The sequence below is a fragment of the Lathyrus oleraceus genome, chromosome 7 (genome assembly GCF_024323335.1).
Source record: "Lathyrus oleraceus cultivar Zhongwan6 chromosome 7, CAAS_Psat_ZW6_1.0, whole genome shotgun sequence".
Classification (NCBI taxonomy): Eukaryota; Viridiplantae; Streptophyta; class Magnoliopsida; order Fabales; family Fabaceae; genus Lathyrus; species Lathyrus oleraceus.
In genome coordinates, this window is record NC_066585.1 from 537,999,673 (window position 1) to 538,143,851 (window position 144,179).

The 144,179-nt window shown below is 30.2% G+C and overlaps 9 protein-coding genes, 4 non-coding genes and 1 pseudogene across 13 annotated transcripts; 7 read left to right on the forward strand and 7 right to left on the reverse strand.

The window, feature by feature from the left end:
- Window positions 1-58,145: 58,145 nt before the first annotated feature.
- Window positions 58,146-59,088, reverse strand: LOC127107779 (NAD(P)H-quinone oxidoreductase subunit 1, chloroplastic-like; annotated as a pseudogene).
- A 10-nt stretch (window positions 59,089-59,098) lies between these two features.
- Window positions 59,099-60,688, forward strand: LOC127107776 (30S ribosomal protein S2, chloroplastic). The gene has a single exon (XM_051045095.1). The coding sequence runs from the start codon at window positions 59,883-59,885 to the stop codon at window positions 60,591-60,593; it is 711 nt and encodes a 236-aa protein (XP_050901052.1). The 5' UTR covers window positions 59,099-59,882; the 3' UTR covers window positions 60,594-60,688.
- Window positions 60,689-60,802: 114 nt separating this feature from the next.
- On the forward strand, window positions 60,803-61,543 carry LOC127104854 (ATP synthase subunit a, chloroplastic-like). Its single transcript, XM_051042000.1, has one exon. The coding sequence runs from the start codon at window positions 60,803-60,805 to the stop codon at window positions 61,541-61,543; it is 741 nt and encodes a 246-aa protein (XP_050897957.1).
- On the forward strand, window positions 61,543-66,949 carry LOC127107780 (ATP synthase subunit alpha, chloroplastic). Its single transcript, XM_051045096.1, has 2 exons — window positions 61,543-63,047; window positions 63,736-66,949. The coding sequence occupies exon 2, from the start codon at window positions 64,252-64,254 to the stop codon at window positions 65,755-65,757; it is 1,506 nt and encodes a 501-aa protein (XP_050901053.1). The 5' UTR covers window positions 61,543-63,047; window positions 63,736-64,251; the 3' UTR covers window positions 65,758-66,949.
- LOC127104855 (ATP synthase subunit b, chloroplastic-like) lies at window positions 62,247-64,145 on the forward strand. Its single transcript, XM_051042001.1, has 2 exons — window positions 62,247-62,450; window positions 63,765-64,145. Exons 1-2 carry the CDS (start codon window positions 62,247-62,249, stop codon window positions 64,143-64,145), a joined length of 585 nt encoding a protein of 194 aa, XP_050897958.1.
- Window positions 65,940-66,011, reverse strand: TRNAR-UCU (transfer RNA arginine (anticodon UCU)). Its single transcript has one exon. It is a non-coding gene; the product is annotated as a tRNA-Arg (tRNA).
- Window positions 66,950-68,241: 1,292 nt separating the features above from the next.
- On the reverse strand, window positions 68,242-69,411 carry LOC127107781 (NAD(P)H-quinone oxidoreductase subunit I, chloroplastic-like). The gene is made up of 2 exons (XM_051045097.1): window positions 68,903-69,411; window positions 68,242-68,811 (listed from the first exon to the last, which is right to left on the reverse strand). Exons 1-2 carry the CDS (start codon window positions 69,308-69,310, stop codon window positions 68,266-68,268), a joined length of 954 nt encoding a protein of 317 aa, XP_050901054.1. The 5' UTR covers window positions 69,311-69,411; the 3' UTR covers window positions 68,242-68,265.
- A 1,111-nt stretch (window positions 69,412-70,522) lies between these two features.
- On the reverse strand, window positions 70,523-74,561 carry LOC127107783 (protein TIC 214). Its single transcript, XM_051045100.1, has 2 exons — window positions 72,442-74,561; window positions 70,523-72,352 (listed from the first exon to the last, which is right to left on the reverse strand). The coding sequence occupies exons 1-2, from the start codon at window positions 74,549-74,551 to the stop codon at window positions 70,569-70,571; spliced, it is 3,894 nt and encodes a 1,297-aa protein (XP_050901057.1). The 5' UTR covers window positions 74,552-74,561; the 3' UTR covers window positions 70,523-70,568.
- LOC127104856 (protein TIC 214) lies at window positions 74,557-75,501 on the reverse strand (the record flags this gene model as incomplete). Its single annotated transcript, XM_051042002.1, has 1 exon — window positions 74,557-75,501. A coding segment is annotated over exon 1 (945 nt), but the record flags the coding sequence as incomplete, so codon positions are not given.
- Window positions 75,502-75,618: 117 nt separating this feature from the next.
- On the reverse strand, window positions 75,619-78,774 carry LOC127104857 (photosystem I P700 chlorophyll a apoprotein A1-like). Its single transcript, XM_051042003.1, has one exon. It carries the CDS (start codon window positions 76,981-76,983, stop codon window positions 75,619-75,621), a length of 1,365 nt encoding a protein of 454 aa, XP_050897960.1. The 5' UTR covers window positions 76,984-78,774.
- Window positions 78,775-79,400: 626 nt separating this feature from the next.
- Window positions 79,401-84,373, forward strand: LOC127107782 (photosystem II CP43 reaction center protein-like). Its single transcript, XM_051045099.1, is given in 2 exon segments — window positions 79,401-81,993; window positions 81,995-84,373. Coding segments are annotated over 2 exon segments (2,430 nt in total). The 5' UTR covers window positions 79,401-80,940; the 3' UTR covers window positions 83,372-84,373.
- On the forward strand, window positions 79,497-79,568 carry TRNAT-GGU (transfer RNA threonine (anticodon GGU)). Its single transcript has one exon. It is a non-coding gene; the product is annotated as a tRNA-Thr (tRNA).
- A 526-nt stretch (window positions 84,374-84,899) lies between the features above and the next one.
- TRNAN-GUU (transfer RNA asparagine (anticodon GUU)) lies at window positions 84,900-84,971 on the forward strand. The gene has a single exon. It is a non-coding gene; the product is annotated as a tRNA-Asn (tRNA).
- Window positions 84,972-85,259: 288 nt separating this feature from the next.
- TRNAR-ACG (transfer RNA arginine (anticodon ACG)) lies at window positions 85,260-85,338 on the reverse strand. The gene has a single exon. It is a non-coding gene; the product is annotated as a tRNA-Arg (tRNA).
- Between the last annotated feature and the right edge of the window lie 58,841 nt (window positions 85,339-144,179).

Here is a 144,179-nt window from a genome sequence, read left to right on the forward strand (position 1 = left end):
TGATCTACGGTTTGTTACTATTTCCTAATATTGAAGGTTTTGTGGATTCATATGCTATACGCATCTTCCTAAGTGGTAATCCTGTTCCAACTTTGCTCGGAGACACCTATCATTCCATCCATTACCGTACTTTGAAAGGAGGAGGAACCATAGTCTGTTGTATACCGTTACTCTACAAATGGTTTGTCTCTCATCTTCCTAAGTCAGCTACTTTTTGGGATCGCAAGTCAGGACTTCAGTGGTCACAGAGGATTATGTCTCTTACCCAGTCAGATATTGCATGGTATAGTAGAGTTTTAGACGATGTGAAGATCATTGATAGTTGCGGGGAGTTCCCCAATGTGCCCCTCATGGGCACAAAGGGAATCATTTCTTATAATCCAGTACTTGCTAGGAGACAACTCGGTTACCCTATGAAGGACAAGCCTCCTAACATTCTTTTAGAAGGTATTTTCTTGAGGGATAACGAGGAGGACCCTACCATGAAATAGAGAGTAGTAAGAGCTTGGCATCGTGTTTGTTGCAAAGGGAGACTTGAATTGGGTAAGAAAGATTGTACCTCCTATGAGCCGTACCTCCAGTGGATCAGAGCCAGAGCTATACAGTTGAAAATGCCATACCCATATCATGATCCTATCAAACCCGCTCCGTTGAAGACCCCCTACCTTCCGCTAGATGACAAAGAAGAACTCCAAGCCACCTTGGAGAGGGTCAAGAAAGAGAGAGACGCTTGGAAGGATAAGGCCCAGGTGCTCGAAATGGAAAATGAAGAACTTCAGAGACAGTTAAAGGAGCAGAGTGGAGAAGATCGTGCAGGTAAACGTCCAAGGGTGCAAGAGGATTTATTTTCCTCAGGCACAACAGATTACTCCCAGATTCCACAGTCCTCAGGTGCATGGAAAGGTCTTGTAGACAGTTTGGTGAAGGAGAAAGCTTTTATGCAGAAGGCCTATGAAGAAAGAATTGAGAGACTTGAAGGACAACTCCTACTTGTTTATGCTCGTCCTGATGACACATGTCCTTAAATGGTTTTCTTGGTTGTATTTTGGGTTGATAACTTTGTATATTTTGATAAAAATGCTTAAAATGAAATTTTTTGATTTGTTATCAAAAATGTTTGCAATTCTATCTTTTCCTTCACTTAGAGTTCCTTGGAAAATCATTCATTTTGCATATCCATGCATCACGTGCATACAGGTTGTCTGTCTTGGTCCAGTCTTCTAACAGTTGCTTCCCGCCAGCAGATCCATTTCAAGCTGACGCATAATTACAACACAAGAGCCAACTACAAAAAAAGGCCCCAGATTTGTGACACCAGGAGTAGTTATGAAGAACTGGACCGCAGTTGACATCCCACATTGTGTCCACATATCAAAGTAATTAAGCTTTTCAGTTTTCAAAAATCTTCCGCTTTAGCCCAAAGCGCGAAGCATTAATTTTGTAAAATGGGCACTTTTGTCAAAAACGTACTATCCATGAAAAAGATCTTTTGTGTTCCTATACACTTGTGTCCTTTTATCTTTTCAGCTTTTTCGGAAAATGGTAACACAAAAAACCTTAAAAAGAACACATTTTTGCATATCATGGTCAGTCCTCTAAAAACAATTGTTTGTACAGGTTACTTAAACCCGTTGAACACAATGACATCATGCCCTCTCCCAACTTTGAACATTCTGTATTCGAAGCTGAAGAGGAAGAGTGGGATGAGATTCTAGAAGAGGTCGCCCGCCAGCTTGAAAATGAAGAAGACACTATTCAGCCATACAAGGAGCCTTTGGAAACAGTCAACTTGGGTTCGGAAGAAAATGTGAAAGAAGTCAAAATTGGAGCATTGTTATCCCCACAGGTCAAGGAGCAATTGATCAGCCTGTTGAAAGAGTATGTAGATGTGTTTGCTTGGTCTTATCAAGATATGCCTGGTCTCGACACTGACATCGTAGAGCACAAGCTACCTTTGAAGCCAGAATATCCACCGGTCAAACAGAAATTAAGAAGAACACATCCAGATATGGCCATCAAAATTAAAGAAGAAGTTCTGAAGCAAATAGATGCTGGTTTTCTTGCCACTTCAGTGTATCCAGAGTGGATAGCAAATATTGTGCCAGTTCCTAAGAAGGACGGGAAGGTACGAATGTGTGTCGACTATCGTGACTTAAATAGAGCAAGCCCAAAGGATGATTTCCCCCTGCCTCACATTGACATGTTGGTAGACAATACAGCAAAGTTTGACATATTCCCCTTCATGGACGGATTCTCCGGGTATAACCAGATCAAAATGGCTCCCGAAGACATGGAAAAAACTACATTCATAACACCATGGGGAACATTCTGTTATCAAGTGATGCCGTTTGGGTTAAAGAACGCAGGTGCTACTTACCAGCGAGCCATGACAACGCTCTTTCACGACATGATGCACAAAGAGATTGAGGTTTATGTGGATGACATGATCGCGAAGTCTCGTTCAGAAGAAGGTTACTTAGTAGATCTATTGAAGCTGTTTCAACGATTGAGGAAGTTCCGTCTTCGCCTCAATCCGAACAAATGCACATTTGGCGTCAGGTCAGGTAAACTCTTGGGCTTCATTGTCAGCCAAAAAGGCATTGAAGTTGATCCAGATAAAGTAAAAGCTATCCAAGAGATGCCCGCACCAAAAACCGAAAGGCAAGTGAGAGGTTTTCTAGGACGATTGAATTACATATCCCGGTTTATTTCTCACATGACTGCCACTTGTGAACCTATCTTCAAATTGCTGAGAAAGAGTCAGAATTATGTTTGGACAGAGGATTGTCAGAAAGCATTTGACAGTATCAAAGAGTACCTCATGGAGCCTCCTATCTTGTTACCACCTGTTGCTGGAAGACCGTTGGTTATGTATTTGACCGTGCTTGAGAATTCTATGGGTTGTATTCTGGGTCAACAAGACGAAACTGGAAAGAAAGAGCATGCCATTTACTACTTAAGCAAGAAATTTACTGACTGTGAATCACGATACTCCTTACTCGAGAAGACATGTTGTGCATTGGCTTGGGCTGCTAAGAGATTGAGGCAGTATATGTTAAGTCACACCACTTGGTTGATATCCAAAATGGATCCAATCAAGTACATTTTTGAGAAGCCTGCACTCACTGGTAAGATTGCCAGATGGCAGATGCTGTTATCAGAATACGACATTGAGTATCATACCCAGAAAGCTATCAAGAGCAGTGTGTTGGCTGAGTACCTTGCTCACCAACCCGTTGAAGATCACGATAATAATGAGGATGAGTTTCCTGATGAAGATGTCATGTTCCTAAAATCCAGAGATTGTAAAGAGCCACTTCCTGAAGAAGGACCTGAACCAGATTCTCAATGGGGTTTAGTATTTGATGGAGCTTCCGACGTTTATGGACATGGAGTAGGTGCAATCATTATCACTCCAGAAGGTTCTCATATTCCTTTCACGGCAAGAATTTGCTTTGAATGTACAAACAACATTGCTGAATATGAAGCCTGTATCATGGGTCTTGAAGAAGCCATTGACCTCCGCATCAAAAATCTTACTGTTTATGGTGACTCAGCGTTAGTTATCAATCAGATCAAAGGAGAATGGGAAACACGCCACCTGGCTTGATCCCATACAAAGACTATGCAAGAAGATTGTTGACTTTCTTCACCAAGGTTGAATTGCATCACATTCCTCGGGATGAGAATCATATGGCGGATGCTCTAGCTACATTGTCTTCAATGTATCAAGTGGGTTTTCCAAATGAAGTACCCAGAATTATGATCAAGCGACTTAATAGACCAGCACATGTGTTTACAGCTGAGGCCAGTTTTGATGATAAACCATGGTACCACGATATCAAGCATTTCCTTCAGACTCAGGAGTATCCTCTTGGAGCAATAGAAAAAAGATAAAAAGACTTTGAGAAGATTGTCAGGCAGTTTCTTCCTTAATCAGAATGTGCTCTATAAGAGGAATTATGACATGGTCTTACTCAGATGTGTTGACAAAAAGGAAGCAGAAATGTTGATGAAAGAAGTTCACGAAGGGTCCTTTGGTACTCATGCAAACGACCACTCTATATCAAGAAAGATGTTGAGAGCTGGTTACTACTGGTTGACCATGGAATCAGATTGCTGCAAATTTGTAAAGAAGTGTCACAAATGTCAGATCTACGCTGATAAGGTTCATGTACCACCAACCTTTTTGAATGTGATTTCTGCTCCTTGGCCATTCTCAATGTGGGGCATTGACATGATCGGCATGATTGAACCCAAAGCTTCCAACGGACACCGTTTCATTCTCGTGGCAATTGATTACTTCACCAAATGGGTGGAAGCAGCTTTGTATGCAAAGGTGACAAAGCAAGTGGTGGTCAGATTCATCAAAAATAATCTCATTTGCCGATATGGCATTCCAAACAAGATCATCACTGACAATGGCTCCAATCTGAACAACAAAATGATGGATGAATTATGTGAAAGTTTCAGGATCGAGCATCACAACTCTTCTCCTTACCATCCCAAGATGAATGGGGCAGTTGAAGCTGCAAATAAGAATATCAAGAAGATCATTCAAAAGATGGTTGTTACCTACAAAGATTGGCATGAAATGCTGCCTTTTGCACTACACGGATATAGAACATCAGTCCGTACTTCAACTGGGGCAACCCCATTTTCACTTGTATACGGTATGGAAGTTGTGTTACCGATAGAGGTTGAAATTCCATCAATGAGGATACTAATGGAAACTCAGTTGTCAGAGGATGAATGGTGTCAAAGCAGATACGACCAGTTGAATTTGATTGAAGAAAAAAGAATGACTGCCTTGTGCCATGGACAGTTATATCAAAAGAGAATGAAGCAGGCATTTGATAGGAAGGCTAAGCCGAGAGAATTCAAAGAGGGTGACCTTGTGCTCAAGAAGATGATACTATTTCACAATGATTCCAGGGGCAAGTGGACTCCTAACTATGAAGGACCCTATGTTGTCAAGAAAGCCTTCTCAGGCGGTGCTTTAATTCTTACAAACATGGATGGTGAAGAGCTTCCACGTCCCGTGAATACAGATGCAGTCAAGAAATACTTCGCCTAAAAAATGAAAAGAACAGCTCGCTAAGTTGAAAACCCGAAAGGGCGGCTTAGGCAAAAATGAGCGTCTCGGTGGACTGAAAACCTGAAAGGGCGGTCCAAGCAAAAATTAGAGACATAAAAAAAAAAAAAACAAAGAGAATATTATCCCGGTAGATTGAAAACCCGAAAGGGCAATCTAGGCAAAAGTTAGGGATTTCAGGCAAGTAACTGCATAACAGAGATAAGATCATTGAAGTATCAGAATATTTTCAACAGTTCTCCAACTTTCTCAAGGCTGCAATACAGGTCAAAAGTGGAAGAGAGAATGATGTCATTGTAGTTCAACGTACCCTTTTTCCACGAAATTACCATTTTTCAATTTATAAAGATCTATGGAATCACGCTGTTGGCTGATTACCATCCTATCAAATCAATTTGAGCCTTTCTATATTTCTCGGCACTCTTAATTTTCATTTCAATTTACGAAAGTTCTTTTACTTTGACAGATATGTTTTGAAACAAAAGTTTTGAATTAAAAACAGTTTTTGAAAAATATAAAGATTATTTATTTTGATTTGTGGACATCAATAAAAGGATTGAGACATGTGGTCCCAGTAATTCTGAAATCATGTGATTCCAACTAGACATGTTCATATTACTATCCTTATATGTATATGATGAAAAAAATCTCCACAGGTGTCTTGGCAGTAATATTTCTCCAGCAGAGGTTGTGATTCTGGATGTCCCCAGCTATGCTTCCTAGTTTTCCTCAAGAGATCATGCAAGAAATATTTCAAGAAGTTTATTCCCTTCACTTGGGGCATGAAGACTCCCCAGTTAATTGATCATGAAGACTCCCCAGTTAATTGATCATGAAGACTCCCCGGTTAATTGATCATGAAGACTTTGATCCAGGTTTTAAGTTACAGATTTGGCCTATGGGATCACTATAGGTATTTCCCCAGTAATTTATTAAGGCGGGATCAGTAATGTCTCCAACAGAGGATGAGAAGGAAGATTTGATTTCCCTGAGCAGGAGTAATACAGAGGTCTCCATCCCTCAGCGAGTGAAGAAAGTTGATATCCAGAAACTACAGGGAATCTCCTGTTGTTCTCTGTCCATTCAATAGAAGGATATGTCTCCTCCTCAGTAATGTTTTGTAGTAAAAGAAGAGTGTGTTATGCATTTTAAGCAAATTCAAGAATTGCAGGATTTCTCCTGAATTCTCATTTATATTCAAAGGTCAGACATCACTGTTCCCCGGCAGAGTCTCCTAGAGGAAAGATCTCGTAACCAGATATCAGACACCATAATCCCCTGCAGAGTCTTCATATACTGAAAGTCTCCATGATAATTAAAGCAAAAAAAAATCAAGGATAGATTTCCCCTATATTCTTATTCCCTGGAAAGATACCACCTATCCCCAGCGGACTTTATCCCCAGCGGAGTCTTCCAGAAGAATAATCCCTTCTGCATTATCAGCAAATTCAAGAATTGCAGGACTTCTCTTACAATATCATCTTATTTCCAGAGGATAACACCTTGTATCCCCAGCGGAGTCCTCAGAAAGGTCCAATCCTCATATACGTCACAAATTCCAGAACCACAGGAAATCTCCTGCATTTTTGAAGTAGAAGGCATCTCCATTCTTCTACGGAATCCTCAGCAGAGACAGACTTTTAAAGAAACCTGGATATGGTGCTCTTATACCAATTCCCCAGCAAGCCTTTGTACTACTCCCTAGCGAGTCTCAGTGCAAATCTCCAGCAAGTCCTTATGCAGCTGTTAACATTTTTAGTTATTCCTAGTTTTGTCTGTCCATCATGCATTCATTACTAAACATTCATGCATATCTATGACATATCATGCTTGCATTCATATGCACCTTGTTTCCTTGTTTATATTGTGGGTTGAGTCAATCTCTCCATATAGAGTATCCTCATAAGCAGCAAAATACCTTTTATTGGTCATGTTCCCCACAGAGATCTATGCCTCGTGGAAGATGGTTGTTTCAGTTGTAAATCCTGATGAGTTCATTCCTCTTCAGTTGAAGTCTTGTTTGACCGTTTCATTCTAGTTCTATCCTAGTTTGAACCTCGTGTCTCCAGATAAAGCTCAGAAATTGCCAGTAAAAGAAGGCAACAATATAGTCTTTGTGACTCTCATTCAGTAAAACAGACATGACAGATATTGTGTCCAAGTCCTTTATACCTTCATCTTTGAGTTGGTACCCGTTACAAACTTGAGTTACCTACATCCATGAGTGGTAACCTTTGTTATCCCTCGGATAAATTAATTACTATCTCCATCTATGAGTTGATAACATCCTCACAGAAAGTTCCATGGTTCTACCTGCAACTTTGAGCTGGTAGCGTGCTTTCGTCTTTGAGTTTAGCACATATTCCTTTTGATTCCACCTTCGTCTTTGAGTTGGTGAAGTACCTGCAACTTTGAGCTGGTAATATGCATTCATCTTTGAGTTCGCACATTTTCCTGTGATTCCATCTTCGTCTTTGAGTTGATGGAGTACCTTCATCTATGAGTAGGGTATGTTTGATCCTTGTTGAACTGATAGTGTGCTTTCATCTTTGAGTCTGCACAGATAACTTCTGATTCCATCTTCGTCTTTGAGTTGATGGAGTACCTTCATCTATGAGTTAGGTACATTTTGTCCTTCCACCGTCATCTTTGAGTCGGTAATGATAAACATCTCCAGGAGAATATGTTCTAAATTCTTTTAAACACCTTTGTCAATGAATCGGTGGTTGCCTTCAACTTTGAGTCGGCATTTCTCTGTCTACCTCATCAATGAGTTGGTAGTGTGCATTCAACTGTAAGTGTGCACAATGATCCTTAGATCTGATTCTTCATCTACACCATCATCAATGAGTTGGAATTTGATTTCCCTAGCAGTGTTATTATCAATCTTTTGAAGCTTGCCTTCAACTTTGAGTTGGCATGTCCTGTTTACCTCATCAATGAGTGGGTAGTGAGCTGTCAACCATGAGTTAACGCAGTTCGATTCTTATTATGCCCTTGTTATACCTTCATCCTTGAGTTGGTATTCATCTTTTCTGTTATCTCCATCTTTGAGTTGGTAATGTACTGTCACATCAGTACTCTTGTTATATTGATCTTTTCCCACTTTCATCTATGAGATAGTGATGTATCGTCAACATTGAGTCGATATCTCTTTTCCTCCTATTTTCCATCTATGAATAGGTAGTGAATCTTCCCCAGCTGAGTATTCTCAGTGTTTACCTACATGCATTGAGTCGGTGTATGTCCTTCCCTAGTAGAGTTTGCACTCCCGTGTCTCTGTGTCTGTCTGTCTTTTGCATCATGCATACATGCATTTGCGGTCAAATTTTGTGGCGTTTGTCATATTTAATTACCTTACGCCATTCGATAGCCTCCGGCTATCTGGCCTAAGTTAATTAAATAGGGGCATCTGTCGCACCCCAAAATTTGACTTTGGCTTTGTTGACCACATCTTGATTAATCTCGTTGTCTGGTATTCATCTCAATTTCTTAAACTTCGCGTGACAACTGGTTTGATTAGGTTTTGTGTGTTTTCGTTGCTTACCGTGTTGTATTTCGTTGTTTTAGCAAAACCTGGCCGATATCGTTGCCTCGTATTTATCTCGCTTATCTCTGTTGTGCGTGGCATCGCTTCGATTAGGTTTTGTGCGTTTTTATCTATTTAATTGTTTGTTTGTCGGTATTTTGACTGTATTTCGAATATATTAGAGTTTTCGTATTGTCCGATTATTTGTGATTGTGTTTGTCAGCATTTTCGTGATGTCGTGTTGATTTTATTATTGCCTAGGGTTGTTTATTTAATTACGTGTTGTGCCGTGTGATTTAATCGAGTCTGTTTGAGTCGTGTTGTTGATTTTACTGGTTTACCGGTTTACTGGTTTATTGGTTTTATCAATTTGTTTGTTTTGCTGTGCAAATTGTCATCGTTTTTATCGCGTTCGTGTCGCTCGATTTTATCGTATTTTAATCGTGTGCCGTTTAATATTATTTGTGCTTAATATTAATTGTGTTTAGTTGTTAATTAGTTTATTTAATTAGGATTAATATTATATTAGTTTATTATTATTATTATATAATATATAAATTATATTATTAATTTATGTTAGATATTTTTTAGGTTTCTTATTGTTTAAGTAATCTAAATATATATTATTAATTTATGTTAGATATTTTTTAGGTTTCTTATTGTTTAAGTAATCTAAATATATATTATTAATTTATGTTAGATATTTTTTAGGTTTCTTATTGTTTAAGTAATCTAAATATATATATATATAGATGTGGTTAGAAAGAAAAAAAAGAAAAGGGGGGATCAGTAAGGAAAAAACGTGTGGTGAGAGAAACAGAGAATTGAAAAGAAATATTTTTCCAAAAGCATTACCGCATTTCACTTGTTCTTCATTTTCGGTAACCCAAAATCGTCCCGATTATTCACCGAAACACAAAACCGATTTCATATCTTTGAAGTTCGTTGAGTCCAGGTCACAAATATCCAAGGTTCATTTCATTCCGGCGTCGTTTCACCGATCAAAAGCGACGTTGAAGTCAGGTACTCACGAAGGCAGCCAGCACTGCGTCGGTGACAGTTTCCAGCTTTCGGTCGATCATTTGGACGATCAGAAGTTCATCCTCTTCACACAAGTAAATGTTTATATTGTTTTTTATATTTGTTTATGTTGTTACTAACCGTTTCGTTTCAGTTTCAGCTCGATTAACTCCACTAACTATTCGTAATACTAACTATTCATAGCTAACTGTGTTGTAATAATTTACTTTCTCGCATTTTTTATTTTTTGTATTGTGTGTTTAATCGTATTGTTCACGTTTTATGTTAAAAAATCGAAAAATCCAAAAAGAGAAACCCGATGCGATTCCAACGGTCGCCGTTTAAGAAACCCTTTTCACACACTCACAAGCTTACTCTTGGGCTTCCTTATAATGAGCCCATTTATTTATTGTTTCAGGGTTTAGGCTCATTCAAATCTTTTGCCAGCTTTGGCTTTTCAGTTTAAAAACATTTTCAAAAGGACGTGTCAGTCTCGAAGCCTCCCGCCTAGGTCGAGCAAGAGATGGCAAGACACGCCAATCTAAAATCAACAAAACAGACTTTCCCCTTTTCTTTAGGGAGAACTACGTGGATTCTGATTTCTCCATTGCGCCTTGGAGATACGTAGGCATGAAGTCTACGACTTTATCGAGTCCAAAAACAGTAAAATCAAGTTCTTTTCTCATCTCCCCAATCAAACGATCAAAGCGAAAAAAGCAAAGCATTCACATAAACATAAGCAAAAAGGTTCCTGTGGAGTACCACAGATGTAGAGGGTGCTAATACCTTCCCTTTGCATAACCAACCCCCGAACCCGTAACTCTAAAGGGATTTATCGTTATTTTTCCCTTCCTCTTTTTTGGATAAAATAAAAGACGGTGGCGACTCTTGCATTTAAAATATTTTTCAAACGGGTTAAGTTCAATCAATACTTAATCTCGTGAAAAATCCCGCCGCGACACTAAGTAACAAAGTTGAAGGACAATAAATTAATGATTCATATTATATATAAACGGTTAATAAGTGAAATTACGTAATAAAGCTCAATTGTAATTGTATTTGTCATATTCACACTGTATTATGGTATATTATATGTAAACAAAATTAATATTTTCTTCTCCATCACCAAATTTTAGGTTTCTTCATCACTAAGCAATAAAGTGTAAAAAATATAAATGAATGATTCATATTATATATAAATGGGTAACAACTTAAATTACATAATCAAGATCAATATTATTTGTATTCGGCATATTTACATTGTATTACGGTATAAAATATGTAAATAAATTCAGTAATTTTCTTCTCCATCACCAAATTTTAGGTTTCTTCATCCCTAAGTAGCAAAGTTAAAGTACTAAAAATTAATGATTCATATTTTATATAAATGGTTAATAAGTGAAATTACATAATAAAACTCAATTTTATTTGTATTCGTCATATTCACATTGTATTATGGTATATTATATGAAAAAAAAATTAATATTTTTCTTCTCGATCCCCATATTTTAGGTTTCTTCATCACTAAGCAACAAAATGAAAAAACTATAAATGAATGATTCAAATTATATATTAATGGGTAACAAGTGAAATTACATCATCAAGATCAATGTTATTTGTATTCGGCATATTCACATTGTATTATGGTTTATTATATCTAAATAAAATCGATAATTTTCTTCTCCATCACCAAATTTTAGGTTTCTTCATCACTAAGCAATAAAGTGAAAAAAATATAAATGAATGATTCATATTATATATAAATGGGTAACAACTTAAATTACATAATCAAGATCAATATTATTTGTATTCGGCATATTTACATTGTATTACGGTATAAAATATGTAAATAAATTCAATAATTTTCTTCTCCATCACCAAATTTTAGGTTTCTTCATCCCTAAGTAGCAAAGTTAAAGTACTAAAAATTAATGATTCATATTTTATATAAATGGTTAATAAGTGAAATTACATAATAAAACTCAATTTTATTTGTATTCGTCATATTCACATTGTATTATGGTATATTATATGTAAATAAAATTAATATTTTCTTCTCCATCACCAAATTTTAGGTTTCTTCATCACTAAGCAACAAAGTGAAAAAAATATAAATGAATGGGTAACAAGTGAAATTACATCATCAAGATCAATATTATTTGTATTCGGCATATTCACATTGTATTATGGTTTATTATATCTAAATAAAATCGATAATTTTCTTCTCCATCACCAAATTTTAAGTTTCTTCATCACCAAGTAACAAAATTAAAGGACTATAAAGTAATGATTCATATTATATATAAATGGTTAATAAGTGAAATTAAGTAATAAAGCTCAATATTATTTGTATTCATCATATTCAAATTGTATTATGGTATATTATATGTAAAAAAAAATTAATATTTTTTTTCTCAATCACCAAATTTTAGGTTTCTTCATCACTAAGCAACAAAGTGAAAAAAAAATATAAATGAATGATTCATATTATATATAAATGGGTAACAACTTAAATTACATAATCAAGATCAATATGATTTGTATTCAGCATATTCACATTGTATTATGGTATAAAATATGTAAATAAATTCAATAATTTTCTGCCTTATCACCACATTTTAGGTTTCTTCATCCCTAAGTAACAAAGTTAAAGTACTATAAATGAATGATTCATATTATATATAATTAGGTAACAAGTGAATTTACATAGTCAAGATCAACATTATTCGTATTCGGCAATTTCACATTGTATTATGGTATATTATATGTAAATAAATTCAATAATTTTCTTCTCCATCACCAAATTTAAGGTTTCTTCATCACTAAGTAACAAAGTTGAAGGATTATAAATTAATGATTCATATTATATATAAACCGTTAATAAGTGAAATTACGTAACAAAGCTCAATTGTAATTGTATTTGTCATATTCACACTGTATTATGGTATATTATATGTAAACAAAATTAATATTTTTTTCTCCATCACCAAATTTTAGGTTTCTTCATCACTAAGCAATAAAGTGAAAAAAATATAAATGAATGATTCATATTATATATAAATGGGTAACAACTTAAATTACATAATCAAGATCAATATTATTTGTATTCGGCATATTTACATTGTATTACGGTATAAAATATGTAAATAAATTCAATAATTTTCTTCTCCATCACCAAATTTTAGGTTTCTTCATCCCTAAGTAGCAAAGTTCAAGTACTAAAAATTAATGATTCATATTTTATATAAATGGTTAATAAGTGAAATTACATAATAAAACTCAATTTTATTTGTATTCGTCATATTCACATTGTATTATGGTATATTATATGTAAAAAAAATTAATATTTTTCTTCTAGATCCCCATATTTTAGGTTTCTTCATCACTAAGCAACAAAATGAAAAAACTATAAATGAATGATTCAAATTATATATTAATGGGTAACAAGTGAAATTACATCATCAAGATCAATATTATTTGTATTCGGCATATTCACATTGTATTATGGTTTATTATATCTAAATAAAATCGAGAATTTTCTTCTCCATCACCAAATTTTAGGTTTCTTCATCACCAAGTAACAAAATTAAAGGACTATAAAGTAATGATTCATATTATATATAAATGGTTAATAAGTGAAATTAAGTAATAAAGCTCAATATTATTTGTATTCATCATATTCACATTGTATTATGGTATATTATATGTAAAAAAAAATAATATTTTTTTTCTCCATCACCAAATTTTAGGTTTCTTTATCACTAAGCAACAAAGTGAAAAAAAATATAAATGAATGATTCATATTATATATAAATGGGGAACAACTTAAATTACATAATCAAGATCAATATGATTTGTATTCGACATATTCACATTGTATTATGGTATAAACTATGTAAATAAATTCAATAATTTTCTGCTTCATCACCAAATTTTAGGTTTCTTCATCCCTAAGTAACAAAGTTAAAGTACTATAAATTAATGATTCATATTATATATAAATGATTAATAAGTGAAATTATATAATAAAACTCAATTTTATTTGTATTCGTCATATTCTTCATATTTTATATGATTTTTTTTTCTTCTCGATCACCAAATTTTAGGTTTCTTCATCACTAAGCAACAAATTGAAAAAACTATAAATGAATGATTCATATTATATATAAATAAGTAACAAGTGAAATTACTTAATCAAGATCAATATTATTTGTATTTGGCATATTCACATTGTATCATGGTAGATTCTATGTAAATAAATTCAATAATTTTCTTCTCCATCACCAAATTTTGCGTTTCTTCATCACTAATTAACAAAGTTAAAGGACTATAAATTAATGATTCTTGTTATATATAAATGGTTAACAACTGAAATTACATAATAAAGCTCTATATTATTTGTATTCGATATATTCACCCTATATTATGGTATATTATATGTAAAAAAGATTTTAATATTTTTTTCTCCATCACCAAATTTTAGGTTTCTTCATCACTAAGCAACATAGTTAAAAAAAATATAAATGAATGATTCATATTATATATAATTAGGTAACAAGTGAATTTACATAGTCAAGATCAACATTATTCGTATTCGGCAATTTCACATTGTATTATGGTATATTATATGTAAATAAATTCAATAATTTTCTTCTCCATCACCAAATTTAAGGTTTCTTCATCACTAAGTAACAAAGTTGAAGGACTATAAATTAATGATTCATATTATATATAAACGGTTAATAAGTGAAATTACGTAATAAAGCTCAATTGTAATTGTATTTGTCATTTTCACACTGTATTATGGTATATTATATGTAAACAAAATTAATATTTTCTTCTCCATCACCAAATTTTAGGTTTCTTCATCACTAAGCAATAAAGTGAAAAAAATATAAATGAATGATTCATACTATATATAAATGGGTAACAACTTAAATTACATTATTAAGATCAATATTATTTGTATTCGGCATATTTACATTGTATTACGGTATAAAATATGTAAATAAATTCAATAATTTTCTTCTCCATCACCAAATTTTAGGTTTCTTCATCCCTAAGTAGCAAAGTTAAAGTACTAAAAATTAATGATTCATATTTTATATAAATGGTTAATAAGTGAAATTACATAATAAAACTCAATTTTATTTGTATTCGTCATATTCACATTGTATTATGGAATATTATATGAAAAAAAAATTAATATTTTTCTTCTCGATCCTCATATTTTAGGTTTCTTCATCACTAAGCAACAAAATGAAAAAACTATAAATGAATGATTCAAATTATATATTAATGAGTAACAAGTGAAATTACATCATCAAGATCAATATTATTTGTATTCGGCATATTGACATTGTATTATGGTTTATTATATCTAAATAAAATCGAGAATTTTCTTCTCCATCACCAAATTTTAGGTTTCTTCATCACCATGTAACAAAATTAAAGGACTATAAATTAATGATTCATATTATATATAAATGGTTAATAAGTGAAGTTAAGTAATAAAGCTCAATATTATTTGTATTCATCATATTCACATTGTATTATGGTATATTATATGTAAAAAAAAATATTATTTTTTTTCTCCATCACCAAATTTTAGGTTTCTTCATCACTAAGCAACAAAGTGAAAAAAAAATATAAATGAATGATTCATATTATATATAAATGGGGAACAACTTAAATTACATAATCAAGATCAATATGATTTGTATTCGGCATATTCACATTGTATTATGGTATAAAATATGTAAATAAATTCAATAATTTTCTGCTTCATCACCAAATTTTAGGTTTCTTCATCCCTAAGTAACAAAGTTAAAGTACTATAAATTAATGATTCATATTATATATAAATGATTAATAAGTGAAATTACATAATAAAACTCAATTTTATTTGTATTCGTCATATTCGTCATATTTTATATGATTTTTTTTTTCTTCTCGATCACCAAATTTTAGGTTTCTTCATCACTAAGCAACAAATTGAAAAAACTACAAATGAATGATTCATATTATATATAAATGGGTAACAAGTGAAATTACTTAATCAAGATCAATATTATTTGTATTTGGCATATTCACATTGTATTATGGTAGATTATATGTAAATAAATTCAATAATTTTCTTCTCCATCACCAAATTTTGCGTTTCTTCATCACTAATTAACAAAGTTAAAGGACTATAAATTAATGATTCCTATTATATATAAATGGTTAACAACTGAAACTACATAATAAAGCTCTATATTATTTATATTCGATATATTCACATTATATTATGGTATATTATATATAAAAAAGATTTTAATATTTTTTTCTCCATCACCAAATTTTAGGTTTCTTCATCACTAAGCAACAAAGTTAAAAAAACTATAAATGAATGATTCATATTATATATAATTAGGTAACAAGTGAATTTACATAGTCAAGATCAACATTATTCGTATTCGGAAATTTCACATTGTATTATGGTATATTATATGTAAATAAATTCAATAATTTTCTTCTCCATCACCAAATTTAAGGTTTCTTCATCACTATGTAACAAAGTTGAAGGACTATAAATTAATGATTCATATTATATATAAACGGTTAATAAGTGAAATTACGTAATAAAGCTCAATTGTAATTGTATTTGTCATATTCACACTGTATTATGGTATATTATATGTAAACAAAATTAATATTTTCTTCTCCATCACAAAATTTTAGGTTTCTTCATCACTAAGCAATAAAGTGAAAAATATATAAATGAATGATTCATATTATATATAAATGGGTAACAACTTAAATTACATAATCAAGATCAATATTATTTGTATTCGACATATTTACATTTTATTACGGTATAAAATATGTAAATAAATTCAATAATTTTCTTCTCCATCACGAAATTTTAGGTTTCTTCATCCCTAAGTAGCAAAGTTAAAGTACTAAAAATTAATGATTCATATTTTATATAAATGGTTAATAAGTGAAATTACATAATAAAACTCAATTTTATTTGTATTCGTCATATTCACATTGTATTATGGTATATTATATGTAAAAAAAATTAATATTTTTCTTCTAGATCCCCATATTTTAGGTTTCTTCATCACTAAGCAACAAAATGAAAAAACTATAAATGAATGATTCAAATTATATATTATTGGTTACAAGTTAAATTACATCATCAAGATCAATATTATTTGTATTCGTCATATTCACATTGTATTATGGTATATTATATGTAAATAAAATCGATAATTTTCTTCTCCATCACCAAATTTTAGGTTTCTTCATCACTAAGCAACAAAGTGAAAAAAAATATAAATGAATGGGTAACAAGTGAAATTACATCATCAAGATCAATATTATTTGTATTCGGCATATTCACATTGTATTATGGTTTATTATATCTAAATAAAATCGATAATTTTCTTCTCCATCACCAAATTTTAAGTTTCTTCATCACCAAGTAACAAAATTAAAGGACTATAAAGTAATGATTCATATTATATATAAATGGTTAATAAGTGAAATTAAGTAATAAAGCTCAATATTATTTGTATTCATCATATTCAAATTGTATTATGGTATATTATATGTAAAAAAAAATTAATATTTTTTTTCTCAATCACCAAATTTTAGGTTTCTTCATCACTAAGCAACAAAGTGAAAAAAAAATATAAATGAATGATTCATATTATATATAAATGGGGAACAACTTAAATTACATAATCAAGATCAATATGATTTGTATTCAGCATATTCACATTGTATTATGGTATAAAATATGTAAATAAATTCAATAATTTTCTGCCTTATCACCACATTTTAGGTTTCTTCATCCCTAAGTAACAAAGTTAAAGTACTATAAATGAATGATTCATATTATATATAATTAGGTAACAAGTGAATTTACATAGTCAAGATCAACATTATTCGTATTCGGCAATTTCACATTGTATTATGGTATATTATATGTAAATAAATTCAATAATTTTCTTCTCCATCACCAAATTTAAGGTTTCTTCATCACTAAGTAACAAAGTTGAAGGATTATAAATTAATGATTCATATTATATATAAACCGTTAATAAGTGAAATTACGTAACAAAGCTCAATTGTAATTGTATTTGTCATATTCACACTGTATTATGGTATATTATATGTAAACAAAATTAATATTTTTTTCTCCATCACCAAATTTTAGGTTTCTTCATCACTAAGCAATAAAGTGAAAAAAATATAAATGAATGATTCATATTATATATAAATGGGTAACAACTTAAATTACATAATCAAGATCAATATTATTTGTATTCGGCATATTTACATTGTATTACGGTATAAAATATGTAAATAAATTCAATAATTTTCTTCTCCATCACCAAATTTTAGGTTTCTTCATCCCTAAGTAGCAAAGTTCAAGTACTAAAAATTAATGATTCATATTTTATATAAATGGTTAATAAGTGAAATTACATAATAAAACTCAATTTTATTTGTATTCGTCATATTCACATTGTATTATGGTATATTATATGTAAAAAAAATTAATATTTTTCTTCTAGATCCCCATATTTTAGGTTTCTTCATCACTAAGCAACAAAATGAAAAAACTATAAATGAATGATTCAAATTATATATTAATGGGTAACAAGTGAAATTACATCATCAAGATCAATATTATTTGTATTCGGCATATTCACATTGTATTATGGTTTATTATATCTAAATAAAATCGATAATTTTCTTCTCCATCACCAAATTTTAGGTTTCTTCATCACCAAGTAACAAAATTAAAGGACTATAAAGTAATGATTCATATTATATATAAATGGTTAATAAGTGAAATTAAGTAATAAAGCTCAATATTATTTGTATTCATCATATTCACATTGTATTATGGTATATTATATGTAAAAAAAAATAATATTTTTTTTCTCCATCACCAAATTTTAGGTTTCTTTATCACTAAGCAACAAAGTGAAAAAAAATATAAATGAATGATTCATATTATATATAAATGGGGAACAACTTAAATTACATAATCAAGATCAATATGATTTGTATTCGACATATTCACATTGTATTATGGTATAAACTATGTAAATAAATTCAATAATTTTCTGCTTCATCACCAAATTTTAGGTTTCTTCATCCCTAAGTAACAAAGTTAAAGTACTATAAATTAATGATTCATATTATATATAAATGATTAATAAGTGAAATTACATAATAAAACTCAATTTTATTTGTATTCGTCATATTCTTCATATTTTATATGATTTTTTTTTCTTCTCGATCACCAAATTTTAGGTTTCTTCATCACTAAGCAACAAATTGAAAAAACTATAAATGAATGATTCATATTATATATAAATGGGTAACAAGTGAAATTACTTAATCAAGATCAATATTATTTGTATTTGGCATATTCACATTGTATTATGGTAGATTATATGTAAATAAATTCAATAATTTTCTTCTCCATCACCAAATTTTGCGTTTCTTCATCACTAATTAACAAAGTTAAAGGACTATAAATTAATGATTCCTATTATATATAAATGGTTAACAACTGAAATTACATAATAAAGCTCTATATTATTTATATTCGATATATTCACATTATATTATGGTATATTATATGTAAAAAAGATTTTAATATTTTTTTTCTCCATCACCAAATTTTAGGTTTCTTCATCACTAAGCAACAAAGTTAAAAAAACTATAAATGAATGATTCATATTATATATAATTAGGTAACAAGTGAATTTACATAGTCAAGATCAACATTATTCGTATTCGGAAATTTCACATTGTATTATGGTATATTATATGTAAATAAATTCAATAATTTTCTTCTCCATCACCAAATTTAAGGTTTCTTCATCACTATGTAACAAAGTTGAAGGACTATAAATTAATGATTCATATTATATATAAACGGTTAATAAGTGAAATTACGTAATAAAGCTCAATTGTAATTGTATTTGTCATATTCACACTGTATTATGGTATATTATATGTAAACAAAATTAATATTTTCTTCTCCATCACAAATTTTAGGTTTCTTCATCACTAAGCAATAAAGTGAAAAATATATAAATGAATGATTCATATTATATATAAATGGGTAACAACTTAAATTACATAATCAAGATCAATATTATTTGTATTCGGCATATTTACATTGTATTACGGTATAAAATATGTAAATAAATTCAATAATTTTCTTCTCCATCACCAAATTTTAGGTTTCTTCATCCCTAAGTAGCAAAGTTAAAGTACTAAAAATTAATGATTCATATTTTATATAAATGGTTAATAAGTGAAATTACATAATAAAACTCAATTTTATTTGTATTCGTCATATTCACATTGTATTATGGAATATTATATGAAAAAAAAATTAATATTTTTCTTCTCGATCCTCATATTTTAGGTTTCTTCATCACTAAGCAACAAAATGAAAAAACTATAAATGAATGATTCAAATTATATATTAATGAGTAACAAGTGAAATTACATCATCAAGATCAATATTATTTGTATTCGGCATATTCACATTGTATTATGGTTTATTATATCTAAATAAAATCGATAATTTTCTTCTCCATCACCAAATTTTAGGTTTCTTCATCACCAAGTAACAAAATTAAAGGACTATAAAGTAATGATTCATATTATATATAAATGGTTAATAAGTGAAGTTAAGTAATAAAGCTCAATATTATTTGTATTCATCATATTCACATTGTATTATGGTATATTATATGTAAAAAAAAATATTTTTTTTTTCTCCATCACCAAATTTTAGGTTTCTTCATCACTAAGCAACAAAGTGAAAAAAAAATATAAATGAATGATTCATATTATATATAAATGGGGAACAACTTAAATTACATAATCAAGATCAATATGATTTGTATTCGGCATATTCACATTGTATTATGGTATAAAATATGTAAATAAATTCAATAATTTTCTGCTTCATCACCAAATTTTAGGTTTCTTCATCCCTAAGTAACAAAGTTAAAGTACTATAAATTAATGATTCATATTATATATAAATGATTAATAAGTGAAATTACATAATAAAACTCAATTTTATTTGTATTCGTCATATTCGTCATATTTTATATGATTTTTTTTTTCTTCTCGATCACCAAATTTTAGGTTTCTTCATCACTAAGCAACAAATTGAAAAAACTATAAATGAATGATTCATATTATATATAAATGGGTAACAAGTGAAATTACTTAATCAAGATCAATATTATTTGTATTTGGCATATTCACATTGTATTATGGTAGATTATATGTAAATAAATTCAATAATTTTCTTCTCCATCACCAAATTTTGCGTTTCTTCATCACTAATTAACAAAGTTAAAGGACTATAAATTAATGATTCTATTATATATAAATGGTTAACAACTGAAACTACATAATAAAGCTCTATATTATTTGTATTCGATATATTCACATTATATTATGGTATATTATATATAAAAAAGATTTTAATATTTTTTTCTCCATCACCAAATTTTAGGTTTCTTCATCACTAAGCAACAAAGTTAAAAAAACTATAAATGAATGATTCATATTATATATAATTAGGTAACAAGTGAATTTACATAGTCAAGATCAACATTATTCGTATTCGGAAATTTCACATTGTATTATGGTATATTATATGTAAATAAATTCAATAATTTTCTTCTCCATCACCAAATTTAAGGTTTCTTCATCACTAAGTAACAAAGTTGAAGGACTATAAATTAATGATTCATATTATATATAAACGGTTAATAAGTGAAATTACGTAATAAAGCTCAATTGTAATTGTATTTGTCATATTCACACTGTATTATGGTATATTATATGTAAACAAAATTAATATTTTCTTCTCCATCACAAAATTTTAGGTTTCTTCATCACTAAGCAATAAAGTGAAAAATATATAAATGAATGATTCATATTATATATAAATGGGTAACAACTTAAATTACATAATCAAGATCAATATTATTTGTATTCGGCATATTTACATTGTATTACGGTATAAAATATGTAAATAAATTCAATAATTTTCTTCTCCATCACCAAATTTTAGGTTTCTTCATCCCTAAGTAGCAAAGTTAAAGTACTAAAAATTAATGATTCATATTTTATATAAATGGTTAATAAGTGAAATTACATAATAAAACTCAATTTATTTGTATTCGTCATATTCACATTGTATTATGGTATATTATATGTAAAAAAAATTAATATTTTTCTTCTCGATCCCCATATTTTAGGTTTCTTCATCACTAAGCAACAAAATGAAAAAACTATAAATGAATGATTCAAATTATATATTATTGGTTACAAGTGAAATTACATAATCAACATCCATATTATTTGTATTCGGCATATTCACATTGTATTATGGTTTATTATATCTAAATAAAATCGATAATTTTCTTCTCCATCACCAAATTTTAGGTTTCTTCATCACCAAGTAACAAAATTAAAGGACTATAAAGTAATGACTCATATTATATATAAATGGTTAATAAGTGAAATTAAGTAATAAAGCTCAATATTATTTGTATTCATCATATTCACATTGTATTATGGTATATTATATGTAAAAAAAAATAATATTTTTTTTCTCCATCACCAAATTTTAGGTTTCTTCATCACTAAGCAACAAAGTGAAAAAAAATATAAATGAATGATTCATATTATATATAAATGGGGAACAACTTAAATACATAATCAAGATCAATATGATTTGTATTCGGCATATTCACATTGTATTATGGTATAAAATATGTAAATAAATTCAATAATTTTCTGCTTCATCACCAAATTTTAGGTTTCTTCATCCCTAAGTAACAAAGTTAAAGTACTATAAATTAATGATTCATATTATATATAAATGATTAATAAGTGAAATTACATAATAAAACTCAATTTTATTTGTATTCGTCATATTCGTCATATTTTATATGATTTTTTTTTCTTCTCGATCACCAAATTTTAGGTTTCTTCATCACTAAGCAACAAATTGAAAAAACTATAAATGAATGATTCATATTATATATAAATGGGTAACAAGTGAAATTACTTAATCAAGATCAATATTATTTGTATTTGGCATATTCACATTGTATTATGGTAGATTATATGTAAATAAATTCAATAATTTTCTTCTCCATCACCAAATTTTGCGTTTCTTCATCACTAATTAACAAAGTTAAAGGACTATAAATTAATGATTCTTATTATATATAAATGGTTAACAACTGAAATTACATAATAAAGCTCTATATTATTTGTATTCGATATATTCACATTATATTATGGTATATTATATGTAAAAAAGATTTTAATATTTTTTTCTCCATCACCAAATTTTAGGTTTCTTCATCACTAAGCAACAAAGTTAAAAAAACTATAAATGAATGATTCATATTATATATAATTAGGTAACAAGTGAATTTACATAGTCAAGATCAACATTATTCGTATTCGGCAATTTCACATTGTATTATGGTATATTATATGTAAACTAAATTCAATAATTTTCTTCTCCATCACCAAATTTAAGGTTTCTTCATCACTAAGTAACAAAGTTGAAGGACTATAAATTAATGATTCATATTATATATAAACGGTTAATAAGTGAAATTACGTAATAAAGCTCAATTGTAATTGTATTTGTCATATTCACACTGTATTATGGTATATTATATGTAAACAAAATTAATATTTTCTTCTCCATCACCAAATTTTAGGTTTCTTCATCACTAAGCAATAAAGTGAAAAAAATATAAATGAATGATTCATATTATATATAAATGGGTAACAACTTAAATTACATAATCAAGATCAATATTATTTGTATTCGGCATATTTACATTGTATTACGGTATAAAATATGTAAATAAATTCAATAATTTTCTTCTCCATCACCAAATTTTAGGTTTCTTCATCCCTAAGTAGCAAAGTTAAAGTACTAAAAATTAATGATTCATATTTTATATAAATGGTTAATAAGTGAAATTACATAATAAAACTCAATTTTATTTGTATTCGTCATATTCACATTGTATTATGGAATATTATATGAAAAAAAAATTAATATTTTTCTTCTCGATCCTCATATTTTAGGTTTCTTCATCACTAAGCAACAAAATGAAAAAACTATAAATGAATGATTCAAATTATATATTAATGGGTAACAAGTGAAATTACATCATCAAGATCAATATTATTTGTATTCGGCATATTCACATTGTATTATGGTTTATTATATCTAAATAAAATCGATAATTTTCTTCTCCATCACCAAATTTTAGGTTTCTTCATCACCAAGTAACAAAATTAAAGGACTATAAAGTAATGATTCATATTATATATAAATGGTTAATAAGTGAAATTAAGTAATAAAGCTCAATATTATTTGTATTCATCATATTCACATTGTATTATGGTATATTATATGTAAAAAAGAATAATATTTTTTTGCTCCATCACCAAATTTTAGGTTTCTTCATCACTAAGCAACAAAGTGAAAAAAAAATATAAATGAATGATTCATATTATATATAAATGGGGAACAACTTAAATTACATAATCAAGATCAATATGATTTGTATTCGCCATATTCACATTGTATTATGGTATAAAATATGTAAATAAATTCAATAATTTTCTGCTTCATCACCAAATTTTAGGTTTCTTCATCCCTAAGTAACAAAGTTAAAGTACTATAAATTAATGATTCATATTATATATAAATGATTAATAAGTGAAATTACATAATAAAACTCAATTTTATTTGTATTCGTCATATTCGTCATATTTTATATGATTTTTTTTCTTCTCGATCACCAAATTTTAGGTTTCTTCATCACTAAGCAACAAATTGAAAAAACTATAAATGAATGATTCATATTATATATAAATGGGTAACAAGTGAAATTACTTAATCAAGATCAATATTATTTGTATTTGGCATATTCATATTGTATTATGGTAGATTATATAAAAATAAATTCAATAATTTTCTTCTCCATCACCAGATTTTGCGTTTCTTCATCACTAATTAACAAAGTTAAAGGACTATAAATTAATGATTCTTATTATATATAAATGGTTAACAACTGAAATTACATAATAAAGCTCTATATTATTTATATTCGATATATTCACATTATATTATGGTATATTATATGTAAAAAAGATTTTAATATTTTTTTTCTCCATCACCAAATTTTAGGTTTCTTCATCACTAAGCAACAAAGTTAAAAAAACTATAAATGAATGATTCATATTATATATAATTAGGTAACAAGTGAATTTACATAGTCAAGATCAACATTATTCGTATTCGGAAATTTCACATTGTATTATGGTATATTATATGTAAATAAATTCAATAATTTTCTTCTCCATCACCAAATTTAAGGTTTCTTCATCACTAAGTAACAAAGTTGAAGGACTATAAATTAATGATTCATATTATATATAAACGGTTAATAAGTGAAATTACGTAATAAAGCTCAATTGTAATTGTATTTGTCATATTCACACTGTATTATGGTATATTATATGTAAACAAAATTAATATTTTCTTCTCCATCACAAAATTTTAGGTTTCTTCATCACTAAGCAATAAAGTGAAAAATATATAAATGAATGATTCATATTATATATAAATGGGTAACAACTTAAATTACATAATCAAGATCAATATTATTTGTATTCGGCATATTTACATTGTATTACGGTATAAAATATGTAAATAAATTCAATAATTTTCTTCTCCATCACCAAATTTTAGGTTTCTTCATCCCTAAGTAGCAAAGTTAAAGTACTAAAAATTAATGATTCATATTTTATATAAATGGTTAATAAGTGAAATTACATAATAAAACTCAATTTTATTTGTATTCGTCATATTCACATTGTATTATGGTATATTATATGTAAAAAAATTAATATTTTTCTTCTCGATCCCCATATTTTAGGTTTCTTCATCACTAAGCAACAAAATGAAAAAACTATAAATGAATGATTCAAATTATATATAATGGGTAACAAGTGAAATTACATCATCAAGATCAATATTATTTGTATTCGGCATATTCACATTGTATTATGGTTTATTATATCTAAATAAAATCGATAATTTTCTTCTCCATCACCAAATTTTAGGTTTCTTCATCACCAAGTAACAAAATTAAAGGACTATAAAGTAATGATTCATATTATATATAAATGGTTAATAAGTGAAATTAAGTAATAAAGCTCAATATTATTTGTATTCATCATATTCACATTGTATTATGGTATATTATATGTAAAAAAAAAATATTTTTTTTCTCCATCACCAAATTTTAGGTTTCTTCATCACTAAGCAACAAAGTGAAAAAAAAATATAAATGAATGATTCATATTATATATAAATGGGGAACAACTTAAATTACATAATCAAGATCAATATGATTTGTATTCGGCATATTCACATTGTATTATGGTATAAAATATGTAAATAAATTCAATAATTTTCTGCTTCATCACCAAATTTTAGGTTTCTTCATCCCTAAGTAACAAAGTTAAAGTACTATAAATTAATGATTCATATTATATATAAATGATTAATAAGTGAAATTACATAATAAAACTCAATTTTATTTGTATTCGTCATATTTTATATGATTTTTTTTTTCTTCTCGATCACCAAATTTTAGGTTTCTTCATCACTAAGCAACAAATTGAAAAAACTATAAATGAATGATTCATATTATATATAAATGGGTAAGAAGTGAAATTACTTAATCAAGATCAATATTATTTGTATTTGGCATATTCACATTGTATTATGGTAGATTATATGTAAATAAATTCAATAATTTTCTTCTCCATCACCAGATTTTGCGTTTCTTCATCACTAATTAACAAAGTTAAAGGACTATAAATTAATGATTCTTATTATATATAAATGGTTAACAACTGAAATTACATAATAAAGCTCTATATTATTTATATTCGATATATTCACATTATATTATGGTATATTATATGTAAAAAAGATTTTAATATTTTTTTTCTCCATCACCAAATTTTAGGTTTCTTCATCACTAAGCAACAAAGTTAAAAAAACTATAAATGAATGATTCATATTATATAATTAGGTAACAAGTGAATTTACATAGTCAAGATCAACATTATTCGTATTCGGAAATTTCACATTGTATTATGGTATATTATATGTAAATAAATTCAATAATTTTCTTCTCCATCACCAAATTTAAGGTTTCTTCATCACTAAGTAACAAAGTTGAAGGACTATAAATTAATGATTCATATTATATATAAACGGTTAATAAGTGAAATTACGTAATAAAGCTCAATTGTAATTGTATTTGTCATATTCACACTGTATTATGGTATATTATATGTAAACAAAATTAATATTTTCTTCTCCATCACAAAATTTTAGGTTTCTTCATCACTAAGCAATAAAGTGAAAAAATATAAATGAATGATTCATATTATATATAAATGGGTAACAACTTAAATTACATAATCAAGATCAATATTATTTGTATTCGGCATATTTACATTGTATTACGGTATAAAATATGTAAATAAATTCAATAATTTTCTTCTCCATCACCAAATTTTAGGTTTCTTCATCCCTAAGTAGCAAAGTTAAAGTACTAAAAATTAATGATTCATATTTATATAAATGGTTAATAAGTGAAATTACATAATAAAACTCAATTTTATTTGTATTCGTCATATTCACATTGTATTATGGTATATTATATGTAAAAAAAATTAATATTTTTCTTCTCGATCCCCATATTTTAGGTTTCTTCATCACTAAGCAACAAAATGAAAAAACTATAAATGAATGATTCAAATTATATATAATGGGTAACAAGTGAAATTACATCATCAAGATCAATATTATTTGTATTCGGCATATTCACATTGTATTATGGTTTATTATATCTAAATAAAATCGATAATTTTCTTCTCCATCACCAAATTTTAGGTTTCTTCATCACCAAGTAACAAAATTAAAGGACTATAAAGTAATGATTCATATTATATATAATGGTTAATAAGTGAAATTAAGTAATAAAGCTCAATATTATTTGTATTCATCATATTCACATTGTATTATGGTATATTATATGTAAAAAAAAAAATATTTTTTTCTCCATCACCAAATTTTAGGTTTCTTCATCACTAAGCAACAAAGTGAAAAAAATATATAATGAATGATTCATATTATATATAAATGGGGAACAACTTAAATTACATAATCAAGATCAATATGATTTGTATTCGCCATATTCACATTGTATTATGGTATAAAATATGTAAATAAATTCAATAATTTTCTGCTTCATCACCAAATTTTAGGTTTCTTCATCCCTAAGTAACAAAGTTAAAGTACTATAAATTAATGATTCATATTATATATAAATGATTAATAAGTGAAATTACATAATAAAACTCAATTTTATTTGTATTCGTCATATTTTATATGATTTTTTTTTTTCTTCTCGATCACCAAATTTAGGTTTCTTCATCACTAAGCAACAAATTGAAAAAACTATAAATGAATGATTCATATTATATATAAATGGGTAACAAGTGAAATTACTTAATCAAGATCAATATTATTTGTATTTGGCATATTCACATTGTATTATGGTAGATTATATGTAAATAAATTCAATAATTTTCTTCTCCATCACCAAATTTTGCGTTTCTTCATCACTAATTAACAAAGTTAAAGGACTATAAATAATGATTCTTATATATATAAATGGTTAACAACTGAAATTACATAATAAAGCTCTATATTATTTGTATCGATATATTCACATTATATTATGGTATATTATATGTAAAAAAGATTTTAATATTTTTTTCTCCATCACCAAATTTTAGATTTCTTCATCACTAAGCAACAAAGTTAAAAAAAACTATAAATGAATGATTCATATTATATATAATTAGGTAACAAGTGAATTTACATAGTCAAGATCAACATTATTCGTATTCGTAAATTTCACATTGTATTATGGTATATTATATGTAAATAAATTCAATAATTTTCTTCTCCATCACCAAATTTAAGGTTTCTTCATCACTAAGTAACAAAGTTGAAGGACTATAAATTAATGATTCATATTATATATAAACGGTTAATAAGTGAAATTACGTAATAAAGCTCAATTGTAATTGTATTTGTCATATTCACACTGTATTATGGTATATTATATGTAAACAAAATTAATATTTTCTTCTCCATCACAAAATTTAGGTTTCTTCATCACTAAGCAATAAAGTGAAAAAATATAAATGAATGATTCATATTATATATAAATGGGTAACAACTTAAATTACATAATCAAGATCAATATTTTTGTATTCGGCATATTACATTGTATTACGGTATAAAATATGTAAATAAATTCAATAATTTTCTTCTCCATCACCAAATTTAGGTTTCTTCATCCCTAAGTAGCAAAGTTAAAGTACTAAAAATTAATGATTCATATTTTATATAAATGGTTAATAAGTGAAATTACATAATAAAACTCAATTTATTTGTATTCGTCATATTCACATTGTATTATGGTATATTATATGAAAAAAAAATTAATATTTTTTCTCGATCCCCATATTTTAGGTTTCTTCATCACTAAGCAACAAAATGAAAAAACTACAAATGAATGATTCAAATATATATAATGGGTAACAAGTGAAATTACATCATCAAGATCAATATTATTTGTATTCGGCATATTCACATTGTATTATGGTTTATTATATCTAAATAAAATCGATAATTTTCTTCTCCATCACCAAATTTTAGGTTTCTTCATCACCAAGTAACAAAATTAAAGGACTATAAAGTAATGATTCATATTATATATAATGGTTAATAAGTGAAATTAAGTAATAAAGCTCAATATTATTTGTATTCATCATATTCACATTGTATTATGGTATATATGTAAAAAAAAATTAATATTTTTTTCTCCATCACCAAATTTTAGGTTTCTTCATCACTAAGCAACAAAGTGAAAAAAAAATATAAATGAATGATTCATATTATATAAAAGGGGAAACAACTTAAATTACATAATCAAGATCAATATGATTTGTATTCGGCATATTCACATTGTATTATGGTATAAAATATGTAATAAATTCAATAATTTTCTGCTTCATCACCAAATTTTAGGTTTCTTCATCCCTAAGTAACAAAGTTAAAGTACTATAAATTAATGATTCATATTATATATAAATGATTAATAAGTGAAATTACATAATAAAACTCAATTTTATTTGTATTCGTCATATTTTATATGATTTTTTTTTCTTCTCGATCACCAAATTTTAGGTTTCTTCATCACTAAGCAACAAATTGAAAAAACTATAAATGAATGATTCATATTATATATAAATGGTAAGAAGTGAAATTACTTAATCAAGATCAATATTATTTGTATTTGGCATATTCACATTGTATTATGGTAGATTATATGTAAATAAATTCAATAATTTTCTTCTCCATCACCAAATTTTGCGTTTCTTCATCACTAATAACAAAGTTAAAGGACTATAAATTAATGATTCTTATTATATATAAATGGTTAACAACTGAAATTACATAATAAAGCTCTATATTATTTATATTCGATATATTCACATTATATTATGGTATATTATATGTAAAAAAGATTTTAATATTTTTTTCTCCATCACCAAATTTAGGTTTCTTCATCACTAAGCAACAAAGTTAAAAAAACTATAAATGAATGATTCATATTATATATAATTAGGTAACAAGTGAATTTACATAGTCAAGATCAACATTATTCGTATTCGGAAATTTCACATTGTATTATGGTATATTATATGTAAATAAATTCAATAATTTTCTTCTCTCCATCACCAAATTTAAGGTTTCTTCATCACTAAGTAACAAAGTTGAAGGACTATAAATTAATGATTCATATTATATATAAACGGTTAATAAGTGAAATTACGTAATAAAGCTCAATTGTAATTGTATTTGTCATATTCACACTGTATTATGGTATATTATATGTAAACAAAATTAATATTTTCTTCTCCATCACAAATTTTAGGTTTCTTCATCACTAAGCAATAAAGTGAAAAATATATAAATGAATGATTCATATTATATATAAATGGGTAACAACTTAAATTACATAATCAAGATCAATATTATTGTATTCGGCATATTTACATTGTATTACGGTATAAAATATGTAAATAAATTCAATAATTTCTTCTCCATCACCAAATTTAGGTTTCTTCATCCCTAAGTAGCAAAGTTAAAGTACTAAAAATTAATGATTCATATTTATATAATGGTTAATAAGTGAAATTACATAATAAAACTCAATTTTATTTGTATTCGTCATATTCACATTGTATTATGGTATATTATATGAAAAAAAATTAATATTTTTCTTCTCGATCCCATATTTAGGTTTCTTCATCACTAAGCAACAAAATGAAAAAAACTAAATGAATGATTCAATTATATATAATGGGTAACAAGTGAAATTACATCATCAAGATCAATATTATTTGTATTCGGCATATTCACATTGTATTATGGTTTATTATATCTAAATAAAATCGATAATTTTCTTCTCCATCACCAAATTTTAGGTTTCTTCATCACCAAGTAACAAAATTAAAGGACTATAAAGTAATGATTCATATTATATATAAATGGTTAATAAGTGAATTAAGTAATAAAGCTCAATATTATTTGTATTCATCATATTCACATTGTATTATGGTATATTATATGTAAAAAAATATTATATTTTTTTTCTCCATCACCAATTTTAGGTTTCTTCATCACTAAGCAACAAAGTGAAAAAAAAAATATAAATGAATGATTTATATATATAAATGGGGAACAACTTAAATTACATAATCAAGATCAATATGATTTGTATTCGGCATATTCACATTGTATTATGGTATAAAATATGTAAATAAATTCAATAATTTTCTGCTTCATCACCAAATTTTAGGTTTCTTCATCCCTAAGTAACAAAGTTAAAGTACTATAAATTAATGATTCATATTATATATAAATGATTAATAAGTGAAATTACATAATAAAACTCAATTTTATTGTATTCGTCATATTTTATATGATTTTTTTTCTTCTCGATCACCAAATTTTAGGTTTCTTCATCACTAAGCAACAAATTGAAAAAACTATAAATGAATGATTCATATTATATATAAATGGGTAACAAGTGAAATTACTTAATCAAGATCAATATTATTGTATTTGGCATATTCACATTGTATTATGGTAGATTATATGTAAATAAATTCAATAATTTTCTTCTCCATCACCAAATTTTGCGTTTCTTCATCACTAATTAACAAAGTTAAAGGACTATAAATTAATGATTCTTATTATATATAATGGTTAACAACTGAAATTACATAATAAAGCTCTATATTATTTATATTCGATATATTCACATTATATTATGGTATATTATATGTAAAAAAGATTTAATATTTTTTCTCCATCACCAAATTTTAGGTTTCTTCATCACTAAGCAACAAAGTTAAAAAAACTATAAATGAATGATTCATATTATATATAATTAGGTAACAAGTGAATTTACATAGTCAAGATCAACATTATTCGTATTCGGAAATTTCACATTGTATTATGGTATATTATATGTAAATAAATTCAATAATTTCTTCTCCATCACCAAATTTAAGGTTTCTTCATCACTAAGTAACAAAGTTGAAGGACTATAAATTAATGATTCATATTATATATAAACGGTTAATAAGTGAAATTACGTAATAAAGCTCAATTGTAATTGTATTTGTCATATTCACACTGTATTATGGTATATTATATGTAAACAAATTAATATTTTCTTCTCCATCACAAAATTTTAGGTTTCTTCATCACTAAGCAATAAAGTGAAAAATATATAAATGAATGATTCATATTATATATAAATGGGTAACAACTTAAATTACATAATCAAGATCAATATTATTTGTATTCGGCATATTACATTGTATTACGGTATAAAATATGTAAATAAATTCAATAATTTCTTCTCCATCACCAAATTTTAGGTTTCTTCATCCCTAAGTAGCAAAGTTAAAGTACTAAAAATTAATGATTCATATTTTATATAAATGGTTAATAAGTGAAATTACATAATAAAACTCAATTTTATTTGTATTCGTCATATTCACATTGTATTATGGTATATTATTTGAAAAAAAATTAATATTTTTCTTCTCGATCCCCATATTTTAGGTTTCTTCATCACTAAGCAACAAAATGAAAAAACTATAAATGAATGATTCAAATTATATATAATGGGTAACAAGTGAAATTACATCATCAAGATCAATATTATTTGTATTCGGCATATTCACATTGTATTATGGTTTATTATATCTAAATAAAATCGATAATTTTCTTCTCCATCACCAAATTTTAGGTTTCTTCATCACCAAGTAACAAATTAAAGGACTATAAAGTAATGATTCATATTATATATAAATGGTTAATAAGTGAAATTAAGTAATAAAGCTCAATATTATTTGTATTCATCATATTCACATTGTATTATGGTATATTATATGTAAAAAAAAATATTTTTTTTTCTCCATCACCAAATTTTAGGTTTCTTCATCACTAAGCAACAAAGTGAAAAAAAATATAAATGAATGATTCATATTATATATAAATGGGGAACAACTTAAATTACATAATCAAGATCAATATGATTTGTATTCGGCATATTCACATTGTATTATGGTATAAAATATGTAAATAAATTCAATAATTTTCTGCTTCATCACCAAATTTTAGGTTTCTTCATCCCTAAGTAACAAAGTTAAAGTACTATAAATTAATGATTCATATTATATATAAATGATTAATAAGTGAAATTACATAATAAAACTCAATTTATTTGTATTCGTCATATTTTATATGATTTTTTTTCTTCTCGATCACCAAATTTTAGGTTTCTTCATCACTAAGCAACAAATTGAAAAAACTATAAATGAATGATTCATATTATATATAAATGGGTAACAAGTGAAATTACTTAATCAAGATCAATATTATTGTATTTGGCATATTCACATTGTATTATGGTAGATTATATGTAAATAAATTCAATAATTTTCTTCTCCATCACCAAATTTTGCGTTTCTTCATCACTAATTAACAAAGTTAAAGGACTATAAATAATGATTCTTATTATATATAAATGGTTAACAACTGAAATTACATAATAAAGCTCTATATTATTTGTATTCGATATATCCACATTATATTATGGTATATTATATGTAAAAAAGATTTTAATATTTTTTTTCTCCATCACCAAATTTTAGGTTTCTTCATCACTAAGCAACAAAGTTAAAAAACTATAAATGAATGATTCATATTATATATAATGGGTAACAAGTGAAATTACATCATCAAGATCAATATTATTTGTATTCGGCATATTCACATTGTATTATGGTTTATTATATCTAAATAAAATCGATAATTTTCTTCTCCATCACCAATTTTAGGTTTCTTCATCACCAAGTAACAAAATTAAAGGACTATAAAGTAATGATTCATATTATATATAAATGGTTAATAAGTGAAATTAAGTAATAAAGCTCAATATTATTTGTATTCATCATATTCACATTGTATTATGGTATATTATATGTAAAAAAAAAATATTTTTTCTCCATCACCAAATTTTAGGTTTCTTCATCACTAAGCAACAAAGTGAAAAAAAATATAATGAATGATTCATATTATATATAAATGGGGAACAACTTAAATTACATAATCAAGATCAATATGATTTGTATTCGGCATATTCACATTGTATTATGGTATAAAATATGTAAATAAATTCAATAATTTTCTGCTTCATCACCAAATTTTAGGTTTCTTCATCCCTAAGTAACAAAGTTAAAGTACTATAAATTAATGATTCATATTATATATAAATGATTAATAAGTGAAATTACATAATAAAACTCAATTTTATTTGTATTCGTCATATTCGTCATATTTTATATGATTTTTTTTTCTTCTCGATCACCAAATTTAGGTTTCTTCATCACTAAGCAACAAATTGAAAAAACTATAAATGAATGATTCATATTATATATAAATGGGTAACAAGTGAAATTACTTAATCAAGATCAATATTATTTGTATTTGGCATATTCACATTGTATTATGGTAGATTATATGTAAATAAATTCAATAATTTTCTTCTCCATCACCAAATTTTGCGTTTCTTCATCACTAATTAACAAAGTTAAAGGACTATAAATTAATGATTCTTATTATATATAAATGGTTAACAACTGAAATTACATAATAAAGCTCTATATTATTTATATTCGATATATTCACATTATATTATGGTATATTATATGTAAAAAAGATTTTAATATTTTTTTTCTCCATCACCAAATTTTAGGTTTCTTCATCACTAAGCAACAAAGTTAAAAAAACTATAAATGAATGATTCATATTATATATAATTAGGTAACAAGTGAATTTACATAGTCAAGATCAACATTATTCGTATTCGGAAATTTCACATTGTATTATGGTATATTATATGTAAATAAATTCAATAATTTTCTTCTCCATCACCAAATTTAAGGTTTCTTCATCACTATGTAACAAAGTTGAAGGACTATAAATTAATGATTCATATTATATATAAACGGTTAATAAGTGAAATTACGTAATAAAGCTCAATTGTAATTGTATTTGTCATATTCACACTGTATTATGGTATATTATATGTAAACAAAATTAATATTTTCTTCTCCATCACAAAATTTTAGGTTTCTTCATCACTAAGCAATAAAGTGAAAAATATATAATGAATGATTCATATTATATATAAATGGGTAACAACTTAAATTACATAATCAAGATCAATATTATTTGTATTCGGCATATTTACATTGTATTACGGTATAAAATATGTAAATAAATTCAATAATTTTCTTCTCCATCACCAAATTTTAGGTTTCTTCATCCCTAAGTAGCAAAGTTAAAGTACTAAAAATTAATGATTCATATTTTATATAAATGGTGAATAAGTGAAATTACATAATAAAACTCAATTTTATTTGTATTCGTCATATTCACATTGTATTATGGTATATTATTTGAAAAAAAATTAATATTTTTCTTCTCGATCCCCATATTTTAGGTTTATTCATCACTAAGCAACAAAATGAAAAAACTATAAATGAATGATTCAAATTATATATTAATGGGTAACAAGTGAAATTACATCATCAAGATCAATATTATTTGTATTCGGCATATTCACATTGTATTATGGTTTATAATATCTAAATAAAATCGATAATTTTCTTCTCCATCACCAAATTTTAGGTTTCTTCATCACCAAGTAACAAAATTAAAAGACTAAAAAGTAATGATTCATATTATATATAAATGGTTAATAAGTGAAATTAAGTAATAAAGCTCAATATTATTTGTATTCATCATATTCACATTGTATTATGGTATATTATATGTAAAAAAAATTAATATTTTTTTTCTCCATCACCAAATTTTAGGTTTCTTCATTACTAAGCAACAAAGTGAAAAAAAAATATAAATGAATGATTCATATTATATATAAATGGGGAACAACTTAAATTACATAATCAAGATCAATATGATTTGTATTCGGCATATTCACATTGTATTATGGTATAAAATATGTAAATAAATTCAATAATTTTCTGCTTCATCACCAAATTTTAGGTTTCTTCATCCCTAAGTAACAAAGTTAAAGTACTATAAATTAATGATTCATATTATATATAAATGATTAATAAGTGAAATTACATAATAAAACTCAATTTTATTTGTATTCGTCATATTCGTCATATTTTATATGATATTTTTTTTCTTCTCGATCACCAAATTTTAGGTTTCTTCATCACTAAGCAACAAATTGAAAAAACTATAAATGAATGATTCATATTATATATAAATGGGTAACAAGTGAAATTACTTAATCAAGATCAATATTATTTGTATTTGGCATATTCACATTGTATTATGGTAGATTATATGTAAATAAATTCAATAATTTTCTTCTCCATCACCAAATTTTGCGTTTCTTCATCACTAATTAACAAAGTTAAAGGACTATAAATTAATGATTCTTATTATATATAAATGGTTAAAAATTGAAATTACATAATAAAGCTCTATATTATTTGTATTCGATATATCCACATTATATTATGGTATCTTATATGTAAAAAAGATTTTAATATTTTTTTTCTCCATCACCAAATTTTAGGTTTCTTCATCACTAAGAAACAAAGTTAAAAAACTATAAATGAATGATTCATATTATATATAATTAGGTAACAAGTGAATTTACATAGTCAAGATCAACATTATTCGTATTCGGCAATTTCACTTTGTATTATGGTATATTATATGTAAATAAATTCAATAATTTTCTTCTCCAGCACCAAATTTAAGGTTTCTTCATCACTAAGTAACAAACTTGAAGGACTATAAATTAATGATTCATATTATATATAAACGGTTAATAAGTGAAATTACGTAATAAATCTCAATTGTAATTATATTTGTCATATTCACACTGTATTATGGTATATTATATGTAAAAAAATTAATATTTTCTTCTCCATCACCAAATTTTAGGTTTCTTCATCACTAAGAAACAAAGTTAAAAAATTATAAATGAATGATTCATATTATATATAAATGGGTAACAAGTGAAATTACATCATCAAGATCAATATTATTTGTATTCGGCATATTCACATTGTATTATGGTTTATTATATCTAAATAAAATCGATAATTTTCTTCTCCATCACAAAATTTTAGGTTTCTTCATCACCAAGTAACAAAATTAAAGGACTATAAAGTAATGATTCATATTATATATAAATGGTTAATAAGTGAAATTAAGTAATAAAGCTCAATATTATTTGTATTCATCATATTCACATTGTATTATGGTATATTATATGTAAAAAAAAATATTTTTTTTTTCTCCATCACCAAATTTTAGGTTTCTTCATCACTAAGCAACAAAGTGAAAAAAAATATAAATGAATGATTCATATTATATATAAATGGGGAACAACTTAAATTACATAATCAAGATCAATATGATTTGTATTCGGCATATTCACATTGTATTATGGTATAAAATATGTAAATAAATTCAATAATTTTCTGCTTCATCACCAAATTTTAGGTTTCTTCATCCCTAAGTAACAAAGTTAAAGTACTATAAATTAATGATTCATATTATATATAAATGATTAATAAGTGAAATTACATAATAAAACTCAATTTTATTTGTATTCGTCATATTCGTCATATTTTATATGATTTTTTTTTCTTCTCGATCACCAAATTTTAGGTTTCTTCATCACTAAGCAACAAATTGAAAAAACTATAAATGAATGATTCATATTATATATAAATGGGTAACAAGTGAAATTACTTAATCAAGATCAATATTATTTGTATTTGGCATATTCACATTGTATTATGGTAGATTATATGTAAATAAATTCAATAATTTTCTTCTCCATCACCAAATTTTGCGTTTCTTCATCACTAATTAACAAAGTTAAAGGACTATAAATTAATGATTCTTATTATATATAAATGGTTAACAACTGAAATTACATAATAAAGCTCTATATTATTTATATTCGATATATTCACATTATATTATGGTATATTATATGTAAAAAAGATTTTAATATTTTTTTTCTCCATCACCAAATTTTAGGTTTCTTCATCACTAAGCTACAAAGTTAAAAAAACTATAAATGAATGATTCATATTATATATAATTAGGTAACAAGTGAATTTACATAGTCAAGATCAACATTATTCGTATTCGGAAATTTCACATTGTATTATGGTATATTATATGTAAATAAATTCAATAATTTTCTTCTCCATCACCAAATTTAAGGTTTCTTCATCACTATGTAACAAAGTTGAAGGACTATAAATTAATGATTCATATTATATATAAACGGTTAATAAGTGAAATTACGTAATAAAGCTCAATTGTAATTGTATTTGTCATATTCACACTGTATTATGGTATATTATATGTAAACAAAATTAATATTTTCTTCTCCATCACAAAATTTTAGGTTTCTTCATCACTAAGCAATAAAGTGAAAAAATATATAAATGAATGATTCATATTATATATAAATGGGTAACAACTTAAATTACATAATCAAGATCAATATTATTTGTATTCGGCATATTTACATTGTATTACGGTATAAAATATGTAAATAAATTCAATAATTTTCTTCTCCATCACCAAATTTTAGGTTTCTTCATCCCTAAGTAGCAAAGTTAAAGTACTAAAAATTAATGATTCATATTTTATATAAATGGTGAATAAGTGAAATTACATAATAAAACTCAATTTTATTTGTATTCGTCATATTCACATTGTATTATGGTATATTATTTGAAAAAAAATTAATATTTTTCTTCTCGATCCCCATATTTTAGGTTTATTCATCACTAAGCAACAAAATGAAAAAACTATAAATGAATGATTCAAATTATATATTAATGGGTAACAAGTGAAATTACATCATCAAGATCAATATTATTTGTATTCGGCATATTCACATTGTATTATGGTTTATAATATCTAAATAAAATCGATAATTTTCTTCTCCATCACCAAATTTTAGGTTTCTTCATCACCAAGTAACAAAATTAAAAGACTAAAAAGTAATGATTCATATTATATATAAATGGTTAATAAGTGAAATTAAGTAATAAAGCTCAATATTATTTGTATTCATCATATTCACATTGTATTATGGTATATTATATGTAAAAAAAATTAATATTTTTTTTCTCCATCACCAAATTTTAGGTTTCTTCATTACTAAGCAACAAAGTGAAAAAAAAAATATAAATGAATAATTCATATTATATATAAATGGGGAACAACTTAAATTACATAATCAAGATCAATATGATTTGTATTCAGCATATTCACATTGTATTATGGTATAAAATATGTAAATAAATTCAATAATTTTCTGCTTCATCACCAAATTTTAGGTTTCTTCATCCCTAAGTAACAAAGTTAAAGTACTATAAATTAATGATTCATATTATATATAAATGATTAATAAGTGAAATTACATAATAAAACTCAATTTTATTTGTATTCGTCATATTCGTCATATTTTATATGATATTTTTTTTCTTCTCGATCACCAAATTTTAGGTTTCTTCATCACTAAGCAACAAATTGAAAAAACTATAAATGAATGATTCATATTATATATAAATGGGTAACAAGTGAAATTACTTAATCAAGATCAATATTATTTGTATTTGGCATATTCACATTGTATTATGGTAGATTATATGTAAATAAATTCAATAAGTTTCTTCTCCATCACCAAATTTTGCGTTTCTTCATCACTAATTAACAAAGTTAAAGGACTATAAATTAATGATTCTTATTATATATAAATGGTTAAAAATTGAAATTACATAATAAAGCTCTATATTATTTGTATTCGATATATCCACATTATATTATGGTATCTTATATGTAAAAAAGATTTTAATATTTTTTTTCTCCATCACCAAATTTTAGGTTTCTTCATCACTAAGCAACAAAGTTAAAAAAACTATAAATGAATGATTCATATTATATATAAATTAGGTAACAAGTGAATTTACATAGTCAAGATCAACATTATTCGTATTCGGCAATTTCACTTTGTATTATGGTATATTATATGTAAATAAATTCAATAATTTTCTTCTCCAGCACCAAATTTAAGGTTTCTTCATCACTAAGTAACAAACTTGAAGGACTATAAATTAATGATTCATATTATATATAAACGGTTAATAAGTGAAATTACGTAATAAATCTCAATTGTAATTATATTTGTCATATTCACACTGTATTATGGTATATTATATGTAAACAAAATTAATATTTTCTTCTCCATCACCAAATTTTAGGTTTCTTCATCACTAAGAAACAAAGTTAAAAAATTATAAATGAATGATTCATATTATATATAAATGGGTAACAAGTGAAATTACATCATCAAGATCAATATTATTTGTATTCGGCATATTCACATTGTATTATGGTTTATTATATCTAAATAAAATCGATAATTTTCTTCTCCATCACAAAATTTTAGGTTTCTTCATCACCAAGTAACAAAATTAAAGGACTATAAAGTAATGATTCATATTATATATAAATGGTTAATAAGTGAAATTAAGTAATAAAGCTCAATATTATTTGTATTCATCATATTCACATTGTATTATGGTATATTATATGTAAAAAAAAATATTTTTTTTTTCTCCATCACCAAATTTTAGGTTTCTTCATCACTAAGCAACAAAGTGAAAAAAAATATAAATGAATGATTCATATTATATATAAATGGGGAACAACTTAAATTACATAATCAAGATCAATATGATTTGTATTCGGCATATTCACATTGTATTATGGTATAAAATATGTAAATAAATTCAATAATTTTCTGCTTCATCACCAAATTTTAGGTTTCTTCATCCCTAAGTAACAAAGTTAAAGTACTATAAATTAATGATTCATATTATATATAAATGATTAATAAGTGAAATTACATAATAAAACTCAATTTTATTTGTATTCGTCATATTCGTCATATTTTATATGATTTTTTTTTCTTCTCGATCACCAAATTTTAGGTTTCTTCATCACTAAGCAACAAATTGAAAAAACTATAAATGAATGATTCATATTATATATAAATGGGTAACAAGTGAAATTACTTAATCAAGATCAATATTATTTGTATTTGGCATATTCACATTGTATTATGGTAGATTATATGTAAATAAATTCAATAATTTTCTTCTCCATCACCAAATTTTGCGTTTCTTCATCACTAATTAACAAAGTTAAAGGACTATAAATTAATGATTCTTATTATATATAAATGGTTAACAACTGAAATCACATAATAAAGCTCTATATTATTTATATTCGATATATTCACATTATATTATGGTATATTATATGTAAAAAAGATTTTAATATTTTTTTTCTCCATCACCAAATTTTAGGTTTCTTCATCACTAAGCTACAAAGTTAAAAAAACTATAAATGAATGATTCATATTATATATAATTAGGTAACAAGTGAATTTACATAGTCAAGATCAACATTATTCGTATTCGGAAATTTCACATTGTATTATGGTATATTATATGTAAATAAATTCAATAATTTTCTTCTCCATCACCAAATTTAAGGTTTCTTCATCACTATGTAACAAAGTTGAAGGACTATAAATTAATGATTCATATTATATATAAACGGTTAATAAGTGAAATTACGTAATAAAGCTCAATTGTAATTGTATTTGTCATATTCACACTGTATTATGGTATATTATATGTAAACAAAATTAATATTTTCTTCTCCATCACAAAATTTTAGGTTTCTTCATCACTAAGCAATAAAGTGAAAAATATATAAATGAATGATTCATATTATATATAAATGGGTAACAACTTAAATTACATAATCAAGATCAATATTATTTGTATTCGGCATATTTACATTGTATTACGGTATAAAATATGTAAATAAATTCAATAATTTTCTTCTCCATCACCAAATTTTAGGTTTCTTCATCCCTAAGTAGCAAAGTTAAAGTACTAAAAATTAATGATTCATATTTTATATAAATGGTGAATAAGTGAAATTACATAATAAAACTCAATTTTATTTGTATTCGTCATATTCACATTGTATTATGGTATATTATTTGAAAAAAAATTAATATTTTTCTTCTCGATCCCCATATTTTAGGTTTATTCATCACTAAGCAACAAAATGAAAAAACTATAAATGAATGATTCAAATTATATATTAATGGGTAACAAGTGAAATTACATCATCAAGATCAATATTATTTGTATTCGGCATATTCACATTGTATTATGGTTTATAATATCTAAATAAAATCGATAATTTTCTTCTCCATCACAAAATTTTAGGTTTCTTCATCACCAAGTAACAAAATTAAAAGACTAAAAAGTAATGATTCATATTATATATAAATGGTTAATAAGTGAAATTAAGTAATAAAGCTCAATATTATTTGTATTCATCATATTCACATTGTATTATGGTATATTATATGTAAAAAAAATTAATATTTTTTTTCTCCATCACCAAATTTTAGGTTTCTTCATTACTAAGCAACAAAGTGAAAAAAAATATATAAATGAATGATTCATATTATATATAAATGGGGAACAACTTAAATTACATAATCAAGATCAATATGATTTGTATTCAGCATATTCACATTGTATTATGGTATAAAATATGTAAATAAATTCAATAATTTTCTGCTTCATCACCAAATTTTAGGTTTCTTCATCCCTAAGTAACAAAGTTAAAGTACTATAAATTAATGATTCATATTATATATAAATGATTAATAAGTGAAATTACATAATAAAACTCAATTTTATTTGTATTCGTCATATTCGTCATATTTTATATGATTTTTTTTTTCTTCTCGATCACCAAATTTTAGGTTTCTTCATCACTAAGCAACAAATTGAAAAAACTATAAATGAATGATTCATATTATATATAAATGGGTAACAAGTGAAATTACTTAATGAAGATCAATATTATTTGTATTTGGCATATTCACATTGTATTATGGTAGATTATATGTAAATAAATTCAATAATTTTCTTCTCCATCACCAAATTTTGCGTTTCTTCATCACTAATTAACAAAGTTAAAGGACTATAAATTAATGATTCTTATTATATATAATAGGTTAACAACTAAAATTACATAATAAAGCTCTATATTATTTGTATTCGATATATTCACATTATATTATGGTATATTATATGTAAAAAAGATTTTAATATTTTTTTTCTCCATCACCAAATTTTAGGTTTCTTCATCACTAAGCAACAAAGTTAAAAAAAACTATAAATGAATGATTCATATTATATATAATTAGGTAACAAGTGAATTTACATAGTCAAGATCAACATTATTCGTATTCGGCAATTTCACTTTGTATTATGGTATATTATATGTAAATAAATTCAGTAATTTTCTTCTCCAACACCAAATTTAAGGTTTCTTCATCACTAAGTAACAAACTTGAAGGACTATAAATTAATGATTCATATTATATATAAACGGTTAATAAGTGAAATTACGTAATAAATCTCAATTGTAATTATATTTGTCATATTCACACTGTATTATGGTATATTATATGTAAACAAAATTAATATTTTCTTCTCCATCACCAAATTTTAGGTTTCTTCATCACTAAGAAACAAAGTTAAAAAATTATAAATGAATGATTCATATTATATATAAATGGGTAACAACTGAAACTACATAATCAAGATCAATATTATTTGTATTCGGCATATTCACATTGTATTATGGTATACTATATGTAAAAAAATTCTAGAGATTTCTTCTCCATCACCAAATTTAAAGTTTCTTCATCACAAAGTAACAAGTTTAAAGGACTATAAATTAAGGATTAATATTATATATAAACGGTTAATAAGTGAAATTCCGTAATAAAGCTCAATTGTAATTGTATTTGTCATATTCACACTGTATTATGGTATATTATATGTAAAAAAAATAAATATTTTCTTCTCCATCACCAATTTTAGGTTTCTTCATCACAAAGCAACAAAGTGAAAAAAATATAAATGAATGATTCATATTATATATAAATGAGTAACAACTTAAATTACATAATTAAGATCAATATTATTTGTATTCGGCATATTCACATTGTATTATGGTATATTATACGTAAATCAATTGAATAAATTTCTTCTCCATCACCAAATTTTAGGTTTCGTCATCACCAAGTTCCAAAATTAAAGGACTATAAGTTAATGATTCATATTATATATAAATGGTTAATAAGTGAAATTACGTAATAAACCTCAATATTATTTGTATTCATCATATTCACATTGTATTACGGTATATTATATGTAAAAAAAATTTAACATTTTTTTTATCCATCACCAAATTTTAGGTTTCTTCATCACTAATCAACAAAGTGAAAAAAACTATAAATGAATGATTCATATTATATATAAATGGGTGACAAGTGAAATTACATAATCAAGATCAATATTATTTGTATACGGCATATTCACATTGCATTATGGTATATTATGTGTAAATAAATTCAATAATTTTCTTCTCCATCACCAAATTTTAGGTTTCTTCATCACTAAGTAACAATGTTGAAGGACTATAAATTAATGATTCACATTATATATAAATGGTTAATAAGTGAAGTTACATAATCAAGATCAATATTATTTGTATTCGCCATATTCTCATTGTATTATGGTATATTATATGTAAAAGAAACTCAATATTTTTCTTCTCCATCACCAAATTTTAGGTTTCTTCATCACTAAGAGACAAAGTTAAAAAACTATAAATGAATGATTCATATTATATATAAATGGGTAACAATTGAAACTACATAATCAAGACCAATAATATTTGTATTCGACATATTCACATTGTATTATGGTATACTATATGTAACTAAATGATATAATTTTATTCTCCATCACCAAATTTTAGGATTCTTCATCACTAAGTAACAAATTTAAAGGATTATAAATTAATGATTCATATTATATATAAACGGTTAATAAGTGGAATTACGTAATAAAGCTCAATTAAAATTGTATTTGTCATATTCACACTGTATTATGGTATATTCTATGTAAAAAATTAATATTTTCTTCTCCATCACCAAATTTTAGGTTTCTTCATCACTAAGAAATAAAGTGAAATAAATATAAATGAATGATTCATATTATATGTAAATGGGTAACAACTTAAATTACATAATCAAGATCAATATTATTTGTATTCGGCATATTTACATTGTATAACGGTATAAAATATGTAAATAAATTCAATAATTTTCTTCTCCATCACCAAATTTTAGGTTTCTTCATCCCTAAGTAGCAAAGTTAAAGTACTAAAAATTAATGATTCATATTTTATATAAATGGTTAATAAGTGAAATTACATAATAAAACTCAATTTTATTTGTATTCGTCATATTCACATTGTATTATGGTATATTATATGATTTTTTTTTCTTCTCGATCACCAAATTTTAGGTTTCTTCATCACTAAGCAACAAATTGAAAAAACTATAAATGAATGATTCATATTCTATATAAATGGGTAACAAGTGAAATTACTTAATCAAGATCAATATTATTTGTATTTGGCATATTCACATTGTATTATGGTATATTATATGTAAATAAATTCAATAATTTTCTTCTCCATCACCAAATTTTATGTTTCTTCATCACTAATTAACAAAGTTAAAGGACTATAAATTAATGATTCATATTATATATAAATGGTTAACAACTGAAATTACATAATAAAGCTCTATATTATTTGTATTCGATATATCCACATTATATTATGGTATGTTATATGTAAAAAGGATTTTAATATTTTTTTCTCCATCACCAAATTTTAGGTTTCTTCATCACTAAGCAACAAAGTTAAAAAAACTATAAATGAATGATTCATATTATATATAAATAGGTAACAAGTGAATTTACATAGTCAACATCAACATTATTCGTATTCGGCATATTCACATTGTATTATGGTATATTATATGTAAATAAATTCAATAATTTTCTTCTCCATCACCAAATTTAAGGTTTCTTCATCACTAAGTAACAAAGTTGAAGGACTATAAATTAGTTATTCATATTATATATAAGTGGTTAATAAGTGAAATTACATAATAAAACTCAATATTATTTGTATTCGCCATATTCACATTGTATTATGGTATATTATATGTAAAAAAACTCAATATTTTTCTTCTCCATAACCAATTTTTAGGTTTCCTCATCACTAAGAAACAAAGTTAAAAAACTATAAATGAATGATTCATATTATATATAAATTGGTAACAACTGAAACTACATAATCAAGATCAATATTCACATTGTATTATGGTATATGAATTTTTTTTCTTCTCGATCACAAAATTTTAGGTTTCTTCATCACTAAGCAACAAATTGAAAAAACTATAAATGAATGATTCATATTATATATAAATGGGTAACAAGTGAAATTACTTAATCAAGATCAATATTATTTGTATTTGGCATATTCACATTGTATTATGGTATATTATATGTAAATAAATTCAAAAAATTTCTTCTCCATCACCAAATTTTACGTTTCTTCATCACTAATTAACAAAGTTAAAGGACTATAAATTAATGATTCATATTATATATAAATGGTTAACAACTGAAATTACATAATAAAGCTCTATATTATTTGTATTCGATATATTCACATTATATTATGGTATATTATTTGTAAAAAAGATTTTAATATTTTTTTCTCCATCACCAAATTTTAGGTTTCTTCATCACTAAGCAACAAAGTTAAAAAAACTATAAATGAATGATTCATATTATATATAAATAGGTAACAAGTGAACTTACATAGTCAAGATCAACATTATTCGTATTTGGCATATTCACATTGTATTATGGTATATTATATGTAAATAAATTCAATAATTTTCTTCTCCATCACCAAATTTAAGGTTTCTTCATCACTAAGTAACAAAGATGAAGGACTATAAATTAATTTTTCATATTATATATAAATGGTTAATAAGTGAAATTACATAATAAAACTCAATATTATTTGTATTCGCCATATTCACATTGTATTATGGTATATTACATGTAAAAAAAACTCAATTTTTTTTTCTCCATAACCAAATTTTAGGTTTCCTCATCACTAAGAAACAAAGTTTAAAAAACTATAAATGAATGATTAATATTATATATAAATGGGTAGCAACTGAAACTACATAATCAAGATCAATATTATTTGTATTCGGCATATTCACATTGTATGGTATACTATATGTAAATAAATTCTATAATTTTCTTCTCCATCACCAAATTTAAAGTTTCTTCATCACTAAGTAACAAATTAAAGGATTATAAATTAATGATTAATATTATATATAAACGGTTAATAAATGAAATTACGTAATAAAGCTCAATTGTAGTTGTATTTGTCATATTCACATTGTATTATGGTATATTATATGTAAAAAAAATTAATATTTTCTTCTCCATCACCAAATTTTAGGTTTCTTCATCACTAAGCAACAAATTGAAAAAACTATAAATGAATGATTCATATTATATATAAATGGGTAACAAGTGAAATTACTTAATCAAGATCAATATTATTTGTATTTGGCATATTCACATTGTATTATGGTATATTATATGTAAATAAATTCAAAAATTTCTTCTCCATCACCAAATTTTACGTTTCTTCATCACTAATTAACAAAGTTAAAGGACTATAAATTAATGATTCATATTATATATAAATGGTTAACAACTGAAATTACATAATAAAGCTCTATATTATTTGTATTCGATATATTCACATTATATTATAGTATATTATTTGTAAAAAAGATTTTAATATTTTTTTCTCCATCACCAAATTTTAGGTTTCTTCATCACTAAGCAACAAAGTTAAAAAAACTATAAATGAATGATTCATATTATATATAAATAGGTAACAAGTGAACTTACATAGTCAAGATCAACATTATTCGTATTCGGCATATTCACATTGTATTATGGTATATTATATGTAAATAAATTCAATAATTTTCTTCTCCATCACCAAATTTAAGGTTTCTTCATCACTAAGTAACAAAGATGAAGGACTATAAATTAATTTTTCATATTATATATAAATGGTTAATAAGTGAAATTACATAATAAAACTCAATATTATTTGTATTCGCCATATTCACATTGTATTATGGTATATTACATGTAAAAAAAACTCAATTTTTTTTTCTCCATAACCAAATTTTAGGTTTCCTCATCACTAAGAAACAAAGTTAAAAAAACTATAAATGAATGATTAATATTATATATAAATGGGTAGCAACTGAAACTACATAATCAAGATCAATATTATTTGTATTCGGCATATTCACATTGTATGGTATACTATATGTAAATAAATTCTATAATTTTCTTCTCCATCACCAAATTTAAAGTTTCTTCATCACTAAGTAACAAATTTAAAGGATTATAAATTAATGATTAATATTATATATAAACGGTTAATAAATGAAATTACGTAATAAAGCTCAATTGTAGTTGTATTTGTCATATTCACATTGTATTATGGTATATTATATGTAAAAAAAATTAATATTTTCTTCTCCATCACCAAATTTTAGGTTTCTTCATCACTAAGCAACAAATTGAAAAAACTATAAATGAATGATTCATATTATATATAAATGGGTAACAAGTGAAATTACTTAATCAAGATCAATATTATTTGTATTTGGCATATTCACATTGTATTATGGTATATTATATGTAAATAAATTCAAAAAAATTCTTCTCCATCACCAAATTTTACGTTTCTTCATCACTAATTAACAAAGTTAAAGGACTATAAATTAATGATTCATATTATATATAAATGGTTAACAACTGAAATTACATAATAAAGCTCTATATTATTTGTATTCGATATATTCACATTATATTATAGTATATTATTTGTAAAAAAGATTTTAATATTTTTTTCTCCATCACCAAATTTTAGGTTTCTTCATCACTAAGCAACAAAGTTAAAAAAACTATAAATGAATGATTCATATTATATATAAATAGATAACAAGTGAACTTACATAGTCAAGATCAACATTATTCGTATTCGGCATATTCACATTGTATTATGGTATATTATATGTAAATAAATTCAATAATTTTCTTCTCCATCACCAAATTTAAGGTTTCTTCATCACTAAGTAACAAAGATGAAGGACTATAAATTAATTTTTCATATTATATATAAATGGTTAATAAGTGAAATTACATAATAAAACTCAATATTATTTGTATTCGCCATATTCACATTGTATTATGGTATATTACATGTAAAAAAAACTCAATTTTTTTTTCTCCATAACCAAATTTTAGGTTTCCCCATCACTAAGAAACAAAGTTAAAAAAACTATAAATGAATGATTAATATTATATATAAATGGGTAGCAACTGAAACTACATAATCAAGATCAATATTATTTGTATTCGGCATATTCACATTGTATGGTATACTATATGTAAATAAATTCTATAATTTTCTTCTCCATCACCAAATTTAAAGTTTCTTCATCACTAAGTAACAAATTTAAAGGATTATAAATTAATGATTAATATTATATATAAACGGTTAATAAATGAAATTACGTAATAAAGCTCAATTGTAGTTGTATTTGTCATATTCACATTGTATTATGGTATATTATATGTAAAAAAAATTAATATTTTCTTCTCCATCACCAAATTTTAGGTTTCTTCATCACTAAGCAACAAATTGAAAAAACTATAAATGAATGATTCATATTATATATAAATGGGTAACAAGTGAAATTACTTAATCAAGATCAATATTATTTGTATTTGGCATATTCACATTGTATTATGGTATATTATATGTAAATAAATTCAAAAAAATTCTTCTCCATCCCCAAATTTTACGTTTCTTCATCACTAATTAACAAAGTTAAAGGACTATAAATTAATAATTCATATTATATATAAATGGTTAACAACTGAAATTACATAATAAAGCTCTATATTATTTGTATTCGATATATTCACATTATATTATGGTATATTATATGTAAAAAAGATTTTAATATTTTTTTCTCCATCACCAAATTTTAGGTTTCTTCATCACTAAGCAACAAAGTTAAAAAAACTATAAATGAATGATTCATATTATATATAAATAGGTAACAAGTGAACTTACATAGTCAAGATCAACATTATTCGTATTCGGCATATTCACATTGTATTATGGTATATTATATGTAAATAAATTCAATAATTTTCTTCTCCATCACCAAATTTAAGGTTTCTTCATTACTAAGTAACAAAGATGAACGACTATAAATTAATTTTTCATATTATGTATCAATGGTTAATAAGTGAAATTACATAATAAAACTCAATATTATTTGTATTCGCCATATTCACATTGTATTATGGTATATTATATGTAAAAAAAACTCAATTTTTTTTTCTCCATAACCAAATTTTAGGTTTCCTCATCACTAAGAAACAAAGTTAAAAAAACTATAAATGAATGATTAATATTATATATAAAAGGGTAGCAACTGAAACTACATAATCAAGATCAATATTGTTTGTATTCGGCATATTCACATTGTATGGTATACTATATGTAAATAAATTCTATAATTTTCTTCTCCATCACCAAATTTAAAGTTGCTTCATCACTAAGTAACAAATTTAAAGGATTATAAATTAATGATTAATATTATATATAAACGGTTAATAAATGAAATTACGTAATAAAGCTCAATTGTAATTGTATTTGTCATATTCACATTGTATTATGGTATATTATATGTAAAAAAAATTAATATTTTCTTCTCCATCACCAAATTTTAGGTTTCTTCATCACTAAGCAACAAATTGAAAAAACTATAAATGAATGAATCATATTATATATAAATGGGTAACAAGTGAAATTACATAATCAAGATCAATATTATTTGTATTTGGCATATTCACATTGTATTATGGTATATTATATGTAAATAAATTCAAAAAATTTCTTCTCCATCACCAAATTTTACGTTTCTTCTTCACTAATTAACAAAGTTAAAGGACTATAAATTAATGATTCATATTATATATAAATGGTTAACAACTGAAATTACATAATAAAGCTCTATATTATTTGTATTCGATATATTCACATTATATTATGGTATATTATATGTAAAAAAGATTTTAATATTTTTTTCTCCATCACCAAATTTTAGGTTTCTTCATCACTAAGCAACAAAGTTAAAAAAACTATAAATGAATGATTCATATTATATATAAATAGGTAACAAGTGAACTTACATAGTCAAGATCAACATTATTCCTATTCGGCATAATCACATTGTATTATGGTATATTATATGTAAATAAATTCAATAATTTTCTTCTCCATCACCAAATTTAAGGTTTCTTCATCACTAAGTAACAAAGATGAAGGACTATAAATTAATTTTTCATATTATATATAAATGGTTAATAAGTGAAATTACATAATTAAACTCAATATTATTTGTATTCGCCATATTCACATTGTATTATGGTATATTATATGTAAAAAAACTAAAAAAAAATTTTCTCCATAACCAAATTTTAGGTTTCCTCATCACTTAGAAACAAAGTTAAAAAAACTATAAATGAATGATTAATATTATATATAAATGGGTAGCAACAAAGTGAAATAAATATAAATGAATGATTCATATTATATATAAATGGGTAACAACTTAAATTACATAATCAAGATCAATATTATTTGTATTCGGCATATTTACATTGTATAACGGTATAAAATATGTAAATAAATTCAATAATTTTCTTCTCCATCACCAAATTTTAGGTTTCTTCATCCCTAAGTAGCAAAGTTAAAGTACTAAAAATTAATGATTCATATTTTATATAAATGGTTAATAAGTGAAATTACATAATAAAACTCAATTTTATTTGTATTCGTCATATTCACATTGTATTATGGTATATTATATGATATTTTTTTCTTCTCGATCACCAAATTTTAGGTTTCTTCATCACTAAGCAACAAATTGAAAAAACTATAAATGAATGATTCATATTCTATATAAATGGGTAACAAGTGAAATTACTTAATCAAGATCAATATTATTTGTATTTGGAATATTCACATTGTATTATGGTATATTATATGTAAATAAATTCAATAATTTTCTTCTCCATCACCAAATTTTATGTTTCTTCATCACTAATTAACAAAGTTAAAGGACTATAAATTAATGATTCATATTATATATAAATGGTTAACAACTGAAATTACATAATAAAGCTCTATAATATTTGTATTCGATATATCCACATTATATTATGGTATGTTATATGTAAAAAAGATTTTAATATTTTTTTCTCCATCACCAAATTTTAGGTTTCTTCATCACTAAGCAACAAAGTTAAAAAAACTATAAATGAATGATTCATATTATATATAAATAGGTAACAAGTGAATTTACATAGTCAACATCAACATTATTCGTATTCGGCATATTCACATTGTATTATGGTATATTATATGTAAATAAATTCAATAATTTTCTTCTCCATCACCAAATTTAAGGTTTCTTCATCACTAAGTAACAAAGTTGAAGGACTATAAATTAGTTATTCATATTATATATAAGTGGTTAATAAGTGAAATTACATAATAAAACTCAATATTATTTGTATTCGCCATATTCACATTGTATTATGGTATATTATATGTAAAAAAACTCAATATTTTTCTTCTCCATAACCAAATTTTAGGTTTCCTCATCACTAAGAAACAAAGTTAAAAAACTATAAATGAATGATTCATATTATATATAAATTGGTAACAACTGAAACTACATAATCAAGATCAATATTATTTGTATTCGGCATATTCACATTGTATTATGGTATACTATATGTAAATAAATTCTATAATTTTCTTCTACATCACCAAATTTAAAGTTTCTTCATCACTAAGTAACAAATTTAAAGGATTATAAATTAATGATTAATATTATATATAAACGGTTAATAAGTGAAATTACATAATAAAGCTCAATTGTAATTGTATTTGTCATATTCACAATGTATTATGGTATATTATATGTAAAAAAAATTAATATTTTCTTCTCCATCACCAAATTTTAGGTTTCTTCATCACAAAGCAACAAAGTGAAAAAAATATAAATGAGTGATTCATATTATATATAAATGAGTAACAACTTAAATTACATAATTAATATCAATATTATTTGTATTCGGCATATTCACATTGTATTATGGTATATAATATGTAACGAAATTCAATAATTTTCTTCTCCATCACCAAATTTTAGGTTTCTTCATCCCTAAGTAACAAAGTTAAAGTACTATAAATTAATTATTCATATTATATATAAATGGTTAATAAGTGAAACTGTACATGCCTTACCACTAGGCTAGAGAGGTTGTTGTTGAATGCTTATGCAATGAATAAATATTAATCCAAATCTTGATTAAGATAGGTTAATGAATTAATTGAGCGTTATAACTCCGTTTTGGATGCGGACGGATGCGTTAGTAAGATAATGAAAAAGGCTATTATTATGATATCATATTATAGTGTATTATGCGTCTTACAAATTCTATGAATTTTATTTCGATGGGTGTTAAACATGGTTGATTGTGAAATAACATGACTAAAGATAAAGTAAAGGACAATTATTATTGTTCCATGTTATAAAATAGTATGTGATTCATAAATGCCATGAATTTCATCATGATGAAAATTAAATATCGTTGTTATGTGGAAGGTGAAATAACATGATTAAAAACCTTACAAAGAGGAGTGAGGAAACCTAGAAGAATAATTTGATTAATAACTTAGAAAGATAATCTAGGTTATGGAACATGTGAGATACGTGTATGAGAATACGGTATTCATTCGTACGACGCTTATGTGAGGTCGTGGACGAATTGTTACCATGATTAAGAATGAGACGCATTGTATGGAACATGCCATGTTATTATTTGTGTAATATGGTGAATGAAGTCACCTGTGATTGATGAATTTGTTATGGTTCGTGGAACCAATGTTTTGCGAAACCGATCATGTATTCAGAATGTGTGTTTTTCTGTGGTGGTACACATCTCCATTGGTATGCTTAGACGTGTAAGCATTGTGATGTGTGACCAATGATTCGAGCCTCAATTGGGTTTGAGCCCCAACCATGGCGGACATGGGGGAAAGGTGGACACCAAAGTGGGATAAGGCCCATACGGTGAAAGAGACTCAAAGTGGGTAAAGTCCCATACGAGTGATGGTTCTCAATAGTGGGTTTAAGTCCCATAGGGGAACCGGATATCCACCGCGAAAGTCGAATCATACAGACATGCGTGAACCAAGCCTTGGCCTAGACGAAGGTCCGGTTGGGGATCGATGTTGCGTGAATCTGAATAATGATCGTGGTTGAGTTATGAGAACTCAGATGCATGTTGCCATACAATTGCGAGATAGTTTCCCCATCGCTCAAGTCTTCGTTCCCTTGTTGACTTGAGTTGGATATGAGTTGAACATTGATTAGAACCCTGTAGAGCCGAGTGGACCCATAGGATAGGAGAACTCACTGAGATTATTATCTCATCCCATCATTGTTATTATTTTTCAGGTATTCTTTACAGGTTGAATCTAAGAGAAGCTGTTATGGATGTTTCAAGGGTTGCTGTTCATTATGATCTTCCGCTGTGGAGTTGTGTGCAATGAAGATATTGTACATAGTTCTTAGATTTTTATTGTTTACGCATTATTGTATAACATGTTCCATTGATGTTTTAGTTTGGACATGTATATGTATTGATTCCATTAGGCACTTATGTTGTGACAGTACCAGAATTTAACACTTGTATGATATTATTCTACATATATATTATACGGGTTTTTACATCAATATTATTTGTAACAAAGTTAAAGTATTATAAATTAATGATTCATATTATATATAAATGGTTAATAAGTCAAATTACTTAATAAAACTCAATTTTATTTGTATTCGGCATATTCACATTGTATTATGGCATATTATACGTAAATCAATTGAATGAGTTTCTTCTCCATCACCAAATTTTAGGTTTCTTCATCACCAAGTTCCAAAATTAAAGGACTATAAGTTAATGATTCATATTATATATAAATGGTTAATAAGTGAAATTACGTAATAAAGCTCAATATTTTTTGTATTCATCATATTCACATTGTATTATGGTATATTATATCTAAAAAAAATTTAACATTTTTTTTATCCATCACCAAATTTAAGGTTTCTTCATCACTAAGCAACAAAGTGAAAAAAAAGTATAAATGAATGATTCATATTATATATAAATGGGGAACAACTTAAATTATAAATGAATGATTCATATTATATATAAATGGGTAACAAGTGGAATTACATAATCAAGATCAATATTATTTGTATTCGGCATATTCACATTGTATTATGGTATATTATATGTAAATAAATTCAATAATTTTCTTCTCCATCACTAAATTTTACGTTTCTTCATCACTAATTAACAAAGTTAAAGGACTATAAATTAATGATTCATATTATATATAAATGGTTAACAACTGAAATTACATAATAAAGCTCTATATTATTTGTATTCGATATATCCACATTATATTATGGTATCTTATATGTAAAAAAGATTTTAATATTATTTTTCTCCATCACCAAATTTTAGGTTTCTTCATCACTAAGCAACAAAGTTAAAAAAACTATAAATGAACGATTCATATTATATATAAATAGGTAACAAGTGAATTTACATAGTCAAGATCAACATTATTCGTATTCGGCATATTCACATTGTATTATGGTATATTATATGTAAATAAAATCAATAATTTTCTTCTCCATCACCAAATTTAAGGTTTCTTCATCACTAAGTAACAAAGTTGAAGGACTATAAATTAATTATTCATATTATATATAAATGGTTAATAAGTGAAATTACATAATAAAACTCAATATTAGTTGTATTCGCCATATTCACATTGTATTATGGTATGTTATATGTAAAAAAAACTCAATATTTTTCTTCTCCATAACCAAATTTTAGGTTTCCTCATCACTAAGAAACAAAGTTAAAAAACTATAAATGAATGATTCATATTATATATAAATGGGTAACAACTGAAACTGCTCAATCAAAATCATATTATATATAAATGGGTAACAACTGAAAGTACATAATCAAGATCAATAATATTTGTATTGGGCATATTCACATTGTATTATGGTATACTATATGTAAATAAATTCTATAATTTTCTTCTCCATCACCAAATTTAAAGTTTCTTCATCACTAAGTAACAAATTTAAAGGATTCTAAATTAATGATTAATATTATATATAAACGGTTAATAGGTGAAATTACGTAATAAAGCTCAATCGTAATTGTATTTGTCATATTCACAATGTATTATGGTATATTATACGTAAAAAAAATTAATATTTTCTTCTCCATCACCAAATTTTAGGTTTCTTCGTCACAAAGCAACAAAGTGAAAAAAATATAAATGAATGATTCATATTATATATAAATGAGTAACAACTTAAATTACATAATTAAGATCAATATTATTTGTATTCGGCATATTCACATTGTATTATGGTATATAATATGTAAATAAATTCAATAATTTTCTTCTCCATCACCAAAATATTTAGGTTTCTTCATCCCTAATAACAAAGTTAAGTACTATAAATTAATGATTCATAATATGTATAAATGGTTAATAAGTCAAATTACTTAATAAAACTCAATTTTATTTGTATTTTGTAATATCCCATATTCCCTTAAATGCTCAATTAGTTGTCAGTTGAGACCAATTGAATTCCTATGTGTTATATCTTTTGTTAGTTGTAACAATTGGAGTTCCTATGTGCTCTAAATGTTGTCAATTGGGACCAATAGAGTAACTGGTGAACTCTAAAGAGATTAATTATTAATAAAAGAGACAGACCAATATTAATAATTACAAGAGAGGACATTTTTGGTAACATTAATAATTGGTCAATTGGTACTGGAAGATAAAATATCAAGCGAGATATTTTATTATTACTTGATATTATATATTAGATATTATATATGTAATGTAGTATGTGTGGTGGAAAAGAAAAGAAGAAAGGATAAGAATAGAAGAAGAGAGAATGAGAATTATCAGAAAGAAAAGAAAGAAAGGGAAGAGGAGAAAAAGAGGAAAAGAGGAAAAGAAGGAATAGAAAGAGGAAGAAGAGGAGAAGAAGAAAACTCATGGGAGAAGAAGAGGAAGAAACCATGGAAGCACCATCATCATCTCATCTTCATCATCACCAACTTCATCTTCTTCTTCTACTAGGTGAGTTCTTAGATAGTTTTAGCATTGGGGGAAAATAATCTATATTTGTGGGGTTAGGGTTTGTGTGAATTGTGATGAACTTGTTGTGTTCATACTCCCTATCCATGCTATGTGTTGATATTATGTTGGTTGTTGTTGAAAAATCAATCAGAATTGTGAAAAAGAAAATAAGGATAATGAAGGTTTCTATTCAATTTATTAGCCTCCTTTCCTATATAGTACTATATAGAAATATAGTACTATAAAGAGAGGAGCATAGTAATAGCATCGAATAGCTTTTTCGGTTTCAACGAATCGCACGTAGAGATATTGATAAGACACATAGAGTTAATGGTATTTCATAACTAATCGATTGAGCAGCAGCTCGTAGACCACCCAAAAAGGAATATTTATTATTTGAGCCATATCCTGACATAAGAAGTCCAATGGGAGCAATACTCGAAATAGAAATCCATAAAAAACACCTATACTGAAATCAGATAAAACAAAGTTATAGCCAAAGGGAATTACTGAATAACTTATTAGAATGGATATGACTGATAGGGATGGTTCGATACTGAATAAACGAATATCTCCCCTAGATGGAATAAGATTCTCTTTGAATAGTAGTTTTGTTCCGTCTGCTAGAGCTTGAAGAATTCCAAAAGGACCAGCATATTCAGGTCCAATACGCTGTTGTACCCCTGCGGATATTTCTCTTTCTAACCATACAATTGCTAGTACACTTAGTGTGATTCCCAAGACAAGAATCAAAATTGGTACAAGTATCCATAGAATTCCATAGACCTCTTTGAAAGATTCCAATCCGGAAAAGGAGTTTATATCTTGGACTTTCGTTGTATCAATTATCATTTCAACGATCAACTTCTCCCATAATGATATCTATGCTACCTAGTATTGTCATAATATCAGCCAATTTCATTCTTTTAACTAATTAAGGAAGAATTTGCAAATTGATAAAACCAGGTGGACGAATTTTCCATCTCCAAGGAAAACCATTCTGATCTCCTATTAGAAAAATTCCTAATTCTCCCTTGGGGGCCTCAATTCTCACATAAAGTTCTTGTTTCGGCAAGTCAAAAGTAGGAGACAATTTTTCGTATTTCTTTGGTTAATAAAATCCAAAAGGTTTATCGATCCCAGGGAGTACACATCCATAATAGACATATCGAGATTATTGTGCGTCAAATAACATCCAAAGTCTTGGTTTCAGAAGATGGAATGTCTAATATATTTTTACCTGGCGAACTAATTGGATTATTGCGAGCAGAACGAACGGGGCGTGCCTTGGAAGAAGCAATTTGTTACAGAGCTTTATTATTGGGAGTAACAAAAACATCTCTGAATACTCAAAGTTTCATATCCGAAGCGAGTTTTCAAGAAACTGCTAGAGTTTTAGCAAAAGCCGCTCTTCGGGGTCGTATTGATTGGTTGAAAGGTCTTAAAGAGAATGTTGTTTTAGGGGAAATGATACCCGTTGGTACCGGATTCAAAAGAATAATGCACCGTTCACGGTCAAGGCAACATAACAAGATTACCCGGAAAAAAAAATTATTCGAAGTAGAAATTAGAAATCTTTTGTTCCATCACAGAAAATTATTGGATTTTGCTAATTTCAAAGAATTTATGTGATACATTACAAATATAGGATTAAATGCTTCCTAAAAGCGGGACTCATCCCCTTAAATCTTTAAATGCAGTCATTTGATTTGGTAATTAAAGTATAATAAAAAATAATAATAAATAGAAATCAAAGAATGGCCTGATTCTATATTAACGGCCGATCGTCTATAAAAGAGAAGGTTCCATCGGAACAATTATTTATTGCTATTTCAGGATACTGGGTCTCTCTCTTTTTTTTTTTTTTAAACAAAGTGTGGGGATAAATGACTAAAAGATATTGGAACATAACTTTTGAAGAGATGATGGAAGCTGGGGTTCATTTTGGCCATGATACTAGGAAATGGAATCCTCGAATGGCACCTTTTATATCGGCAAAACGTAAAGGTATTCATATTACAAATCTTACTAAAACTGCTCGTTTTTTATCAGAAGCTTGTGATTTGGCTTTTGATGCAGCAAGCAAAGGAAAACAATTTTTAATTGTTGGTACAAAAAAAAAAGCAGCCGATTCAGTAACACGGGCTGCAATAAGAGCTCGATGTCATTATGTTAATAAAAAATGGCTCCGAGGTATGTTAACGAATTGGTATACTACAGAAACGAGACTTGGTAAGTTCAGGGACTTGAGAACGGAGCAAAAGACGGGGAAACTGAACTCTCTTCCAAAAAGAGATGCGGCTATGTTGAAGAGACAATTATCTCATTTCGAAACATATCTAGGCGGTATCAAATATATGACAGGGTTACCTGATATTGTAATAATCGTTGATCAGCAAAAAGAATATACGGCTCTTCAAGAATGTATCACTTTAGGAATTCCAACGATTTGTTTAATCGATACAAATTGTGACCCAGATCTTGCAGATATGTCGATTCCGGCTAATGATGATGCTATAGCTTCCATCCGATTAATTCTTAACAAATTAGTTTTTGCAATTTGTGAGGGTCGTTCTAGCTCTATACGAAATTATTGATTAATAATAAGATAAATCCATTTTTAGATTTGGTTGGGCGGTCATAGATTTTTGGAATTGGGTATTATAGCATTACAAAATTGTGTAAAAAGAAATATTTTGTGATTAGTAGGTATTCAAAATAGAAAATCAAAGTAAAATAAGGAAATGGTTGAATCAAAATAATTCCCTTTCAAGTTATATTTTTTTATTTTAGAGGACAGGGCAATATGAATGTTCTATTATGTTACATCAACACATTAAACAGATTCTATGATATATCGGCTGTGGAAGTAGGTCAACATTTCTATTGGCAAATAGGGGATTTTCAAGTGCATGCTCAAGTACTTATTACCTCTTGGGTTGTAATTGCTATCTTATTAATTTCAACCATTCTAGTTGTTAGAAATCCGCAAACTATTCCCACGTCTGGTCAGAATTTCTTTGAATATGTCCTTGAATTCATTCGAGACGTGAGCAAAACTCAGATTGGAGAAGAATATGGTCCATGGGTTCCGTTTATTGGAACTCTGTTTCTATTTATTTTTGTTTCGAATTGGTCAGGGGCCCTTTTGCCTTGGAAAATTATAAAGTTACCTCATGGAGAGTTAGCTGCACCCACAAATGATATAAATACTACTGTTGCATTAGCTTTACTTACGTCAGTAGCCTATTTCTATGCGGGTATTTCAAAAAAAGGATTGGCCTATTTTGGTAAATACATCCAACCAACGCCAATCCTTTTACCGATTAACATCTTAGAAGATTTCACAAAACCCTTATCACTTAGTTTTCGACTTTTCGGAAATATATTAGCGGATGAATTAGTAGTTGTTGTTCTTGTTTCGTTAGTACCTTTAGTAGTTCCTATCCCTGTTATGTTCCTTGGATTATTTACAAGCGGTATTCAAGCTCTTATTTTCGCTACTTTAGCTGCGGCGTATATAGGTGAATCCATGAATCCATTTTAGACCGCGACAAAGTATGTATGGCTCGCGATAATCTACTTAAGGAACATAAAGATAAAAATCCAAAGAAATTTGGAAAAGTTTTCATAACAATCAAAAAGTATAAATAAAATTAAAACAATTACCAGGGAATTAAACAAAAAATAGAGATTCAATTCAAAAAAGGGTGAGGGGGTCGAACTAGGCGTATATATAATCTAATCGTTATAAGACAGCTGGGGGATTTTTTCCAAGAATGATTCTCGAATACGATTGAATCGAAGATACAACGAATTGGTTTACGGTATGGAACAAACACATGTATATGTCATAGTAGATATTCATTAGTTATAGATGACTATCTATCTAAATTTGTCCTGCTACTACTCTAAATTTAGGTAGGGATTCAAAAAAAAAAGACCACTTCCATCTCTTGTAATTGTGAATTGAATATAAAATGAAATCAAAGAAAAAGGAAGGTTTAAAATAAATGTAAGATAAGACCAAAAATTGTCTGTATTCACAAAAAACTACAAGGGTAGAAACGAAAAAAGTAAATATCGAAATAATTGAGATAATTCAATCAAAATTATTCCGTTTGAAATTTTGAATTACACTTCGACTAGAGAAAGATAACTAGGAAGAATGAAATAATTAAGTCATATATTTTTTGTTGATTATATTATTAACTATTTCTTAATTTTATTTGGAATAGGAGAAACTTATCATGAATCCACTGATTGCTGCTGCTTCTGTTATCGCTGCTGGGTTGGCCGTCGGGCTTGCTTCTATTGGACCTGGAGTTGGTCAAGGCACAGCTGCAGGGCAAGCTGTAGAGGGGATTGCGAGACAACCGGAAGCAGAGGACAAAATACGGGGTACTTTATTACTTAGTTTGGCTTTTATGGAAGCTTTAACTATTTATGGGCTGGTTGTAGCATTAGCGCTTTTATTTGCCAATCCTTTTGTTTAATATTTATAAAAAAAATACATATTGTTTTTTTTTCCATGGATTTTCGTTGCTGCTCTTGCTAATTCGATTTCGATTTGACTCCTACAATTTTTTTTTCATTCGGATTAACATATGGATTTGCCTTCTTCCGTCCCTTTCTTTAGTCCAATGACCCCCTTTTTTATTTAGAAAGTGTTGAAAACAACTAAGTATTTACTTCTAAGAAGTATAATTCTTATAGGGAATCTTTCAATTGACTAACCAATTCAAAATATAGAATAGTCTTCTTAGTATATTTTTATTCTTACTACTATTCATTATTAGTAAGAATAAAAATAGAATAAGTCGATATATTCATATTCAATAATTCGATTATAGAATAAACTATCATATACAAAAACGAATAAAAAAAACTTGGAATCGTAGAAAGAAAATTAGTCTATCCATAAGAGGAGATGCGATCATATGCAAAATATAACCGACGGAAGTTTCGGGTTTGATACCGATATTTTAGCAACAAATCTAATAAATCTAAGTGCAGTGCTAGGTGTATTGATTTTTTTGGAAAGGGAGTGTGTGCGAGTTGTTTATTTCAAAGAATAGATTGGATCCACCCAACTGCACTTTTTTTGTTATAACTAGAAAAATGTGCATGATCCGGCGAATGACTTCTTACTAAATAACGAAAAAAGTAGTTAAGAACCATAGCATTTCGCGATTCATTGGTAAATCTACTTTGATTCTCTATCAACCAAGAATTTTGGAACATTACTATGGTTAAAGCTAACGAGTTTGAAGTTTCGACGCAGTCTAGTATTCTTTCTACCACTATGTTAATAGGGAAATTAGAATTTTTTCGATATAGAACACTCATGTCGATAAAATGACTTGAATTCTCTTTATGATGAAAAATAGGAAAAAAGGTGTTTTGTTTAACGCCTCCGTTTCTACTTTTCTACAATGCGGAATTGATGACCTACGTATAAATTAATAAGAATTCTTTGGATTTCAAGAAAAAAAACAACTTTGCTGACAATTATTTGTTTGGTCAGAAGAGTCCTCCCAATATTTGGGTCTTGTATTGATAATCATTTTCCATATTTTTAGAAATAGAGAAAAGAGGATAGGCTCATTCCATAATAAATATGGGGAAATTTCCTATAAGGAATTGAGTGTGAGAGCCAAATGAATTGAAAGATTCATGTTTGGTTCGGGAAGAGATCATAGACATTTTGAAATGAATGGAAAGAGAATCTACTTTCATTAAGTGATTTATTAGATAATCGAAAACAGAGAATCTTGAGAACTATTCGAAATTCAGAAGAACTCCGGGAAACAGCCATTGAACAGCTGGAAAAAGCCCGGGCCCGTTTAAGGAAAGTAGAAATGGAAGCAGATCGGTTTCGAGTGAATGGTTATGCCGAGATAGAACGAGAAAAATTGAATTTAATTAATTCAATTTATACAAGTTTGGAACAATTCGAAAATGACAAAAATAAAACCATTCATTTTGAACAACAAAGGGCGATTAATCAAGTCCAACAAAGTGTTTTACAACAAGCATTACAAGGAGCTCTGGGAACTCTTAATAGTTGCTTAAACAACGAGTTACATTTACGTACGATCGGTGCTACTATTGGTATGTTTGGGTCGATGAAAGCAAAAAATAACTGATTAGTTGTTCTACTATAGAACTGATTAGTTGTTCTACTATAATAGAGAGTATAGGGAAGACTTATTTTTGTTTTTCTTCGAAAAAGAATCAAATTTAGAAATATTCATGGTAACCAGTCGTGCAGATGAAATTAGTCAAATTATCCGTAAACGTATTGAGCAATATAATACCGAAGTAAAAATTGTAAATACAGGTACCGTACTTCAAGTAGGCGATGGCATTGCTCGTATTTATGGTCTTGATGACGTAATGGCAGGTGAATTAGTAGAATTTAAAGAGGGTACCGTAGGCATTGCTTTGAATTTGGAATCAAAAAATGTTGGTGTTGTATTAATGGGTGATGGTTTGATGATACAAGAGGGAAGTTCCGTAAAAGCAACAGGAAGAATTGCTCAGATACCAGTAAGTGAGGGTTATTTGGGTCGTGTTGTAAATGCCCTAGCTAAACCTATTGACGGTCGAGGAGAAATTTCAACTTCGGAATCTCGGTTAATTGAATCTCCCGCTCCCGGTATTATTTCCAGACGTTCCGTGTATGAGCCTCTTCAAACAGGACTTATTGCTATTGATTCTATGATCCCTATAGGGCGTGGCCAGCGAGAATTGATTATTGGGGACAGACAAACAGGTAAAACAGCAGTAGCTACAGATACGATTCTCAATCAACAGGGACAAAATGTAGTATGTGTTTATGTAGCTATTGGTCAAAAAGCATCTTCTGTGGCTCAAGTAGTAACTACTTTACAAGAAAGAGGAGCAATGGAATACACTATTATAGTGGCTGAAACAGCAAATTCCCCAGCTACATTACAATACCTCGCGCCTTATACAGGAGCAGCTCTGGCTGAATATTTTATGTACCGTGAACGTCACACTTTAATTATTTATGATGATCCCTCCAAACACGCACAGGCTTATCGCCAAATGTCTCTTCTATTACGAAGACCACCAGGTCGCGAAGCTTATCCCGGAGATGTTTTTTATTTACATTCGCGTCTTTTGGAAAGAGCCGCTAAATTAAGTTCTCAGTTAGGTGAAGGAAGTATGACTGCTTTACCAATAGTTGAGACCCAATCCGGAGATGTTTCAGCTTATATTCCTACTAATGTCATTTCCATTACAGATGGTCAAATATTCTTATCTGCCGATTTATTCAATGCTGGGATCAGACCCGCAATTAATGTGGGTATTTCCGTTTCCAGAGTTGGATCGGCGGCTCAAATAAAAGCCATGAAACAAGTAGCTGGTAAATTAAAATTGGAATTAGCACAATTCGCAGAATTAGAAGCTTTTGCACAATTCTCTTCCGATCTCGATAAAGCTACGCAAAATCAATTGGCAAGAGGTCAACGATTGCGCGAGTTGCTTAAACAATCCCAATCAGCTCCTCTTACTGTGGAAGAACAGATAATAACTATTTATACTGGAACGAATAGTTATCTTGATTCAGTAGAAATTGCACAGGTAAGGAAATTTATCGTTGAGTTACGGGCTTATTTAAAAACGAAGAAACCTAAATTCAACGAAATCATATCTTCTACCAAGACATTCACTGGGGAAGCAGAAGCCATTTTGAAGGAAGCTATTCAGGAACAGATGGAACTCTTTTGACTTCAGGAACAAGTAGAAAAAAAATGGATTCCAAATTTCATACCTTTATAATTTAGATAATTAGTCTGTTTCAATATTTAAAATTTAAATAAGAATAATCAAGATAAGAAATTTACAATATAGTTTTAGAAATATACGAATTCAAGTAATATATATGCAATAAATTCAATATGTAATAAATTTGCGTCCAATAGGATTTGAACCTATACCAAAGGTTTAGAAGACCTCTGTCCTATCCATTAGACAATGGACGCTTTTCTTTTTTTCTTTCCCTTTTCACGAAAATTTCAAGGGAAAGAAAAAAAAAAATTCTATAAAATACTCTATCTATCCGAATATCGAAATAATAATTATTCTAACTAGAATAAGACTAAATAATTCAAATTGAATATTCATAACTAAATAAAGAAATTTACTAAAAAATAGAATATATATAGAGAAATCGAATATAAGCGGGTAGCGGGAATCGAACCCGCATCATTAGCTTGGAAGGCTAAGGGTTATAGTCGACGTTTATGAATGAACGTCTCTAATTCAAAACCGAACGTGAAACTTTTGTTTCATTCAGCTCCTTTACAGAATAATTTTAGAGATAGATGGAATACATTACAAAAAATCACCCATAACATCTATGTCAGCCTTTCGGTATGAATACAATTAATGTTGCTTTTTAGATGATCCCTATAGAAAACGAGGATTTGAACAATCTCTTTTTTTCTAGTTACTTCGTTCTCTATTTCTATTTGATAGAATCTTTAGGAAAAGAATAAAATTTCCGTCGAGCTAAAAAAATATGTTGATGTTTCTAGTAAACTAAAAAAATCGTTTAATAGCTATTTTGCTTCACTCTCTCCTATACAAAACAAATACAAAAATGGGAAGATTTAGTTACGATTGGAAACAAATTTTAGATATCTTTCTCCCTGGATCCTTTACTTATATTCAAAAATAGGGATTCTTGATCCAATTGCAAAAACTTATGTTTCATAATTTTAGAATCAATTCTAAATTGTATACAAATTACGATAATGTATATTATTCCTCGAATTGCTCGTTGAGAGGTATAAAGGATTAAATCCCTTTAAGTAAGAAATACAGTTTTTGATCGTGATATGAATCACGCAAGGGACCCCTTAACTATTCAGGATCAATAGAACGAATCGCACTTTTACCACTAAACTATACCCGCTACAATACCATTATTGTATATAAAACGATCTTTTGTCCAACAAGGGAATCAGTCATAATTATGAAATAGGTGCATAATTTTATGAGAAATAGAGTGTTTCCATGTTTCGTAAAGGGCCCCCTAATGAAATTTAGAAAAGGGGGCAAATCTCATTTTTGGATTTTGTTGAAGGTATTTTGACAGATAGATCTCGACAAAATTACTAAACTAAATTCATAACACAAAAATACATTATGCAAGCAAGAATCCATAGTTCTATTTCTTTTTTAGATACGTTACCTGATTCATTCGTAGGATATACGATCACAAAGTGATTTTTATTTTTGTTTGATCATATTTAAATGTTTGAATTAATTACAAGTTTCAAATCTGATACAGAAAAATAAATCATTGTTATCCAGGATTCATGGGAAAAAAGAGTTGTGCCAGTACCTAGCTGGACTCTTATAAGGAATATTATGATAATGATAAATAGAACCAAAATCTAGATTTTCAACAACAATTACTATAGCATTTTTCTAGCAAAAATTCAACAACATACTTGTACAAACTATCAAAGTCATTCCATCCCCTACGGTCCAAAGATTCAAATCTTGGTAATATTCGGAACTATTCATGAACATCACAGCAAATATGATTAAAATGTTAATAGCTCCCACGTAAATAAGTAGCTGTGATGCAGCTACAAAATGAGAGTTTGCTAAAATATATAATAAAGATATACAAACCAGAACCAGTCCCAACGAAAAAGAAGAAAAAATGGGGTTGGTAAGTAATACTACTCCTAAACTTCCTAATAGAAGACCCGATCCCAGAAAGACTAAAAGAAAATCGTGCATCGTTTCAGGCAGATCCATTATATGTAAAAAAAAAAGACAAAGAAATATAAATTTCATGACCTTATTGATATCACCAGGAAAAAAATTTTATATACTTCAATTTTTCTTTGCATTGAAAAACCTAAGTAGTTTAAATTGATATAGTTAGGGTTATATAATCAATGTCATTCCACTCTTTATACGAAAGAGTAGTTTGAAACGATATTAAAACTAAAGTATAAAGGTAGATAGAACATATATAACATTGAAAATCTTATTGAAATTCAATAAGATTTTCAATTTCGATAATATATATTGATATATTCTATTTAAGAATATAGTTCTCTAATAATTATAGAATATTTCTAATCTGATATCGACTATATTATTCATTTTTTATACAATTTTTGAAAATATTTTATTTCGATTATTCTATTTATATATTCTATATATTATCGATTTATATATAGAATATTCTTTTTTTTTTAGAATTGTATTTAATTATAAAAAATTGTCTTTTTTGATTTGAATTGTTCGAATTGTATAATCATCAATTATTGACATTGGTAAACGGCCCAAAGCAATTTGATTATAATTCAATTCATGACGATCATAAGTTGAAAGTTCATATTCTTCAGTCATTGATAAACAATTTGTTGGACAATACTCAATACAGTTACCACAAAAAATACAGATTCCGAAATCAATACTGTAATTTAGCAATCGTTTCTTTCGAATATCCGTTTCCATTTTCCAATCAACAACGGGTAAATCTATAGGACATACACGAACACATACTTCACAAGCAATGCATTTATCAAATTCAAAATGGATTCGACCGCGGAAACGTTCTGATGTGATTAATTTTTCATAAGGATATTGAATAGTTACAGGTAAACGATTTGCGTGAGATAAGATAATCATGAAACTTTGACCAATGTACCTTGCAGCTCGTAGTGTTTGTTGACCATAATTCATGAACCCAGTTACCATAAGGAACATATCGTAAATATTTATGAATAGTATAGTTTTGTTTGATTTCTTTCTCTTATTTGAGACAAGTAATGAATATAAAAGATCCATCTTTGTTTTACAGCGAAAACAATTGAGACGAAGTTGTTAATAATAGATTACCTACAGAAATCGGTAAAAGAAATTTCCATCCAAGATTTAATAATTGATCCATTCTTAGCCTAGGCAAAGACCATCTTGTTATGATAGAAACGAATAAGAAAAAATAGCTTTTAGCTAATGTAATAAAGAGATCACTTGTAGTTCCAAAAACTCCGTATGTTTTATTTATTTCAAAAAATTCAGAAACAAATATGTACGAAATAGAAATATTTGAACCGCCCAAGTAAAGAACTGTTACAAATAATGAAGAAATTAAAAGGTTTAAATAGGAAGCAACGTAAAATAAACCAAATCGAATACCTGAATATTCTGTTTGATAACCAGCTACTAATTCTTCTTCTGCTTCTGGTAAATCAAAAGGTAATCTTTCACATTCTGCTAGCGAAGAAATTAGAAAAACGATGAAACCCATAGGTTGACGCCACAAATTCCAACCCCAAAAACCATATTTTGATTGCGCATCAACTATATCAACTGTACTTAAACTGTTAGATAATCCTAGTCGGTGATAACATTACTGTTCCCATCTCTATTACAGAACCGTACATGAGATTTTCACCTCATACGGCTCCTGGAAAGCCTTAAGTAAATCTAAGGACCGGGTCGATTATTTATCTCTTGATATATCCCTAAGATATAGAAGATGAAAATCTATCGAACGGTTCTGAATTAGACCAATTCAATTCTGTATGTTCTACAAATAACGAAATAAGAAAGAGAAATCTATTTTAATAAAATATCCAATTAAGGCACTTCTGAATTGATCTCATCCCTCAAAAAAAAAACTTTGTTGAGTAATAACTGAATTCTTCAATAAAATACTCTTTTATAATTCTCAATAATCCTCATGATTTTGAATGACGAAAAATAATTACACATTCGTTTCTTAATTCTTAAATTTGATCTCCATGAATATGGATATAATAAATCAAAAACGAAAGAGAAATCTATTTTTCCTTTTTGATTTCTTATTATTTTTCTTCCTATTCTTCTTTTTTGTGCTATGAAAAAGGGACTTGCAAAAATTTTAAAGGATTTTTCCGTTCCTGATAGTAATTTATTTAGTGAGTGGATGGAAGCATACTCTGGATCGGAGTTGTGGGGAGTACTGCTTTCTTTTTTCCACCAACTTAAAGCCCCAATTAGTATTCTTTTTATATTCTGCGTAAATTTTCTTTTGGATAATTTACAAAATCTGTGTTACTAATCCTTTGTGTATCTTGGTGTTTCTAACCATCCACTCTTTTTTATTAACCCCCCTTATTTTTATATATCTATGAGAATTCATAAAAATGGTAACTAAAACTCAATAAGGTTGGTCTTTTGAGACCGCTTCAAAACAGGATGACAAATTATCCAATCTTGGGTTAAATGGCCTCTTTTGTTTATCATTTTATTTCATTCTTATACATAGAAAATGAGACTCCATATTTTTACTGCCCTTTCATTCAAATCATCATACTATCTACTAACTAGAAGTAATAGAGTATTCTGAAATTAGATTAAATCGAAGCTGTTTTATTTCACTCATATAACTATCTAATTTAGTTCTTCAATCAGAATTGTGCATTATATGGACAGAATTCTAGATTTTCAATCAAATTTTCAATCAAATTAATTACAAGAAATATTATGATAATGATAAATAGAACCAAAATCTAGATTTTCAATCAAATTTTCAATCGAGGATACATATGTATTCTTAATATACTGAAACGGCTTCCATTATGCGTATCAAACCAATAGCGGTTCATACAAGCTAAATCTTCGAATCGATAATTTGGCCAAAGAAAGAATTTTAAATTCTTTAGTTTTTTTGTATCGCTATCAAGATCCTTATTTTTAGTCAAAACTTCAGAAGAATTATTTATTTTTTTCTCCTTTATTGTGTTTCTATCCACAATCTTTCTATTCCTAGAGTTCAAAGAAATTAGAATTCTCAATTCTCTACGGCGTCTAGGGGATAAAAGATTTTCGGGAATAAGGAAATCATAATTCTCAAGACGACTATTTTTTGAGTTTCTTTTCGAAATTTTTCGCTTGTGCCTCAATGCTATGCTTATGATTTGATATATAAAGATTTGTTCATAATTTTTTATAGAAACACGATTGGGTTCAATAAAAAACATTAGGTAGTCCCGCAATTCTGTTATGTCCCTAGCGTTTCCATAACAAAAGTCCGTGTTGGTGATACGCACCAAATTTTCTATATTTATATCCCCCTTTTTGATAGCCACAATAGTGAATTTTTTTAGCTTTTTCAACTCAAGCAAGTAACCTTGTATGTTAAAATGCTGAAACATATCCTCTTTGATGCCACACCCACAGTCCCCATAATAACCCAAATATTTGTTTATTAAATAATCACGTTCTTTAACTAGATTCGACATTTCTGTAATTATCTTAGAACCACGACGGCGACGATGGGGACGGATCGTATAATACTTTGCGAGATATAAATTTAGATTTTCTGTAATCTCGTATTCTTTCTTTTCTAACTTTAACTGCATTTTATCAGTAATGTTACTGTTTGTATAAAACGGCATAAAAAAGAAATCTAGTGGTAAGATCCAAGGATTCTTCTTATATGCACTTACTTTTGAAAAAAAACCAAATCTTGGGGTCAATACTTTCTGATTCGTTATGGAATTCTTTTTTCTTTTTCCCATCCAATGAAAATACTTTCTATCCATATTTTTTTCCATATCTATACCATCTTTTCCTATATAATTTTGGATAAAGCTATCACCCATTATATCAAATAATTCTTTGATATTTTTAGGTGTGTTATAAGACTGTGATTTATATCCATAAATATAGGATTTTTTCTTATCCACATAATTTATATATTGATAGGAGAAAAGATCATATCCATATTGTTTTTTTATTTTTTTTTTCATTTTTACTAAGTCGACTTCTGCTCCGTTTTCTAATTCTACGAAGTCCACTTGTTCTTTTTTGGAAAAAATGAATAGGGTTTTTTGAGATGAACCATATTCATCTAAATCCTTATTTTGAGCCACCCGCTGTTCATGGATTCTATTCCTCCACTTTTGTGGTACTAATCTCGACCATGCCCTCTGAGGTAAAGCATATTGATAATGAACCTTTAACCAATTTGTCCATTGATTCATTATAGAATCGGGACGGTTCTTATCTCTTAATTTTGAATTTAATCTTCCTCCTTGTATTCTCAATAAATACTCCTTTATTTCATTGTTCATAAAAAAAGATCTTCCATGAGATTCAAAAATAGATCTTAACTTATATCCATTACTAACTTGGCTTTGAGATAATTTAAACAATACATAGGCTTGTGACAAAGAAGATACATCACAAGAATTCTCTGAATTCATATTCCAAGGTTTCTCTATAGTCGACATAAAGGGAATTATACTTTGATTTATTTTATAAACTTTTTGTTCATTTTTTTTTTTGTATTGTAAATGGATTTCTTTACAATTTTATTTGTTAATTCAAATAAATAACGAATAAATTTAATATAATTAAGATAACGTTGTACAATGCTCGAAGTAAGGAAACCTTCTACATAGTTAGTAGTAAGGATATGTATGTATAGCCTTTCCATGAAAATTTGAAAAAAACAATAGGATTTACGGATTAATCGAACGTTTCTTCTTTGTAGAATTTGGAAAGGATTTTTTTTTAATTCTAATCTTTTAGCATCAGTTATAACCCCCTCGTTTTTTTCTTCTGTCATTTTTTCTATTTGTTTTAAGATCGTCTTTGTTTTAACATTCAGATCTTTTATCCTTTTTTCTGAATTTGTCCAATTAATAGATTGAATTATATCGGGCGATTCCTCAATCATTGGATTAATAGATTGAATTATATCGGGTGATTCCTCAATCATTGGATTAATTGGTGAATTTTTTTGGATTTCACTCAATTCGTTTTCTATTTGTTTTAATTCTTCTCCCAGGATTGGAGACCTGTTTTTTCTTTCTTTTTGATTATCAAATTTTCGAAAAGACTTTTTCAAATCTTTTTTCAATTGTTTTGTTATTTGATTGAAAATAGGACCCAAAAATGCAAATGGGTTTGGGACATGCTCAGCAGTATACGCTTCGACTAGTGTTCCATAACCTGTTAAAAACAAGAAGTTTTTTTCAAAGGCGGTTGTTTCAAGTACGCTTTTTGGAGTGTATCTTTTTTTTTCAGTAGATCGTACCTTAGGTTTATTGTGCCAAGGTTTCAGAACAAAAGGGTGTAAGACCCTTATCTGAAGACCGCCCCAGAACCAGTCGATTGGCAATGCGTTGCTACCTGTTGGAACGCCTTGATAGGTGCATTTAACATGGATTTCTTTTCTCCAATCCCTAAAATCTTCTGACCATTCCGGATTTTGAAATAATAAGATACGAATTATATTTTTAGTGATTATCAATGAAGGTAATAGAATATATTTTCTAAATATTGATTGGAATAATATTACAAAATTTTTGATTACTAGACCATATAGAATGCTCTCCCAGGCCTCTTCGATTTTTTCAAGTCTGTTTTCAATCTCGTCTTTCTGGTCCTCTTTCCGTCTCTCTTCTTGCACTTTCTGAAACTGCAAAAATTCCGAATTATCAGTACCAGGTTTCCTGAAATATTCTTTCACATATTGGACGATATCATCGAAAAGACCACCAAATGGGTAGTTGTCTACAAAAATAGGGGAATGGACATTTGCTTGAAAGAGTTTCAAAATGGCTATTTTACGCCTTTGACCGTGCACGGATCCTCTGATAATCTCTCGGTCGAAATCCATTTCCCGTAGAAAATGCGGGATACGAAAGTCCGTACTTGGGTCTATTGATGGATGCTTCCTCGAAAAATCCCGATTGTAAGCCTCATCCGTCTTAGAGAACAGTGTCTCACAACTGAAAACAATTTGCTCGCCCGGCAATCGGCAACAAATCTGAGGATCCTTTGTGTGTATGGCAGGATTCAGCCCTACCTCGATGTCGTCGATCAATTGGTATTCCCATCGAGGAACTTCTTTACTTATTTCGTTTATTTCACTCGATAAACTTGTAGTGAAAATTGTATCGTTGGTATGAGTAGTCTGAATTGCGTCGAAAAAAAAGTTTTTTTTTTCTTCGGAATACATTTTTCCTTGTTCATGTTCTGGAAATAAGTGAAGTGCGTCAAAATCCAAACTTGATACTGATTTTTCCGAAAATTTACTGATTAACTTAACAAAAAACCCAATTTTAGTTAATAATAATTTTCTATCAAATTGATCTATTTTCTGGTCAAATTCTGGAGAATTACTATTATTAGAAATAAGGAGACCATGAATCTTATTTACCAAAATGGAGTTTGTTGTGTCAGTTTCATTTGTAATAAAGGGTCGAAGTGAAACGTTGTTTTGGATTTCTGCACGAAAGCCTCCATTCACGAAAGGATCATATATTTTAGGTAAGTATTTTCGTTTCTGCTTATCATCCGACAATCGCCTTCGAATGTCAAATACATCCGCAGGATTAATTTTCTTCTTATCTTTCCTATCTATAATTTTTGCCTTTTGAAATAATTCATTGCTTAGTTGATTTAGTTTTTCTTTATTAATCGAGCTCCAATAATTAAACAATTCATTATCATTATAGGAGGTTTTATCGCTATCGCTTCTGAAGAGATCCATTTTTTTTCCAGGAGTTTCTGAAAAGTAGATAAATGAGGTGGATACGTGAAAGATATTCGTTTTTTTCCATCACTTTCGCATGTTTGAAAGAAAAATTGTGAATTTTCATCTTTTTCAATCCTGTTAAACTTATGATTTTCTATATATCGCAAAGGCCTACTCCATCGATTATAATCGAAAAGAGTCGTTACAAGAGATTTTTCCAACGGGGCCAGTTTTTTATTTTTGTCAATATTTATGTTGTTGGAAGTCGTCTCTTTTTTCTCATTCTGAGAAAGATAAACAGTAATATCTTCTTGGTTAGTTTCGTCTGCATCTATTGCAGCTTGGATTTCCTCCTCCCGGTTTTCGTCGTAGTCTCCCATTTCGGCACCATAATAATACGGGGACGGTGAGTTGCCTAAATAGAGTGCAAAGAAGAAAAATGCAAAAGCTCCAAACATTTGCGCCGTATAATTTCGCAATTGTAGGAGAGTGTATTTATCAAATCTCATAGTTATCTTAGATTTGATCGAATTTTTTTGCTTTAACCCGACTAATACCAATCCAATACATTTCATCAAAAAGATGTGACCAATTAACCACCCAACAAAACTACTTATTAAGAAGAACAATTTATTGTTAGATCGAAACAGATAAATGTTCATTACTCTTAGTACGATTGAACTTGGAACAACAACGGGATAAAATAGTTTAAACAAAAGATTATTGAAGAATACTTTGTAAATCCTCAAATTACGTATTGAGTTTGGATTCTTGTATCCAGAATCCACCAAAACCGGATCCTTGTATCCAGAAGACAGGTCGGATACCCAAGCCGACCGATAGAAATGATTGTCATTGTGGTATAGAAAATAAAAGAAAAGATAAGGTACTAGTAAGAATGATACCGTATGAGGTCTATTCAATGCCAAATGCAAAGGCGTATAATAGATGGATATGAAGATCATCAGGCGTCCCGTAATAAACCCAGTTGTTGCTATTCAATTTATTACTATTCGATGCTATTACTATGCTCCTCTCTTTATAGTACTATATTTCTATATAGTACTATATAGGAAAGGAGGCTAATAAATTGAATAGAAACCTTCATTATCATTATCCCGAGTAGTTGGATCATAGTCTCTTACCATAAAAATGGCTGCATGTGCAGCAGCACCAACTATGAGAAAGCCCCCAATCCACATGTGATGTGTGAACAATGACAGTTGTGTACCATAGTCAGTAGCTAGGTATGGATAAGGAGGCATAGCATACATATGGTGAGCTACAATAATGGTCAAAGAGCCTAACATAGCTAGGTTAATAGATAATTGAGCATGCCATGACGTTGTTAGGATCTCATATAGACCTTTATGACCCTGGCCTGTAAATGGACCTTTATGGGCTTCTAAAATATCTTTTATACCATGACCAATACCCCAGTTAGTTCTATACATATGACCCGCAATGAGAAAAAGAATTGCAATAGCTAAATGATGATGTGCAATATCAGTCAGCCATAGACCACCAGTTAGTGGGTCTAATCCTCCACGAAAAGTAAGAAAGTCCGCGTATTTTGACCAATTCAAGGTAAAAAATGGGGTTGCTCCCTCAGCAAAACTTGGATAAAGTTGAGCCAAAAGATCCCGATTCAAGATAAATTCATGAGGAAGTGGGATCTCTTTGGGATCTACTCCAGCATTTAGAAATTGGTTAATTGGTAAAGATACATGTACTTGATGCCCCGCCCAAGAAAGAGACCCAAGTCCTAGTAGACCTGCCAAATGGTGATTCAACATGGATTCTACATCTTGAAACCAAACCAATTTTGGAGCAGCTTTGTGATAATGAAACCAACCAGCAAAAAGCATTAAGGCTGCAAAGACCAACGCACCGATTGCAGTACAATAGAGTTGTAATTCACTAGTTATTCCAGATGCTCGCCAAATCTGAAAAAAACCAGAGGTTATTTGTATTCCGCGGAAACCTCCCCCTACATCACCATTCAATATTTCTTGGCCTACTATTGGCCAAACCACTTGGGCACTAGGTCGAATGTGAGTAGGATCATTTAGCCATGCTTCATAATTGGAAAAACGAGCACCATGGAAATACATGCCACTCAGCCAAAGAAAGATAATGGAGAGTTGGCCGAAATGAGCACTAAATACTTTTCGGGAAATCTCCTCTAAATCACTAGTATGGCTATCGAAATCATGAGCATCAGCATGTAGGTTCCAGATCCAAGTAGTAGTATCAGGTCCCTTAGCTATTGTTCTTGAGAAATGACCAGGTTTTGCCCATTGCTCGAAAGACGTTTTTATGGGATCCCTATCTACCAAAATTTTGACTTCTGGATCTGCCAAAATTTGGACTTTTGGTTCCGGCGAACGAATAATCATTGAGTCCTCCTCTTTCCGGACAACACATACAAAGAGACCCGCCAACATAAAACATAATTAGTGAACTTATGAGAAATGTTTATATTGAATATCTTTCTCCCATCTATCTATTCTATATTTTCTTGAGTTATTCACTAGAACAATTAGGATCCGGAAGTGAATCCGGGGCAAGTGTTCGGATCTATTATGACATAGCAGTTAGGCGCTCAACGGACCCTTTTATTTGACTGATGGTGACAATAAACTATCAAAAATTCAATATTCAATATATATAATGGATTCTCTCTATATTTTATTCTCTATTAGAGAATAAAATATAGACAATAATATTAGAATTAGAATAAAAAAAAAAAAAAAAAACTCAGGATCAATTAAAATGTGAATAGGATGAATTGGTTTCTAATAATATAATTTATGAAGGAAATAAGAATATTTCTAGAATTCAATTCGATAGGAAATATAGAAATATACTTTTTTGGGGGTTGTCGAAGATCCTTTTTGTTATGTAGTCTGATCATTTTATTTAAAACAAAGATTCAAACAAAGACCCGAAATACAAATCCTTTTTTCATTTTTTTCTTCAATCATTGCATTGATAAGAAATAAGAAGTCATGTTTCACTAAAATTAGTCACTTTGACTTACCGTTTTTACATAAATTATAAGTAAAAAGGCAGTAGGAACTAGAATGAAGAGTGCAGTAGCTATAAATGCGAGAATATTTACTTCCATAATCTCTATGTTTTCTTTCTCTTTAATTTCTAATAAATACTTCGGGATTTAATCCCATAGAAATGAAAAATCTTTCGTCACTAAATTCAATGGTATAAATAGGATCTCGATGATATCCAAATAAGAAAATGACTTTATGATGCAATCAAAAAGTCCTTTTTCTTTCTTTGTCCGAACCTTTCCCTTAAACAAACTAAAAAAGAAAGAAAAAAGGGGATACCCGTTAGAAATGATATTTTATTTTTATTTTTATTCCCTTTCATACACGAAATCCATTGATATTTTATTTTTTTGATTGGATTTGTATCCATCGGGACTGACGGGACTCGAACCCGCAGCTTCCGCCTTGACAGGGCGGTGCTCTGACCAATTGAACTACAATCCCAGGGAAAAAGTCGTATAGTATACATACATATTCTTACAATTGCATCCAAACTCTTTGTTTTTCTATTTGAGATTCGAACCCCTGTAAAAGAGGCTCACTTCTATATATATTCCTATTTTGATGGGTCTGCACTTTATCGACACGGATGACTCGCATCGCAATCCGTTCGTTATTGCCAACTTTATTTAAAAATAAATGAATCAAGAAATGAATCAAGGAAACAAAACAAAAAAGAGTCTTTTTTGTTTTTTAACTTTAACCCTTTCCTTAGACTTTAAACTTACAGATCCCGATAGGAATTTTGGAAAATCAGAATTTGTGGAAAAAATATGTAAGTAATATGGAAAAAAGACATAGGACTCGAGATTCTAATCTTCTGTATCCGAACCCATTGGTGATTTTAAGAGAACACCAAATGGGTTCTATCATTTCATGGTGGATCCAGAAATATTTTTGGGCCGAGCTGGATTTGAACCAGCGTAGACATATTGCCAACGAATTTACAGTCCGTCCCCATTAACCGCTCGGGCATCGACCCAGGAAGAATCCAATTTAGTCTTTATTGATAATCCCTGATCCATTTCCTTTCGTAGTACCCTACCCCCAGGGGAAGTCGAATCCCCGTTGCCTCCTTGAAAGAGAGATGTCCTAAACCGCTAGACGATGGGGGCATCCTTCCCCGACCTCCATTCTACTATGTTCATAGTATGAACAGTTTTTTGAAATTGTCAATATAATGATTCGATCAGAAGGATCTTCTCATCTTTCAGAATTCCTTACAATTTTTTGATTAATCCTTTCGATTTCGAAATTGTTCATTCCAATCACCAATCTATAATTCAACAAAATACAAAATAAAACGAAGTAATGCGAAACAAACCAAAATAAACATAGAATCCTTTCTGGAAATGATTGATTTGCTGGAACAGGGGGGCATTAACACCTTATTTCTTTCACTTTCATTCAGTGTTAAGAAGATTGAATTAGGTATATTTCTATTTCACACTAAGTCGGGAAATAAAAAAACGAGAATGAATCTGGAAATTGAGTAAAAAAGGATGAAGATCAATAAGAATTCAGTTGAGGGACAGGATAGAATCCATTTATCAAAGATTCAGAAATATTTGAATTAGGGGTACATGTATCAATGAAATTAATTTCGTGTTATGATGAAGATGACTTCAATTCGAATCGGTTTTGAAAAATTGAATTCCAGTGATATTTATCAAATCCAATATGAATAAATTCTTTTTTCACTATACTCGTCAATCCAATTTTTTGTTCATTAATGAGTTGGTACAAAAAATAGATCTATGTACATATATATAAATCTGATTTATATATATATTTCGTATATATATAATAAGTATATGCAGTAACAAATAGATGTACTAAACTCATATTCATATTGGCTTATTCTGTATTCGGGAATTGACTCAAACGGCGCCCTTTTAACTCAGTGGTAGAGTAACGCCATGGTAAGGCGTAAGTCGTCGGTTCAAATCCGATAAAGGGCTTTTTTTTATCAAAAAATGATAACAGTAGTATTCCTATTTGAAGGAACATATACAAATATTCTTGATATTTGTAAGAAGTTTCTGTTTGTAATAAAATAAAAAAAACGAAGGAATAGTTGAATTTCATTAAAAAATCGAATTTAGAATTGAAACTCTATTAAGTTATTGTTATCATTCGAATAGAGTAAACTCATTCTAGTTAGAAAGGGAAATGGCATTCTTTTCTATATATATTATTTCTTTTTTTAGAATGTGATATTTCCTTGAATTGTCAGATACTCCTATTTTCGATTATTCCAATCAAATAAAGGGAGAGATTCTAAAAAAAGTAAGTGGACCTAACCTATTGAATCATAACTATATCCACTATTCTGATATTCAAATTGGATAGAAATGAAATTCGAACAGTGGATCTTTTTTTCTTTTTAATACCTTTTTGGTTCTAACTCTGCAAGAATCTGTTGATATTTCGGATAAAATCTTATTGTTCCTAGGAATCAATTGCTACTCCTCTCCTCCAGTGGAAGGCTTATTCTAAGTTCCAACAGACAAGTCATTTGACTTCAAAATATCTTTTTTCCGAATACAAGAAAAGATCCAAATTGATTTCTATTATTTCTTGAAGATATGTCTATAAAAATAATCGAAAAATCCATCAAATCATGACTTCGAGTATCCAAATTTGGTTTTCATATCTATGCATACGAGGCATACGAGATTTTGAAGGCAATTAATGGACGAAACTTGCACATAGAGAAAAATATTCCAATTTCTTACCTCGATCCGCACGAAAGGGTATACGTCGGAATTTGATTAATCTGAATGAAATAAAAATAGAACAAAGAAGACAATAAAAGAAATCAATGTAAAATAGAAAGTAAAATATAGGATCCTCTAGTAGTTTTCTAGACATACAAATTCGAACCATACAAATTCGAATAATATAGAAAACGATTTTTTTTGATTTCACGAACAAGATTCAAGAATAATCTTATTTGATAAAAGCAGAGTAGTATGTCTGGGGATCTGCTAGTAACGAGAGTAATAAAAGCGATCGATCATTTGTTTATGGAATAGTTCTTTAAAAAATCTATTTATAGGATTTATGAGTCATAAGACACTTTTCGAGTCATGACTTAGGGAATTTTTTTAGAATAGAAAGGAATAAGCCAATTAAGTTAATGGATTTGACCTAGATTAGATATCAATCGACAAAAAAATAATTTTTCTATTCGAAACCCAGTCGAAAACAAGGGAGAGTCTACGAGAAATCATATCATATATAAAATGAAAAAAGCCTCGAAGGTTCCATCCCTGAAAATGCTAGGAGGTGTTCGGAAATGGTTTGAAGTAGTTGAATAGGAGGATTACTATGACTATAGCTCTTGGTAAATTTACCAAAGATCAAAATGATTTATTTGATATTATGGATGACTGGTTACGGAGGGACCGTTTTGTTTTTGTGGGTTGGTCCGGTCTATTGCTCTTTCCTTGCGCCTATTTTGCCGTGGGGGGTTGGTTCACAGGTACCACCTTTGTAACTTCATGGTATACTCATGGATTGGCAAGTTCCTATTTGGAAGGTTGTAACTTCTTAACTGCAGCAGTCTCTACTCCTGCTAATAGTTTAGCACACTCTTTGTTGTTACTATGGGGTCCTGAAGCACAGGGAGATTTGACCCGTTGGTGTCAATTAGGTGGTCTGTGGACTTTTGTTGCTCTTCACGGTGCTTTCGGATTAATAGGTTTTATGTTACGTCAATTTGAACTTGCTCGATCTGTTCAATTGCGGCCTTATAATGCAATCGCATTCTCCGGTCCAATTGCTGTTTTTGTTTCTGTATTCCTTATTTATCCACTGGGCCAGTCTGGTTGGTTCTTTGCGCCTAGTTTTGGTGTAGCAGCTATATTTCGATTCATTCTCTTTTTCCAAGGGTTTCATAATTGGACATTAAACCCATTTCATATGATGGGAGTTGCTGGTGTATTGGGCGCTGCCCTACTATGCGCTATTCATGGCGCTACCGTAGAAAATACCTTATTTGAAGATGGTGATGGCGCAAATACATTCCGGGCTTTTAACCCAACCCAAGCAGAAGAAACTTATTCAATGGTTACTGCTAACCGCTTTTGGTCCCAAATCTTTGGGGTTGCTTTTTCCAATAAACGTTGGTTACATTTCTTTATGTTATTTGTACCAGTAACTGGTTTATGGATGAGTGCTCTTGGAGTAGTCGGTCTGGCCCTGAACCTACGTGCCTATGACTTTGTTTCTCAAGAAATCCGCGCAGCGGAAGATCCTGAATTTGAGACTTTCTACACCAAAAATATTCTCTTAAACGAAGGTATTCGTGCGTGGATGGCGACTCAAGATCAGCCTCATGAAAACCTTATATTCCCTGAGGAGGTTCTACCACGTGGAAACGCTCTTTAATGGAACTTTAGCTTTAACTGGTCGTGACCAAGAAACTACTGGTTTTGCTTGGTGGGCCGGGAATGCCCGACTTATCAATTTATCCGGTAAACTACTGGGGGCCCATGTAGCCCATGCCGGATTAATAGTATTCTGGGCCGGAGCAATGAACCTATTTGAAGTTGCTCATTTCGTACCCGAGAAGCCCATGTATGAACAAGGCTTAATTTTACTTCCCCATCTAGCAACTCTAGGTTGGGGGGTAGGTCCTGGAGGGGAAGTTATCGACACCTTTCCATACTTTGTGTCTGGAGTACTTCACTTAATTTCCTCTGCAGTATTGGGCTTTGGCGGTATTTATCATGCACTTCTGGGACCTGAGACTCTTGAAGAATCTTTTCCATTCTTTGGTTATGTATGGAAAGATAGAAATAAAATGACTACTATTTTAGGTATTCACTTAATTTTGTTAGGTATAGGGTCTTTTCTTCTAGTATTTAAGGCTTTTTATTTTGGAGGTATATATGATACCTGGGCTCCAGGAGGGGGAGATGTAAGAAAAATTACCAACTTCACCCTTAGTCCAAGCATTCTATTTGGTTATTTACTAAAATCCCCTTTTGGGGGAGAAGGTTGGATTGTTAGTGTGGACGATTTGGAAGATATAATTGGGGGACATGTATGGTTGGGTTCCATTTGTATACTTGGTGGAATCTGGCATATCTTAACCAAACCCTTTGCATGGGCTCGGCGTGCACTAGTATGGTCTGGAGAAGCTTACTTATCTTATAGTTTAGGTGCTTTAGCCGTTTTTGGTTTTATAGCTTGTTGCTTTGTCTGGTTTAATAATACTGCTTATCCTAGTGAGTTTTATGGTCCCACTGGACCGGAAGCTTCTCAAGCTCAAGCATTTACTTTTCTAGTTAGAGACCAACGTCTTGGAGCTAATGTAGGCTCCGCTCAAGGGCCTACCGGTTTAGGTAAATATCTAATGCGTTCTCCGACCGGAGAAGTCATTTTTGGAGGAGAAACTATGCGTTTTTGGGATCTGCGTGCTCCCTGGTTAGAACCTCTAAGAGGTCCTAATGGTTTGGACTTGAGTAGACTGAAAAAAGATATACAGCCTTGGCAAGAACGTCGTTCCGCGGAATATATGACTCATGCTCCTTTAGGTTCTTTAAATTCCGTGGGTGGCGTAGCTACAGAGATTAATGCAGTCAATTATGTCTCTCCTAGAAGTTGGTTAGCTACTTCTCATTTTGTTCTAGGATTCTTCCTATTCGTAGGTCATTTATGGCACGCGGGAAGAGCTCGCGCAGCTGCCGCAGGATTTGAAAAAGGAATTGATAGAGATTTTGAGCCTGTTCTTTCCATGACTCCTCTTAATTGAGACATGAAATCCAATGCTTGACGTAAGAATCACTTTGATTTTAGTATACATATTGGGTTGAGTCGAGGAGATCATATTGAAAAAAGGTTTTGTTTTTCAATTCATTTATATCTAATCTTTTTTCGGGCTCGGCTAAGTGGTGATATAGCCGAGCCCGAAAAAACGGAGCCAACCAAAATCAATAAAAAAAATCCATTCGCCAAGAAAAAGGAGAGAGGGGGATTCGAACCCTCGATAGTTCTTTGTTTCGAACTATACCGGTTTTCAAGACCGGAGCTATCAACCACTCAGCCATCTCTCCAAAAGATAATTTCTATTTTATCTTTATTCCACTCAAGAGAACATGACCATACAAATTAATACCCTTTTCTCTATGATAAAGATATCTCTCTATGATAAAGATATCCAGTGTGAATCTATTGGTCTAGTTCTCTATCCGTATATATTATATATGCATGATCCAGCTCTTTTGTGAAATAAAAAAAACTACCCCTCGATCCATGCCTCAATAAGGAGTGTCATCTAAAATCAATGGATTCATGATAAAACCCTCCATAAGGAGAATGTCTTTTTTATTTCTTTTTGGAAGGGGTCAATAAGGGGTTGGGGGATCAAATGGTATAGTTCTTTTGTTGGTAAATTAGAGGATTCTAAACATGACTATTGCGTTTCAATTAGCTGTTTTTGCATTAATTGTTACTTCATCCATTTTATTAATTAGTGTACCTGTTGTATTTGCTTCTCCTGATGGTTGGTCAAGTAACAAAAATGTTGTCTTTTCTGGTACATCATTATGGATTGGATTAGTATTTCTAGTGGGTATTCTGAATTCTCTCATCTCTTGAAACTATTCATTCTGGATCAAAAAACGAAATGACCCCTCCCCCCGAATTCTTTCGGGTTGTGTGTGAGGCACATGAAAATGGAATATATAAGACCCCACAAATAAAGAAAACTAAAACATTATTAATGGGAGGGGTCAAACTCCTTCTATTGGAAAAAGCTTATATCTTATACTTAATATGATATATAGATATATAGTAAAACTAAAAACTTGAATATTAAAATATTCATATTTTTTTCTGAATTTCATATTATTTTCTGAATATAGAATAATAATCTATATCTTCTATATATATAATATATATCTATATATTAATAAGAATTCTTAATAGAAACGAATATTAATAGAAAATCATCTATTTCGAATAGAAAGATATAGATTTCAAAATGGACTCTCCATTCATTTCATTAGATAGATAAGATCACCAAAACTTCGTGATCTGCTGGCGAACTTATTCCAATTCAATAATAGATCTCAATATTATGCCTTGAAGAGGAATCGAACCTCCACGCTGTTTAGCACGAGATTTTGAGTCTCGCGTGTCTACCATTTCACCACCAAGGCATCAATCATATTCTATGAATATGATATCTATCTTATGGAATATATTACAAATATATAGTATAAGATATTATTAGATATCTTATTATATGATAATATAGATGGGATAGAATTTGCCGTTGTTCCCCAGTAGCTCAGTGGTAGAGCGGTCGGCTGTTAACCGATTGGTCGTAGGTTCAAATCCTATTTGGGGAGATTTTATTCATTTCCAATTAAAGAATTTGGAATCAAAAGGAAGTGTAAAGTTTGTTTCTATTACATTCTATCTCATCGTATACTATTCTACTATATTGGGGACTCCCGGTCAATACCTATGTGTAGATTATTGATATTCCTTTGTTCTACAGTCTGGGGCTATTCTATTATTTATACTATATATAAATATAGTATTTATAAGAAATAAAAAATGTAAGACTATTTTGTTTCAACCTCAATCATAGTTTATTTTCTTATCCCCAAGGTCCTTCCCCTTTTAGCCGGTTGTGGGCGAGGAGGGATTCGAACCCCCGACACCGTGGTTCGTAGCCACGTGCTCTAATCCTCTGAGCTACAGGCCCCACCCTGTCTCCACTAGATCTGTTCCCCGGAGTACCCTATAAGAAACATTTACTCTTCCCAGCTATATTTTGATTAAGAAGATGTGAAAGCGACTCTCTCCTTATAAGAATACAAATAGAATAAGGATTGTGCGTTCCGAGGTGTGAAGTGGGATAGATTTGATAATTGGGGTTTAGAATAAGACGACCTTTTCATTCTTATTTTCTCTTGCTATTGAAAAAGAGAATAAGAATGAAAAGTGATAAAACAGTTAAAAGTCCAGCTAGGTACTATAAGAATGAAAACCGGTTAACGGTTTAGGTGGTTAACCGGTTAACACAGAAACAAAATTTAATTTCTGTCTGTACAAAATATGTCACCAAGGGGATTCGAACCCAGGACCTCCTTGAAACTGTACATGCCTAACACTAGGCTACAGAGGTTGTTGTTGAATGCTTATGCAATGAATAAATATTAATCTAAATCTTGATTAAGATAGATTAATGAATTAATTGAGCGTTATAACTCCGTTTTGGATGTGGAGGGATGCGTTAGTAAGATAATGAAAGAGGCTATTATTATGATATCATATTATAGTGTATTATGCGTCTTACAAATTCTATGAATTTTATTTTGATGGGTGTTAAACATGGTTGATTGTGAAATAACATGACTAAAGATAACGTAAAGGACTATTATTACTGTTCTATGTTATAAAATAGTATGTGATTTATAAATGCCATGAATTTTATCATGATGAAAATTAAATATTGTTGTTATGTGGAAGGTGAAATAACATGATTAAAAACCTTACAAAGATGAGTGAGGAAACCTAGAAGAATAATTTGATTAATAACTTAGAAAGATAATCTAGGTTATGGAACATGTGAGATACATGTATGAGAATACGGTATTCATTCGTACGACGCTTATGTGAGGTCGTGGACGAATTGTTACCATGATTGAGAATGAGACGCATTGTATGGAACATGCCATATTATTATTTGTGTATTATGGTGAACGAAGTCACCTATGATTGATGAATTTGTTATGGTTCGTGGAACCAATGTTTTGTGGAACCGATCATGTATTCAGAATGTGTGTTTTTCTGTGATGGTACACATCTCTATTGGTATGCTAAAACGTGTAAGCATTGGGATGTGGGACCAATGATTCGAGCCTCAATTGAGTTTGAGCCCCAACCATGGCGGACATGGGGGAAAGGTGGACACCTAAGTGGGTTAGAGTCCCATACGGTGAAAGATACTCAAAGTGGACATTATTGTATAACATGTTCCATTGATGTTTTAGTTTGGACATATATATATATATATATATATATATATATATATATATATATATATATATATATATATATATATATATATATATATATATATATTAATGCCATTGGGCACTTATGTTGTGACAGTACCAAAATTTAACACTTGTATGATATTATTCTAGATATATATTATACGGGTTGTTACAGTATTCGTCATATACACATTGTATTATGATATATTATATGTAAAAAAAAATAATATTTTTCTTCATCACCAAATTTTAGGTTTCTTCATCATTAAGCAACAAAGTGAAAAAACTATAAATGAATGATTCATATTATATATAAATGGGTAACAAGTGAAATTACTTAATCAAGATCAATATTATTTGTATTCGGCATATTCACATTGTATTATGGTATATTATACGTAAATCAACTGAATAAGTTTCTTCTCCATCACCAAATTTTAGGTTTCTTCATCACCAAGTTCCAAAATTAAAGGACTATAAGTTAATGATTCATATTATATATAAATGGTTAATAAGTGAAATTACGTAATAAAGCTCAATATTATTTGTATTCATCATATTCACATTGTATTATGGTATATTATATGTAAAAAAAAATTAACATTTTTTTTATCCATCACCAAATTTTAGGTTTCTTCATCACTAAGCAACAAAATGAAAAAAATATATAAATGAATGATTCATATTATAAATAAATGGGGAACAACTTAAATTACATAATCAAGATCAATATGATTTGTATTCGGTCTATTCACATTGTATTATGGTATAAAATATGTAAATAAATTCAATAATTTTCTGCTCCATCACCAAATTTTAGGTTTCTTCATCACTAAGTAACAAATTTAAAGGATTATAAATTAATGATTAATATTATATATAAACGGTTAATAAATGAAATTACGTAATAAAGCTCAATCGTAATTGTATTTGTCATATTCACATTGTATTATGGTATATTATATTTTAAAAAATTAATATTTTCTTCTCCATCACCAAATTTTAGGTTTCTTCATCACAAAGCAACAAAGTGAAAAAAATATAAATGAATGATTCATATTATATATAAGTGAGTAACAACTTAAATTACATAATTAAGATCAATATTATTTGTATTCGGCATATTCACATTGTATTATGGTATATAATATGTAAATAAATTCAATAATTTTCTTCTCCATCACCAAATTTTAGGTTTCTTCATCCCTATTTAACAAAGTTAAAGTATTATAAATTAATGATTCATATTATATATAAATGGTTAATAAGTCAAATTACTTAATAAAACTCAATTTTATTTGTATTCGGCATATTCACATTGTATTATGGTATATTATACGTAAATCAATTGAATGAGTTTCTTCTCCATCACCAAATTTTAGGTTTCTTCATCACCAAGTTCCAAAATTAAAGGACTATAAGTTAATGATTCATATTATCAATAAATGGTTAATAAGTGAAATTACGTAATAAAGCTCAATATTATTTGTATTCATCATATTCACATTGTATTATGGAATATTATATTTAAAAAAATTTAACATTTTTTTTTATCCATCACCAAATTTTAGGTTTCTTCATCACTAAGCAACAAAGTGAAAAAAAAAGTATAAATGAATGATTCATATTATATATAAATGGGGAACAACTTAAATTAAAAATGAATGATTCATATTATATATAAATGGGTAACAAGTGAAATTACATAATCAAGATCAATATTATTTGTATTCGGCATATTCACATTGTATTATGGTATAATATACGTAAATCAATTGAATGAGTTTCTTCTCCATCACCAAATTTTAGGTTTCTTCATCACCAAGTTCCAAAATTAAAGGACTATAAGTTAATGATTCATATTATATATAAATGGTTAATAAGTGAAATTACGTAATAAAGCTCAATATTATTTGTATTCATCATATTCACATTATATATAAATGGGTAACAAGTGAAATTACATAATCAAGATCAATATTATTTGTATTCGGCATATTCACATTGTATTATGGTATATTATACGTAAATCAATTGAATAAGTTTCTTCTCCATCACCAAATTTTAGGTTTCTTCATCACCAAGTTCCAAAATTAAAGGACTATAAGTTAATGATTCATATTATATATAAATAGTTAATAAGTAAAATTACGTAATAAAGCTCAATATTGTTTGTATTCATCATATTCACATTGTATTATGGTATATTATATGTAAAAAAAAATTAACATTTTTTTTTATCCATCACCAAATTTTAGGTTTCTTCATCGCTAAGCAACAAAGTGAAAAAAACTATAAATGAATGATTTATATTATATATAAATGGGTGACAAGTGAAATTACATAATCAAGATCAATAGTATTTGTATACGGCATATTCACATTGTATTATGGTATATCATGTGTAAATAAATTCAATAATTTTCTTCTCCATCACCAAATTTTAGGTTTCTTCATCACTAAGTAACAATGTTGAAGGACTATAAATTAATGATTCACATTATATATAAATGGTAAATAAGTGAAATTACATAATCAAGATCAATATTATTTGTATTCGCCATATTCTCAATGTATTATGGTATATTATATGTATGAAAAACTCAATATTTTTCTTCTCCATCACCAAATTTTAGGTTTCTTCATCATTAAGAAACAAAGTTAAAAAACTATAAATGAATGATTCATATTATATATAAATGGGTAACAACTGAAACTACATAATCAAGTTTAATATTATTTGTATTCGCCATATTCTCATTGTATTATGGTATATTATATGTAAAAAAAACTCAATATTTTTCTTCTCCATCCCCAAATTTTAGGTTTCTTCATCACTAAGAAACAAAGTTAAAAAACTATAAATGAATGATTCATATTATATATAAATGGGTAACAACTGAAACTACATAATCAAGATCAATATTATTTGTATTCGACATATTCTCATTGTATTATGGTATATTATATGTAAAAAAAACTCAATATTTTTCTTCTCCATCACCAAATTTTAGGATTCTTCATCACTAAGTAACAAATTTAAAGGATTATAAATTAATGATTCATATTATATATAAACGGTTAATAAGTGAAATTACGTAATAAGGCTCAATCGTAATTGTATTTGTCATATTCACACTGTATTATGGTATATTATATGTAAAAAAAATTAATATTTTCTTCTCCATCACCAAATTTTAGGTTTCTTCATCACTAAGCAATAAAGTGAAAAAAATATAAATGAATGATTCAAATTATATATAAATGGGTAACAACTTAAATTACATAATAAAACTCAATTTTATTTGTATTCGTCATATTCACATTGTATTATGTTATATTATATGTAAAAAAAATTAATATTTTTCTTCTCGATCACCAAATTTTAGGGTTTCTTCGTCACTAAGCAACAAAATGAAAAAACTATAAATGAATGATTCAAATTATATATAAATGGGTAACAAGTGAAATTACTTCATCAAGATCAATATTATTTGTATTCGGCATATTCACATTGTATTATGGTATATTATATCTAAATAAATTCGATAATTTTCTTCACCATCACCAAATTTTAGGTTTCTTCATCACCAAGTAACAAAATTAAAGGACTATAAATTAATGATTCATATTATATATAAATGGTTAATAAGTGAAATTAAGTAATAAAGCTCAATATTATTTGTATTCATCATATTCACATTGTATTATGGTATATTATATGTAAAAAAAAATTAATATTTTTTTTCTCCATCACCAAATTTTAGGTTTCTTCATCACAAAGCAACAAAGTGAAAAAACTATAAATGAATGATTCATATTATATATAAATGGGTAACAAGTGAAATTACATAATCAAGATCAATATTATTTGTATTCGGCATATTCACATTGTATTATGGTATATTATACGTAAATAAATTGAATAAGTTTCTTCTCCATCACCAAATTTTAGGTTTCTTCATCACTAAGTAACAAAGTTGAACGACTATAAATTAATTATTCATATTATATATAAATGGTTAATAAGTGAAATTACATAATAAAACTCAATATTATTTGTATTCAGCATATTCACATTGTATTACTGTATATTATATGTAAAAAAAAAATTAACATTTTTTTTATCCATCACCAAATTTTAGGTTTCTTCATCACTAAGCAACAAAGTGAAATAAAATATAAATGAATGATTCATATTATATATAAATGGGTAACAAGTGAAATTACATAATCAAGACCAATATTATTTGTATACGGCATATTCACATTGTATTATGGTATATTATGTGTAAATAAATTCAATAATTTTCTTCTCCATCACCAAATTTTAGGTTTCTTCATCACTAAGTAACAAAGTTGAACGACTATAAATTAATTATTCATACTATATATAAATGGTTAATAAGTGAAATTACATAATAAAACTCAATATTATTTGTATTCGCGATATTCACATTGTATTATGGTATATTATATGTAAAAAAACTCAATATTTTTCTTCTTCATAACCAAATTTTAGGTTTCTTCATCACTTAGAAACAAAGTTAAAAAACTATAAATGAGTGATTCATATTATATATAAATGGGTAACAACTTAAATTACATAATTAAGATCAATACTATTTGTATTCGGCATATTCACATTGTATTATGGTATATAATATGTAAATAAATTCAATAATTTTCTTCTCCATCACCAAATTTTAGGTTTCTTCATCCCTAAGTAACAAAGTTAAAGTACTATAAATTAATGATTCATATTATATATAAATGGTTAATAAGTCAAATTACTTAAAAAAAACTCAATTTTATTTGTTTTAGTCATATTCACATTGTATTATGGTATATTATATGTAAAAAAAATTAATATTTTTCTTCTCCATCACCAAATTTTAGGTTTCTTCATCATTAAACAACAAAGTGAAAAAACTATAAATGAATGATTCATATTATATATAAGTGGGTTACAAGTGAAATTACATAATCAAGATCAATATTATTTGTATTCGGCATATTCACATTGTATTATGGTATATTATATGTAAATAAATTGAATAATTTTCTTCTCCATCACCAAATTTTAGGTTTCTTGATCACCAAGTACCAAAATTAAAGGACTATAAATTAATGATTCATATTATATATAAATGGTTAATAAGTGAAATTACGTATAAAGCTCAATATTATTTGTATTCATCATATTCACATTGTTATATGGTATATTATATGTAAAAAAAATTTAATATTATTTTTCTCCCTCACCAAATTTTAGGTTTCTTCATCGCTAAGCAACAAAGTGAAAAAAACTATAAATGAATGATTTATATTATATATAAATGGGTGACAAGTGAAATTACATAATCAAGATCAATATTATTTGTATACGGCATATTCACATTGCATTATGGTATATTATATGTAAATAAATTCAATAATTTTCTTCTCCATCACCAAATTTTAGGTTTCTTCATCACTAAGTAACAATGTTGAAGGACTATAAATTAATGATTCACATTATATATAAATGGTAAATAAGTGAAATAACATAATCAAGATCAATATTATTTGTATTCGCCATATTCTCAATGTATTATGGTATATTATATGTAAGAAAAACTCAATATTTTTCTTCTCCATCACCAAATTTTAGGTTTCTTCATCACTAAGAAACAAAGTTAAAAAACTATAAATGAATGATTCGTATTATATATACATGGGTAACTACTGAAACTAGATAATCAAGATCAATATTATTTGTATTCGCCATATTCTCATTGTATTATGGTATATTATATGTAAAAAAAATTAATATTTTTCTTATCGATCACCAAATTTTAGGTTTCTTCATCACTAAGCAACAAAATGAAAAAACTATAAATGAATGATTCAAATTATATATAAATGGGTAACAAGTGAAATTACATCATCAAAATCAATATTATTTGTATTCGGCATATTCACATTGTATTATGGTATATTATATCTTAATAAATTCGATAATTTTCTTATCCATCACCAAATTTTAGGTTTCTTCATCACCAAGTAACAAAATAAAAGGACTATAAATTAATGATTCATATTATATATAAATGGTTAATAAGTGAAATTAAGTAATAAAGGTCAATATTATTTGTATTCATCATATTAACATTGTATTATGGTATTTTATATGTAAAAAAAAGTTAATATTTTTTTTTCGTTGTAATATCCAATATTCCCTTAAATGCTCAATTAGTTGTCAGTTTAGATCAATTGAGTACATGTGTACTATATCTTTTGTTAGTTATAACAATTGGAGCTCCTATGTGCTCTAAATGTTGTCAATTGGGACTAATAGAGTAACCGGTGAACTCTTAAGAGATTAATTATTAATAAAGAGACAGACCAATATTAATAAGTACAAGAGAGGAAATTTTGGTAACATTAATAATTGGTCAATTGGTGCTGGAAGATGAAATATCAATTGAGATATTTTTCTTATTACTTGATATTATATATATATTATATATATATTGTATGGTAGAGAAAGAAAAGAAGAAAATGATAAGAAGTAGTAGGAAGAGATAAGAAGAAAGAGAGAGTTATCAGGAAGGGAAAAGAAAGAGAGAAGAAAAGAGAAGGAGGAAAAGAGAAGAATGGAGAAAGGAAGAAGAAAAGAGAAAGAAGAAGATAGCCATGGAACCAACATTATCTTCATCATCACCAACTTCATCTTCTTCTTCTACTAGGTGAGGTCTTAGATAGTTTTAGCGTTAACGGTATGAGCTAACCGGTTAACGCGTAGCAAAACTCACTTTCTGGGCAGTTTCGTGAGTGGTTAACCGGTTAACACTGAAACAAAATTTAATTTTCTGTTTGCACAGAATTTGTCACCAATGGAGTTTGAATCCAGGACCTCCTTGAAACTGTACATGCCTTACCACTAGGCCAAAGAGGTTGTTGTTGAATACTTATGCAATGAATAAATATTAATCTAAATCTTGATTAAGATAGATTAATGAATTAATTGAGTGGTGTAACTCCGTTTTGGACACGGCCGGATGCGTTAGAAAGATAACGTAAAGGGCTATTATTATTGTTCCATGTTATAAAATATTATGTGATTTATAAATGCCATGAATTTTATCATGATGAAAATTAAATATTGTTGTTATGTGAAAGGTGAAGTAACATGATTAAAACTCTACAAAGATGAGTGAGGAAATCTAGGAGAATGACGTGATTAATAACTTATAAATATGATCTAGGTTATGGAACATGTGTGATATGTATGAGAATACGGTATTCATTCGTACGACGCTTATGTGAGGTCGTGGACGAATTGTTGCCATGATTGAGAATGAGACGCATTGTATGGAACGTGCCATGTTACTATTTGTGTATTGTGGTGAATGAAGTCACCTGTGATTAATGAATTCTGTTATGGTTCATGGAACCAATGATTTGTGGAACCGAACTTTGTTATGGTTCATGGAACCAATGATTATGGAACCGATCATGTATTCAGAATGTTGGTTTTTCTGGGGTGGTACACATCTCTTGTGGTATGCTTAGATGAGTAAGCATTGGGATGTGGGACCAATGATTCGAGCCTCAATTGGGTTTGAGCCCCAACCATGGCGGACATGGGGGAAAGGTGGACACCTATGTGGGTTAGAGTCCCATACGGTGAAAGATACCCTAGGTGGGTTAGAGTCCCATACGAGTGATGGTTCTTAAAAGTGGGTTAGATTCCCATAGGGGAACCTGATATCCACCGCGAAAGTCGAATCATACGGACATGCGTGAACCAAGCCTTGGCCTAGACGTAGGTCCGGTTGGGGATCGATGTTGCGTGAATCTGAATAATGATCGTCGTTGAGTTATGAGAACTCAGATGCATGTTGCCATACAATTGCGAGATAGTTCCCCATCGCTCAAGTCTTCGTTCCCTTGTTGACTTGAGTTGGATATGAGTTGTGTAACACCCTTCTAAAATACCCCAAATTATTATAATTAAAATAACAATATATTCATCAGAGTAATTATGCCCCGAAGGGTGCCACACAATCATTTAACAAAATTATCAAGCATCCTGTCATGCTCATTTATTTAAATCAAAATAAGGTTCTTTTGCATAATTCGCAGCGGAACAATTCAACATCAATGTAAAACATGTAACACAATACATGTAAATCATTCAACAACCAATATCAATTTAATTAAAACATCCCCTCCCGATGTTACATCTATCAGAGCATGACCCATAAGAACTACTCTAGACTCCAAGCATTAGCTTCTACTCAACTCATTTCTCGTTACCTGAAAAATAGGCGTAAGGGTGAGTTCCTCAATCAATATAACAAACATTATAGAACAACATGTAATGCTAAGTAATTAACACATTAATTCACCCTAACCAGACTACACACTCAGCAGCGGCAGTATCCGTTCAAACGTCATATTCAACAATAACATATAGCATATATATAATCTCAATCATACTCAACATCAACAACACGACACACAACACACATATAATACTGGAATACATCTATTCATATTATATGCCATACATTCATTATGCAATGAGACTCTATGCATGCGGTACCGACTATTTGTGAACATATAGTTCAACCTCACCGTCCAAATCCAGGCACGGCTACCAAGCTCACTAGTCCCACTCATTTGAGACATAGTGACTCACTCACTAATTCCTCACCATGGGAATTAGCTACCACCCCAAATGGGCCATGAAATGCACGCTACTCACCTAGCATGCAAACAATCAACACAGTCCGAAAATGACTAAACTCACTAATTCCTCACCATGGGAATTAGCTACCACCCGAAGGCCACAATATGCATGCTAATCACCTAGCAATGCAACATCAACAATAATCAAGAATAGACACATGCTCACACTCTAAGCCATAATACAGTCTATTCACAAATGTATACATTCACATCATCATGTACACCATCACACATCATCAACATAATTAATCACAAAAGCGTATCATGTCATGCCACAAAAGCAACACAGTATTAGCACACTCTACTAATACCTATGCCACTCAAAACAACGGGAAATGATCCCTATCACATCATATCTCAGCTAAGTCGCATCACTCAGCCTAAACAACCAAAAACTGCACAACAGTAGCACAGCAAAACACAATTCTGCCCATACGCGTATTGCCTCTGCCATACGCGTATTGCCCAAACCTGGCCAAACTCATACGCGTAATGCCCACTCTCATACGCGTATTGCGCATTTCCTCGCCCAACTCATACGCGTATCACCTGTCTCATACGCGTATGCTACGCGTAACAATCTCCCATTACGCGTACCAACAGAGACCAATTTACGTTCAAAATGTCATCTTTTTCTCCCATACGCGTAAGGCTTCCCCCCATACGCGTACCAACAGCTCATACGCGTATTGCCTAGTGCCATACGCGTATGACCGGAAACCAGAGCTCACAGATCTGCAATGGCTTTCTCTGCTACGAGATCTACCCAATTCAACCTTCTACAGTCCAAATTTTACACACAATTCATTCCTATCATCTATCACTAATCATACACTTTCGATTTTCACAATTTGCTAACCTTTCCATCTCAAATTCCTACGAATTTCGTCAATTATAATCAAATTTTCGTCATCTCAAAAGTTTCACAATTCAGCATATATCATCAAATCAGAGGTAAAACAAATGGTCTATTACTACCCAGTACATATCATCCCATAATACCCGTTAAGCGATGATAAACCCCCCTTACCTGAGTTAATCCGGCAGCTTCCGAGCTCCAAGCTTCTCCTTCCTTCAACCTTCGTTCTCTGGCTTTTTGCCCTTTCTGCCTCTTTTCCCTTTCTCTCTTTCAGCCGCTTCTCTGTTCCTTTTCACGTGAAAACCCTTTTCCAAAAATTGGGACTTTTTTATTATTCCAACTTATATACTCCAATAAATAATTATTCCAATAATAATTATAATCCAATAATATTAATCCAATTATTTAATTAAATTAATAATATACTATTAACTCAATTTAAATAATTATTTCATTTTATTGGGGTGTTACAACTCTTCCCCACTAAAAGAGTTTTCGTCCTCGAAAACATACCTCAATCGAACAACTCCGGATAAGCCTCCTTCATCTGGCTCTCCAGTTCCCAAGTCACATTGCCACCTGCTGGTCCTCCCCAAGCTACCTTCACCAAAGCAATCTCTTTACCCCGCAACTGCTTCAACTCTCGATCCTCGATCCTCATAGGTGATGTCTCAACAGTCAGGTTATCTCTCACCTGTACATCATCTATTTGGACAACGTGCGACGGATCATGAATGTACCTCCTCAACTGAGACACATGAAAAACATCATGCAAATTCGCAAGTGACGGCGGTAAAGCGATACGATAGGCTACCTCTCCTATCCTCTCCAAAATCTGATAAGGACCAATAAATCGAGGTGTCAACTTCTTCGACTTCAAAGCTCGACCAACCCCCGTTATCGGAGTAACCCGAAGAAACACATGATCTCCCTCTTGGAACTCAAGTGACTTCCTTCTCTTGTCATGATAACTCTTCTGACGACTCTGAGCAATTCTCATCTTCTCCTGAATCATCTTAATCTTTTCCGTAGTTTGTTGAACAATCTCCGGTCCAACTACAGCACTCTCACCGGACTCATACCAACATAAAGGTGTCCGACATCTCCTACCATACAAAGCTTCAAACGGTGCCATACCAATGCTCGAATGAAAACTATTGTTGTAGGTAAACTCAACCAAAGGTAAATAATAATCCCAAGCACCTCCTTTTTCCAAAACACAAGCTCTCAAAAGATCCTCTAATGACTGAATCGTCCTCTCAGTCTGACCATCAGTTTGCGGATGATATGCAGAACTCAATCTCAGCTTAGTTCCCAAAGCCTTCTGCAACCCTTCCCAGAACTTCGATGTAAATCTAGGATCTCTATCTGAAACAATACTCGACGGAATACCATGCAAACTTACAATCTTCTCAATATACAACTCAGCTAATCTCTCTAACGGATAATCCATTCTGATCGGAATGAAATGAGCCGACTTCGTCAACCTATCCACAATCACCCAATTAGCTTCAAAATTCCTACTTGTCCTCGGTAAACCCGAAACAAAATCCATACTGATACTATCCCACTTCCACTCTGGAATAGCCAACGGTTGCATTAGCCCAGACGGCTTCTGATGCTCAATCTTTGACTTCTGGCAAGTCAAACAGGAATACACAAAACTTGCAATTTCTCTTTTCATTCCCGGCCACCAAAATAACTTCTTCAAATCATGATACATCTTCGTAGCTCCAGGATGAATACTCAAGCCACTACGGTGTCCTTCTTCAAGAATACTCTTCTTAAGCTCAGTAACATCCGGAATACACACCCGACTACCAAATCTCAAAACACCATTCTCATCAACTCTGAATTCACCACCTTGACCTTGATTCACTAAAGTCAACTTATCAACCAAAAACATATCGGATTTCTGACCCTCTCTGATCTCATCCAGAATACCACTCGTTAACTTAAGCATTCCCACTTTAACACTATTGTGAGTACTCTCACGCACCAAACTCAAGTCTCTAAACTGCTCAATTAAATCCAATTCCTTAACCATTAACATAGACATATGTAATGATTTCCGACTCAACGCATCAGCCACTACATTTGCTTTACCCGGATGGTAATTCAAACCAAAGTCATAATCCTTCAGAAATTCTAACCATCTTCTCTGTCTCATATTCAGCTCTTTCTGATCAAACAAATACTTCAAACTTTTATGGTCACTGAAAACTTCAAATCTTGATCCATACAAATAATGCCTCCACAACTTAAGAACAAATACCACAGCTGCCAACTCTAAATCATGTGTCGGATAGTTCCTCTCATGAACCCTTAGCTGTCTCGAAGCATAAGCTATAACCTGCTTATTCTGCATCAACACACCACCTAAACCCAACAATGAAGCATCACAATAAACCTCAAATAGTTCCGACGAACTCGGTAATATCAGAATAGGAGCAGTAGTTAACCTTCTCTTTAACTCTTGGAAACCTTCTTCACACTTTGAGTCCCAAACAAACGCTTGCCCCTTTCTGGTCAACATTGTCAACGGTAACGCCAACTTGGAAAATCCCTCAATGAACTTCCTATAGTAACCAGCCAATCCAAGGAAACTTCGAATCTCAACAACAGATTTAGGAGCTTCCCACTTAGATACCGCTTCTATCTTAGAAGGATCAACAGCAACACCACCTCTTGAGATCACATGCCCAAGAAAACTAACCTCTTCTAACCAAAATTCACACTTAGACAGTTTAGCAAATAACTTCTTTTCTCGTAAAACTCCTAAAACCACTCTCAAATGCTCAACATGCTCTTCTTCAGATTTCGAATACACCAAAATGTCATCGATAAACACCACAACAAACTTGTCTAGGTACGGATGGAAAATCCTATTCATATACTCCATGAATACTCCAGGCGCATTAGTCACACCAAAAGGCATTACCGAATACTCATAATGTCCATACCTTGTTCTGAAAGCAGTCTTCTGAATATCTTCAGTTTTTACACGTATCTGATGATACCCAGATCTCAAGTCTATCTTGCTGAACACACTAGCACCAACCAATTGATCCATCAAATCATCAATCCTCGGTAAAGGATACCGATTCTTGATCGTCACTTTATTCAGTTGCCTGTAGTCCACACACAACCTCATAGTACCTTCCTTCTTCTTAACCAATAGCACTGGTGCACCCCACGGTGACACACTCGGACGAATAAATTTCTTATCCAACAAATCTTCCAACTGACTCTTCAATTCAGCTAACTCAACAGCAGACATACGGTACGGAGCCATCGATATCGGTCTAGTACCAGGTACCAAATCAATCGAGAACTCAACTTCACGTTCTGGTGGCAATTCATTCACTTCTTCCGGAAACACATCAGGGAAATCACACACCACAGCTAGATCGCCAATCACCAGTTTATCTTTAGCCTCCAAAGTCGCTAACAACATAAACAACTCTGCCCCATCTGCCACTTCCTCATTCACCTGCCTGGCTGATAGAAACAAACTCTTGCCTTCCTCAATCTCAGGAAAGATCACAGTCTTATCAAAACAGTTGATGGAAACTCGGTTAAACACCAACCAGTTCATACCCAGAATAACATCAATCTGCACTAATGGAAGACACACAAGGTCTATCCCAAAATCCCTACCAAAAATACTCAAAGGGATACTCAAACAAACAGAAGTAGTAGTCACTGAACCCTTCGCAGGAGTATCAATCACCATACTACCAAGCATCTCCGATATCTCTAACTTAAGTTTCACAGCACAATCCAAAGATATAAAAGAATGAGTCGCACCTGTGTCAATAATAGCTATAAGAGGAAAGCCATTAATATAACACGTACCTCGGATCAAACGCTCATCTGCAAAAGTCTCAGAACCTGATAAAGCAAAAACCTTGCCTCCCGACTGATTCTCTTTCTTCGGCTTAGGGCACTGTGGACTGATATGACCCACCTCTCCACAGTTGAAGCAAGTCACAGTCTTCAATCGGCAATCCGCAGCCAAATGACCACCTTTTCCACATTTGAAACACTTCTTCTCATTACTGGTACACTCATGGATACGATGTCCAGCCTGACCACATCTGTAACACTTAGCAGGAGCACTAGAATCTCCTCCACTGGGTCTCTTCATCCCACTCTGCCTCTGAAAACCTTTGCCAGCTGCATACGGTTTTCCACGGTCATTCTGACTCTTACCTTTCCTATCAACCCTTTGCTGATAACTCTCTGCTCTGGCTTTGGAATCCTGCTCAAAAATCCTGCAACAGTCAACCAAGTCAGAAAACACTCTGATCCGCTGATATCCAATAGCCTGTTTGATCTCGGGACGCAGCCCGTTCTCAAACTTCACACACTTTGAAAATTCCCCAGCAGCCTCAGCATAGGGAGTATAATACTTCGACAGCTCTGTGAACTTAGCAGCATACTCCGTCACAGACCTGTTACCCTGCTTCAATTCCAAGAACTCTATCTCCTTCTTTCCTCTGACATCCTCGGGAAAATACTTCCTCAGAAATCTCTCTCTGAACACAGCCCAAGAAATCTCAGCATCTCCAGCAGTTTCCAACTCAGTGCGGGTAGCAACCCACCAATCATCAGCTTCCTCTGACAGCATATGTGTACCGAACCTGACCTTCTGGTTATCAGCACACTCAGTTACTCTGAAGATCCTCTCAATCTCCTTCAACCACTTCTGAGCACCATCTGGATCGTATGCTCCTTTGAACATTGGAGGATTGTTCTTCTGGAACTCACTCAACTGACGAGCAGCTCCCATTCCCACAACATTCGGATTTCCTCCAAGTACTCCAGCTAGCATACCCAGAGCCTCAGCAATCGCAGCATCATCTCTACCTCTTCCAGCCATCTCTATTCTGAAAACCCAACAAGCTAAACAATAAGTACTGATAGGGTTAAACAACACCTATCCCGTACAGGGGAAACAGAATAATTACGACTCGACACGACCGACTATGCTCTGATACCACTAATGTAACACCCTTCTAAAATACCCCAAATTATTATAATTAAAATAACAATATATTCATCAGAGTAATTATGCCCCGAAGGGTGCCACACAATCATTTAACAAAATTATCAAGCATCCTGTCATGCTCATTTATTTAAATCAAAATAAGGTTCTTTTGCATAATTCGCAGCGGAACAATTCAACATCAATGTAAAACATGTAACACAATACATGTAAATCATTCAACAACCAATATCAATTTAATTAAAACATCCCCTCCCGATGTTACATCTATCAGAGCATGACCCATAAGAACTACTCTAGACTCCAAGCATTAGCTTCTACTCAACTCATTTCTCGTTACCTGAAAAATAGGCGTAAGGGTGAGTTCCTCAATCAATATAACAAACATTATAGAACAACATGTAATGCTAAGTAATTAACACATTAATTCACCCTAACCAGACTACACACTCAGCAGCGGCAGTATCCGTTCAAACGTCATATTCAACAATAACATATAGCATATATATAATCTCAATCATACTCAACATCAACAACACGACACACAACACACATATAATACTGGAATACATCCATTCATATTATATGCCATACATTCATTATGCAATGAGACTCTATGCATGCGGTACCGACTATTTGTGAACATATAGTTCAACCTCACCGTCCAAATCCAGGCACGGCTACCAAGCTCACTAGTCCCACTCATTTGAGACATAGTGACTCACTCACTAATTCCTCACCATGGGAATTAGCTACCACCCCAAATGGGCCATGAAATGCACGCTACTCACCTAGCATGCAAACAATCAACACAGTCCGAAAATGACTAAACTCACTAATTCCTCACCATGGGAATTAGCTACCACCCGAAGGCCACAATATGCATGCTAATCACCTAGCAATGCAACATCAACAATAATCAAGAATAGACACATGCTCACACTCTAAGCCATAATACAGTCTATTCACAAATGTATACATTCACATCATCATGTACACCATCACACATCATCAACATAATTAATCACAAAAGCGTATCATGTCATGCCACAAAAGCAACACAGTATTAGCACACTCTACTAATACCTATGCCACTCAAAACAACGGGAAATGATCCCTATCACATCATATCTCAGCTAAGTCGCATCACTCAGCCTAAACAACCAAAAACTGCACAACAGTAGCACAGCAAAACACAATTCTGCCCATACGCGTATTGCCTCTGCCATACGCGTATTGCCCAAACCTGGCCAAACTCATACGCGTAATGCCCACTCTCATACGCGTATTGCGCATTTCCTCGCCCAACTCATACGCGTATCACCTGTCTCATACGCGTATGCTACGCGTAACAATCTCCCATTACGCGTACCAACAGAGACCAATTTACGTTCAAAATGTCATCTTTTTCTCCCATACGCGTAAGGCTTCCCCCCATACGCGTACCAACAGCTCATACGCGTATTGCCTAGTGCCATACGCGTATGACCGGAAACCAGAGCTCACAGATCTGCAATGGCTTTCTCTGCTACGAGATCTACCCAATTCAACCTTCTACAGTCCAAATTTTACACACAATTCATTCCTATCATCTATCACTAATCATACACTTTCGATTTTCACAATTTGCTAACCTTTCCATCTCAAATTCCTACGAATTTCGTCAATTATAATCAAATTTTCGTCATCTCAAAAGTTTCACAATTCAGCATATATCATCAAATCAGAGGTAAAACAAATGGTCTATTACTACCCAGTACATATCATCCCATAATACCCGTTAAGCGATGATAAACCCCCCTTACCTGAGTTAATCCGGCAGCTTCCGAGCTCCAAGCTTCTCCTTCCTTCAACCTTCGTTCTCTGGCTTTTTGCCCTTTCTGCCTCTTTTCCCTTTCTCTCTTTCAGCCGCTTCTCTGTTCCTTTTCACGTGAAAACCCTTTTCCAAAAATTGGGACTTTTTTATTATTCCAACTTATATACTCCAATAAATAATTATTCCAATAATAATTATAATCCAATAATATTAATCCAATTATTTAATTAAATTAATAATATACTATTAACTCAATTTAAATAATTATTTCATTTTATTGGGGTGTTACAAGTTGAATATTGATTAGAACCCTGTAGAGCCGAGTGGACCCATAGGATAGGAGAACTCACTGAGATTATTATCTCATCCCATCATTGTTGTTATTTTTCAGGTATTCTTTACAGGTTGGATCTAAGAGAAACTGTTATGGATGTTTCAAGGGTTGCTGTTCATTATGATCTTCCGCTGTGGAGTTGTGTGCAATGAAGATATTGTACATAGTTCTTAGATTTTTATTGTTTAGGCATTATTGTATAACATGTTCCATTGATGTTTTAGTTTGGACATGTATATATATTAATGCCATTAGGCACTTATGTTGTGACAGTACCAAAATTTAACACTTGTATGATATTATTCTAGATATATATTATACGGGTTGTTACAGTTGGTATCAGAGCAGGTCGATTCTCGACCTAGCCTTGAAACATCATAAGTAAATCTATTCCTGCCTCATATGTGTGTTTAGCCAACATGATTCTTAATATCACTGTATATAGTATTGGGCCTGATCAACCTAATGTTATGTGCATGGTAGGTAGGATCATGGTTGAGCGACCACGAGGACTCCGAAGTGTGGGTTGAACTTGCGCTTTGAGAATAGGCTCAAGCCAAGAGTTAGAAAGTAAGGAGAAGTAGATGGCCCAGTTGAAGTTTCAGAGGAGTTATGATTTGGGTATTATGGAATTGAAGAGTAGTGTATCATCCAAGCGATTCTGCGGTGTTAACAAAGTTAAGAAGTTGAGGATCTCTATTGGATGAATTGTCAGAATTTTGAGGAATGAGTGAAATTGTTAGTGGAGTAAGATATACTCACTAATATGGAATATTATTGTGAATAATTCCGTATGGTAAAGTAGAAAGGATGGTTATGTTACGCATATGTCATAAGGTTTGGAAGTGAGGTAGTGTATCAGTGTTTCAGTTTCTAAGGCCACTAAAATATTTTGGAAGAACGAGAGTACTTAATGGAATATATATATTTGGAATGGTACCTTGCAAGTGGTTGAAGACTTGAGGGATAAGGACGTTCAGTTTTGTTGGGAGCCTAAGGTAGTGGTGAAGTCTAAGAAGAGACTCGAGGACATGGTTGTTTGTTCCAAGTGAAACATGTATGGACCAAATGAAAGCTAGAAGGTAAACCAAGTAGGTCCAATCTTAGAAGGGAGATCGAGTTCAAGATAGCTAGTCAGAGGTTTAGTGTTAGTGAGCAACTGTAATGGAATGATGAATTACCTAAAGATCAATTATAAGAGTTTGTGTTGGAGAGAGATAACGCCCATTATATAGTAATGGAAGCTCCAACGAGTTTTGGTTATATGAGAACTGATTGAGGATAAGGGCAATTAAGTTGGATTTGAGGACTTCTAGTAGAATGGTTTTGTAATTGGAATGGAGAGAATTACCATAGGGAGACAAGTGAACACCGAGTGCGGAAGTAGTGTGGATGTTGCAATACAACTGTTGCAATGGGGCACATTTTAGATAGAGGCACAATGGGACCATTAGGATTCATTAAGACAAAGTTATGGGCGTGTAGTTGATGATTGTTCACATCGAGGATTTCTAGAGTATGTAGTGTGTAACACCCGAGGTCGGAGAGGCCGAAGAGTGGTTACATGTAACATCCGAGGGCGATGGAGTGGTTGTCGATGCATGATGCATGACAATGAGACACTCCTAGCAGCTTCTAGGGGAAAAACCAAATTCACATCGGAATGAGAGGGATCCTGAGGTTGTGCAGGTATGAGACTACATGGTTGAAAGAAGGCTTATAAGGATTAATTGGTACTACCTATATCAACAAGATGCATCTTCTTTTCGGTATCCTAACCAATAAGAACTCCATAGTTAAGCGTGCTTGACTTGGAGTAGTATTGGGATGGGTGACCTTCTGGGAAGTTTCCTGGAAAGCGTGCGAGTGAGGACAAAACATGTTGAAAAAGGCCCGTGTTGATTTGTGGGGTTAGTTGATAATCCTGAAAGCAGTCTGGGGTGTTACATAGTGGAATAGAGGAAGTTAAACCTTGGTGTTAAGAGAAGCATGTGATAGCAGTATTATGGTCACAAGTAAGTGTAATGGATTCCTTGTCTTGAGATGGATGTAAAGTAACATACATCTTTTTGAGCTGTGAGTCTTGTATTCTAAGAAGTTTAGTTGATGATAGCCAACAAAAGATAAGCTAAGCTGGAGCATGTGGACTAAGTGTAGAATGTGGAATATTTTATGTTGCAAGAGTTTATTGGGAGGCAATGAGGATTATTCGTGGGAAGTTATAGAGACAAGTAACCCCGGTATAATGCAGTGTGTAGTAGGTATTGGTTTAGAAGAAAATTCTAGTCATAATTGTGTGGCAATGATAAGGTTCATCTTAAGTGCATTTTATTTGGATTGAAAGAGTAATATTGGCTTATTGGAAGTCTGGTTGTTATTTATCTTCTTGAGAAGTATTTGGTTGGTTGGTTAGTCGCAGAGTATAAACATTCACACCGTGTTGGAGCTAAGGATGTCCTAAATGTCATAAGTGTACCGTTGTGGATGTACAAATTGAGGATGGAGTTGCTGTAACACCCTTCTAAAATACCCCAATAATTTAATTAAATATCAAAATACAACATCAGAGTAATTATGCAGTTAAGGGTGTCACATAATCACTTCACACCATGTTCCAAAATAACAGTCATGCTCTTTATTTAATCAAATAAATAGTTGCATAAATCACAGCGGATATAAATCAAATCAATCAAAACATGTAACACATTACATGTAAAATAGTTCACAACCAACAATACAACATTTAAAACATCCCTTCCCGATGTTACATCTATCAGAGCATGACCCACTAAGGAACTACTCTAGACTCCAAGTACTAGCTCCTACTCAATCACTGCTCGTTACCTGAAAAACAGTTGTAAGGGTGAGTTCCTCAATCGATATAATAAGTATTATAAAATATCATGTCATGTTAAGTAATTTAACACACTTCATCACCCTAATCCAAACATATATTCAATAACAGCACATCAACTCAACATAATATTCAACACCAACACAAACACACGTATAATACTGGAATACATCCATTCATATTATACGCCACACATATATTATGCAATGAGACTCCATGCATGCGGTACCGACTATGTGTGAACATATAGTTCAACCTCACCGTCCAAATCCAGGCACGGCTACCAAGCTCACTAGTCCCACTCATTTGAGACATAGTGACTCACTCACTAATTCCTCACCATGGGAATTAGCTACCACCCCAAATGGGCCATGCTATGCACGCTAATCACCTAGCATGCAAACATCAACAACAATCAAAATGATTTACTCACTAATTCCTCACCATGGGAATTAGCTACCACCATAAAGGCCACAATATGCTTGCTAATCACCTAGCAATGCAACAACAACAACAACTCAAGAATAGACATATGCTCACACTCTAAGCCATAAAACAGCCTATTCACAAATGCATACATAACTGATACATTCACAGCATCATGCATACCATCACACATCATCATCACATTTTATCACAAAAGCATAGCACACTCTACTAATACCTATACTACTCAAAACAACGGGAAATGATCCCTACTACGTTATACATCAGCTAAGTTACATCACTCAGCCTAAACAACCAAAAACTGCTCAACAACAGTTCAGAAAACCACAAGTCTGCCCATACGCGTATCGCCTATGCCCATACGCGTATTGCCCATTCCTGACCAAGTCCATACGCGTATTGCCCATTCCTGACCAAGTCCATACGCGTATTGCCCACGCCCATACGCGTATGCTACGCGTACCACATCCTCATACGCGTACCAACAGAGACAATTTCACGTTCAAAACATCATCTTTTCCACTCATACGCGTATGGTATACCCCATACGCGTACCACTCATGGAATACGCGCACCACACGCGTATGGCGCGTACCAGCGCCAATACTCTCTTTTCTAAGCCATCCCATACGCGTATTGCCTAGTGCCATACGCGTATGACCAGAATCCAATTTTCCAGATCTGCTATGGGTTTTCTCTGATACGAGATCTCTACAATCCCAACCTTCTACAGTTCAATTTTCATACATGTTCGTTCGTTTTATCAATTACAGATCATATACATTCGGCTTCCCAAATCGCTCCCTTACTACCTCTAATTCCTACGAATTTTCGTCAATTATCATCCAATTTCGTTCATCAAATATTTCACAATTTCAGCATGCATCATTCAAATCAGAGTCAAAATCCATGGTTTATCACTACCCATTACATGTCATCCCATAAGACCCATCAAACGACGATAAACCCCCCTTACCTGAGTCAATTCCGGCAATTCTCTGAGCTCTAAGCTTTTCCTTCCTTCAACCTTCGTTCTCTGGCTCTTTGCCCTTTTTCCCTTTTCACGTAAAAAAATAACCTTTTTACTAACTGAGACCTTTTTACTGATTTTTATTTTATTCCAATAATAAAATAATCCAATAATAATAATAATTCCAATAATAATATTCCAATTATTTAATTAAAGTAATAAATATATTATTAACTCAATTTAAATAATTATATTATTATTATCGGGGTGTTACAACTCTCCCCCACTAAAAGAGTTTTCGTCCTCGAAAACATACCTCAAGCGAATAACTCTGGGTAAGATTCCTTCATCTGACTCTCAAGTTCCCAAGTCACGTTGCCACCTGCTGGTCCTCCCCAAGCTACCTTTACCAACGCAATCTCTTTACCCCGCAACTGCTTCAACTCTCGATCCTCAATCCTCATAGGTGATGTTTCAACAGTCAGGTTATCTCTCACCTGGACATCATCTACTTGGACCACATGCGACAGATCGTGAATGTACCTCCTCAACTGAGACACATGAAAAACCTCATGCAATTTCGCAAGTGACGGCGGTAAAGCGATACGATAGGCTACCTCCCCTATCCTCTCCAAAATCTGATAAGGACCAATAAATCGAGGTGTCAACTTCTTCGACTTCAAAGCTCGACCAACACCAGTTATCGGAGTAACACGAAGAAACACATGATCTCCCTCTTGGAACTCCAGTGACTTCCTCCTCTTATCATGATAACTCTTCTGACGACTCTGAGCAATTCTCATCTTCTCCTGAATCATCTTAATCTTTTCCGTAGTTTGTTGAACAATCTCCGGTCCAACCACAACACTCTCACCGGACTCATACCAACATAAAGGTGTCCGACATCTCCTACCATACAAAGCTTCAAACGGTGCCATACCAATGCTCGAATGAAAACTATTGTTGTAGGTAAACTCAATCAAAGGCAAATAACAATCCCAAGCACCTCCTTTTTCCAAAACACAAGCCCTCAAAAGATCCTCTAGTGACTGAATCGTCCTCTCAGTCTGACCATCAGTCTGCGGATGATATGCAGAACTCAATCTCAGCTTAGTTCCCAAAGCCTTCTGCAAACCTTCCCAGAACTTCGATGTAAATCTAGGATCTCTGTCCGAAACAATACTCGACGGAATACCATGCAAACTTACAATCTTCTCAATATACAACTCGGCTAGTCTCTCTAACGGATAATCCATTCTGATCGGAATGAAATGAGCCGATTTCGTCAATCTATCAACAATCACCCAAATAGCTTCAAAATTCTTACTTGTCCTCGGCAAACCAGAAACAAAATCCATACTGATACTATCCCACTTCCACTCTGGAATAGCCAACGGTTGCATTAGCCCAGACGGTTTCTGATGCTCAATCTTTGACTTCTGACAAGTCAAACAGGAATAAACAAAACTCGCAATTTCCCTCTTCATTCCCGGCCACCAAAATAACTTTTTCAAATCATGATACATCTTCGTAGCTCCAGGATGAATACTCAAGCCACTACGATGTCCTTCCTCAAGAATACTCTTCTTAAGCTCAGTAACATCCGGAATACACACCCGATTACCAAATTTCAAAACACCATTCTCATCAACTCTGAATTCACCACCTTGACCTTGATTCACTAGAGTCAACTTATCAACCAAAAGCACATCAGATTTCTGACCCTCTCTAATCTCATCCAGAATACCACTCGTTAATTTCAACATTCCCAATTTAACACTATTGTGAGTACTCTCACACACCAAACTCAAGTCTCTAAACTGCTCAATCAAATCCAATTCCTTAACCATTAACATAGACATATGTAATGATTTCCGACTCAATGCATCAGCCACTACGTTTGCTTTACCCGGATGGTAATTCAAACCAAAATCATAATCCTTCAGAAACTCTAACCATCTTCTCTGTCTCATATTCAGCTCTCTCTGATCAAACAAATACTTTAAACTTTTATGGTCACTGAAAACTTCAAATCTTGACCCGTACAAGTAATGCCTCCATAACTTCAGAACAAACACCACAGCCGCCAACTCTAAATCGTGCGTCGGGTAGTTCCTCTCGTGAACCCTCAGCTGTCTTGAAGCATAAGCTATAACCTGCTTGTTCTGCATCAACACACCACCCAAACCCAACAATGAAGCATCACAGTAAACCTCAAATGGTTCCGACGAACTCGGTAATATCAGAATAGGAGCAGTAGTTAACCTTCTCTTTAACTCTTGAAAACCTTCTTCACATTTCGAGTCCCAAACAAACGCTTGCCCCTTTCTAGTCAACATCGTCAACGGTAACGCCAACTTGGAAAATCCCTCAATGAATTTCCTATAATAACCTGCAAGTCCAAGAAAACTTCGAATCTCAGCAACAGACTTCGGAGCTTCCCACTTAGATACCGCTTCTATCTTAGAAGGATCAACAACAACACCACCTCTTGAAATCACATGACCAAGAAAACTAACCTCTTCTATCCAAAATTCACACTTTGACAGTTTCGCAAATAACTTCTTTTCTCGTAGAACTCCTAAAACCACTCTCAAATGCTCAGCATGCTCTTCCTCAGATTTCGAATACACCAATATGTCATCAATAAACACCACAACGAACTTATCCAGGTACGGATGGAAAATCCTATTCATATACTCCATAAATACTCCAGGTGCATTAGTCACACCAAAAGGCATTACAGAATACTCATAATGTCCATACCTTGTTCTGAAAGCAGTCTTCTGAATATCCTCAGTTTTCACACGTATCTGATGATACCCAGATCTCAAATCTATTTTGCTGAACACACTCGCACCAACCAACTGATCCATCAAATCATCAATCCTCGGCAAAGGATACCGATTCTTGATCGTCACTTTATTCAGTTGCCTGTAGTCCACACACAACCTCATAGTACCTTCTTTCTTCTTAACCAATAACACTGGTGCACCCCACGGTGACACACTCGGACGAATAAATTTCTTATCCAACAGATCTTCCAACTGACTCTTCAATTCAGTTAGCTCAACAGCAGACATACGGTAAGGAGCCATCGATATCGGCCTAGTACCAGGTACTAAATCAATCGAGAACTCAACTTCACGCTCTGGCGGCAATTCATTCACCTCTTCCGGAAACACATCAGGAAAATCACACACCACGGCTAGATCACCAATCACTAGTTTGTCTTTAGCCTCCATAGTCGCTAACAGCATAAACAACTCTGCCCCATCTACTACTGCCTCATTCACCTGCCTTGCAGATAGAAACAAACTCTTTCCTTCCTCAATCTCAGGAAAAATCACAGTCTTATCAAAACAGTTGATAGAAACTCGGTTAAACACCAACCAGTTCATACCCAAGATAACATCAATCTGCACTAATGGAAGACACACAAGGTCCATCCCAAAGTCTCTACCAAAAATACTCAAAGGACAATTCAAACAAATTGAAGTAGTAGTCACTGAACCCTTCGCAGGAGTATCAATCACCATACTTCCATGCATCTCAGATATATCTAACTTAAGTTTCACAGCACAATCCAAAGATATAAAGGAATGAGTAGCACCTGTGTCAATAATAGCTACAAGAGGAAAGCCATTAATATAACACGTACCTCGGATCAAACGATCATCTGCAGAAGTCTCAGAACCTGATAAAGCAAAGACCTTGCCTCCCGACTGATTCTCTTTCTTCGGCTTAGGACACTGTGGACTAATATGACCCAACTCTCCACAGTTGAAACAAGTCATAGTCTTCAACCGGCAGTCTGCAGCCAAGTGACCACCTTTTCCACACTTGAAACACTTCTTCTCATTACTGGTACACTCATGGATACGATGTCCAGCCTGACCACATCTGAAGCACTTAGCAGGAGCACTAGAGTCTCCCCCACTAGGCCTCTTCATCCCACTCTGTCTCTGAAAACCCTTGCCAGCTGCATACGGTTTTCCACGATCATTCTGACTCTTGCCTTTCCTATCAACCCTTTGTTGATAGCTCTCTGCTCTGGCTTTGGAGTCCTGTTCAAAAATCCTGCAACAGTCAACCAAATCAGAAAACACTCGGATCCGCTGATACCCAATAGCCTGCTTGATCTCGGGACGCAACCCGTTCTCAAACTTCACACACTTGGAAAATTCCCCAGTAGCTTCAGCATATGGAGTGTAATACTTCGACAGCTCTGTGAACTTAGCAGCATACTCAGTAACAGACCGGTTACCCTGCTTCAATTCCAAGAACTCTATCTCTTTCTTTCCTCTGACATCCTCTGGAAAATACTTCCTCAGGAATCTCTCTCTGAACACCGCCCAAGTGATCTCAGCATTCCCAGCAGATTCCAACTCAGTGCGGGTAGCAACCCACCAATCATCAGCTTCCTCTAACAGCATATGCGTACCGAACCTGACCTTCTGGTTATCGGCACACTCAGTCACTCGGAAGATCCTCTCTATCTCCTTCAACCACTTCTGAGCGCCATCTGGATCGTATGCTCCCTTGAACATTGGAGGATTGTTCTTTTGGAACTCACTCAGTTGACGAGCAGCTCCCATTCCCACAACATTCGGATTCCCTCCAAGTACTCCAGCTAGCATACCCAGAGCCTCAGCAATCGCAGCATCATCTCTACCTCTTCCAGCCATCTCTATTCTGAAAACCCAAACAAACTAAAACAATGAGTACTGATAGGTTACACAACACCTATACCGTACAGGGGAAACAAAATAATTACGACTCGACTCGACCGACTATGCTCTGATACCACTAATGTAACACCCTTCTAAAATACCCCAATAATTTAATTAAATATCAAAATACAACATCAGAGTAATTATGCAGTTAAGGGTGTCACATAATCACTTCACACCATGTTCCAAAATAACAGTCATGCTCTTTATTTAATCAAATAAATAGTTGCATAAATCACAGCGGATATAAATCAAATCAATCAAAACATGTAACACATTACATGTAAAATAGTTCACAACCAACAGTACAACATTTAAAACATCCCTTCCCGATGTTACATCTATCAGAGCATGACCCACTAAGGAACTACTCTAGACTCCAAGTACTAGCTCCTACTCAATCACTGCTCGTTACCTGAAAAACAGTTGTAAGGGTGAGTTCCTCAATCGATATAATAAGTATTATAAAATATCATGTCATGTTAAGTAATTTAACACACTTCATCACCCTAATCCAAACATATATTCAATAACAGCACATCAACTCAACATAATATTCAACACCAACACAAACACACGTATAATACTGGAATACATCCATTCATATTATACGCCACACATATATTATGCAATGAGACTCCATGCATGCGGTACCGACTATGTGTGAACATATAGTTCAACCTCACCGTCCAAATCCAGGCACGGCTACCAAGCTCACTAGTCCCACTCATTTGAGACATAGTGACTCACTCACTAATTCCTCACCATGGGAATTAGCTACCACCCCAAATGGGCCATGCTATGCACGCTAATCACCTAGCATGCAAACATCAACAACAATCAAAATGATTTACTCACTAATTCCTCACCATGGGAATTAGCTACCACCATAAAGGCCACAATATGCTTGCTAATCACCTAGCAATGCAACAACAACAACAACTCAAGAATAGACATATGCTCACACTCTAAGCCATAAAACAGTCTATTCACAAATGCATACATAACTGATACATTCACAGCATCATGCATACCATCACACATCATCATCACATTTTATCACAAAAGCATATCATATCATGCCGCATAATCAAACACAGTATTAGCACACTCTACTAATACCTATACTACTCAAAACAACGGGAAATGATCCCTACTACGTTATACATCAGCTAAGTTACATCACTCAGCCTAAACAACCAAAAACTGCTCAACAACAGTTCAGAAAACCACAAGTCTGCCCATACGCGTATCGCCTATGCCCATACGCGTATTGCCCATTCCTGACCAAGTCCATACGCGTATTGCCCATTCCTGACCAAGTCCATACGCGTATTGCCCACGCCCATACGCGTATGCTACGCGTACCACATCCTCATACGCGTACCAACAGAGACAATTTCACGTTCAAAACATCATCTTTTCCACTCATACGCGTATGGTATACCCCATACGCGTACCACTCATGGAATACGCGCACCACACGCGTATGGCGCGTACCAGCGCCAATACTCTCTTTTCTAAGCCATCCCATACGCGTATTGCCTAGTGCCATACGCGTATGACCAGAATCCAATTTTCCAGATCTGCTATGGGTTTTCTCTGCTACGAGATCTCTACAATCCCAACCTTCTACAGTTCAATTTTCATACATGTTCGTTCGTTTTATCAATTACAGATCATATACATTCGGCTTCCCAAATCGCTCCCTTACTACCTCTAATTCCTACGAATTTTCGTCAATTATCATCCAATTTCGTTCATCAAATATTTCACAATTTCAGCATGCATCATTCAAATCAGAGTCAAAATCCATGGTTTATCACTACCCATTACATGTCATCCCATAAGACCCATCAAACGACGATAAACCCCCCTTACCTGAGTCAATTCCGGCAATTCTCTGAGCTCTAAGCTTTTCCTTCCTTCAACCTTCGTTCTCTGGCTCTTTGCCCTTTTTCCCTTTTCACGTAAAAAAATAACCTTTTTACTAACTGAGACCTTTTTACTGATTTTTATTTTATTCCAATAATAAAATAATCCAATAATAATAATAATTCCAATAATAATATTCCAATTATTTAATTAAAGTAATAAATATATTATTAACTCAATTTAAATAATTATATTATTATTATCGGGGTGTTACAGTTGCAAGTCACCACAAGTCAGATTGGTAGTTTTGAGATTGGGATTTCTGAAGGTGTAGTGCGTAGTTGGTCATCTAAGGAGATATCATGGAAGTCAGACGCGTGGGAAAACCAACCTGGTAGACCATGCTCAGTTTAAGTAAGTCTGGGAAGTACCACTATTATGATTATGAATAACTATACGGAACGGACTTGGAAGAGACCTACTAAGTGCTGATCTGGAAGAGATTAGCTAGGTATGTGGTATAAATTGATAGGGTGTGAAGCGGTTGGTCATGGTATGAAATTGATTGATTCATTTGGATTCATAGCCTTAGATGTAGACTCCCTGAGAATGGTGATGGATGTGTACGATGATACTTTACCCTATTGGAAGGATTCATGAGTTATAGTTCCCAGGAGGAGCGAGAATCAGTTATTCCTACGGTTAAACATGTAACTCGGATGGTATGTTAGTAAGGGCATGAGCTAAGATCATAGAAGACGGGACAAGACGATTGAGATGAATGATTTTGGATACGAAGTGAAATGTTGTCTCTAGATATGTGTGAAGTATTGTGTGTGACTCTATGAGGTGTATGGACACTCATAGTTATGTTCTAGATTGCTTAAGTTCCTTAGAAGTGGTGTCTCATTGATGAGTTAAAGTTCCTTGATGGTGTTATGTTGTTTTGGTCAAGACCATGTGCTAGGAGAAATCTTGAATGAATCAAAACCCTATGAGAGGATTTGATATGGAATATAGTAACCAGAACCGGATGTTGCCAAACTAATTTGGTTTAGCTGCACCAAACACATGATGAATTTAGATGTTCTATGTTTTTATGGTTGTAGCAATGTAACTCCTGGATACCTGCCTTCTGCAGAGTGTTGGTATTATTCTACACTTTTGTGAGTCATCAAGGAAGTTATTCTACTAATGGAAGTCGGTAAGGTTCTAGTACCATTTTGGACAGTAGGCACTCTGAGGGTAAGTGTGTTTATTTGAAGATTGTTAGCTAAACAGTAGTGTCTAGGAATCCCGAGTGTTCCACTATTGGAATCAGAGTATCACAATGGAAGGTGACGAGAGAAAGAGCCCAATCAAGTCTATAGGGATCAGGGAGATAGTTACTCGTAAGAATGGAGGTAAGGATGAGAGTAAGATAATCTCGTGCTAATGGTTCTATCTTATTGGAGTAGTACGAGAGAAGGGAAACAATTGGAGTAGAGGTTTGCAACATGTAGCATTATGCCAGGTGAAGTTTATGAGATTATCAATAAATGGATTACAAAGTTGTTGCATTTGTTGAAGGAATAACAAGAAAAGGGCAGTATTGATTAACCGAGTCCAAGGAAGGGAAGTCGTGGTTTCCAGGAAGAAAGTGACCCAATTAGTTGTCAGTTGAGATCAATTGAGTACACATGGCAGTATTGATTAACCGAGTCCAAGGAAGGGAAGTCGTGGTTTCCAGGAAGAAAGTGACCCAATTAGTTGTCATTTTGGTAACATTAATAATTGGTCAATTGGTGCTGGAAGATGAAATATCAATTGAGATATTTTTATTATTACTTGATGTCACCAGTGGGGTTCGAACCCAGGACCTCCTTGAAACTGTACATGCCTTACCACTAGGCCAAAGAGGTTGTTGTTGAATACTTATGCAATGAATAAATATTAATCTAAATCTTGATTAAGATAGATTAATGAATTAATTGAGTGGTGTAACTCCGTTTTGGACACGGCCGGATGCGTTAGAAAGATAACGTAAAGGGCTATTATTATTGTTCCATGTTATAAAATATTATGTGATTTATAAATGCCATGAATTTTATCATGATGAAAATTAAATATTGTTGTTATGTGAAAGGTGAAGTAACATGATTAAAACTCTACAAAGATGAGTGAGGAAACCTAGGAGAATGACGTGATTAATAACTTAGAAATATGATCTAGGTTATGGAACATGTGTGATATGTATGAGAATACGGTATTCATTCGTACGACGCTTATGTGAGGTCGTGGACGAATTGTTGCCATGATTGAGAATGAGACGCATTGTATGGAACATGCCATGTTACTATTTGTGTATTATGGTGAATGAAGTCACCTGTGATTAATGAATTCTGTTATGGTTCATGGAACCAAGGATTTGTGGAACCGAACTTTGTTATGGTTCATGGAACCAATGATTATGGAACCGATCATGTATTCAGAATGTTGGTTTTTCTGTGGTGGTACACATCTCTTGTGGTATGCTTAGATGAGTAAGCATTGGGATGTGGGACCAATGATTCGAGCCTCAATTGGGTTTGAGCCCCAACCATGGCGGACATGGGGAAAGGTGGACACCTATGTGGGTTAGAGTCCCATACGGTGAAAGATACCCTAGGTGGGTTAGAGTCCCATACGGGTGATGGTTCTTAAAAGTGGGTTAGATTCCCATAGGGGAACCTGATATCCACCGCGAAAGTCGAATCATACGGACATGCGTGAACCAAGCCTTGGCCTAGACGTAGGTCCGGTTGGGGATCAATGTTGCGTGAATCTGAATAATGATCGTGGTTGAGTTATGAGAACTCAGATGCATGTTGCCATACAATTGAGAGATAGTTCCCCATCGCTCAAGTCTTCGTTCCCTTGTTGACTTGAGTTGGATATGAGTTGAATATTGATTAGAACCCTGTAGAGCCGAGTGGACCCATAGGATAGGAGAACTCACTGAGATTATTATCTCATCCCATCATAGTTGTTATTTTTCAGGTATTCTTTACAGGTTGGATCTAAGAGAAACTGTTATGGATGTTTCAAGGGTTGCTGTTCATTATGATCTTCCGCTGTGGAGTTGTGTGCAATGAAGATATTGTACATAGTTCTTAGATTTTTATTGTTTAGGCATTATTGTATAACATGTTCCATTAATGTTTTAGTTTGGACATGTATATATATTAATGCCATTAGGCACTTATGTTGAGACAGTACCAAAATTTAACACTTGTATGATATTATTCTAGATATATATTATACGGGTTGTTACATTCGCATTGTATTATGGTATATTATATGTATTTTTTTTCTTCTCGATCACCAAATTTTAGGTTTCTTCATCACTAAGCAATAAATTGAAAAAACTATAAATGAATTATTCATATTATATATAAATGGGTAACAATTGAAATTACTTAATCAAGATCAATATTATTTGTGATCGGCATATTCACATTCTATTATGGTATATTATGTGTAAATAAATTCAATAATTTTCTTCTCCATCACCAAGTTTTACGTTTCTTCATCACTAATTACCAAAGTTAAAGGACCATAAATTGATGATTCATATTATATATAAATGGTTAACAACTGAAATTACATAATAGAGCTCAATATTATTTGTATTCGATATATTCACATTATATTATGGTATATTATACGTAAAAAAGATTTTAATATTTTTTTTCTCGATAACCAAATTTTAAGTTTCTTCATCACTTAGAAACAAATTTAAAAAACAATAAATGAATGATTCGTATTATATATAAATGGGTAACAACTGAAACTACATAATCAAGATCAATATTATTTGTATTCGGCATATTCACCTTGTATTATGGTAAACTATATGTAAATAAATTCTATAATTTTCTTCTCCATCACCAAATTTAAAGTTTCTTCATCAATAAGTAACAAATTTAAAGGATTATAAATTAATGATTAATATTATATATAAACTGTTAATAAGTGAAATTACGTAATAAAGCTCAATTGTAATTATATTTGTCATATTCACACTGTATTATGGTATATTATATGTAAAAAAAAAAATATTTTCTTCTCCATCACCAAATTTTAGGTTTCTTCATCACAAAGCAACAAAGTGAAAAAAATATAAATGAATGATTCATATTATATATAAATGAGTAACAACTTAAATTACATAATTAAGATCAATATTATTTATATTTGGCGTATTCACATTGTATTATGGTATATAATATGTAAATAAATTCAATAATTTTCTTCTCCATCACAAATTTTTAGGTTTCTTCATCCCTAAGTAACAAAGTTAAAGTACTATAAATAAATGATTCATATTATATATAAATGGTTAATAAGTCAATTTACTTAATAAAACTCAATTTTATTTGTATTCGTCATATTCATATTGTATTATGGTATATTATATGGAAAAAAAATTAATAATTTTCTTCTCCATCACCAAATTTTAGGTTTCTTCATCATTAATCAACAAAGTGAAAAAACTATAAATGAATGATTCATATTATATATAAATGGGTAACAATTGAAATTACATAATCAAGATCAATATTATTTGTATTCGGCATATTCTCATTGTATTATGATATATTATACGTAAATAAATTGAATAAGTTTCTTCTCCATCACCAAATTTTAGGTTTCTTCATCACCAAGTTCCAAAATTAAAGGACTATAAGTTAATGATTCATATTTTATATAAATGGTTAATAAGTGAAATTACGTAATAAAGCTCAATATTATTTGTATTCATCATATTCACATTGAATTATGGTATATTATATGTACAAAAAATTTAACATTTTTTGTCCATCACCAAATTTTAGGTTTCTTCATCACTAAGGAACAAAGTGAAAAAAACTATAAATGAATGATTCATATTATATATAAATGGGTGACACGTGAAATTACATAATCAAGATCAATATTATTTGTATACGGCATATTCACATTGCATTATGGTATATCATGTGTAAATAAATTCAATAATTTTCTTCTCCATCACGAAATTTTAGGTTTCTTCATCACTAAGTAACAATGTTGAAGGACTATAAATTAATGATTCCCATTATATATAAATGGTTAATAAGTGAAATTACATAATCAATATCAATTTTATTTGTATTCGCCATATTCTCATTGTATTATGGTACATTATATGTAAAAAAAACTCAATATTTTTCTTCTCCATCACCAAATTTTAGGTTTTTTCATCACTAAGCAACGAAATGAAAAAACTATAAATGAATGATTCAAATTATATATAAATGGGTAACAAGTGAAATTACATCATCAAGATCAATATTATTTGTATTAGGCATATTCACGTTGTAATATGGTATATTATATCTAAATAAATTCGATAAATTAATGATTCATATTATATATATATATATATATATATATATATATATATATATATATATATATATATATATATGGTTAATAAGTGAAATAAAGTAATAAAGCTCAATATTATTTGTATTCATCATATTCACATTGTATTATGGTATATTATATGTAAAAAAAAATTAATATTTTTTTTTCTCCATCATCAAATTTTAGGTTTCTTCATCACAAAGCAACAAAGAGAAAAAACTATAATCAAGATCAATATTATTTGTATTCGGCATATTCACATTGTATTATGGTATATTATGTGTAAATAAATTCAATAATTTTCTTCTCCATCACCAAAGTTTAGGTTTCTTCATCACTAAGTAACAAAGTTGATGGACTAAAAATTAATTATTCATATTATATATAAATGGTTAATAAGTGAAATTACATAATAAAACTCAATATTATTTGTATTCGCCATATTCGCATTGTATTATGGTTTATTATATGTAAAAAAACTCAATATTTTTCTTCTCCATAACCAAATTTTAGGTTTCTTCATCTCTAAAAAACAAAGTTAAAAAACTATAAATGAATGATTCATATTATATATAAATGGGTAACAACTGAAACTACATAATCAAGATCAATATTATTTGTATTCGGCATATTCACATTGTATTATGGTATACTATATGTAAATAAATTCTATAATTTTCTTCTCCATCACCAAATTTAAAGTTTCTTCATCACTAAGTAACAAATTTAAAGGATTATAAATTAATGATTAATATTATACATAAACGGTTAATAAGTGAAATTACGTAATAAAGCTCAATTGTAATTGTATTTATCATATTCACATTGTATTATGGTATATTATATGTAAAAAAAATTAATATTTTCTTCTCCATCACCAAATTTTAGGTTTCTTTATCACAAAGCAACAAAGTGAAAAAAATATAAATGGATGATTCATATTATATAATTAAGATCAATATTATTTGTATTCGGCATATTCACATTGTATTATGGTATATAATATGTAAATAAATTCAATAATTTTCTTCTCCCTCACCGAATTTTAGGTTTCTTCATCCCTAAGTAACAAAGTTAAAGTACTATAAATTAATGATTCATATTATATATAAATGGTTAAAAAGTCAAATTACTTAATAAAACTCAATTTTATTTGTAATCGTCATATTCTCATTGTATTATGGTATATTATATGTAAAAAAACATTAATATTTTTCTTCTCCATCACCAAATTTTAGGTTTCTTCATCACTAAGCAACAGAGTGAAAAAACTATAAATGAATGATTCATATTATATATAAATGGTTAATAAGTGAAATTACGTAATAACGCTCAATATTATTTGTATTCATCATATTCACATTGTATTATGGTATATTATATGTAAAAAAAATTTAACATTTTTTTTATTCATCACCAAATTTTAGGTTTCTTCATCACTAAGCAACAAAGTGAAAAAAAACTATAAATGAATGATTCATATGATATATAAATTGGTGACAAGTGAAATTACATAATCAAGATTAATATTATTTGTATACGGCATATTCACATTGCATTATGGTATATCATGTGTAAATAAATTCAATAATTTTCTTCTCCATCACCAAATTTTAGGTTTCTTCATCACTAAGTAACAATGTTGAAGGACTATAAATTAATGATTCACATTATATATAAATGGTTAATAAGTGAAATAACATAATCAAGATCAATATTATTTGTATTCGCCATATTCTCATTGTATTATGGTATATTATATGTAAAAAAAACTCAATATTTTTCTTCTCCATCACCAAATTTTAGGTTTCTTCATCACTAAGAGACAAAGTTAAAAAACTATAAATAAATGATTCATATTATATATAAATGGGTAACAACTGAGACTACATAATCAAGATCAATATTATTTGTATTCGGCATATTCACATTGTACTATGGTATACTATATGTAAATAAATGATATAATTTTATTCTCCATCACCAAATTTTAGGATTCTTAATTGTATTATGGTATATTATATGTAAAAAAAATTTAAATTTTTTTTTATTCATCACCAAATTTTAGGTTTCTTCATCACTAAGCAACAAAGTGAAAAAAAACTATAAATGAATGATTCATATGATATATAAATGGGTGACAAGTGAAATTACATAATCAAGATTAATATTATTTGTATACGGCATATTCACATTGCATTATGGTATATCATATGTAAATAAATTCAATAATTTTCTTCTCCATCACCAAATTTTAGGTTTCTTCATCACTAATTAGTGATGAAGAAACCTAAAATTTGGTGATGGAGAAGAAAATTATATCATTTATTTACATATAGTATGCCATAATACAATGTGAATATGCCGAATACAAATAATATTGATCTTGATTATGTAGTTTCAGTTGTTACCCATTTATATATAATATGAATCAATCATTTATAGTTTTTTAACTTTGTTTCTTAGTGATGAAGAAACCTAAAATTTGGTGATGGAGAAGAAAAATATTGAGTTTTTTTTACATATAATATACCATAATACAATATGAATATGGAGAATACAAATAATATTGAGTTTTATTAGGTAATTTCACTTATTAACCATTTATATATAGTATGAATAATTAATTTATAGTCCTTCAAGTTTGTTATTTAGTGATGAAGAAACCTAAAATTTGGTGATGAAGAAGGAAATTATTGATTTTATTTACATATAATATACCATATTCTCAATGTTGAAGGACTATAAATTAATGATTCACATTATATATAAATGGTAAATAAGTGAAATTACATAATCAAGATCAATATTATTTGTATTCGCCATATTCTCAATGTATTATGGTATATTATATGTAAGAAAAACTCAATATTTTTCTTCTCCATCACCAAATTTTAGGTTTCTTCATCACTAAGAGACAAAGTTAAAAAACTATAAATGAATGATTTATATTATATATAAATGGGTAACAACTGAAATTACATAATCAAGATCAATATTATTTGTATTCGGCAAATTCACATTGTATTATGGTATACTATATGTAAATAAATGATATAATTTTATTCTCCATCACCAAATTTTAGGATTCTTCATCACTAAGTAACAAATTTAAAGGATTATAAATTAATGATTCATATTATATATAAACGGTTAATAAGTGAAATTACGTAATAAAGCTCAATTGTAATTGTATTTGTCATATTCACACTGTTTTATGGTATATTATATGTAAAACAAATTAATATTTTCTTCTCCATCCCCAAATTTTAGGTTTCTTCATCACTAAGCCATAAAGTGAAAAAAATATAAATGAATGATTCATATTATATATAAATGGGTAACAACTTAAATTACATAATCCAGATCAATATTATTTGTATTCGGCATATTTACTTTGTATTACGGTATAAAATATGTAAATAAATTCAATAATTTTCTTCTCCATCACCAAATTTTAGGTTTCTTCATCCCTAAGTAGCAAAGTTAAAGTACTAAAAATTAATGATTCATATTTTAAAGAAATGGTTAATAAGTGAAATTACATAATAAAACTCAATTTTATTTGTATTCGTCATATTCACATTGTATTATGGTATAATATATGTAAAAAAAATTAATATTTTTCTTCTCGATCACCAAATTTTAAGGTTTCTTCATCACTAAGAAACAAAATGGAAAAACTATAAATGAATGATTCAAATTATATATAAATGGGTAACAAGTGAAATTACATAATCATAATCAATATTATTTGTATTCGGCATATTCACATTGTATTATGGTATATTATACGTAAATCAATTGAATAAGTTTCTTCTCCATCACCAAATTTTAGGTTTCTTCATCACCAAGTTCTAAAATTAAAGGACTATAAGTTAATGATTCATATTATATATAAATGGTTAATAAGTGAAATTACGTAATAACGCTCAATATTATTTGTATTCATCATATTCACATTGTATTATGGTATATTATATGTTAAAAAAATTTAACATTTTTTTTTATTCATCACCAAATTTTAGGTTTCTTCATCACTAAGCAACAAAGTGAAGAAAAACTATAAATGAATGATTCATATGATATATAAATGGGTGACAAGTGAAATTACATAATCAAGATTAATATTATTTGTATACGGCATATTCACATTGCATTATGGTATATCATGTGTAAATAAATTCAATAATTTTCTTCTCCATCACCCAATTTTAGGTTTCTTCATCACTAAGTAACAATGTTGAAGGACTATAAATTAATGATTCACATTATATATAAATGGTTAATAAGTGAAATAACATAATCAAGGTCAATATTATTTGTATTCGCCATATTCTCATTGTATTATGGTATATTATATGTAAAAAAAACTCAATATTTTTCTTCTCCATCACCAAATTTTAGGTTTCTTCATCACTAAGAGACAAAGTTCAAAAACTATAAATGAATGATTCATATTATATATAAATGGGTAACAACTGAAACTACATAATCAAGATCAATTGTAATATCCCATATTCCCTTAAATGCTCAATTAGTTGTCAGTTGAGATCAATTGAGTACCTGTGTACTATATCTTTTGTTAGTTATAACAATTGGAGCTCCTATGTGCTCTAAATGTTGTCAATTGGGACTAATAGAGTAACCGGTGAACTCTGAAGAGATTAATTATTAATAAAGAGACATACCAATATTAATAATTACAAGAGAGGACATTTTTGGTAAAATTAATAATTGGTCAATTGGTGTTGGAAGATGAAATATCAATTGGGATATTTTGTATTACTACTTCATATTATAAATATTATATATGTATTTTATGTGGTTAGAAAGAAAGAAGAAAAGGCTATTATTATGGTATCATATTATAGTGTATTATGCGTCTTACAAATTCTATGAATTTTATTTTGATGGGTGTTAAACATGGTTGATATGGTTGATTGTGAAATAACATGACTAAAGATAACGTAAAGGACTATTATTATTGTTCCATGTTATAAAATAGTATGTGATTTATAAATGCCATGAATTTTATCATGATGAAAATTAAATATTGTTGTTATGTGGAAGGTGAAATAACATGATTAAAAACCTTACAAAGATGAGTGAGGAAACCTAGAAGAATAATTTGATTAATAACTTAGAAAGATAATCTAGGTTATGGAACATGTGAGATACATGTATGAGAATACGGTATTCATTCGTACGACGCTTATGTGAGGTCGTGGACGAATTGTTGCCATCATTAAGAATGAGACGCATTGTATGGAATATGCCATATTATTATTTGTGTATTATGGTGAATGAAGTCATCTATGATTGATGAATTTGTTATGGTTCGTGGAACCAATGATTATGGAACCGATCATGTATTCAGAATGTGTGTTTTCTATGGTGGTACACATCTCTTGTGGTATGCTTAGATAAGTAAGCATTGGGATGTGGGACCAATGATTCGAGCCTCAATTGGGTTTGAGCCCCAACCATGGCGGACATGGGGGAAAGGTGGACACCAAAGTGGGTAAAGTTCTATACGAGTGATGGTTCTCAATAGTGGGTTTAAGTCCCATAGGGGAACCGGATATCCACCGCGAAAGTCGAATCATACGGACATGCGTGAACCAAGCCTTGGCCTAGACGTAGGTCCGGTTGGGGATCGATGTTGCGTGAATCTGAATAATGATCGTGGTTGAGTTATGAGAACTCAGATGCATGTTGCCATACAATTGCGAGATAGTTCCCCATCGCTCAAGTCTTCGTTCCCTTGTTGACTTGAGTTGGATATGAGTTAGAACCCTGTAGTGCCGAGTGGACCCATAGGATAGGAGAACTCACTGAGATTATTATCTCATCCCATCATTGTTGTTATTTTTCAGGTATTCTTTATAGGTTGAATCTAAGAGAAGCTGTTATGGATGTTTCAAGGGTTGCTGTTCATTGTGATCTTCCGCTGTGGAGTTGTGTGCAATGAAGATATTGTACATAGTTCTTAGATTTTTATTGTTTAGGCATTATTGTATAACATGTTCCATTGATGTTTTAGTTTGGACATGTATATATATTGATGCCATTAGGCACTTATGTTGTGACAGTACCAAAATTTAACACTTGTATGATATTATTCTAGATATATATTATACGGGTTGTTACAGTTGGTATCAGAGCAGGTCGATTCTCGACCTAGCCTTGAAACATCATAAGTAAATCTATTCCTGCCTCATATGTGTGTTTAGCCAACATGATTCTTAATATCACTGTATATAGTATTGGGCCTGATCAACCTAATGCTATGTGCATGGTAGTTAGGATCATGGTTGAGCGACCACGAGGACTCCGAAGTGTGGGTTGAACTTGCGCTTTGAGAATAGGCTCAAGCCAAGAGTTAGAAAGTAAGGAGAACTAGATGGCCCAGTTGAAGTTTCAGAGGCGTTGTGATTTGGGTATTATGGAATTGAAGAGTAGTGTATCGTTCAAGCGATTCTGCGGTGTTAACGGAGTTGAGAAATTGAGTATCTCTATTGGATGAATTGTCAGAGCTTTGAGAAAGGTGTGAATTGTTAGTGGAGTAAGATATACTCACTAATATGGAATAGTATTGTGAATAATTCCGTATGGTAAAGTAGAAAGGATGGTTATGTTACGCATATGTCATAAGGTTTTGAAGTGGGGTAGTGTATCAGTGTTTCAGTTTCTAAGGCCACTAAAATATTTTGGAAGAACAAGAGTACTTAATGGAATATATATATTTGGAATGGTACCTTGCAAGTGGTTGGAGACTTGAGGGATAAGGACGTCCAGTTTTGTTGGGAGCCTAAGGTAGTGGTGAAGTCTAAGAAGAGACTCGAGGACATGGTTGCCTATTCCAAGTGAAACATGTATGGACCAAATGGAGGTTAGAAGATAAACCAAGTATGTTCAATCTTAGAAGGGAGATCGGGTTCAAGATAGCTAGTCAGAGGTTTAGTGTTAGTGAGCAACTGTAAAGGAATGATGAATTACCTAAAGATCAATTATAAGAGTTTGTGTTGGAGAGAGATAATGCCCATTGTATAGTAATGGAAGCTCCAGTGGGTTTTGGTTGTATGAGAACTGGTTGAGGACAAGAGCAATTAAGTTGGATTTAAGGAAGTCTAGTAGAATGGTTTTGTAATTGGAACTGAGAGAATTACCATGGGAAGACAAGTGAACACCGAGTGTGGAAGTAGTGAGGATGTTGCAATACAACTGTCGTAATGGGGTACATTTTAGATAAAGGCACAATGGGACCATTAAGATTCATTAAGACGAAGTTATGGGCGTGTAGTTGATGATTATTTGCATCGAGGATTTCTAGAGTATGTAGTGGAGTGGAGGAAGTTGTACCTTGGTATTAAGAGAAGTATGTGATAGTAGCATTATGGTCACAAGTAAGTGTAATGGATTCCTTGTCGGGAGAGGGATGTAAAGTAACATACCTTTTATTGAGCAGTGAGTCTTGTATTCTAAGAAGTTGAGTTGATGATAGACAATGGAAGATAAGCTAAGCTGGAGCATATGGACTAAGTGTAGGATTTGAAATATGTTATGATGTAAGAGCTTATTGGGAGACAATGAGGATTGTCCATAGCAAGTCATCTAGACAAGTAACCCCAGTATGATGAAGGGAGTAGTAGGTATTGGTTTAGAAGAAAATTCCAGTCATAAGTGCGTGGCAATGACAAGGTTCATCTTAAGTGCATTTTATTTGAATTGTAAGAGTAGTAGTGGCTTATTGGAAGTCTGGTTGTTATTTATCTTCTTGAGAAGTATTTGGTTGGTTGGTTAGTCGCGGAGTATAAACATTCACACCATGTTGGAGCTAAGGATGTTTTAAATATCATAAGTGTACCATTGTGGATGTACAAATTGAGGATGGAGTTACAAGTCACCACAAGTCAGATTGGTAGTTTTGAAATTGGGATTTCTGAAGGTGTAGTGCGTAGTGTGTCATCGGAGGAGATACCGTGGAAGTCAGACGTGTGGGAAAACCAACTTGGTAGACCATACTCAGTTTAAGTAAGTCTGAGAAGTACCTCTATTATGATTATGAATAACTATACGGAACGGACTTGGAAGAGACCTACTAAGTGGTGATCTGGAAGAGATTATCTAGGTATGTGGTATAAATTGATAGGGTGTGAAGCGGTTGGTCATGGTATGAAATTGATTGATTCATTTGGATTCATAGCCTTAGATGTAGACTCCTTGAGAATGGTGATGGATGTGTACGATGATACTTTACCCTATTGGAAGGATTCATGAGTTATACTTCCCAGGAGGAACGAGAATCAGTTATTCCTAAAGTTAAACATGTAACTCGGACTGTATGTTAGTAAGAGCATGAGCTAAGATCATAGAAGACGGGACAAGACGAATGAGATGAATGATTTTAGATACGAAGTGAAATGTTGTCTCTAGATATGTGTGAAGTATTGTGTGTGACTCTATGAGGTGTATGGACACTCATAGTTTTGTTCTAGATTGCTTAAGTTCCTTAAAAATGGTGTTTTGTTGATGATTTAAAGTCCTTGACGGTGTTACCTTGTTATTGGCCGAGATTATGTGTCGGGAGAAATATTGAATGAATCAAAACCCTATGAGAGGATTTGATATGGAATATAGTAACCAGAACCGGATGTTGTCAAACTAATTTGGTTTAGCTGCATCGAACACATGATGAATTTTAATGTTTTATGTTTTATGGTTGTAGTAATGTAACCCTTGGATGCCTATATTCTGAAGAGTGTTGGTCTTATTATAAACTTTTGTGAGTCATCAAGGAAGTTATTCTACTAATGGGAGTCGGTAAGGTTCTGGTATCATTTTGGACAGTAGGCACTCTGGAGGGTAAGTGTGTTTCTTTGTGGATTGTTATCTAAATAGTAGTGCCTAGGAATCCCAGGTGTCCCACTGTTGGAATCAGAGTACCATAATGGAAGGTGACGAAAGAAAGAGATCAATCAAGTCTATGGGGATCATGGGGATAGTTACTCATAAGAATGAGAGTGAGACAATCTCGTGCTAATGGTGATATCTTACTGGAGTAGTGCGAGAGAAGGGAAACGAATGGAGTAGAGGCTTGCAGCATGTAGCATTATGCCAGGTGAAGTTTATAAGATTACCGGTAGATGGATTACAAGTTTGACACATTTGTTGAAGGAATAATAAGGGAAGAGTAGTCAATATTGTGTGGTTAAGGAATCAATAAATTTTCTTATGAAGAATTAATGAGTATTGATTAATCAAGTCCAAATAAGGTGTTGTAATTATGTTTTGTGTAACATAGTACAAGGAAGGGAAGTCGTGGTTTCCGGGAAGAAAGTGACCCACTGATGTTGAGTGGTATATAAGAGGAATTAAGTGAGATCAAGTTTAAATGTTAATCCAATATCAGAATGAGATTGTGATGGAAATCAAGAAGTTTCGAGAGTGCATGAAGAAGGAAATTTGTCAGCAACGATAAGTTAGAAGAATAAGTATGTTAGAGACTTGGAATTGGAGAGAGGTTAAGTGTTGGTCTAAGATGTTGATTCAAGGTTTGTTTGTTTGTTGAGTGAAGGAAATTCGGGGGCGAATTTCAATTTAAGGGGGGGAGAATGTAATATCCCATATTCCCTTAAATGCTCAATTAGTTGTCAGTTGAGATCAATTGAGTACCTGTGTACTATATCTTTCGTTAGTTGTAACAATTAGAGCTCTTTTGTGCTCTAAATGTTGTCAATTGGGACCAATAGAGTAACCAGTGAACTCTGAAGGTATTAATTATTAATAAAGAGACAGACCAATATTAATAAGTAAAGAGAGGACATTTTTGGTAACATTAATAATTGGTCAATTGGTGTTGGAAGATGAAATATCAATTGGGATATTTTGTATTACTACATATTATAAATATTATATATGTATTTTATGTGGTTAGAAAGAAAGAAGAAAAGGCTATTATTATGGTATCATATTATAGTGTATTATGCGTCTTACAAATTCTATGAATTTTATTTTGATGGGTGTTAAACATGGTTGATATGGTTGATTGTGAAATAACATGACTAAAGATAACGTAAAGGACTATTATTATTGTTCCATGTTATAAAATAGTATGTGATTTATAAATGCCATGAATTTTATCATGATGAAAATTAAATATTGTTGTCATGTGGAAGGTGAAATAACATGATTAAAAACCTTACAAAGATGAGTGAGGAAACCTAGAAGAATAATTTGATTAATAACTTAGAAAGATAATCTAGGTTATGGAACATGTGAGATACATGTATGAGAATACGGTATTCATTCGTACGACGCTTATGTGAGGTCGTGGACGAATTGTTGCCATGATTAAGAATGAGACGCATTGTATGGAATATGCCATATTATTATTTGTGTATTATGGTGAATGAAGTCACCTATGATTGATGAATTTGTTATGGTTCATGGAACCAATGATTATGGAACCGATCATGTATTCAGAATGTGTGTTTTCTGTGGTGGTACACATCTCTTGTGGTATGCTTAGATAAGTAAGCATTGGGATGTGGGACCAATGATTCGAGCCTCAATTGGGTTTGAGCCCCAACCATGGCGGACATGGGGGAAAGGTGGACACCAAAGTGGGATAAGGCCCATACGGTGAAAGAGACTCAAAGTGGGTAAAGTTCCATACGAGTGATGGTTCTCAATAGTGGGTTTAAGTCCCATAGGGGAACCAGATATCCACCGTGAAAGTCGAATCATACGAACATGCGTGAACCAAGCCTTGGCCTAGACGTAGGTCCGGTTGGGGATCGATGTTGTGTGAATCTGAATAATGATCGTGGTTGAGTTATGAGAACTCAGATGCATGTTGCCATACAATTGCGAGATAGTTCCCCATCGCTCAAGTCTTCGTTCCCTTGTTGACTTGAGTTGGATATGAGTTGAACATTGATTAGAACCCTGTAGAGCCGAGTGGACCCATAGGATAGGAGAACTCACTGAGATTATTATCTCATCCCATCATTGTTGTTATTTTTCAGGTATTCTTTACAGGTTGAATCTAAGAGAAGCTGTTATGGATGTTTCAAGGGTTGCTGTTCATTGTGATCTTCCGCTGTGGAGTTGTGTGCAATGAAGATATTGTACATAGTTCTTAGATTTTTATTGTTTAGGCATTATTGTATAACATGTTCCATTGATGTTTTAGTTTGGACATGTATATATATTGATGCCATTAGGCACTTATGTTGTGACAGTACCAAAATTTAACACTTGTATGATATTATTCTAGATATATATTATACGGGTTGTTACAGTTGGTATCAGAGCAGGTCGATTCTCGACCTAGCCTTGAAACATCATAAGTAAATCTATTCCTGCCTCATATGTGTGTTTAGCCAACATGATTCTTAATATCACTGTATATAGTATTGGGCCTGATCAACCTAATGCTATGTGCATGGTAGTTAGGATCATGGTTGAGCGACCACGAGGACTCCGAAGTGTGGGTTGAACTTGCGCTTTGAGAATAGGCTCAAGCCAAGAGTTAGAAAGTAAGGAGAACTAGATGGCCCAGTTGAAGTTTCAGAGGCGTTGTGATTTGGGTATTATGGAATTGAAGAGTAGTGTATCGTTCAAGCGATTCTGCGGTGTTAACGGAGTTGAGAAATTGAGTATCTCTATTGGATGAATTGTCAGAGCTTTGAGAAAGGTGTGAATTGTTAGTGGAGTAAGATATACTCACTAATATGGAATAGTATTGTGAATAATTCCGTATGGTAAAGTAGAAAGGATGGTTATGTTACGCATATGTCATAAGGTTTTGAAGTGGGGTAGTGTATCAGTGTTTCAGTTTCTAAGGCCACTAAAATATTTTGGAAGAACAAGAGTACTTAATGGAATATATATATTTGGAATGGTACCTTGCAAGTGGTTGGAGACTTGAGGGATAAGGACGTCCAGTTTTGTTGGGAGCCTAAGGTAGTGGTGAAGTCTAAGAAGAGACTCGAGGACATGGTTGCCTATTCCAAGTGAAACATGTATGGACCAAATGGAGGTTAGAAGATAAACCAAGTATGTTCAATCTTAGAAGGGAGATCGGGTTCAAGATAGCTAGTCAGAGGTTTAGTGTTAGTGAGCAACTGTAAAGGAATGATGAATTACCTAAAGATCAATTATAAGAGTTTGTGTTGGAGAGAGATAATGCCCATTGTATAGTAATGGAAGCTCCAGTGGGTTTTGGTTGTATGAGAACTGGTTGAGGACAAGAGCAATTAAGTTGGATTTAAGGAAGTCTAGTAGAATGGTTTTGTAATTGGAACTGAGAGAATTACCATGGGAAGACAAGTGAACACCGAGTGTGGAAGTAGTGAGGATGTTGCAATACAACTGTCGTAATGGGGTACATTTTAGATAAAGGCACAATGGGACCATTAAGATTCATTAAGACGAAGTTATGGGCGTGTAGTTGATGATTATTTGCATCGAGGATTTCTAGAGTATGTAGTGGAGTGGAGGAAGTTGTACCTTGGTATTAAGAGAAGTATGTGATAGTAGCATTATGGTCACAAGTAAGTGTAATGGATTCCTTGTCGGGAGAGGGATGTAAAGTAACATACCTTTTATTGAGCAGTGAGTCTTGTATTCTAAGAAGTTGAGTTGATGATAGACAATGGAAGATAAGCTAAGCTGGAGCATATGGACTAAGTGTAGGATTTGAAATATGTTATGATGTAAGAGCTTATTGGGAGACAATGAGGATTGTCCATAGCAAGTCATCTAGACAAGTAACCCCAGTATGATGAAGGGAGTAGTAGGTATTGGTTTAGAAGAAAATTCCAGTCATAAGTGCGTGGCAATGACAAGGTTCATCTTAAGTGCATTTTATTTGAATTGTAAGAGTAGTAGTGGCTTATTGGAAGTCTGGTTGTTATTTATCTTCTTGAGAAGTATTTGGTTGGTTGGTTAGTCGCGGAGTATAAACATTCACACCATGTTGGAGCTAAGGATGTTTTAAATATCATAAGTGTACCATTGTGGATGTACAAATTGAGGATGGAGTTACAAGTCACCACAAGTCAGATTGGTAGTTTTGAAATTGGGATTTCTGAAGGTGTAGTGCGTAGTGTGTCATCGGAGGAGATACCGTGGAAGTCAGACGTGTGGGAAAACCAACTTGGTAGACCATACTCAGTTTAAGTAAGTCTGAGAAGTACCTCTATTATGATTATGAATAACTATACGGAACGGACTTGGAAGAGACCTACTAAGTGGTGATCTGGAAGAGATTATCTAGGTATGTGGTATAAATTGATAGGGTGTGAAGCGGTTGGTCATGGTATGAAATTGATTGATTCATTTGGATTCATAGCCTTAGATGTAGACTCCTTGAGAATGGTGATGGATGTGTACGATGATACTTTACCCTATTGGAAGGATTCATGAGTTATACTTCCCAGGAGGAACGAGAATCAGTTATTCCTAAAGTTAAACATGTAACTCGGACTGTATGTTAGTAAGAGCATGAGCTAAGATCATAGAAGACGGGACAAGACGATTGAGATGAATGATTTTAGATACGAAGTGAAATGTTGTCTCTAGATATGTGTGAAGTATTGTGTGTGACTCTATGAGGTGTATGGACACTCATAGTTTTGTTCTAGATTGCTTAAGTTCCTTAAAAATGGTGTTTTGTTGATGATTTAAAGTCCTTGACGGTGTTACCTTGTTATTGGCCGAGATTATGTGTCGGGAGAAATATTGAATGAATCAAAACCCTATGAGAGGATTTGATATGGAATATAGTAACCAGAACCGGATGTTGTCAAACTAATTTGGTTTAGCTGCATCGAACACATGATGAATTTTAATGTTTTATGTTTTATGGTTGTAGTAATGTAACCCCTGGATGCCTATATTCTGAAGAGTGTTGGTCTTATTATAAACTTTTGTGAGTCATCAAGGAAGTTATTCTACTAATGGGAGTCGGTAAGGTTCTGGTATCATTTTGGACAGTAGGCACTCTGGAGGGTAAGTGTGTTTCTTTGTGGATTGTTATCTAAATAGTAGTGCCTAGGAATCCCAGGTGTCCCACTGTTGGAATCAGAGTACCATAATGGAAGGTGACGAAAGAAAGAGATCAATCAAGTCTATGGGGATCATGGGGATAGTTACTCATAAGAATGAGAGTGAGACAATCTCGTGCTAATGGTGATATCTTACTGGAGTAGTGCGAGAGAAGGGAAACGAATGGAGTAGAGGCTTGCAGCATGTAGCATTATGCCAGGTGAAGTTTATAAGATTACCGGTAGATGGATTACAAGTTTGACACATTTGTTGAAGGAATAATAAGGGAAGAGTAGTCAATATTGTGTGGTTAAGGAATCAATAAATTTGCTTATGAAGAATTAATGAGTATTGATTAATCAAGTCCAAATAAGGTGTTGTAATTATGTTTTGTGTAACATAGTACAAGGAAGGGAAGTCGTGGTTTCCGGGAAGAAAGTGACCCACTGATGTTGAGTGGTATATAAGAGGAATTAAGTGAGATCAAGTTTAAATGTTAATCCAATATCAGAATGAGATTGTGATGGAAATCAAGAAGTTTCGAGAGTGCATGAAGAAGGAAATTTGTCAGCAACGATAAGTTAGAAGAATAAGTATGTTAGAGACTTGGAATTGGAGAGAGGTTAAGTGTTGGTCTAAGATGTTGATTCAAGGTTTGTTTGTTTGTTGAGTGAAGGAAATTCGGGGGCGAATTTCAATTTAAGGGGGGGAGAATGTAATATCCCATATTCCCTTAAATGCTCAATTAGTTGTCAGTTGAGATCAATTGAGTACCTGTGTACTATATCTTTCGTTAGTTGTAACAATTAGAGCTCTTTTGTGCTCTAAATGTTGTCAATTGGGACCAATAGAGTAACCAGTGAACTCTGAAGGTATTAATTATTAATAAAGAGACAGACCAATATTAATAAGTAAAGAGAGGACATTTTTGGTAACATTAATAATTGGTCAATTGGTGTTGGAAGATGAAATATCAATTGGGATATTTTGTATTACTACATATTATAAATATTATATATGTATTTTATGTGGTTAGAAAGAAAGAAGAAAAGGCTATTATTATGGTATCATATTATAGTGTATTATGAGTCTTACAAATTCTATGAATTTTATTTTGATGGGTGTTAAACATGGTTGATATGGTTGATTGTGAAATAACATGACTAAAGATAACGTAAAGGACTATTATTATTGTTCCATGTTATAAAATAGTATGTGATTTATAAATGCCATGAATTTTATCATGATGAAAATTAAATATTGTTGTCATGTGGAAGGTGAAATAACATGATTAAAAACCTTACAAAGATGAGTGAGGAAACCTAGAAGAATAATTTGATTAATAACTTAGAAAGATAATCTAGGTTATGGAACATGTGAGATACATGTATGAGAATACGGTATTCATTCGTACGACGCTTATGTGAGGTCGTGGACGAATTGTTGCCATGATTAAGAATGAGACGCATTGTATGGAATATGCCATATTATTATTTGTGTATTATGGTGAATGAAGTCACCTATGATTGATGAATTTGTTATGGTTCATGGAACCAATGATTATGGAACCGATCATGTATTCAGAATGTGTGTTTTCTGTGGTGGTACACATCTCTTGTGGTATGCTTAGATAAGTAAGCATTGGGATGTGGGACCAATGATTCGAGCCTCAATTGGGTTTGAGCCCCAACCATGGCGGACATGGGGGAAAGGTGGACACCAAAGTGGGATAAGGCCCATACGGTGAAAGAGACTCAAAGTGGGTAAAGTTCCATACGAGTGATGGTTCTCAATAGTGGGTTTAAGTCCCATAGGGGAACCAGATATCCACCGTGAAAGTCGAATCATACGAACATGCGTGAACCAAGCCTTGGCCTAGACGTAGGTCCGGTTGGGGATCGATGTTGTGTGAATCTGAATAATGATCGTGGTTGAGTTATGAGAACTCAGATGCATGTTGCCATACAATTGCGAGATAGTTCCCCATCGCTCAAGTCTTCGTTCCCTTGTTGACTTGAGTTGGATATGAGTTGAACATTGATTAGAACCCTGTAGAGCCGAGTGGACCCATAGGATAGGAGAACTCACTGAGATTATTATCTCATCCCATCATTGTTGTTATTTTTCAGGTATTCTTTACAGGTTGAATCTAAGAGAAGCTGTTATGGATGTTTCAAGGGTTGCTGTTCATTGTGATCTTCCGCTGTGGAGTTGTGTGCAATGAAGATATTGTACATAGTTCTTAGATTTTTATTGTTTAGGCATTATTGTATAACATGTTCCATTGATGTTTTAGTTTGGACATGTATATATATTGATGCCATTAGGCACTTATGTTGTGACAGTACCAAAATTTAACACTTGTATGATATTATTCTAGATATATATTATACGGGTTGTTACATCAATATTAATTGTATTCGGCATATTCACATTGTATTATGGTACACTATATGTAAATAAATGATATAATTTTATTCTCCATCACCAAATTTTAGGATTCTTCATCACTAAGTAACAAATTTAAAGGATTATAAATTAATGATTCATAATATATATAAACGGTTAATAAGTGAAATTACGTAATAAAGCTCAATTGTAATTGTATTTGTCATATTCACACTGTATTATGGTATATTATATGTAAAAAAAAATAATATTTTCTTCTCCATCACCAAATTTTAGGTTTCTTCATCACTAAGCCATAAAGTGAAAAAAATATAAATGAATGATTCATATTATATATAAATGGGTAACAACTTAAATTACATAATCCAGATCAATATTATTTGTATTCGGCATATTTAGATTGTATTACGGTATAAAATATGTAAATAAATTCAATAATTTTCTTCTCCATCACCAAATTTTAGGTTTCTTCATCCCAAAGTAGCAAAGTTAAAGTAATAAAAATTAATGATGCATATTTTATATAAATGGTTAATAAGTGAAATTACATAATAAAACTCAATATTATTTGTATTCGGCATATTCACATTGTATTATGGTATACTATATGTAAATAAATGATATAATTTTATTCTCCATCACCAAATTTTAGGATTCTTCATCACTAAGTAACAAATTTAAAGGATTATAAATTAATGATTCATATTATATATAAACGGTTAATAAGTGAAATTACGTACTAAAGCTCAATTGTAATTGTATTTGTCATATTCACACTGTATTATGGTATGTTATATGTAAAAAAAATTAATATTTTCTTCTCCATCACCAAATTTTAGGTTTCTTCATCACTAAGCAATAAAGTGAAAAAAATATAAATGAATGATTCATATTATATATAAATGGGTAACAACTTAAATTACATAATCTAGATCAATATTAATTGTATTCGGCAAATTTACATTGTATTACGGTATAAAATATGTAAATAAATTCAATAATTTTCTTCTCCATCACCAAATTTTAGGTTTCTTCATCCCTAAGTAGCAAAGTTAAAGTACTAAAAATTAATGATTCATATTTTATATAAATGGTTAATAAGTGAAATTACATAATAAAACTCAATTTTACTTGTATTCGTCATATTCACATTGTATTATGGTATATTATATGTAAATAAAAATAATATTTTCTTCTCCATCACCAAATTTTAGGTTTCTTCATCACTAAGCAACAAAGTGAAAAAAATATAAATGAATGATTCATATTATATATAAATGGTGAACAACTTAAATTACATAATCAAGATCAATATGAATTGTATTCGGCATATTCACATTGTATTATGGTATAAAATATGTAAATAAATTCAATAATTTTCTGCTCCATCACCAAATTTTAGGTTTCTTCATCCCTAAGTAAGAAAGTTAAAGTACTATAAATTAATGATTCATATTATATATAAATGGTTAATAAGTGAAATTATATAATAAAACTCAATTTTATTTGTATTCGTCATATTCGCATTGTATTATGGTATATTATATGATTTTTTTTCTTCTCGATCACCAAATTTTAGGTTTCTTCATCACTAAGCAACAAATTGAAAAAACTATAAATGAATGATTCATATTATATATAAATGGGTAACAACTGAAAGTACATAATCAAGATCAATAATATTTGTATTGGGCATATTCACATTGTATTATGGTATACTATATGTAAATAAATTCTATAATTTTCATCTCCATCACCAAATTTAAAGTTTCTTCATCACTAAGTAACAAATTTAAAGGATTATAAATTAATGATTAATATTATATATATAAACGGTTAATAAGTGAAATTACGTGATAAAGCTCAATTGTAATTGTATTTGTCATATTCACACTGTATTATGGTATATTATATGTAAAAAAAAATAATATTTTCTTCTCCATCACCAAATTTTAGGTTTCTTCATCATAAAGCGTCAAAGTGAAAAAAATATAAATGAATGATTCATATTATATATAAATGAGTAACAACTTAAATTACATAATTAAGATCAATATTATTTGTATTCGGCATATTCACATTGTATTATGGTATATAATATGTAAATAAATTCAATAATTTTCTTCTCCATCACCAAAAAATTTAGGTTTCTTCATCCCTAAGTAACAAAGTTAAAGTACTATAAATTAATGATTCATATTATATATAAATGGTTAATAAGTCAAATTACTTAATAAAACTCAATTTTATTTGTATTCGTCATATTCATATTGTATTATGGTATATTATATGTAAAAAAAAACTAATATTTTTCTTCTCCATCACCAAATTTTAGGTTTCTTCATCACTAAGCAACAAAGTGAAATAAAATATAAATGAATGATTCATATGATATATAAATGGGTGACAAGTGAAATTACATAATCAAGATTAATATTATTTGTATACGGCATATTCACATTGCATTATGGTATATCATGTGTAAATAAATTCAATAATTTTCTTCTCCATCACCAAATTTTAGGTTTCTTCATCATTAAGTAACAATGTTGAAGGACTATAAACTAATGATTCACATTATATATAAATGGTTAATAAGTGAAATTACATAATCAAGATCAATACTATTTGTATTCGCCATATTCTCATTGTATTATGGTATATTATATGTAAAAAAAGCTCAATATTTTTCTTCTCCATCACCAAATTTTAGGTTTCTAAATCTCTAAGAGACAAAGTTAAAAAACTATAAATGAATGATTCATATTATATATAAATGGGTAACAACTGAAACTACATAATCAAGATCAATATTATTTCTGTTCGGCATATTCATATTGTATTATGGTATACTATATGTAAATAGATGATATAATTTTATTCTCCATCACCAAATTTTAGGATTCTTCATCACTAAGTAACAAATTTAAAGGATTATAAATTAATGATTCATAATATATATAAACGGTTAATAAGTGAAATTACGTAATAAAGCTCAATTGTAATTGTATTTGTCATATTCACACTGTATTATGGTATATTATATGTAAAAAAAATTTATATTTTCTTCTCCATCACCAAATTTTAGGTTTCTTCATCACTAAGCCATAAAGTGAAAAAAATATAAATGAATGATTCATATTATATATAAATGGGTAACAACTTAAATTACATAATCCAGATCAATATTATTTGTATTCGGCATATTTAGATTGTATTACGGTATAAAATATGTAAATAAATTCAATAATTTTCTTCTCCATCACCAAATTTTAGGTTTCTTCATCCCTAAGTAGCAAACTTAAAGTAATAAAAATTAATGATGCATATTTTATATAAATGGTTAATAAGTGAAATTACATAATAAAACTCAATATTATTTGTATTCGGCATATTCACATTGTATTATGGTATACTATATGTAAATAAATGATATAATTTTATTCTCCATCACCAAATTTTAGGATTCTTCATCCCTAAGTAACAAATTTAAAGGATTATAAATTAATGATTCATATTATATATAAACGGTTAATAAGTGAAATTACGTACTAAAGCTCAATTGTAATTGTATTTGTCATATTCACACTGTATTATGGTATGTTATATGTAAAAAAAATTAATATTTTCTTCTCCATCACCAAATTTTAGGTTTCTTCATCACTAAGCAATAAAGTGAAAAAAATATAAATGAATGATTCATATTATATATAAATGGGTAACAACTTAAATTACATAATCTAGATCAATATTAATTGTATTCGGCAAATTTACATTGTATTACGGTATAAAATACGTAAATAAATTCAATAATTTTCTTCTCCATCACCAAATTTTAGGTTTCTTCATCCCTAAGTAGCAAAGTTAAAGTACTAAAAATTAATGATTCATATTTTATATAAATGGTTAATAAGTGAAATTACATAATAAAACTCAATTTTACTTGTATTCGTCATATTCACATTGTATTATGGTATATTATATGTAAATAAAAATAATATTTTCTTCTCCATCACCAAATTTTAGGTTTCTTCATCACTAAGCAACAAAGTGAAAAAAATATAAATGAATGATTCATATTATATATAAATGGGGAACAACTTAAATTACATAATCAAGATCAATATGAATTGTATTCGGCATATTCACATTGTATTATGGTATAAAATATGTAAATAAATTCAATAATTTTCTGCTCCATCACCAAATTTTAGGTTTCTTCATCCCTAAGTAAGAAAGTTAAAGTACTATAAATTAATGATTCATATTATATATAAATGGTTAATAAGTGAAATTATATAATAAAACTCAATTTTATTTGTATTCGTCATATTCGCATTGTATTATGGTATATTATATGATTTTTTTTCTTCTCGATCACCAAATTTTAGGTTTCTTCATCACTAAGCAACAAATTGAAAAAACTATAAATGAATGATTCATATTATATATAAATGGGTAACAACTGAAAGTACATAATCAAGATCAATAATATTTGTATTGGGCATATTCACATTGTATTATGGTATACTATATGTAAATAAATTCTATAATTTTCATCTCCATCACCAAATTTAAAGTTTCTTCATCACTAAGTAACAAATTTAAAGGATTATAAATTAATGATTAATATTATATATATAAACGGTTAATAAGTGAAATTACGTGATAAAGCTCAATTGTAATTGTATTTGTCATATTCACACTGTATTATGGTATATTATATGTAAAAAAAAATAATATTTTCTTCTCCATCACCAAATTTTAGGTTTCTTCATCATAAAGCGTCAAAGTGAAAAAAATATAAATGAATGATTCATATTATATATAAATGAGTAACAACTTAAATTACATAATTAAGATCAATATTATTTGTATTCGGCATATTCACATTGTATTATGGTATATAATATGTAAATAAATTCAATAATTTTCTTCTCCATCACCAAAAAATTTAGGTTTCTTCATCCCTAAGTAACAAAGTTAAAGTACTATAAATTAATGATTCATATTATATATAAATGGTTAATAAGTCAAATTACTTAATAAAACTCAATTTTATTTGTATTCGTCATATTCATATTGTATTATGGTATATTATATGTAAAAAAAAACTAATATTTTTCTTCTCCATCACCAAATTTTAGGTTTCTTCATCACTAAGCAACAAAGTGAAATAAAATATAAATGAATGATTCATATGATATATAAATGGGTGACAAGTGAAATTACATAATCAAGATTAATATTATTTGTATACGGCATATTCACATTGCATTATGGTATATCATGTGTAAATAAATTCAATAATTTTCTTCTCCATCACCAAATTTTAGGTTTCTTCATCATTAAGTAACAATGTTGAAGGACTATAAACTAATGATTCACATTATATATAAATGGTTAATAAGTGAAATTACATAATCAAGATCAATACTATTTGTATTCGCCATATTCTCATTGTATTATGGTATATTATATGTAAAAAAAGCTCAATATTTTTCTTCTCCATCACCAAATTTTAGGTTTCTAAATCTCTAAGAGACAAAGTTAAAAAACTATAAATGAATGATTCATATTATATATAAATGGGTAACAACTGAAACTACATAATCAAGATCAATATTATTTCTGTTCGGCATATTCATATTGTATTATGGTATACTATATGTAAATAAATGATATAATTTTATTCTCCATCACCAAATTTTAGGATTCTTCATCACTAAGTAACAAATTTAAAGGATTATAAATTAATGATTCATAATATATATAAACGGTTAATAAGTGAAATTACGTAATAAAGCTCAATTGTAATTGTATTTGTCATATTCACACTGTATTATGGTATATTATATGTAAAAAAAATTTATATTTTCTTCTCCATCACCAAATTTTAGGTTTCTTCATCACTAAGCCATAAAGTGAAAAAAATATAAATGAATGATTCATATTATATATAAATGGGTAACAACTTAAATTACATAATCCAGATCAATATTATTTGTATTCGGCATATTTAGATTGTATTACGGTATAAAATATGTAAATAAATTCAATAATTTTCTTCTCCATCACCAAATTTTAGGTTTCTTCATCCCTAAGTAGCAAACTTAAAGTAATAAAAATTAATGATGCATATTTTATATAAATGGTTAATAAGTGAAATTACATAATAAAACTCAATATTATTTGTATTCGGCATATTCACATTGTATTATGGTATACTATATGTAAATAAATGATATAATTTTATTCTCCATCACCAAATTTTAGGATTCTTCATCCCTAAGTAACAAATTTAAAGGATTATAAATTAATGATTCATATTATATATAAACGGTTAATAAGTGAAATTACGTACTAAAGCTCAATTGTAATTGTATTTGTCATATTCACACTGTATTATGGTATGTTATATGTAAAAAAAATTAATATTTTCTTCTCCATCACCAAATTTTAGGTTTCTTCATCACTAAGCAATAAAGTGAAAAAAATATAAATGAATGATTCATATTATATATAAATGGGTAACAACTTAAATTACATAATCTAGATCAATATTAATTGTATTCGGCAAATTTACATTGTATTACGGTATAAAATACGTAAATAAATTCAATAATTTTCTTCTCCATCACCAAATTTTAGGTTTCTTCATCCCTAAGTAGCAAAGTTAAAGTACTAAAAATTAATGATTCATATTTTATATAAATGGTTAATAAGTGAAATTACATAATAAAACTCAATTTTACTTGTATTCGTCATATTCACATTGTATTATGGTATATTATATGTAAATAAAAATAATATTTTCTTCTCCATCACCAAATTTTAGGTTTCTTCATCACTAAGCAACAAAGTGAAAAAAATATAAATGAATGATTCATATTATATATAAATGGGGAACAACTTAAATTACATAATCAAGATCAATATGAATTGTATTCGGCATATTCACATTGTATTATGGTATAAAATATGTAAATAAATTCAATAATTTTCTGCTCCATCACCAAATTTTAGGTTTCTTCATCCCTAAGTAAGAAAGTTAAAGTACTATAAATTAATGATTCATATTATATATAAATGGTTAATAAGTGAAATTATATAATAAAACTCAATTTTATTTGTATTCGTCATATTCGCATTGTATTATGGTATATTATATGATTTTTTTTCTTCTCGATCACCAAATTTTAGGTTTCTTCATCACTAAGCAACAAATTGAAAAAACTATAAATGAATGATTCATATTATATATAAATGGGTAACAACTGAAAGTACATAATCAAGATCAATAATATTTGTATTGGGCATATTCACATTGTATTATGGTATACTATATGTAAATAAATTCTATAATTTTCATCTCCATCACCAAATTTAAAGTTTCTTCATCACTAAGTAACAAATTTAAAGGATTATAAATTAATGATTAATATTATATATATAAACGGTTAATAAGTGAAATTACGTGATAAAGCTCAATTGTAATTGTATTTGTCATATTCACACTGTATTATGGTATATTATATGTAAAAAAAAATAATATTTTCTTCTCCATCACCAAATTTTAGGTTTCTTCATCATAAAGCGTCAAAGTGAAAAAAATATAAATGAATGATTCATATTATATATAAATGAGTAACAACTTAAATTACATAATTAAGATCAATATTATTTGTATTCGGCATATTCACATTGTATTATGGTATATAATATGTAAATAAATTCAATAATTTTCTTCTCCATCACCAAAAAATTTAGGTTTCTTCATCCCTAAGTAACAAAGTTAAAGTACTATAAATTAATGATTCATATTATATATAAATGGTTAATAAGTCAAATTACTTAATAAAACTCAATTTTATTTGTATTCGTCATATTCATATTGTATTATGGTATATTATATGTAAAAAAAAACTAATATTTTTCTTCTCCATCACCAAATTTTAGGTTTCTTCATCACTAAGCAACAAAGTGAAATAAAATATAAATGAATGATTCATATGATATATAAATGGGTGACAAG

Bases quoted from the DNA above. Each gene is read 5' to 3' on its own strand.
- LOC127107780 (XM_051045096.1), top strand. From the start codon at position 64,252: ATGGTAACCAGTCGTGCAGATGAAATTAGTCAAATTATCCGTAAACGT.
- LOC127104854 (XM_051042000.1), top strand. From the start codon at position 60,803: ATGAATGTTCTATTATGTTACATCAACACATTAAACAGATTCTATGAT.
- LOC127107783 (XM_051045100.1), bottom strand. From the start codon at position 74,551: ATGGATCTCTTCAGAAGCGATAGCGATAAAACCTCCTATAATGATAAT. The intron at 72,353-72,441 runs GTTTCCTTACTT...AAAATTGTAAAG, and splicing joins TACTACTAACTATGTAGAAG to AAATCCATTTACAATACAAA.
- LOC127104857 (XM_051042003.1), bottom strand. From the start codon at position 76,983: ATGTTGGCGGGTCTCTTTGTATGTGTTGTCCGGAAAGAGGAGGACTCA.
- LOC127107781 (XM_051045097.1), bottom strand. From the start codon at position 69,310: ATGGGTTTCATCGTTTTTCTAATTTCTTCGCTAGCAGAATGTGAAAGA. The intron at 68,812-68,902 runs GTAGGTAATCTA...GTCTCAAATAAG, and splicing joins AATTTCTTTTACCGATTTCT to AGAAAGAAATCAAACAAAAC.
- LOC127104855 (XM_051042001.1), top strand. From the start codon at position 62,247: ATGAATCCACTGATTGCTGCTGCTTCTGTTATCGCTGCTGGGTTGGCC. The intron at 62,451-63,764 runs GTTGTAGCATTA...AATCGAAAACAG, and splicing joins CTTTAACTATTTATGGGCTG to AGAATCTTGAGAACTATTCG.
- LOC127107776 (XM_051045095.1), top strand. From the start codon at position 59,883: ATGACTAAAAGATATTGGAACATAACTTTTGAAGAGATGATGGAAGCT.